This window comes from Vigna umbellata, chromosome 8 (assembly GCF_029865625.1).
Source record: "Vigna umbellata cultivar VRB3 chromosome 8, Vumbellata_1.0, whole genome shotgun sequence".
Classification (NCBI taxonomy): domain Eukaryota; kingdom Viridiplantae; phylum Streptophyta; class Magnoliopsida; order Fabales; family Fabaceae; genus Vigna; species Vigna umbellata.
The window spans coordinates 33,308,738-33,446,475 of NC_142172.1; the positions used below are offsets into that span (position 1 = coordinate 33,308,738).

Sequence of the window (137,738 nt, forward strand, 5' to 3'; positions counted from 1 at the left end):
AATAATAGAATTTCTAACTTAAAACAGTGTGTATTTTTTACATGAATGCTTTTACATTAGAGAGGGTAATCAACATCTAGTAGAAAACAAGATTATACTTTGGAAGATGATAAATTCTAACTTATAAAGAGTTAAATGTCTTTTTTTATCTTTAAATTATTTCTAATTATTTTTTAAAAATTAAATTATACATTTTTTTTATTTTTACATTTTGTAAAAGTTATATAAAATATTTTTTCAATGAAAAAATATATAAAAATTATATTATAATCCATGCTTATCTACATATTATTTATTAAAATAATATTTTATACAATTTTTATAAAATAAAATAAATATAGATAATATTTTATAATTTTAAGAATAAAATTTTATAATATTTTAATAAATAATATGTAAATAAACATAAATTATAATATAATTTTTATATGTTATTTTACATAATTTTTATAAAACAAAAAAATAAAATAATATATAGTTTAATTTTAAAATAAAATATAGTTTTTAAAAATAATTTAATGACAAAAATATATTGATCCCTTTTTAAAACTTTGTCTTCTTTTTTTCATCTTCTGCTCATGTAAAAAAGGACAACAAAGTCACTTTTCCATTCTCCATTTCTCCCTTCAAACCACATCAAATACATTAATTCAAATACTCTAGAATCACACAACTTGACTTTAGAAGAAATAGTTGAATTTTATATATACTATATGTACTAATCATCCTAATCACTCAAAACATAATAATTACATCATCATATTTAATGGCTGAATCACCTGCATCTAATAAAAGTAAAAAAAGTTTTTATTTATATATCTATCCTAATAATTATAATACCTGTGTGACCAAATCAAATACTCCCCCTCATAAAGAAATGAAGACTTACAAAAATAATAATAATAATAATAATAATAAATAATTTTTATCTAAATCTTCATCATGTAATATCATTCATAATTGTAAAATAAGTTTAAACAAACTTACTAGCAAAAAGAAGTCAATTTACTAATGAAGTATTAAATGTTATGTAAAAAAATTAATTATTCAATCCTATAAGAAAGTAAACTATTCAATGTTATGTAAAATTTACCATCCATGGTTATTTAAATAAGTTACTTATTTTAATTTTATAAGTATTATGAAACCATGCTGATTTAAATAATTTTATATAAAATTTATTGCAGTGTTTAGGTTGTTAAAGTAAATGTTTACATTATTTTTGCATATTGTAGGAATAATTTCACATGTTAATTTTTAAAATATTTGATGTCTTTCAATCCATTAAAAGTAACAAAATTTCTTTCACAATTACATCTTAATATTTAAAAGACTATTTTCTTATTGTTTTTGTTTAATCCCACAGTAAACATTTGATTTAAAACAAACATGTTATACATCAGTACATTAAATTTTACAGTACATAAAGTTAATGCTAAATCTATCCAACTTTTATACCAATACATACATACATATACATATATACATACATATACATATATACATACATATACATATATACATATATATATATATATATTCAGTCTCCACTTATTAGTAGTTATGACTATTCAACTATTGAATGATAACTCATTTATTATTTACTTTTTTTGAGTTAAGAGTATAGTTGGTTCTGGCATTAAATTAGACAACCTTTCATTTTGCAAAACTTTTGTGACATTTAAGTGTTTGTTATGTTTTCTTGATACAAGAAAAACCAAATCCTAAAACTAAATTTATGGTATTTGAGAGAAATAAAATAAAAGAAACTAGAATTGTGCTATTGAAGGAATCCCCAATGTGGTCACGAGAAAAGAACTGGCAGCAGAGCCTTGTGGGGAGAGACTCTGAAAGGCGCGAACACGAAGCTGTAATGGTGGTCACATTACAAATGCACTTACTCCAAAACAACAACTTTATAGTTCGAAGAAACAAAACTGCTACATTCGAATTAAAAAATAATGTGAGCAAACGAAAATGAACGCATAATTAAATTGAAATTATTAGTGTTGAACAAACACCAATGATTAGAAAGTTAGTAGCATGAGATGCTCTAGGGAGTTGAACCTTTTTTTTTTGTCTTTCTCGTATGGCAATAGCAACAGGTAGCATGACTCTAATGACGGTTAGGCCTTTTTGTTTTCATGTTTGAATTGTTGTTTTCTGGTTTTAGAACGCAATTTTACTGCAGACTGTGTTTATTTTTCTCTTTGTTTCGCTCTCTATCCCTTTATTCTCTCCCCATTTTATGGTGCTTGCCCTTGTAATTTTATTTTCTTCATCATTACTATTTTCAATTTTAATTACCCCTTCACGTTTTTCTACTCTCTTTCTTCCTCTATTTCAGTCTTTAATCAGCACACAATCCACAATGCAATACCATGGTCTCAGTTTTTCCCGTTTTCTTCAACCTTTCTTTCTATATATGTCTACTAACACCTTGTGACCTAAACTAAATTCAATCCAACTTCAACATGCTGTAGTTGATTGCTGCATTATTAGTTGAATTCCTTTCAGTTTTTTTTTTACGGGTAATCGATTTCTCCTTTGATCGTTTATTTTGTGAGAGTGAATTATATGTATCTACTTTAGTGTTTGTGTTGCTTGTATGATGGCACTGAGTTTTGTTGATTTCAGAGACTGAATTATCGATCCCTAAGCTCCGTTGACAGTTAGGAGTTTTGGAGTTTCTGAGTTTTTTTATTTTTGATTGCGGAGAAGGTAAGCTGCACTGCATGCGTGTTGAGGTCACCTCTGCTCTGCTTTGGTAGATTATTCCTATTGTTAATGTTGGTTTTGCAGGTTTTGGAGTTGGAGAGTGCTATGAATTTGGGTGTGGAAATGTTCGGGACGAGTAGAAGGCACAGGAGCGGTGGGCCTGTGGGACCCGTTTTGATTTCGAAGCGTTTTGTTTGGCCTCACGGTGGAAGAATGGTGTTTCTAACAGGTTCCTTCACGAGGTAACAACTTGAATTATTGAATTGTTTATTGCCACGGTGGTTCTGTTGTAGCCGTTTCGATCTTAGATACAGTGTGTGCGTTATTGAACATGGGGAAGTGTGACAGTGTGATGGTGTTTGTGTCACTGAATGTCACTTTGATTGCTTTTTTTTTTTTGGCTGTTTTCTAGCTTTTTGGTAGTTCGTTTTTTTTAACTGCAGAATATAATTAATTCAAATACTTCCCCTTTTTTCTACACAGATGGACAACAGTTATACCTATGTCACCCAGGGAAGGATGTCCAACTGAATTTCAAGTTATTTGCGGCTTAACGCCTGGATATCATCAGGTTGTTTGGCTTGGCCTCTATGAATTATGAAAACCTGATAATTAATAAAAAGAATTATGTCTTTTTCCCATACATGGTCAATGTTTAGGTCAGAATGCACCTCTTTCTCTTTATCAGAGTTGGGAATGAGGAGGTCACTGTCACTGACAGAAAGGATAAAGAAGGAGGTTGCTTGTGAATTAATCGCGTTAAACAACTGAGATTTTAATGTGATAGAATAGTCAAAGAAACAAGTAAATAACTTTACGATGATATTTATCTTTCTTAAGGAGTTTGTATAACTTTTAATCATATTTATGGGTTAAAAACTGACATGGCCATCATATGAGGCATAATAGTTGCCTTGTCTCCTTTTTATGCTGTACATATGTTAAAAATTAAATGTCAATAGATGAAATTTAAAATCGAGTACTTTTTGGTAATTTGCATCATTCAAGAAAGTCATATATGCAACATGGCCATCTAGATTGTTGGTTAGGTTAAAAGGTATTGTTGATGTTACCATCTAATGCTTAAAGTTGTGTCTTGTGCTTAGTCCAGATGGAAGATTAGACCACCTTCTATCTAAAACTTTAATAATATGACTCTGGAGAATGGCACATTGCTGTTCAAGCAACCCATTTACAAAGTCTTCTATCATGTCATGTTTCACATCAATTAAAAGCCTGTATTAATTTTTATTCTTACTGTATGTCATACGATAAAAGGAAGAATTAAAATAAATAATCATGCCCTCTTTGAAGATACATTGAAGCTGCAAGTAGTTGAGTGGCCTATTGGACGATTGAACCTCTTGCAGCTTCATTACACCCTCCTCCAATAGGTGGAACCAGATGATATATAGTTTCACTGAGAATTAAACCTTTTTTTTGTATTAAATTTGATTCATTTGAAGGTGCAATTTCTGATGCTATTGATTTTTTCTAAAATTTTGTATGGCTGATGCTTTGGCCTAGCTCAAATGATAAGGACAAACTGTGCTTAGGTTAGAACTTTTATTCAATCCCTTATAAAGCAAACAAAAAAGAAAAGAAAAAGGAGAGTAGGTTTAAGCTTTGAGCTTTTCTATGAATTGACACAGGTAAAATATACACTCTTGATTAGGTATACAATTTTTCTGTAATATATAGCTTTATTATGATCTTTCTATTTGTATTCATTATTTCCTTGGGAATCAGTTTCTTTATTGTTTTTGTAAACATTTTTATTGTTACACTTATGGACTGTTAGAATGTAAGAAGAATATCTAATAGTATCTTGATTGTATCTTAGCATAATTTAGAGCATCTTTGATTATCTTCAAGATTAGTTTCATATTTCCCTGTTCTATGATGATTTGTTTCCTGATATGATTAACATTATGATCTAGTATTACGGTATTAGTATAAATAAGTGTGCTTTATATTTTATATCATCCCGTAACTCATTAAAACTCACCAGATTTTTATTCAAACTTTCTGTTCTGCCAATTTTCTCTTTCAATAATTAAAAACTTAATGTGATATTAGAGTGGCAATATCGTCCTTGACTGGTCATGTCACTATTCTGCTGTGGCGTTCCCATAAAATCTGACTACTCCCTTTTACCATTGTTGTTTGCCACTGCCGGCAAGTTTTCCTGTGGCCGCAAATTTTTTATCTGAGATGTACTCTAGCCTCATTCTTAGTCCTTGTCATTGGCCATGGTCAGTTTTTGTACCAGATCTGATCTCTCACCCCAGTTTTTGTCTTGGACATAATATGGCCTTGCTAGTCTCCTTCCCTGAAGCTCTTGCTCTTCAGTCCCTAGTAATCTCACTTTGTTTCTTTCCTAAACCATCTGATGTTCGTCATGATGTTTTATGTTCACTACTGATTGTTTGGGCAATTTAGTTTTGCCAATGAGTTAGTGATAGACTGACTGATTCATACCAGCCTCTTACTGAATCATTCTGATGGTGATTTCTCCAGTCTGTCTATAAGTGATGCACCTGGTCATGCAACATTCCGGCTCTAGGACGATGGTCATTCCAGCTATGTTTGGTAGAGCCCATATTATATTGAAAGGATTTATTTGTAACAACCATAAAGCTTACAAGCTAAACTTGAGTAAGAGTGTAAGAGTATATGAAAATATCCAATAAGCTTTGGATTATTAACCTCAGTAATCTTTAACTGCAGGGTGAGTAGTAGAATATATGAAAAATACAAATAGTATCTTTATTTATCTTGGAAGAATTCAGAGTATCCTAAATCATCTCTTCGGATTAGTTTCCGCTTTCTTTATATAGCTTTAGGACTATGATTTGTTATCGGAATAAAGAAGGGTCAGCACTTTGTGCTTTGTAAAAATATTGAACACATCAAATATTTCAGAATTCGATTCTAAATGACCCTTCTCCCTCAATACCTTAAGCCCTCTATATATTCAACAAGAACATTAGTAGATTTGGTTCTTATAATTTAAACAGGATTACAAATTTAAGTCATTGCATATTTGGTATGAATACGTAAAATTTTGATGAGATGTTTGTTCTACATGATGACATAGCTTGTAGCTTTGTTTTTTCTTTTTCTTTGACGTTTTTTACATTTTGGCCTAAAATAATCACTAATTTGTTGCAATTGTTTAATATAATACAACTGTCTTGCACAGTAACTGATATTTACGGAAAAACTCTGATATGGAAAGTGTATTTCTTTCATTATTACGTTTATAACATTGTTTCCACTTTTGTGCAGTACAAATTTAATGTAGATGGTGAGTGGCGGCATGATGAGCATCAGCCATTTGTATGTGGGGACGGTGGGACAGTGAACACTTTTTATTTAGTGAGACAACCAGTTATTTTGCCTCCTATCGTAAATGCTGAAACACCTGGTCGATCCTACATGGAGGTTGACAATGATGTCGTTGGGCATGTGGTAAGTTTTTTCTCCAATACGATCTTTATCGCCTTGACTGTTGCATATATGTGTTTGGATAGTATTCTAAAGAATATAGAGTATTACGGGTGAATGAAACTTATATCTATTGTTATCCTTAAAGTATATTTTCTTCTGTTAACTTAAACTATCATGCATGCATTTTAGTCCTACTAGTACATTTTTATCATGTGTGTGTGAAACTACCTATGTAGCTGACGTTTCTGATTTTGATGAAAGACAAGAAGATGCTGATGTGATGTAACTTAAGATTTTAAATTATAAATTCATGACTATTCTCATTTTTCCCGAATCCACCCAAAAAAGTGCAAGACCCTTCTTTGCTTGCATACCTGGAAGTGGATAGGAATTTTGAGCTTACTTGTAACAACAGTGTATGTGACAGTTGTGGCGAAGTTGGAATCTTTGTACATGACGAGATCGCTGGTTCATAGGTTGTGTCTGAAGCAACAACTCTATTCGTTCAAGATGACAGATTCAAGAACCATAGAGGAGCAGCTTGCAGAATTTAGTAAGATTGTTGACGATCTGGAGAATATTGACGTGAGATTGAAAGATGAAGATAAAGCGATTATTCTTCTGAATGCGCTTCCAAGAACCTTCGAGCATTTCAGGGATGCCTTGCTCTACGCTAAAGATCAGGTGATCACGCTAGAGGAGGTTGTGACGTCAATTCGAACCAAGGAGTTTCAAAAGCTCCAAGATTCGAAGGCAACCGAGGAGGTGGCATCTGGGCTGATTTCGGTGAAAGGGAAATGGAAGAAGCAGGCTGGAAATGGGAAGAAGTCAAAGCCAGAAGGTGTGAAACAGGTGAGATGTTTCAAGTGCCAGAAGATGGGACATATCAAGAAGTATTGTCCAGAGAAGGGAAAAACTGTTCGGCCACAGGAAACTGTTGATGTGGCAGAGGCTTCTGAAGGATATGAATGTGCTGGTGTTCTGGTGGCTTCGTCTGAAGATTCTCAAAGGAGCTGGGTCATGGATTCTGGCTGCAGCTATCACATGTGCCCGGTAAAGGAGTTCTTTGAGAGTCTGGATCAGAAGGAGCATGGAAATGTGCTGCTGGGAAATAACAAGGCTTGCCGAGTGCAAGGAGTGGGGTCGGTAAGGCTGAAGATGTTTGATAACCGGGAGATGGTACTGCAGGATGTGAGGTATGTGCCTGAACTGAAGAGAAATTTAATTTCAATAAGTTCTTTTGATCTTGGAGGTTACACCACAAAAGTCGAGGATGGAGTGATAAGGGTGTGTTCTGGAGATTTTGTGGTTGTCAAAGGCAGAAGGAAGAATGACTTGTACATTCTAGAGGGATCCACAGTCATTGGTCATGTCTCTGTAGCAAGTGGGAAGACTAAGAACACCGCTCGGCTTTGGCACTTGAGGATGGGTCATATCAGTGAGAAGGGTCTTGAAGAATTGGAGAAGCAAGGCTTACTTCTGGGTGATAAACTGCTGAAGCTGGATTTCTGTTATCATTGTGTCTTGGGGAAATCACACAGGATACCGTTCGGTCAAGGGAAGCACGTAACCGAACGGCCATTTGAGTATGCCCATGCTGACTTGTGGGGGCCTGCAAGAACTCGGACTCATGGTGGAGGAGCGTATTTCCTGAGCATAATTGATGATTTTTCAAGAAGAGTGTGGATTTACGTTCTAAAGAATAAATCTGAAATGTTTCAAAGATTCAAGGAGTGACATACACAGACCGAGAACCAATTGGGGTGTAGGCTGAAATGTCTGAGAACTGATAATGGTCTGGAGTTCGTTTCAGAGGAATTTAATGAGTTCTGCAAGGATAAAGGGATCAAGAGGCACAAGACTGTAGTGAGAACTCCTCAACAGAATGGTCTGGCTGAAAGGATGAACAGAACAATTCTGGAGAGGGTTCGGTGCATGCTGCTTGGATCAGGGTTATCAAAGGCTTTCTAGGGAAAGGCTGCCAATACAGTCGTATACCTGATTAACAGGAGTCCGTCTTTGGCTCTTAATCACAAAACACCAATGGAAGTTTGGAGTGGACGACCGGCTGACTTCTCAAACTTGAGGGTGTTCGGCTCTTTGGCATTTGTTCATGTCAAAGGGGATAAGCTGGAGGCCCGAGCGATAAAGAGTGTATTCCTTGGATATGCTGAAGGAGTTAAGGGATACAGGCTATGGAGGTTAGATACTAAACCGTCCAAGCTAATCATTAGTAGGGATGTCATTTTTGACGAAACGAGAACGACAATGCATGTTGAAAATCCTGGATGCGAGAAGAAGACGCTCGTTGAGGTGGAGCATACTACTGATGGAGCCGTTCGGTCATTGACTGAGGAAGACCGAATGGGTGAAGTGCGAGACGAAACTGTTCGGTCATTAGATGAGAACCGAACGGGTGAAGGGCAAAGACAGTCTATCACAGATCTTGGTGATGATACAGATGGTATATCTGGTGATGTGAGTCACTCAAGAGGAGCTGGTGATGAATTGAGGAATTATCAACTTGTCCGTGATAGGGAAAGGAGGATCTCTACGCCAACCAAACGGTTTGGAGAGGCGGATTTAATTTGCTATGCCTTGAATGCTGCTGAAGATCTTGAAAGCTCAGGTGAACTGAGAAGTTACAAGGAGGCTCTTCACAGTAGCGATCGGCATCTTTGGCAGGGTGCTATGGAGGAAGAGCTGGAGGCGTTGAGGAAGAATAGCACCTGGAGATTGGTGGATCTGCCAAAGGGTAAGAAGGTTGTAGGTTCAAAATAAGTTATACCAAGGGGTGAGAAAGCAAGGTACAAAGCAAGGCTTGTTGCTAAAGGCTTTACTTAGATTGAGGGTGTAGATTATCATGAGATTTTTGCTCCTGTTGTGAAGCACTGTTCGGTCAGAGTTTTAATGGCGATAGTTACTCACCGCAATTTGCATCTAGAACAGTTGGATGTGAGGACTGCATTTCTGCATGGAGACTTGGAGGAAACAGTTTATATGAAGCAACCGGAGGGATTTGCTGTGGATGATAGGGTGTGCCTGTTGCAGAAGTCTCTTTATGGCTTGAAGCAAAGTCCAAGGCAGTGGTACAGGAAATTTGATGATTTTCTGATAAAGCTAAACTTCAAACGGTGCAATTATGATGACTGCGTGTATACTCTGAACCGTGACAGTGAGGTACTGTATCTTCTTCTATACGTGGATGACATTCTGATTGCCAGCAGTGACAGGAGCATGATTCATGAGATGAAAGCAAAGTTGGGCGGTGCTTTCGAGATGAAGGAGCTTGAAGAAGCAAGGCGGATCTTGGGAATTGACATAAAGAGAGATAAAATGAAGACAACCCTGTTTATGATTGATCCTGGACAAATTCACTGGAAGCATTAAAGTGGATGCTTAGATACATACGGGGTCTCTTGATACTGGATTACTCTTCCAGAATAACTTTCAAGGTGGAGGTTATATTGAAGGTTTTGTTGATTCAGATTTTGCCGGGTGCATGGACACAAGGAAATCCCGCTCGGGACATGTGTTTACACTGTTGGGTACTGCTGTAAGCTGGAGGTCTACATTGCAATCGGTTGTTGCCCTTTCAACCACTGAAGCTGAATATTGTGTGCTCGCTGAAGGGGTAAAGGAGGCACTGTGGTTAAAAGGCTTGATTCGAGAATTGGGTATTGATCAAACGACCGTCCGAGTTCATTGTGACAGTCAGAGCGCCATACATTTGGCCAACCATCAGATTTACCATTCTAGAACAAAGCATATTGACGTCAAGCTGCATTTTGTCAGGAGCATTGTGGAACTCGGTGATGTCCAAATATGCAAACTTGCATCTGAAGACAACCCTGCATATATGCTGATTAAGTCGCTCGCTAAAGAGAAGTTTCTGAAATTATTGTCCAGGATTGGTTTTTTACCGTTCGGTGTGTAATTGTATACCGTTCGGTTTTGTTCTTTCTTGTAATAGTTGAGTCTAGGTGGAGATTTGTTGGTTAGACTTTTCTATTATTCTTTGGCCGATTAGTTTCATGTTGATAACTGTTCGGCTTGTTCTGGTCCTTTGTGACCGAACGCTCTCTTGTGATCGTTCGGTCTTGTAGATTCGGTTTTGGTTCGTACATTCGTTTTTTTCAGTCTTTGTTGCACTCGGCCTTCGGTTGGTTTTTTCTTAAACGACCGTTCAGTCTTTCTGTTGTTTGTTTTCAGTCGCTTGGATTGGCTATATATTGTAGCGTGTCTTTGCGTTTTAAAAAAAATAAATTCAATCTCGAAATATTCAGATCATTTCTTCTCTCTGTGTTTTCTGTTCTTTCTTCTTTGGGTTTTTTTTTTCTGTTTCTCCGTTTCACACTCGAATCCAACATATATAAAAGCAATATTTAGCCTTCATCTTTCATAAGCTATTGGGATAATTGGTATTTGACATGGTATCAAAGCCTCTTATGAGTTATGACCAAGTGGTTGGGATTTCAATCCTTCACACCCGTCACTTTTCAAAAATAAAAGTTGAATGTCAGCAAACAGTAGAGTAGACAGATGCATGTCAGAAGCTCAAAGGGAACTTGTGTAAGGGAATTGTAGCAGTAAAAAAGCGTGAAACAAATTAAGACTAAGAATTAGTTTGGTTCCATAATCCTTTTTGTCTTGGAATTATGTTACAGAAAAAAATCTACTTTGACATTGAAAATTTTTCAGGAAGCTAAACCGAGGATGTCAGAGTCTGATCTGCAGGTCTCACGACATCGTATTTCGGTTTTCTTGTCTTCACATACGGCTTATGAGTTGCTTCCCGAGTCAGGCAAGGTATGAATACTTCTTCTCTCTTAATCTTTTAATGTATCCAACTGGCCATTCAATAATAGTTTATTTGTTCTTATGTGAAGCTCATCATCTGCTATAGATTTGATTTTATGCAATTTCAGGTTGTTGCCTTGGATATAACTTTACCAGTTAAGCAAGCATTCCATGCTCTTTATCAAGAAGTATGTTTTTTTCTTCCACTCTTTAAACTAATAATGAATAGGTGTTTATCTTATTTTTTTTAACATCAGAGAATACACCCACACTCGTTATGTATGTTTATCTGCTTTCAGGGAATATCGTCAGCTCCTGTGTGGGATTCTAGTAAGTGCCAGTTTGTTGGAATGCTTAGTGCTATGGACTTCATTTTAATACTAAAACAGGTTTGTCAGGAAGACCTATTTATTAAAATATCCTGTGTCAGGTTCTAGTATAAGTAACGAAAAATAAAAACTTGCCAAATGGTAACTAATGACAAAAAAATGAAATTTCCAAAATGTATATCTTCAACTATGCTTAGATTATTGTGAAGTTGAAAGAAATCACAAGGAACGTGGTAATACTTGATCTATTCTTTTGGTTTATTTATGGCATACGTTAATGTTGCAAAACTTAGTTGTACTTTGCCATCATTGGTAAACATGTATTTTGGTCCAATTACCAATAATTTTGGCTTTACATAAGACTAGTTAATCTCATGAAATATTTTAGTGAATTTTTTCAAGGAGAACATTGATGCTTTGTCCTTGTGAAACTTTTAATTCTTTTTCCCCTCTCCTCACTGTGTCCTTGTTGCAGCAGCAACTGTAGACCTTTCTAGCTTCTGTTCTATCCTAATTGTCACTTTTGATGGCAAACAAAACCATAAGTTCTTCCTCAATCCTTTAATTTAACACGGTACTGGAGCTGAAATTGATGCCCTCTCCGTAGTTTCTAGTGGTATTTTTCGCAGTCACATTCAAACCTTTATTCTTTTTTTCCCTCTCCTTCTTATTGTCTTTGTTCAAGCAGTAATTTTCCTATAGTTTTTTCTGGACTGCATTCTGGCTGCTGTTCTATTCTATTTTTTGTTGTTGACGATCCAGAAAACCCTAATTTCTTCAACAAAATCTTTTTCTATTGTGTCCCTGTAGAGCCTTTATTAATGGTGTTATTTTCATCTTTACAAACGGCATGCTTTGTTTAGTCACTTGATGGTTTTCCGTCAACACCGGTGTAGTGCTAGATATCTAGCATCCAAAGTTATTAGAGTGTATACCTGTCCAGAAGATTTTCCATTCTCTGATTGTTCTGATTTTCTTTCTCCTAGAAAGCCCTCATGAGTAAATCAATGGAACCTGTCATGCCTTGCCCTATTGGCATGTGAAGATCATTATTGGCCCTATACTGGTCTAATATACGCCTTGTGATTTAGTTACTGGTGGCTGTTTAGAAATGTTGAAAATCTCACATCGATTATAGATAAAATCACAGTATATAAGTGACTACAAACATCACCTTACAAACTAGTTTTGTAAAATTGAGTTAGGCTTACACTTCTTAACATGGTATCAGAGCCATGTGTTCGGCGTGCTTTGTTGATTGTGTTGAATTGACTTTGTCCAGTTTTGCTTTCGCATGAATTGTTGAATACTTGGGTTGGTAGACTGGTTTTGTCAATGTAAATTTTATTTGTTGGAAGCTGAGAGATTATTAAATTTCAGCTCTTGGGGAATTGTTAGAATATGTAGTCAACTGTGATGATATTAGCTAGTAATTAGGTTAATGATTAACTTTTTTATTCTTCAATGATTGATTGTGATCAAGCTGTAAATAAGAGATCAAGTATGCAGCCCACAAAATTTTTTTTCTCTAAAATACCATCTGATTCAACATCTTTGATTTTACAGCACTCTTATATAGAAATACACAGCTGTAGGACTCATATAGAGAAATACATAGCATGTTTCTGTAAATTCTGTGGCTCATCTAACATGCTTAATTTCAGTTGGGGATTCATGGATCAAACATGACTGAAGAACAACTGGAAACACGTACTATAGCAGCATGGAGAGAGGCAAAGGAACAAGAATGCGCAATTGATAGTAAAGGGAGAGCATACCCTCAACATTTAGTTCATGTAAGTGCTCCTGACCATTTGCAACAAATATTCCACGTATCAAATTAATTTTCCAATTTCGTATATTCGTGAAATTGTTTTACATTTTGGGTAAGTTCAAAAGGTCGTATGCTCTATGAAATAGGGAATTAATCTGGGATTCCACAACATGATTGATTAAAATTATATTTATTGATGGATAGATAGATAGATAGATCAATTAAATGTGATTTCAACATTATAACTTTGATGAGGTTGCTTCTTAATCATGTACTTCCTGCTGATTGTGATTTCACGTTATCTTTAATGATTCTGTAATATTTCATGCTATGTTTATACATATTCTGTAGGCTGGGCCCCTTGAGAGTCTAAAAGATGTTGCTTTAAAAATTTTGCAAGACAAGGTGGCAACAGTTCCTATTATTCAGTCTTCTTCAGAGGATGGTTCATTTCCTCAGCTGCTACACCTTGCTTCCCTCTCAGAAATACTAAAATGTAAGCTTCTAAATTTATTGGGGAAGCATAAATGGTTTGGAACTAAAGTGCGGACTTACTTTTCAGGTATATGCAGGCATTTTAAGCACTGTTCGGATTCCTTGCCCATTCTTCAGCTACCAATTAGTACGTTACCTATAGGTGCATGGGTGTCAAAATTGGGGGAATCCAATAAACAGCCACTTGCTATGCTATGGCCACATGCTTCTCTTGGCGAAGCTCTATCTCTGTTGATTCAAGGTGACTATTCTTCTCTTTCAAAGCAGGTCAAGTCTTTTGTTCTGGCTAGATGTTGAATGGTCATCAAGTTTGTTTCCACAAGTTACAGTTGTTTTTCCTCCTCAACAAAAGCAATTATTTCAAAGCCTTATATTTAAAAAGTGTGTATCACTAAAGGAAGGGAACACAAAATTGAAAGATAGATTTTTGGATAGATGCATCTGATGCACCATTATGCACTGAGTGTCTGAACCTATAGAAACAAGTAGTGAGTTGGTAAAAACAGCATGATGGGACTCAAATCCGAAAATATCATGTCAATTGTATGTTTTTATTAATCCAGCTTACATAGAAAATGATACCACTTCTACCTTGGTATTTTCAAATTTGGAGTTCTTCATTCTTTGGTACGGGAATAATGTTCCCCTTGCAATCGGAACTATGAACTTCATAATTCTTGATTTATTATATAGGGTTTTCATGTTAGAAGCAAAATATATTCATATTAATTATGCTATATCTTGCGGTATCTTATGTTTGCTGTCATTTGCAGCTGGAATTAGCTCAATACCAATTGTGGATATTAATTATTCATTACAAGATATGTATTCAAGAAGGTAGAAACTCTCATTTTTTCCTGTGTTCACATGAGTGATTCTTATTTTTATAGTTAAAAGGAGATGCTCCATAAAGATAAGTATATATGTGATTTGTATTGATATTTTCTTCTCAGAGATATTATTGCGTTGGCTAGAGATAAAATGTATGCAAGGATAGATCTGGATGGGTTTAGTATCCATCAGGTAATTCCTCTCTCTCTCTAAATTCGTGTGACTCTATTGGTAACTTATCCTGAAATATTGTATTTTTTTTGTATTGAAAGCTGATCAATAATGTGGTCTTCTGTTTTGATGACTGAACTGCTTACATGCAAAGGTGACTGCAGCCTTTAGTCCTCTACAACTAAAAATGAATCATTCCTAACCCCCTATCAGTGATCATATTTTAATGAAATGTATCTGTTATGTGTTTTTCTTTCCTCCTAAACACGAGTTGCACACGTGTCTTGTGGTATTTGAACCTGAACCATATAACGGAAATATGCCACTTCTACTTGAGACTGAGTCAGCATGAATGTTGTTTAGTTGAGCATTCTTGTATTGAAAATATACTTGAGGTTTAGACTCATCTTGGACAGATTGGACTCTAGCTTCGGCTTATTTGAGAGTATGCTTATTTGGTGATGAAGATGCGCAAAAGAAAAAGTTTTGCCCTTCATAAATTTTCACTCGTTTCCTTCTTCCCATCCTCTCTTCTACCAAGCACACATCCCATAGTATAAACATTGAGGTCACCCATCCAAATATTTGTACACATGAAAGCCATATATATCTTATTACTTCAATTATTCTTCCCCTCCCCCTCTTTCTGGAAGAGAGCCACATTCTGCAGTGCACGAGAGAATAGTATGCAAGTATTGCATGCTCATATATAGAGGCCTGTAATGATACCCTCACTGCAGGATGTGCTTGTCTAGTGTAGATGCAGTGTGTTTTGTTTGTTACTCATGCAGGGTTTTATTCATGTAAAACTTGATCACATCTCGTTGTCTGGGGAGCATGTTACTTTTATTTAGGTTAAATAAATTATTATTCCTCTATGGTTTCGATCGTTTTCAAACTAGTTTTTATAAATTTTTTCCTTTTAAATTCGGTCCACAACAAATGCTTACTAAATAGTGGTATCATCAACTCGTATAAATTGCACTTTATGGTTGCAGGCATTGCTTTTGGGACGAGATGCAGGTTTTCCTTGCGGGCTGCGCAATGGGCCGAGATGTCATATGTGTTTGAGATCTGACTCATTACACAAAGTGATGGAGCGCTTGACAAAACCTGGTAGTTCTTCTAAACTGACAATCCCCTCCCCTTTTCTTCATGAGGGGTGAGCCAGAAAAAGAAAAAATCACCAATTATCTTCTCTTACAGGTGTTAGAAGACTTGTGGTTGTGGAGGCGGGTACCAGACGTGTGGAAGGTATCATTTCTATTAGTGACATATTCAGATTATTGTTATGCTGCTAGTTGCATAAAGGGAATTGCAGTGCTAGCCCTGGAAAGTACTTGTTCTATGAAAACTATTTATTTAAAGAGTTATTTATGCCCCTGCCATTGTGACCCGCTTGGTTTTATATATAGGATAGAAATTGTTGAGAGAAAAGTACTGTAAATTGAGGGATTAGTTATTTATCCTTTAAACAACATCACGGTGTCATGATTTTCTCCTTCGTGCCGGCACAAATGCTTTGTTTGTGTCCTGTGCTAACATAAATCAAGGAGGAACCGAAAAAAAAAGGTATTATCATTCCAGATTTTTATTATGACTGCTGAGTTCATGGCTTCATGTTGCTATGAATTTGTCTTTTCCATACATACAACTTGCCTGATGAAATGGAGTAATGATAGATAAAGGAAATAATTTGTCAATCTATTTATGATCCATTAATACTTCTTGAAAAAATTTAATCCAATTTATCTGTTAGGAGTTTTAATGGGTGAATATATCAGTCATTCTTCTAAAATACACTTATATCTTAATTTTTATTGTTTCTCATTCATGCTTTTCTCTCTGAAGTCATTCTCTTCAAAGAAACCCTCAAACTCAGTTGTATTATTTTTTCTCTAATATTTAGCACAAATTATATGCATGTTACTTTGGTGCAATTTTTTTTAAGGTAAATGTGCAGTTGGTAATTGAAACTAGGCAATTGCTTTCTCACTTTCATGATTCCTTCTTTAACTATACTTTTTTCCAAATTCTTACATTTTTTTCTGAAAAAAATATCTGTAATATAGTAAAAAGTTTATAAATGAAACTTTTCAAAAGTATTTCAGCTTCATACTCAAAAAACTGCAGCTTTTACGGTTTTAGTTGGCTACATAAAACCTGTGGGTAAACTTCTGAATATCCTATTTTTGTTCATAAAAATACTTATTTATGAGATTATGAATGTAATTAAGGAGACACTGTATTTTCATATTAAAATAAAGAATATCACTCCGAACAAACGATAGTGTTAGTATGAATTGTGTTTTCTCAATATCCTATTTTTGTTCAAAAGCTTTAAAACTTGTCTCCTAAAAAGTTGAAATATATTGATAATCAATCCATTTTATAACAAAAATTTTCTTTACAAGTGTAAAAACTTTTGATTACAAACCTATGCTGTTAGCTAAGGCTAGTCACCTCATATGAGTGAATTTTTATTTAATTTCTTTACGTTTTTTATTTTTAATTTGTGTATAAATTAATTTTAGTTTATGGAAAAATTATTTTATTTTTTATTTATACTCTTTGTTCCTAAAATATTTTTAAAAACCGTTTGCTCAAACATACCTCAAAGTTAAGTAACATAAGTAGTTATTTTTATGATAAAATATTTAGCTTTTTTAAGAATTGAATTTTCAGATAATATTTGTGTATCTTTATCGTACTATTTTTAAGTGTATATAAACTACTATAAAAATAATTTTATGATTCTCAAATTGATAAAAAAATTATTAAAAAATGACATTAAAATTATTATGGGTATAAGTGATTCAAGTTTAATTGACCTATTAATTTTAACTCAATCTAGTTAATCTTAACAAAAGTTATCTTTTCTTTTTTCAATTTAGCATCTTAATTATCATTCAGTTAGGTTGAATTGGATTATTAGATTGAATGATTGAAAAAAATTGAAAGCTCTTAATAAAGTAATCTAAAGCAAAAATATGTGTATTGTACTTGTTAATGTATGTAGACAGCGTTTTATTTTTAATCGTAAACCAATATGAAGATGAAATTAAAAGGATTAAAAAACCATAGTGAAGTAAATACTTGGGATGAATTCATACAAATTAGATAATGAAAAAAATTACATTTATCTCACTAAAGTTATTTGAAGGTGGCTAAAAATTTAAGATGCATCAATCTAAATCATTCAAAATTCTGTTATCCAAATTTGTGGTTTTGAAGAACCGGAAAATGAATACGGTCATATCATAATAAAACAAGAAAACTTATGTTGCACGAAACAATATTACAAGTAACTTCAATTAGAATAAGATCTTTCAAAAGTGAGATTAATCAAAACGATTCCACATAGATAAACTATAAATAAACCCATATAAGAATTTTTAACATCACATTCAATGTAAAAAGTAGAAAGTAAATATCATATCTTAACCATTTTCTATTACATTTGAATATCATACAAAGTTTTGTTTGATTATATATATTTTTAATTAAATTGCAAAAATAATTGTAATAAAAAGTAATTTTGAAAATAATAATTTTTGATCATTTTATTATAGATAATTATTTAATGTGTAACATTTTTTACCAAGTAGTNTATCTGGTCCAAAATTAACACAAAAATAACTCGTAAATCAGATGTTTTTCCCAACCACTATATCTAGCAAGGAAAGCATTTCATATTAAGCAAATAAAATCCATAGTAACTTAGTGAAGTTGTAATACACATGTATTGGCGAGCATACACAATTCACTGTATTATCCAGCTTATCCTTAGGAAAATGATTATTCAGTCACAAAAATAAATAAATCACATAACACAGAAGGAAGTTAAAAGTAGGATGTCTATAAAATTACATGAGAATAAAAGATATTGAGATCGTAGGATGCATTGACACAAGCTAAGCTAATAATCAGGTAGCTGAAAAATACATATTGCAGTTCATCAACAATACTGAGCACAAGGGACAGAAAGAGAAAGAAAGGTTTTATACCTGTTGCAAAGCATCTTTACGTTCTTCTGAGACACGGCCAGTCAACCGAAACAACAGTTCAATATGCTTCTGACCAGAAAAAAGTTTGTCTCCTGTTATACATTTTCTCCCTTTTATTTTCTTGCAGTCTGACCATCTACAGTATTCATCGGACTTGTAAAACTTTCCATAGTAAAATGACAGTATTTCTCCCATCTCTTTGTTCTCTAGAAATCTTTTTATCTGAACAAAGTTTTTCCCGAAGATAAATAAACCAAGGAGAAAGCTTTTTACATCAGCATCACTCCACGAGTTATTCCAATTAGCTTCTGCTACTGGTACAGTTATATTGAATGCACCATCATTCTGTCCAAGATATCTCCACCCTTCATGTCCACTATCCTCCACTTCATTATGTGCAAGTTCTGATTCTTTTATCACGAAAGGAACTTCCACCTGATATTGATGACCAATTCGAGGACTTGACTGTGGTGCTCTATCTATGTATCTTACATCAAGAGCACTAGGAGGAATTAGCTTCCTTTTAGATGGACGCTCCATAATATTGCTGAAATCCTATCCAATTGATACAACCTGCCAAGCAGTATAGGCTGTTAAACTCATACTATAACTCTTTCAGCAATTGAAATATTATAAAGGAAATGTACATTAGATAACAAGCAGAAGAACAGGATTCACACGAGGCAAAACATGTACATTAGATAACAAGCTGAAGAACAACAGGATTTACACAAATCAAAACATGTACATTAGATACCAAGCAGAAGAACAGGATTGCACACATGCCATTTCCTATTTTCCTTGCCAGCAATTATGCAAAGCATCATACCTATTGAAGGCATTGAGATCTTATAACCATTAGCATGCATTTATTGAAGTTATTTTGCTAAAATTTTCATTTTCCTTTTTAAAATTATGCATGCATATTTTGCTATCTAACAGAATATTAGATACCAACTTGTCTTCACCTTACACTGTCACCATTATTAAATTCTCTAAAACTCAAACACTATATTAACTCTTTGTACTGAATGCTTGACTACTAAAAAATAAAACATCCTAGTTGCACACTGACAGATTTGAAAGGCGACACAAAAGACAGTGATGAATCAGTTAAAACCAATCAAGTGTAAATTTTTTTAATATAAATAGTATAACATATTAAGTGAAAGACGAGAGTGTGAATTTCAACCATAAAATTTAAAATGGGTGATTAAAATAGAACTCAATAATTTCAATCCCTCATGTATAGTTTTATTGTCAAATTTAACTCTCCTACAGAGACTTAAGTACATTATACATACACACACTTCCCCAATCTGCAGTAGGTTGATTGTCTACTATTGCTTTTGGAGATCAACTTATTGAACATGACTATAGTACAAGAAATAAGGAGCCACTATTGGGGAAGGAATTTTTCATGTATCATAATTCCAAGACTTCATTTTTTTTTTCTGAGCAAAGGTAATCAAAACCTAGCTCAATTTAAAACCATCAACTGCTAGCTACAGAAACTCGAACAATGGCTCAAAAAACACACAGAAAACCCTACCATTCTCTTTGCCCAAAGCAAATTAAATTTGCCTACCCTACTCCTTCTCGAACACAGTATTCTTCCCTGACTGACACAACTTCAGAATATGATAACATTATATGACAAACACCGTGTTTATGCGATCTTATAAGCACAGGAAAAAAAAATACCCTTTATGAAAAAATGATACCAATATAATAAAATCCATATCCTCTCACAAGTTCGTTCTGGATCAAAACTAAGAAGTTGATTACAGATTAAATAATTCAATACTCAGTCGTTATGCCTGAGAAAAAAGTATATGTAATCATGGAAAGCAGAGAATAATCAGTACGATGACACAGAGGTTGAGTACAACCCCACATGAGATCACAGCCATATATAATGGTAACAATCAATGGAAACATTATTCTTTGCCAAAACATATTTAAAAGGTTGTTTCTTGACATCTATAAATGACAACATGACATCATGATCATACACACAGCTGCACATGATGCTTGATAACAAGATGGATGAACATTTGTTGAAAACGTGAAAAGCAGACAAATATAATGCATACAAGAAGGCGAGTGACGATATTTGAAGATAAGTTGCACATACATTAAAACGTGTCAGAAAAGTTAATACACATTTCCGAAAAGAGAAGCTAAAGGTAACGACGTAAAGGAATGAGAAGGGAGAAAGAGATAACCTGATGGGTCTTGAAAGGCTAAATTCGATCACAAGCCAGCGATGAAGAGAAGAGCGAAGGGAAACAAATATAAAGCACAAGTGTGTAAACAAATGAACACTCGCTATAGTTATATAGTTATAAAACGTGACCATAGTTATATAGATGTTCTTAAAATTGACCCTGAGTTTACCTTATTAGAAAATCCTTAAAAATTTGAATTCATAGAATAAAATATAACATTTTTTAAAATAAATCTAAGAGTGATTTTAAATTAAAAAAAATCTAAATTTGTTTAATCGTTTAATTTTTTTAATTTAACCATATATATTGACATTTTTATTTAAGCAATTTCAATTTTTGCAACAAAAATAATTAATGGATTGTACTTTCAAAAGCTATTATTTGAAGTTCAGAAACTTGTTTATAATTTTCTTAATTTTTAAAACAATATTTGACGTTGTTATATATTTTAGGATTAAAATGGTGATTGATAAACTTAAATAATTTATAAGTGTTATATTTTATTGTAGATTTCGTTTATACGAGTTTTGGATTTAATCGGTATAGAATATTTCATATTATCTATAAGATCTTTTTATTACATTACTTAATTAACATTGGTGTAATATATCACTATAAAAAAGTAATTTTTCTATTAGTAATGAAAAAAAAAACCACAAATTTGCCAAAGTCATTCAGTGCAATATTATTATATCTTAGCTTCTAACAAGAACATTTAATAAATCTGATAAAAATCTTTAATAACAAAAACAACTATGATATGATTGGAACATTAGTTTAAAATAACAGAAAAAGTTATAAAATAATGACAAGTTCTGATTTTTAGTTTCTTATTTTAAAATGGTCTTACTAATAAATTGTATTTAGTTTTCTTACTGCTCATGTTTCAGTTGATATCTTATCTGTTCAAGAAAAGTTAGAATAAAATTAACTTATATACAAAATTTCAAGGATATAAACATTAATTACATACCTAGTTTACTTTAAAATTATATATTTCATTATATTAAATGAATAATATGTTTTGAATCAATTTTAAAGAGGTCTAATATATTTTTATTTATTTTTGTTAAATCTTGGCCAAAGTCCATTTCCTTTACATTTATTTTTGTGAAGTCTTCCCAAATTTTTCTTAGGGTGTTGCTTCCTCCACCATCAGACCTTTCTCCCTCCACCTCTCCTTTACTATTTTGCCCCTCAGTAAAATTTTATTTTTAGGGTTATTATTTTTTAATTTTACCCATTCACAACCTATTTCACTAATAACCTATTCTAGTCCCGTACATGAGTAAAATATTTTTCTTTCAGGACGTTGCTCCCTTCACCTCCCCGTTTTCTCCCTCCACCTCCCCTTTCCTCTTTTACCCCTCACTCTATTTTTCTATTCCTGATTTATCCTTCACTAAAAGTTTAGTTTTAGGGTTAAAATTTTATAATTTATGTCCATTCCCCACACATAACCTATTCATTATCTATTACGTTCATACTCTCGTTCTTATTCGTATTGGGAATTGTTGCAAGCGTACGTAACAAACTTGAATCTAACTAATCTGGAAAACTCTTAAATGGATGTGAGCATCCGTCAACAATGGATGTCAACATCCGTTTAGGATCGAAAGATATCAAGGCATCGTTTATGTATATAAGATTGAAAAGCAAATAAGGCCGTTGTGGTTTAATGAATTAGGAGGGAATGTGAAACAGTTATGGGGAAATAAGCACTGTTAAAAGAAAACGAATGAAGAAAAGGATGGAGGTTTACAGTTTTGTAAAAGTAGTGTTAGAAGAAGAAGATATGGTTTTGGTGTTTAAATTATAGTGGCAGCAGGACGTTGGGGTTCAAGTGATTAAGAGGAGTAATATTTTATTGTGAAAATGAGCATGGTTTTATAGTCATGCAGAGAAATTAGTAATTAAGTATAGAAGAAGAGGGTTACTGGTTAGGAGAGTTTGTAGTACAAATAAATAATTGAATAGCATGGCTAATTTAACATAAAAAGTAAGTTGAAGAAATAGTATGGTGGGAAGAAGAGAGAAGAAAGTGTGACGGAGGTGAGAAGAAGAGGTGGATGTCAAAAGAAAGCTTTGAGGGGGGGGGGGTGGGCTGTGAGCAGAGTAAAAGTGAATATGTATGGTTTGGTAAATAACATTAAAAGTGAAAAAGTAAAAAGGTTAAAAAAGTAAAACAAAAGGTTGTTTTTGTAATTGAAAAAAATTGAAGAAAGTTGGAGAGGTGGAGGGAGGAAACGGGGAGGTGGAGGGAGCAACGCCCTTTCTTTCATTTTAACATTATACTTCTTTCTCTCTTTCTTTCATCGTTGTGAGATACTACAAGTTGCAAAAGTTGGTGGTGGTGGAAAGAATTATCAAGCAGTCTAACTCTCGTGGTGTATTCGCTCTCGTGGTGCAGTGCTTGTCGTGCTTCCTCCAGGTGCGTATTCGAATAAACCTTGAAAACAAACCCTAAAATAAAAAACGTAACCTTTAAACGGAGGTGACATCCTTCAACGGATGTCACCTCCGTTTAAAGGTTACGTTTTTTATTTTAGGGTTTGTTTTATTAGTATACATTCGTTGATGTATACTTCCTCACGTTGGTCGACGCTCTGGACGCTCCTCCACACCACTGCGGCGACATTCCTTCACACTACGACGGCAATGGAAGCTTTCAAACCAAAAAAAAACTCGAAAGAAAAAGGAATGTAAGAGCGCGGGAGGTGGGGAGGTGAAACGGAAATGGGGAAAGGGGAAGAGAGTTCGGTGGGTGGGTGCTGGGAAAGTAAAATTAGGGTTTCAAATTATTTAAAATAGGGTAAAAGTAAAAATCTTTTTAACTTAAGGATATAATTGTATTTAAAATAATGTGGGGAGGTGGATGAAGTATAGGGTGGTGGTGTTGCTCCCTCCACCACCACACCTTTCTCCCTCCACCTCCCCTTTACTATTTTGCCCCTCAGTAAAATTTTATTTTTAGGGTTATTATTTTTTAATTTTATCCATTCACAACCTATTTCACTAATAACCTATTCTAGTCCCGTACATGAGTAAAATACTTTTCTTTCAGGACGTTGCTCCCTTCACCTCCCCGTTTTCTCCCTCCACCCCCCATTTCCTCTTTTACCCCTCACTATATTTTTCTATTCATGATTTATCCTTCACTAAAAGTTTATTTTTAGGGTTAAAGTTTTATAATTTCTGTCCATTCCCCACACATAACCTATTCATTATCTATTACGTTCATACTCTCGTTCTTATTCGTATTGGGAATTGTTGCAAGCGTACGTAACAAACTTGAATCTAATTAATCTGGAAAACTCTTAAACGGATGTGAGCATCCGTCAACAACTGATGTCAACATCCGTTTAGGATCGAAAGATATTAAGTTTAGAATTTTTATGCATATGGGTTTTAAGGCATCGTTTATGTATATAAGATTGAAAGGCAAATAAGGCCGTTGTGGTTTTATGAATTAGAAGGGAATGTGAAACAGTTATGGGGAAATAAGCACTGTTAAAAGAAAACAAATGAAGAAAAGGGTGGAGGTTTACAGTTTCGTAAAAGTAGTGTTAGAAGAAGAAGATATGGTTTTGGTGTTTAAATAATAGTGGTAGCAGGAAGTTGGGGTTCAAGTGATTAAGAGGAGTAATATTTTATTGTGAAAATGAGCATGGTTTAATAGTCATACAGAGAAATTAGTAATTAAGTATAGAAGAAGAGGGTTACTGGTTAGGAGAGTTTGTAGTACAAATAAATAATTGAATAGCATGGCTAATTTAACGTAAAAAGTAAGTTAAAGAAATAGTATGGTGGGAAGAAGAGAGAAGAAATTGTGACGGAGGTGAGAAGAAGAGGCGGATGTCAAAAGAAAGCTTTGGGGGTGGGCTATGAGCAGAGTAAAAGTGAATATGTAGGGTTTGGTAAATAACATTAAAAGTGAAAAAGTAAAAAGGTGAAAAAGGTAAAACAAAAGGTTGTTTCTGTAATTGAAAAAAAATTGGAGAAAGTTGGAGAGGTGGAGGGAGGAAACGGGGAGGTGGAGGGAGCAACACCCTTTCTTTCATTTTAACATTATACTTCTTTCTCTCTTTCTTTCGTCATTGTGAGATACTACAAGTTGCAAAGGTTGGTGGTGGTGGAAAGAATTATCAAGCAGTCTCCCTCTTGTGGTGCATTCGCTCTCGTGGTGCAATGCTTGTCGTGCTTCCTCTAGGTGCGTATTCGAATAAACCTTGAAAACAAATCCTAAAATAAAAAACGTAACCTTTAAACGGAGGTGACATCCTTCAACGGATGTCAACATCTGTTTAAGGTAAAACGGATGTCGTCCGTTTTACCTTAAACAGATGTTAACATCTGTTGAAGGATGTCACCTCCGTTTAAAGGTTACGTTTTTTATTTTAGGGTTTGTTTTATTAGTATACATCCGTTGATGTATACTTCCTCACGTTGGTCGACGCTCTGGACGCTCTGGACGCTCCTACACACCACGGCGACGACACTCCTTCACACTACGGCGGCAATGGAAGCTTTCAAACCAAAAAAAAAACTCGGAAAAAGGAATGTAAGCGCGGGAGGTGGGGAGTTGAAACAGAAATGTGGAAAGGGGATGAGAATTCCGTGTGGGTGGGTGCTGGGAAAGTAAAATTAGGGTTTCAAATTATTTAAAATAGAGTAAAAGTAAAAATCTTTTTAACTTAAGGATATACTTGTATTTAAAATAATGTGGGGAAGTAGAGGAAGTATAGGGTGGTGGTAGAGGGAGCAACTTCCTTTTTCTTATTGCTCTCACTTGTCCTTTCTACTCTCCTTCAATTTATCTTTTTAATTTGTTTTCATCATTTCTCGTCATTTCCAATAACAAATTTTACCTACTACAAAATAGTTCAGTACGAAACATTTTTATTTTATCAAAATTTAATGTAAAGTAGTTTTTTTTATTTACTTAAAAATACTAATATTCTTTAGTTATTTATATTATGCAAGTATGTGGTAATTTTACTAGTTTTTATGATCGAAAGGTATATTTTCTTCAACTCTTTTGATTTCACATGTTTTGGAAAACTTTGGTGTTATTCTCACTTTCTTTTTTATTTATTGGAATATAAGCAAATATTAGATAAGAGTTATAAGATTGATTTAGTGATATAATTTAGAAAGTAGAGTGGAAGATGTTATGGGTTCAACTCTCCCTGTTAATATTTGAGAATGACAAAAAAAAAAAGTGAACAAATATTTTATTTGTATAACTCAAAAGAAAGTCTCCCCTCACTTGTTATTTTTTCACTTTTCTCGAGCCAACCATCCACATTAAAATTTCATCTACTCTTGCAAGCCTCCTATGTGAATTGAAAATAAAAAGAAATTGCTAATAAGTGATAATTCAACAATAAAATAAAAAAAAGTGTTCTACAAGTACTTTACTTTCTACCAAAAAGAAAAAGTCTTATTCATTTTTATTATTTACATCGAAATAACGGTTCTTATGGTGATGTACCTGAAAAATACTAGAAGGAAAATTGAATAGTATTAATGAAAAAATTATTTTCGCAACATATAACACGTTGTATGCTTAAATGCTCGCCCTAATAAACATTTGTAATTGATTGTAGCTTTTTATGTGCTACTCAGAATATATATTGTAGAGTTTTGTAAGAACCTTCTTACTTGAAGAGTAATCGTTTAGCTTGAAAAGTTCTTGTATTTAGAAATAAAAACACAGCTGCAGGTTTTTATAAGAGATGCGTTTAGGTAAGAGAAGAGATAATTGTACAGTTATTTTTATATTGGTTCATTCCAACTGAGCTACGTCCCGTCTCCTCCACAGAGAGTTCCACTATAATTTTCACAAGATTACAACTGATTATTCGCACACTCCTAGTACTAAGCAACCTTGTCTAGATTTCCTTTGAGTATTTGCACCACTCTTAGTATTAAGCAACCTTGTTTAGATTTTCTTAACTCAATCTGAGTTCAGTTGTAAGTATTTTAATTTTCTCCAGAATTGCAATCAAAGATTGCTTACAAGTCGTTAAGACTATACCTCTTGAAGAGAGGATCTTTCTTTTATCTCTTTCTTACTATCAGTAAGCAGTATGATAATGAAGCTCGAGAGTATTTCTTTTCTTCTCTTTTCTCTTCTCTTATTCTCTTTTTCTGTTTAGATATATTCTTTTTCTTGAGCTCTTTCTCTTCTTCTCTTTTGAATGGATGAATATTTCATTGTATGCTTTCTTCTTGCTATTCTCTTGATTTTTCTTTTGAAGGTTCTTCTATTTAACGGCTTCTTGAATAAATGCCTGTTAGACTAAGCTTTTGCCTTGATTCTTGAGCAGGTCTTTTATTTGCTACAAGTAGTCTGGGTGCAATTGCGTCTGGCATAACGAGCACTTTTCTTAGACGGTTGTTTCCATGTTCGTTCTCTTGCAACAAGGTTAGAGCCATGTTGCGATAGAATTTTATAGAGAGACCACCTTTCACATCCAATGGATGAACCATTTTATAGAGAGACCACCTTTCACATCCAATGGATGAACCGCAGTGAACTGAGATAGATGAGTTCTACATGGTTCAACTATGCATATGCGAGGTGGAGTGATGCCCTCGTTACACTATTCGGGTGTAGTGACATCTGGAATGCATAATGACTGAGAGGGTTCCTGTTTTTCTGATCCTATGCTTCTTGTGGAATTCAAAAATTGTGGTTTGTCTCATCAGCCGGCGGAGAAAGATTTAGTAGTTTGATAGGAGGACCTGCAAGATCTGAAAGACCTGATCTTGGTCTTCGTCTGAATTTATGCCGCATGCTTCTCTTTAGTTGATTTCCACTAGCCACACAGATCATCTGATTTTCACAGTTTTCTGCGATATTTTTCCTTTATAGAAATCAGCATTATTATTATTCTCCATAGCAGCTTCGGTCTCTCTCGGACAAATGTTGTCAACCTTACCTTTACTGTGGTTTGCACAGTTAGTAGAAACTTGGTGCTTGAGGTAACAATGGTGATGGTTGTCAGGTTGACCATCCTCGTTAGATCCCTTTTCTGCTTTTTTTCTCATTGCAGCCACCAACTTTTGTTTTTAGAACTTCAACTTTAAGAAGATTTGGTTCAGCTATCACTTTGCTCAAGACATCTCTGACAGAATCAAAGTAATGATCACCTTTTACAAGTTTTCTCTTGGAAAACTTTTTAACACCAGGTAGAAGAAAGACCACAACATTTTTGGAGCTAAAATGGCCTTGTTTCTTTAGTTTCTCCGAGTGCCAACCTCTTGCCAGTAAGCGGGGCCAAACAGCTTCCCAGAATATATCATTACTTTTGGCTTTCCTGGATTGATAGTCTCCAGTCAAATGCTTGATTATATCACAGGGTTCAAGAGAAGACCAAGTTTTGCTAGCTTGTATAGAACAAGCCTGGGTTTTCTTCCCCCATTCCATGGCTGGGCTGGTAAGGTCTTCCTTCCCCTTACCAATCCCTACAGCTTCCACAAGAACACCAAGTCCAACAGTTGACTTCAAAGAAGAGACGTATTCCTCTAGAGAAGTTCTCCCCTCAGAATAGGACATCGAAACCTGGTTATAGACATAAGAAAAGTGAGGACAGAAAGGAATACGAGTCCATTGACAATAAATGTCTAAATAATATCACTGGTCCAAAATTAACACAAAAATAACCCGTAAATCAGATGTTTTTCCCAACCACTGTATATCTAGCATGCAAAACATTTAATATTAATCAAATAAAATCCATAATAACTTAGTGAAGTTGTAATACACATGTATTGGCTAGCACACACAATGCACTGTATAAGCCAGATTATCCTTAGGAAAATGATTATTCAGTCACAAAAATAAATAAATCACATAACACAGAAGGAAGTTAAAAGTAGGATGTCTATAAAATTACATGAGAATAAAAGATATTGAGATCATAGAATGCATTGACACGAGCTAAGCTAATAATCAGGTAGCTGAAAAATACATATTGCAGTCCATCAACAATACTGAGCACAAGGGACAGAAAGAGAAAGCAAGGCTAAATACCTGTTGCAAAGCATCTTTATATTCTTCTGAGACACGGACAGTCAATCGAAACAACAGTTCAATATGTTTCTGACCAGAAAAAAGTTTGTCTCCTGTTATACATTTTCTTCCTTTTATTTTCTTGCAGTCTGACCATCTACAGTATTCATCGGACTTGTAAAACTTTCCATAGTAAAATGACAATATTTCTCCCATCACTTTGTTATCTAGAAATCTTTTTATCTGAACAAAGCTTTTTCCGAAGATAAATAAACCAAGGAGAAAGCTTTTTACATCAGCATCACTCCACGAGCTATTCCAATTAGCTTCTGCTACTGATCCAGTTATATTGACTGCACCATCATTGTGTCCAAGATATCTCCACCCTTTATGTCCACTATCCTCCACTTCATTATGTGCAAGTTCTGATTCTTTTATCATGGAAGGAACTTCTACCTGGTATTGATGACCAATTCGAGGACTTGACTTTGGGGCTGTATCTATGTAGCTTATATCAAGAGCACTTGGAGGAATTAGCTTCCTTTTAGATGGACGCTGCATAATATTGCTACAATCCTATCCAAATGATACCACCTGCCAAGCATTATAGACTATTAAACTCATACTATAACTCTATCAGCAATTGAAATATTATAAAGGAAATGTATATTAGATAACAAGCAGAAGAACAGCATTCACACGAGTCAAAACATGCATTAGATAACAAGCTGAAGAACAGGATTCACTCGAATCAAAACATGTACTGGGAGTCAAACATGTACATTAGATAACAAGCTGAAGAACAGGATTCACACACCTGCCATTTCAGCAATTATGCAAAGCATCATACCTATTGAAGGCATTGAGATCTTATAACCCTTAGCATGCATTTATTGAAGCTATTTTTCTAACATTTTCATTTGCCATTTTAAAAATTATCCATGCATATTTAGCTTTCTAACAGAATATTAGATACCAACTTGTCTTCACCTTACACTGTCACCATTATTAAATTCTCTAAAACTCAAACACTATATTAACTCTTTGCACTGAATGGTTGACTACTAAGAAATAAAACATTGTAGTTGCACACTGGCAGATTTGAAAGGCGACACAAAAGACAGGGCTTTAGCACAGTGATGGATCAGTTAAAACTAGTCAAGAGTAAATTTTTTTAATATAAATAGTATAACATATCAAGTGAGAGACAAGAGTGTGAATTTCAACCATAAAATTTAAAATGGGTGATTAAAATTAGAACTCAGAATAATCTCAATCATCATGTATAGTTTTATAGTCAAAATTAACTCTCCTACAGAGACTTAAGGACATTATACATACACTTCCCCAATCTGCAGTAGGTTGATTGTCTACTATTGCTTTTGGAGGTCAACCTATTGAACATGATTATAGTACAAGTAATAAGGAACTACTATTGGGGAAGGAATTTTTCTTGTATCATAATTCCAAAACTTGATTTTTTATTTCTGAGCCAAGGTAATCAAAACCTAGCTCGATTTAAAACATCAACTGCTAGTTACCGAAACTCAACCAATGGCTCAAAATACACACAGAAAACTCTACCATTCTCTTTGCTCAAAGCAAATTCAATTTGCCTACCCTACTCCTTCTCGAATACAACATTCTTCTCAGACTGACAACTTCAGAATATGATAACATTATATGACAACCACCGTGTTTATGCGATCTTACAAGCAAAGGGAAAAAAAATGCCCTTTATGAACATCATACCAATATAACAAAATCCATATCCTCTCACAGGTAAGTTCTTGATCAAAGCTAACAAATATAACCCTTTATGCCTGAGAAAAAAGTATATGTAATAATGGAAACCAGAGAATAATCAGTGCGATGACACAGAGGTTGAGTACAACCCCACATGAGATCACAGCCATATAATGGTAACAATCAATGGAAACATTATTCTTTGCCAAAAATATTTAAAAGGTTGTTTCTTGGCATCCTATAAATGACAACATGACATCATGATCATACATACACACAGCTGCACATGATGCTTGATAATAAGATGGATGAACATTTGTTGGAAACGTGAAAAGCAGACAAATATAATGCATTCGAGAAGGTGAGTGACGATATTTGGAGATAAGTTGCACATACATTCAAACGAGTAAGAAAAGTTAATACACATTTGCGAAAATAGAAGTTAAAGGTAACGACTTAAAGGAATTGAGAACAGAGAAAGAGAGAACCTTAATGGTCGAATTCGTTCACAATCCAACAATGAAGAGAAGAGCGAAGGGAAACAAATATAAAGCACAAGTGTGTAAACAAATCAACACTGGCTCTAGTTATAAAAAGTGACCTTAGTTATATACATGTTCTTGAAATTGATCCTGATTTTACCTTATTAGAAAATCCTTAAAATTTGAGTTGATAGAATAAAAGATAACATTTTTTAAATAATTTTAAGAGTGATTTTAAATTTAAAAAAATCTAAATTTGTTTAATAGTTTGAGTTTTTTAATTTAACCATATATATTGACATTTTAAGTAATTTCAATTTTTGCAACAAAAATAATTAATGATATTTATTTTTGCAACAAAAATCTCCAATGTTTTCTTCTTTCTTCGCTCTTTGGTTCTATTTTTTTGTCTTCAATTGATTTTTTAATACGAGTATCTAATTTTATGTAATATTACAGTAGATTATTCAATTTTTTATGTTTGATATGAGATTAATCGTATGTTAAAGTATATTATTGTATTGAATTAGTCTTACTTTTCCATTGTTTTCATGTTTGTTGAACAAATGTATGTTTTAAAAATGAATATAAGAGGAGACAATAATTATAACTTATAGTATTGAATCTTTAATTGTCCGGAGTTTAACCACTTTTTATAGTTTATTAATGTGTATAAATGTTAATACACATGTGTTAAAATTCATTAATATTTTGCAACTATGTTATGTATTGATCTTTGGATGCATATTTGATAGTGGTTTTTAATCACTTTTTGTTTCATGTAACCTGAAAACCCATGCAAAATGTTAGTAAAATTTTGAAATTTTAGATATGTTGTTTTAAATTTATATGTTCAATAAACTAAAAAAAGGAATCTTTTTGAATTAGATAGGGTCAAACCTTGAATACAAAAGTACTCAAAGTGATCACTGCTGAAATTGTGTAAATAAGTTTTTGTGTGTGTGTGTGTATGTGTGTGTGTATGTTCAATAAACTAAAAAAAGGAATCTTTTTGAATTAGATAGGGTCAAACCTTGAATACAAAAGTACTCAAAGTGTGTGTGTAAGTGTGTGTGTGTGTAAAATTATGTGGAATGTACAAATCATTTTATTTTTTATTTTAAAAGTAACTCAAATTATATATGTTAATTCTTGATTTTATTTTAGGTGTTGAAGAACCATATTTTTGCTTGAGTTAGATTGCCGAACAATTTTTGATGTTCGAAATTAGATAAGAAGATAGATTAGAGTTAATAATAGAATTATGTTTAAGCTACTTTGTTATTGTATTGATCCTAAATTAGACTTTAATTTGAATGAGTTTTTTAGTAACTAAAATCATGGTAACTAATATTAGAAATCAATTATACTCTAATTCATAAACTAATTTAGACTATAGTTTTTAAATTAATTTTGACTTTAGCTCATAAATTAATTAAAACTTTTTTATTTATCCAGAAACTATTTTATATATTAATAATTTTTAGTTTATAAAATAATATATAAATGAGTTAATAAGATGTATTTTTTTTAAATTAATCATTATTTAATGAATTTATTTTAGTGATTTTTTTTATATTTATCATTATTCTTCTATGACATGGGGCCCACACCATAACCATAAAATAAATTAGTAAAAGGATATTAATGACCCTGAATTCAAAGATAAAAAGGCATGATAATAAAGGCTGCTATACTTCACTAGCTTAGTCAAACCAGATGAAATAAGCATATAATTTTTCACATGTGTTGCTTTCATGTTTTCAATCTCTCACTTCCTTCCATGTACTCTCAAAAGTGTTATAGAGATTATTTTTTTTCCCACTTTTTAAATTAAAAAAAATGATGGTATGGAGAGAATTAAAGGTAATTTTTTTTTCTGTGGGAATAATGTTATAGTTGAATTTATTAGAAGGTGTGATACAAAAGGTGGCTGGTGTGACATTTATATTTTAATTTAAAGCAGGAAATTGGTAATGGAAAAGGAGGAAGAAGAGAGTGTTTTGAAAATGGGAGTCAAATGAACTCATCATTTAACAAAAGTATCATAACAACTAAATATATATGTAACAACAAATGAATTACTTTTACTATCTTATTATCATTAGGCCTAATGAATACGAGTGAATTCTCGTTTTTTATGTGTTCCATTGTTTTACAAATTCATGTCTCTAAAAAAAATATATATATATATATATATATATATATATATATATAATATTATAATATATATATATATATAATGGGAGAAATAAGAAGTACTTGTAAGTAAAGATTGAAACTAAGAAATAAAATGAAACCAATTCAATGAATGAATAAATAAGAGACTAAAATTGAAATTGAGGATAATTTTAAAAATAAATATCGACCTTAACAAATCAGTTCAAAAATGTATATACTAAATAAATGTATTCTCTTTATATATAGGTGTTTATATATAGGTGTAGTATTGTTCTTAATAAATAAATTAATAATTATATTATTAAGGGTAAAATAGAAAAATTAAATATGTAGATAAGAAGCCATTATAAAAAAAAAATTACTTAGCGCATTTTAGATACCTATATATTTAAATGAAATGTTTATATTTTACTTGATCTAGTATTGATGTTACAATTTATATTATCATTTATCCTTAATTAAATGTCATCATTGTCAAAAAAATAAATTTTATAAGCATTTTTTTCTCTTTATTGATATACAAACATGTACTGTATATGTTTTGTACATAATTATAGTTATGATTAATAGTTAATAAGCATTTTAACAATTTAAATTATAATATTATTACATTTTATGATACATAAATATCTTTAAATATATATAAATTATATTTGAAATTTTGTAATATATTTTAAAATTATATTGTAGAAGTAAATTTATTTATTATTAAAATAAAATGTAATTAGATATCATAGATATTATATATAATAAGTTAGTGTAATGATTAGATAAGCATAGCTGAAAAATATGCATAGCTATATAATTCTTATAGGCAACCGAAAAACTGGTTACTATATTTTTTAATTTTAGTGACTATAATTATCAATACATCCTTAAATTGGTCCCCCTTGGAGGTAACCAATTTTTTAGTAAACTAATATTATTGATCAAAGTTTTGGTGACTATTTAGTGACTAAATTAAAACTGCTTTGAATTAGAATTTTTGCTACCATATATTTTTTTGTCGCAATTTCGGTTATTAAAGATTTTTGTGATTAATTTAACTATTTTAGTGATTGAAAAAGGTAGTTGCTAAAATCAATTATTTTTATAGTGAAGGTTCTAAATATCACAATGTAATATATTAAATGATGATTGAGGCATTTTATCGAATGAAGTGAAGGATAATCTTCTAAAGTTAGCAAAAAGGACAAATTTAACAATTGAAATAGAAAAAAATAATATGAAATATAAAAGTGGACAAAGTGGACAAAGAGGACGAGTGGACGAAGTGGACAAAGAGGACGAGTGGACAAAGAGGATGAGTGGACGAAGTGGACGAATTGGACGAAGTGGACGAAGAGGACGAGTGAACGAAGTGGACGAAGGTTAAGAAGTGAACAAAGTGGACGAAGTGAACCCCTCAATTACTCTCTCCCAAATTCATTCAAGTGAACAAGGCCTAAAAGAAACGTTCTTATGAAAATAAAAAAGTGTTTCGTAAGCCCTCCACATGAATCTATCGAGCAAATTCATATTATCTTGCATATATATATATATATATATATATATATATATATATATATATATATTCAATCATAAATTCATAAGTATTGTGCTTCCTTAAAATTAGTCATAAGTAAATTTTAAATTAATCTAATTATTCAGAAAATGAAGCATACACACGTGAGAGATCATGATTCAACTCCTTTCACTAACACAGGTGTGATAGGTTTGAAATAAAAAGTGAGAGAAATTGTGAATTCTAACTTTTCCACTAATAAAATACTAATAATTAACAGATTAAAAAAAACTTTACACTCTCATTAATTAAATTAGTATTGTTTCTAATCGCAATGAAATTCCAACATATCATAAGACTTATACACAAGATATTTGAAAAGCAGTAATTAGTAACACTGAAACCAAACGAAGGAGAGGACGTTTGCAGGAATACAGAATACAATGAAGGGGCTTGTATTGTAGAGCGAGCAGTTGATAGAGGAACGAATATGAATATCATGCTAAAATCCAAATCAAAGTTTCTTCTGCACAAAATGGCAATTAAGTTTTAACTTTTGTATTTAGTACCTTGGAACGTGGAACATTGAATTTTGAGTATTGTGCATCACTGAATCATTGTCAAAGAAAAACAACTACAGGATAAAACAAACACAGTAATTTTTGTTTAGGGAATTTCCCCTGTACTTCTTCTTTTTATTATAATATTTTTAATTATGTAATTAACTCTAGCAATATAATCTGAACATATTTAAAGTCTAAATATTTATGTTCCTATTTAAACCAAACTTTGTATAAGATGTACCAACCTTTGGAAAGCATGAGACAAAGCTATACAAGATTCGCTCATGAAGTACAATCCAAAATGGAGATCAAACAATCAAACAAACCCCACTACAAAACTCAACCAGCCCAATGAAGGAAAATGTCCTCTTAATATTTATTCTGCTTTTAATAAAAACTTTCATATTGTATCCACGTTAATACTAATTTTTATTTTAATATATCTAATACTCTTAAGAGTTTGAAATAAAAGAAACTTACCTATATTTTTTACATTAAATTATTTGAGACGTATTTAAAAAAAACACACGAATATTTGAGTTCTAAATCAAAATAACACTGCAAATACAGCGATGAAGTGTATATATATATATATATATATAATATATATATATATATATATATATATATATATATAACCATATTTATTTTTCGTGTTAAGCGAATATTAATTTCGCATATTTTAATTCCAGCATTGATTTGAGAATAAATTAAAAACTTATTAAAGGAAATGAAGCTTATTATTTTGGATGTATAGTATCAAATGTTTCTCCAAGTAATTTTTTTTTCTTCAGTTTCCTGCTGCTACTCGTATATTCCAACTGATAAGTATACGTTAAATATATTTGGGTGTTGCTCCCTCCACCCCCACACATCTCTTCCTCCACCTCCCCTTTACTATTTTGCCTCTTCCTCCACCTTTCCTTTACTATTTTGCCCCTCAGTAAAATTTTATTTTTAAAATTGTTGTTTTTTAATTTTATTCATTTATAACATATTTCACTGATAACCTACGTAGTTTCTTGTATGAGTAAAATATTTTTCTACAAAGCTTGGTGATCGTGAAAAGAATTATCAAACAATCTTCTTCTTGTTCTCGGTGCAGTACGTGGTGCAGTGCGTTTATGGTGTAGTGTCCTTGTCGTGGTTCCTCTCCAGGTACGTAGTCATAATCCTTCCAATAATCCTAAACCCTAAATCCTTCCCATACTTCCAATAGTCCTTTTAATATCCAAGCCTATAATCCTTGCATGAGCCGCAAAACGTAGTAAAATAAAAACGAAACGTAAAAGGAACACTGCCTATGGACGGATGACATCCTTCAACGGATGTCAACATCCGTTTAAGGCAAAACGGATGTCGACATCCGTTTTACATTTATAATACACTTTTATGCATTATTTGCTTCTAATGATTAACTGTATACGTGGATGGGAGAGATAATGTGAAAATCCCATTTGTATCTTGCTGTCTAACACAACCAAATTTAAATGAAATACTATCCCTGACAATAAATATATATCTCATTCTTCCTAATCAAAAAATGTTAATAGGGTATATGATAAAAAAAAGAAATGAACAACAACGAGATATGTAGAGGCAATACCTCTACAATTCTTCCTTTAGGAAGACCACCACCTAAAGCACAGTCCAAGGTCAAACAACCACTGGGAAAAGTTTCACTGCAAACATTCAAGATGAAATACAAAATCTGTCATGCCGTTTGATTCACAGAAAATAATGACAGGGTATATAAACTGATGTTTCTCAACAATTTAGGTGAGGTAGAAAACATATATGTGGAGAAAATGCATACACCAAAGCTCCACCAGCACTGCCCAGTCTTGTAACACTTCCCTTAAACGGATGTCGACATCCGTTTTGCCTTAAACGGATGTTGACATCCGTTGAAGGATGTCATCCGTCCATAGGCAGTGTTCCTTTTACGTTTCGTTTTTATTTTATTTGTTTATTTTATTTACAGTAATTTATATTTAAATTTATAATTTTAAATGTTATATATGGTTAGTTTTTAAACGTAATAATTTTGTTAAAATATGAATTTGTTAAAATATGAATTTGTTATAGGTGGAGAAGAAGCTTAACGGAAGAGAGAAAGGTAAACGAAAATGGAAGAGAGGAAGAGGTGCAGAGGGAAGTAAATCAGAAGTTTTAAATAAATTAAAATATTAAAATAATAAAAATAAAAAATTTTAACTTTTGAGGATATAATTGTCATTTTAGAAGGATATAATTGGCATTTTAGAAAATTGGGGAGGTGGAGGAAGAGACGTGTGGGGGTGGAGGGAGTAACACCCAATATATTTCTATACTTTAAGTTAATTCGATATTGGATCAGTTTAATTAATGTTCTCATAAATACATAATAAAAATTTCAACAATCATAAATTTTATTTATATTAATAGGTTTAGGCTTTTGGTTATATTGATGACAATTTGATCCGCGGGCACGGTTATCTGTGGATAAAATCTGTGGCGGACAGTTACGATAACGGATAACGGATATTTTAATACCTGTTTTTAAACGGATTGGATACGAGTAGTATACTAACCGTCTCGCGGGTACCCGCTACCTGCAAAAAATTAAAAAATTTAATAATTTATATATCTTTTAATTAAATTTAATTAAAAATAAAATAAAATTATATTTTATTAGGTTAAATTTAATTAAAATTAAAATTTAATTTATATTATATTATATATTTTTTTTGTAATTTTATTTTAAAAATGTATTAAATATTTTTTTTACGGGTATCCGCGGATTTTAAAATACCCGCAGGTATTTTTTAAACAGATATTCGCGCGGGTAACGAGTCAGATTGTGGGTAGACACTACCCTTACCCGACCCGCCCGTTGCCATCCCTAGTTATGATTGACTCAATCACAACCTATTTATATTAAATCTGATTAATAGGATAACTGAACTTGATCGACACATATTGGTTTTATCTCAACTTGGATAATCAGTTTCGTACAATTCGGTCGATATACAATTTTCTTTCATTTTAGATCATAGATATTTATTACTTTATATTTTTAATAAATAACAATTCTCTTATTTTTTTAATAGAAGACACTTATATTATTTTAAATTATCATAGTTACTAAAATTTAAATTTAAAATATGAAAATAAAAATTTAAGCTTTAAAAATAAAAGTTCAAAAAATTGTAAACAATAATTTAAAATTTGTTTATTTTTATAAATTAAATAAGAGATGTTAGTGACGCAATAGAAACATAAAAAATATTACTGTTTTATTAAAAGCACAAAAAAGTATTTTATATTTACTTAAAAATTTAAGACACTAATTAAAATTAGACACGACTCACACACTAATTAAATTTATTATACTTCTCATGACTTTGCTTAGTTATATTCAACCTTTCTTTTACTACAATGTGACGACATTAGATTCAAAATCAGTTTTAAATTGATTTAAATAAAAATCAGAGTTTATAAATATCTTACTTTCCAGCACTTCTAAATAGTTCCTTTTGAAGTTATTGTAATTTACTTCTTGTTCTGTTCTTGGGCATCTCGATCATAGAAAGCTTCACATCACCAAATTCTTAGATAATTAAAGTTTGGTTTGTTTTAAACCACAACATTTACTTTAATTAGAAAATAAAATATCTAGACACACCAACATTTAACTTCCTAAAATTTACTCTTTTTACAAATAAATACTTTAAATTGTAATTCATTCTCAAACTTTATCCTATTTGTAAAATACATTTTGAATTTTAATCTTGTTCTAATTAAGATATTTTTTTCTAGCAACTTTTGAGTTAAATAGTAATAACAATAATACAAATAATTTAATAAAAAATTTAACTAAAAAATATTATGCTTTATTCTTTTATTAAGTCATTAATTTGTTATAATTTGATGGAATATTGCTTGAACCAAAAAAATCCTAGACTATAAATACGTCCAATGTACCACATACAATAATAAGATACGGAAAATAAAATAACAAGATTAGATAGAACGAGCATATAGAATAGGATTCTTTATTTTCTTTTTCTTTTTTTTAATATCATTATCAACAATGAATCTAATAAAAACTAGTTAGAAGAAAGAATAAAATAGAGTTCATCATTTAAAATTAATGAAACCATATTTATTTTTGCCACATTTATTTTTGTGTTAATATACATCATATGAGTGATGTAAATTCATGTTTTCCCATTACATAATTGTTTGGACTATGGGATTAAAGTTTCCCACAATTAAGAACAGCCGGTAAATTAATAAGTTTTGGTTAAAATGAATGAAAGATTTTCTGGTCATTTTAACTTGAATGTGAATTACTTTATCATGTATAATTCGATATTATTATTCAACAAAGCAAGCAATACTTTCCTACAAAGTTACAATAGTCAATCAATAAATCATGCCATTAAAGTTGAAAAAGTCCAACCTTATACACATGTGTAGAAACATACTTGTAATAAACAAATTAAAACTTTTAGAAGAGTTCACTTTCATTAATTAATATAATAACAAAAAAATTAAGATTGATCACATATTATAAATTATAATAACATAATTAAACCTGACAACTTTTAAAATAGCGTATTTTACTATCTTAAAAGTCTTACCTACACTGATTATAATTAAATTCTATGCAATGTGTGTCTTTTTATGTAAAAAAATAATATATTTTATATCCGATCATAATTGATCTTGAAAGACCTTATATATCAAACTATGCTCTTTCTGCATGGATGAAACCTTGAAGAAAATTTATGTAAAACAGTGTTACTGTAGGTACACATTAATTCAAAAGCAAAAGTTATTAAAATGGTGAGAGATGTATTGAAACCGAACCTTTTCATATGTTAAGAATCTAAGCATCAATTGGATTAGTTAATATTCAACACGAGGAATCTGATAAAGAATTAAAAACCTAAGGAATTCGAATTTATAAAAGATGAAATGCCATTGCCACAAAAGATTGTGAAAAACATAATTTAAGCTAAAGCAAGAGGTATTATAAAAGAATTATGGTATGTAAAGACTTCTTTTTAGGTATGTTTAGGTCGGATCTGTCCCAGAACATGAAAATGCACAAATGTGCTCCACTTATGTGAGCAGTAGGAACACTCAGATTATATTATTCTCCAATAACTAAACAAATTATAGATTAAAAATTACTGTGTGGGGACAAACATTGTACCTTAACTCATAAACTTCTATTCTAAAACACAAAAAAATTCATAGTAGCAGTGGTCTCAGATGTAGAATATGTGATTTGTAGTGTGCCACTCAGCTTTATGCCCACCCAAAATAGAAAGTAAACAGACTTCCATATTTTTAAGCAGATTTCCCCAGGAAAAACTGCAATCACATACATATATATGCCATTTAATTCATGAATTATCATTAAAAATTATCATGGATTTTGTCATCTTTTTCTCGTATCTTCTGCCATCTTAAGCCAAATTGTTCTTTAATTATTTGAGCTCATTTTTTCATCTGTTTCAACTTTAACACAAGTATTAGTTACAGTGGTTTTATGAGTATTGTTGTAAATTATGATGTCTCCATTTAATTATTTGGAGGATATATATGTTGTGTGTTTGGATATATGCAAGAGAATTTATAGTTTTTTTTTCCTCTTTAAACTGATGTAATATTATAATTCAACCATAAATATATTAGTAATTTATATCTTACTTAGACAATCTATATTTTCAACAAAATAAAAGCTATATAATACTAATAATAATGTATGTTTGAAAAATATTTCAACTACCTTTTAAATTTCTTTATTATTAGCTAAAATGTTCTTTGACTATATTAGTAGTATATATTTAGTAAAAAAAATATTTTAATATTTTATTATCTTTTTATCCTTAAAATATTAATTAAACTTATTCTATTTTTTTTCAAAAATTAGGATTCTATTATTTCTTTTTACACTTTTTTTATCTTAAGAATATATAATTAATGAACAAAATTAAAACTTAAAAAGAAAATTAAAATAATTCATCTTTAAAAAATACAAAGAAAAAATTTTAAATTATCAAAAATATTTTTTCCATAAAGGTTAGTCAAACTTATATAAAAATTTCATATAAACATATTTATTTGTGTAATTTTATATTTATTAATTAACCGTATAAATTTCCATTAGCTTACTTTTTAATTTTTCATGTAATCCTTACCCTGTCAATTTTTCTATTGTTAAACATAAACCAAGAACGAATTTCATTCTGAAATCGAAAAACTCATCATTACCTGTGTAAAATTTATTCATCTTTTTCATTTATTAAGATTTTTTTTCCTCTCTAACAAGATATATATTGCAATGTTTTTATGAAAGGACCTAATTATAATTCCTTTAATATATGTTGCGGTACAAAAAACATACCAGCATTTTCACATGTGACATTTGTATCGTGTTTCACAAATTGGCTTGAGTCACACAAACATGTATAAACAGATAATCTATTTAAAAGAATCAAAGTTTTTGTTCATACATAGATCAAAATCTAAAGTGTGCACTGTATCTATCTATCTAGCTATCTATCTGATTTTATAGGAAATGGATCAGGAGGAACAAGATAAAGCTTTGCCCATTGCAAATGTGGGTAGAATCATGAAGCAAAATCTTCCTCCAAGTGCAAAGATCTCCAAGGAAGGAAAACAACTAATGCAAGAGTGTGTTACAGAGTTCATAAGTTTTGTGACTGGTGAGGCATCTGACAAGTGTCACAAGGAGAATCGCAAGACCGTTAATGGGGATGACATCTGTTGGGCTCTAAGTTCCTTAGGGTTTGACAACTATGCTGAGGCCATAGCAAGGTACTTGCATAAATACAGGCAAGCAGAAAGGGAGAAAATCCAAAAAACAACAAAAAATATGAAGGATCAGCAACAAAATCTCTCAACCAAACTCAACTCATCCTTGCTCCACCACCACCACCATCACTCTCTAGGGTTACTCATGACAAGCTTCAAAACCCTCCCACCACAGATCAATCGTAGTTTCTGTGTTTTTCTCAAGATCGACCAAGGATCACGACAACAACCCTTCTAATTTTGTTCAATATTGTGAGGTAATTTTGCAACTGCACATCTGCTCAAATAAGAGGACTTCCCTTTCTACCTTCTTTAAACACTCTATCACTACTGTATTCAGCTTCTGTAATGTTGTATATTAATTATATGGGTATTGGTTAAGTTAAGAATAGTAGCTCTAAATTTTCTACGATAATCATTAATAAAAGTGATCTGATTTAGCATGTGTTGGGCAAGGCCCGTTTGCAGAAGTTTTTTACTTCCAAATGAAATCTTGGGCTGATTATTATTATTTGCCATGAGGTTATTATGAACAGTAGATTTCTTACATTCAATAACTATGGATTCAAGCTCAAGGGGAATTTTTTGTCAAATATATAGGGTTGATGAATTTAGGTTCTATAGTTAGATCCAGCTTTATGTACGTTCCTGGTTATTTGTTAATTATACCAGTTAACATTTTCATCATTTGAAAATCTATGTTTTACCAGTGATCTTATATGAACACAAAGGATTAATTAATAATGAGTTTTGGACCAACCAATAATAGAATCTGGTAATGGTAATGGTAACTAGCATCTAACATATTCTCCAAACTTTGCTAGGTTTTGAAATGGATTCAAAGGACAAGTACGTATACTCAATTCATAAATGAAATTCTTCTTATCATTTTTTTAGCATTTTGCACTTCAAAACTTCACTTTCTAGTTAATGAATTAATCGACTTCAGTCCATATCATCTGCTGCAGAATTAATTACAACCTTCCCGGCCGGTGATTGATGTTAATTTATTTAGAACATTGTTTACACAGAACATATTTAGTAGTTCAGTTTGGAGGCTTTGAGCAGTTATTTAACCATAGCAAAATCCAACATTTCCTTTCTACGTCTGCAATATGAAGTGAATGAACGAAGTTTATCAGTTCAACTAGATATGCTTGTGATTGATCCCCAACTTCTCCTTAACTGATATTACACATCATGAATTGTTAAATAGACTATATAGTATTGCCACTACAAGAATTTAACCGCAGGAGAACCACAAGTTTGTAACCCAAATAATGCAAGAAAAACTTAGGCAGTAACAGTAAAAAGGCTATGTATAAAATAATCCAAGACATACATGTACTAGGTTTTGATTTTCTAACCCTAGAACCGGGACCACTATCTCGTTGCTTTACATGTGCATAATTAACCGTGAAAATCGAATCATATCTCAGGCATGCCTGCATTCTTCTATATTTCAAATGAACAGTTAGGACATTCTCCCATTAAAGTTGACAGCAAATTCCTTCTCATTTTAACTTCTGTCAGAATTAGGGTTTCAGCAATGGCCTGAGATTTTCACCCAAGCGTTTGGGACCACTTCTCAACTACTTTACCTTATTGGATGAAACTCCCTCTCTCTCTCTCTCTCTCTCTCTCTCTCTCTCTCTCTCTCTATATAATATATATATATATATATATATATATATATATATATATTTCCTCTCTGTGCACACACACAACACACACACAAAATAAACTTCACCACTGAGAGAAACATGTTTCCCGTCTGAGAAAGGCAAAACTAACAGTAGAGGGAGATCGTGGTTTTAACTTTTTACAATGGGCATTTTATATTAATGGCTAAAAACCGCAAAACCAAAGAGATTACAGAGCAGTTTAGAATTAATATTGTGAAGGTTCAGAAACCGCAAAACTTTTTGGACTATCCATACGAATGCAATGATGTAGTTGACCATATTACTTTGAAAAGAGCAAATAATCTCTAAGACTACGTATACATACCACCGGGTGCTGGAGCAGTAAGATATGGGTTGATTTCTTGATAGAATAACTGCATACATTAAAATTTGTAACCGGTTATGAATGAGGGAATGATTTGCACAATTGAACACTTTGAAATGAACAGTGTTCCCATGGGCTCCGACCACGAAATTGCGGCATCGAGATCCATAACCTTGCTGCATAGCATTCCTTTTGAGGGAGTGGGGACTGACACTTATCAACCATTATGGCAAACACCGTCAGATGTGCCTTTTTTTCAGGATCATGGGGGTTGTGTAGTCCATATAAGTTGCAGAGCCTCAACAACACAAAACCTTAACCAATAATATTTATATATATAACAAATTTAATTGCCGCGAAGCTCATTTTCAAAATGTTAATATTCCACGGATTTTAATGAATGCCTTTGGCAGTGCTACCACCACTGATCCATGCAGGAACTCTGAAAGTCATATTGTTAAAAAGCTTTAACATCGTTGGAAATATATATGAATCTGAAGTTATGAATTCTTATGGTTACTTCACCAGAACTTGTTAATTAGTTCTTCACCAAAATTTCAAGCTGAAAGCTTCTGTAATGTTCGAATTATATGCTTTAAGAAGAGATCAATGAGCTATCAGTATATTCATCACTGATATGGTATTTCAAGCATGGAAATGTCCTTCTCTTCCTATTATCTATCGTATATGAGAAAAACGAATTGTTGACGAGTCTATTTTCACGCTATGATAATTGTTCATGTGCTGTTAATTGGATTTTTATCATGAACAGTCAGTTCTCTGTTTACTTCGTGGAACAACCGGCTAGAATCCATGCGAAACTGAAATTCATCAACCATTTTTCAACCCTTCTCTTTGAAAATCTAAGAGTTCTGACATCAGAGCTACCAGTGTGATCATTGTCTAAAAGTTCAGTACTATTTGCACAACGATATGAATTCATTTACATAGCAAGTTTTAATTAGGCACGCTGGTGAGATCTGAAAAAAATAGGTTTAATTATATCTTAAGCTTTGATGTAAAGACGTTGTTCTTTGTTTTTATTTTGAATCATATGAGAAAAGCAGCATCTTTCAGTTGCTATCTTGACATTAACTTGTATCTGTCAGTGTTGGAGGCTTAACATCTAACCTTTTCGCAAACAGCAAATTAACTCTTGCAACAATCAAAGTTATGCTACTCACAAAACCTTAAGGTTCAGTCTGATTAAAAAAAAAGAAAGAAAATCATTTCCAAAAGAAGTTAACTCTAAAACAACTAACTATACTGCAGAAAGATAGATGAAAATCTTATCATGAGAAAGAAACTATATTTTGTATTAACTCAAACAATATACTAACTAAAAATCAAATCAAATCAAATGCCTCCTTCCATCAAGATATAGAACTCGAATTGTATATAACCAAATGTTACATCAAATATAATTTCATCATTTAATATATCCTCAAAATAGGAAGTTGAATTGCATTAATCCAAGACAAACAACTCAGGCCGAGACCACCGTATTTAGAAAAACATGAATATCAGGGTTTAATAATCGAAAAAGGGGACTAGCAGAAAATCAATGATATGAACACAGAAAATAACAAAGATTCAGAACTGCTGATCTCTTCAGCAACTACTGATACCATTTACTCTTTAAGCCAACTGTGAAGATAAATCTCCATACAGGGAGGACAATCTCCAAGTGTGAAGAAGAACTGTGCACATTTGTCAATAAAAAACCTAATTTTAGTAATCTTGATTTCTGGTTTTCTTCAGCAAATCTTCATGCGCCCGGTTTTCATCAAATTTTATGTGCTGAGAATCATCGGATTCTAATTAGATTTGGGTTTCGCAAAGACATTTGAGCACTGAAACTGTGCAATGATCGAAGAAGATTAAATAAGATGAAAAATGAGATCTAGTTAAGCCTCTTCCGAAGGTAACTATCCAGTTAAAGTTAAACGAAGAGATTCCTGACAGTAAGATAAGATTAAATGTAATAAAAGGAAAATACATAATTATATAAGTTCAAAATAATGAATAAGAAATTTCAATATATATATATATATATATATATATAATATATATATATATATATATATATATATATATATTATATATAATAAATAAAAGTAGGGATAAAGAAAGATTGGACACACTGGTGCAAAAATAATACTTTTTATGTAAGGTGATTTGGGTCAAATTATGCTGCTTTTGAAAACCACGTGGTTAGTAACAATGTACAAATGAAATATTTCACCTAGGTTATCATTTAATATAAAAAATATATATATATTTTATGTATGTTTAGATCATTAACAAACTTAGAAAGATATTTTTTTTCAATGTCTGATTGAAGTATCAATCAATTTATAAAAACCTTTTTTTTTTATGTTAGACCAAGTTTTACCCTATGTATAAAGAAAATACAAGATATTTTTTAGTCTTTTAATCCAAGAACCGAGTAAAAGTTACATTTTATAGAAGTTCTTGAAATAACCAAGAAAAAGGTTTTTTTTTTAAAATAATTTATTTGTCATGTTTTTAATCTTATGGATATATTATTGATAAAACTTTTATGTTACTAAATAAATTTGTTATTTCGATGTAAGAAATAGCATGTGTGACATTTGATAAGGAAATTTAGGATATTTGAGTACGGATAGAAGATAATACAACATTGTACACGGTAAAATTTATATATATATATATATATATAATATATATATATATATATATATATATATGTGTGTGTGTGTGTGTGTGTGTTTAAAACCTTTTTGAAAAATAAAGACTTTACTAATTGCATAATATTTATTGTAAAAGGTATTGTTAAGGTATCAATAAGGACAAAAGTAGCTAGTAAGGGTAGTATCAATTAACTACATGTTTATTTTGTCATGAGAAAGAAGAAAAATGTAGCCATCTATTATCTCATAGCTCACATCACTACCTAAAGAAATTGAATGAAAAAGGAAATATGGTTTGGAGGGTATTATGGATATCAATCATCTCAAGTATATGGAAGCAAAGAAACCAGATGATCTTTAAGCAAAGAGAGATAGATGTCAAGGAAGTATTTTGTATGGCCAAATTAAAAGTTAGGAATTGGTTAAGATACAATTAAAAGTTAGGGATTGATTAAGACACAAATTTTATTGCATGACATTATCCTACTTAGACTAGTACCAATGTTGGAGTGTATAAAAACACAGAAATAGTCATGAATATGGTACATAATCAAATTAGGAAATAACTATGCACAATGTAGAAGAACCATGATTAAGGTTGATGGGAAATTGTATTTGATGATTGTATAAAGATAGTGAGAGTAACACTGGCAATAATATGCACCACTATAACTATCATGAAATGAAATATGAAGTTGCATAGCAATACTAGTATAGGGGCAATATACAAGTGGGTGAATGCATGTATAGTATTTTCTTTTTTTATTTGGCAATAGCAAGACATGAAGACATGAGTAGGACAAAACTGAAGCAAGCTTATGATGCTATAGGTGTTCTTTTAAGAAAACTTACTTGTAATGTTTTGGGTAACATATATTGGGTTGGGACCTAATATAAATATAAATGGTTGATTTAGCTAATATATATATATATAGGAAGGATTTTCTTCATTTGTACAAGTGATTACGAAGTGTTTGTTTCTGTCATCATGTGTGCATGTCACATAACAAAACCAGTGTTATTGTAATTTGAAATATAAAAATTTCTATAATGATTCTTAAGTTTCACTATGTAAAGTCTAAAAAGTCTAGAAAGCTTTTAGTAATGAAAGATGTAGAAAATTATATGATGGAACTATAATTAAATAAACTCTTAGAAGAAAATCTAGATATTTCCATTAGAATTTTTAAATAATACTTTTTGTATTTGATATTTTCAAGTAAGGTAATTTGAGTTATCTTTCTTACTTCTTTTCATTATAGAATTTTTGTCAGATCATACTACTTTCACACCCAGTAATTTTTTACACCCAACTTACGATCATTATTTTATCTTATTTTTTATTTTTATTTTTATAAATAGAAGCTCTGGAGATCCCCTTCAATCGTTATAGGTTGAACTTATAGTTGTGCGTTTAACTAATGGCTTTTATCTTTAATATTGCCTTACTCGTATTATAAAGAGAATGTATATGTAATTTCAAAATATTTGTTAGTAAACTCATATAGTGTAGAGAAATAATCAAATAATACTATAAAAAAATGTAACATTTTGCAAAATTGTGTAAGATTAAGTTAGATTTATTAAGATACCAAATACATTAAGAATGTATTCTAATTAAATCTATTTTGACAATCAACATGAAAAGCTGATTGTGGGAATTCAGTTAAACATTCTTATTTAGAGATAGGATAGAGATTAATTAAAATAGCATTATTTATGTGAAATTATAATAGGTAATACCCATTAGATGTAAGATTTTTTCTTCCTTCACCCTCAGATTTCTTCATGCATCTTAATGGGTGTTAGAAAAATCTAAATTAGTATTTACTTGTGAGGATAAACTTTTGAGAGAGAGTGCATGGATGATTTTGAAAAGATTTAAGAGTAAAGTGTATTGTTTTTTTGAAAAGATTTAAAAGTGATTAAAAGTGAATTTAAAATTAAAATTACTGAAAGTTTATAAAAGATTCGACTAATGTGATAGGTTAAAAAAAATTAAGAGATAGAAAATAGAAATTATCAAATTGTTCTAATAATATAAACTGATATTTACGAGTAATATAAAAAAATTCACTTGTAACAAAGCATGTTGGGAGAAAATGGTAAAAGTGCATAAAATAACCACAAATCCTCTCTAATAAATAAGATGGAATTTGGTGAATCTTACAAATTTATCGTTGACCTCTCACGCAAATCACTACCTATGAACACGAGAATCATTTTATTTTTGTCTTCGCTAGTATGCAACTACAATAAAATCTTCTCAAACAAACAAATTACAATGTAAAATATATTTCTGAATTTAAAAATATATTTTTAATTATATTGTCTGAAATACATTTATGAATTTATCAATCCAAATTATATTTTAAATTATGTAATAAACAACGTTCCTATGAATCATTTAAAATTTGTCAGTTGAAAGAAAATAAGAGTGATGAAAAAAAGAGGTAAAAAGTAAAGGTGTAAATTCATTTTCTGAGAATTTAAAGTGTTAAAAAATTCCAACCAAGTTAGATTGTATGTATTTTGGATGGACAACCCAAATAAAAGTGAAATTGGACCAATTTTATCTTAATTAGCTTAATTCTAATAGCGTTAGGCTACTTATTAAAAGAATAAAAATTAACTAAAAATTATAAAATAAGGAATAAAAGTATAACATCTCAATTAAATAACATAATAGTATTAAAACAAAACATTTCATTATAATATTTAAAAAATAGATATTCCAAATAATATAAAATATTAATACAATCATCTAAAAATAAGATTATAATAATATAACATATAAACATCTTTAGCTTATTTTTCTGCTAATTGCAAAAAGAAAAAAAACAACACACCATATTACCAACAAACGGTTAACTTTTTGACAAATATTTCAAATCATTGTAAAGTAGTAAAATAGAAGTTTAAGTATATTTTTTCAAAGGATTGGTGTTTGTTTGACTAATTATGATTATTTATTAATTTTAACTGTAATTAAGATCTTTTATTTATTCAATTCAAGAGAAAAAGCATATAAAACTACTAAAATTAAAGTTAAAATGATTCGGTAAAAACTTCACTAGGGATGAATTTCATGAACTAGATTTTATGCAAATAATATATCTCTAACAAACTCAAACATTCACATACTAGTCCTAATTTCTTAGAGGCAAGTTCTAAATCTTTATGTCAAAACAATAATCCCTTAGCTATTTTAATATAAGATTTGCATTAAGATAAGATGTCTAGAATGAACAAGAGATTAAGTTTGTTCCTAGAACCAAACCTCTTAATTGTTCTATTTATTTCAAAGTTCGAACACATTTTCCAATTATTAGATACTATCAAATAACATAATATTTCATCATGCACATGAATAATAAAGATAAATATATGAATAACGTAAGAGATTATTTTACATAGGAAAAATTACAAAGAGCGTGAGTATATTACATTCAATCCCAATGAAATAGAAGTTTAGCTACTCTTATGCAGCTAGAACACAAAAGTTGGATGAAATTGATGGAATGAACACAGGAAATTGGAGTCTTTTTGCCCAAAAAGTGTCTGTTTTGTCTATAGTCTTGTTTGTGTTCCCACATTAAGAACTCCCTTTTTTCCTTTAACTCTCGACATTTTTAACCACTTCAGAAATTATCTTCTCGTTGGGTGAGTAAATACTCTCGTTGGGCAAGAGTTAACTTTTGTTTCATATCCAACTGCTCTATCTCTTTGAGCAAGACAAAATTCTCGTTAAGCATGTGTTTGGCATATTCTGTAGGCGAGATATTGAGTGGTTGAGCGAAAAGGTCCTGGCAAGAAACTTTCTAATCTTCTCCAATCTTCCATTTCCTACACAATAAAACTAAGAAAGATAATCATATCAAACTAAAAGGAAAACATAAAAATCATACACCTTTCCATAAGAATAACACAACATATGAATGAAGACAAATAATAGGTTCAAATAAGTATGAATAATAAGTATGTATCACACTTATCACAAACACATGAGAGTAAGCTAATTTCAAAAGAAACATCATATATCAATTAAACATGGTGTATCAATAAACAAAGTAATCCAACCAACTATAAACATATAGCACACAATTAAAGACACTTATAACTCAATTTATCCGAATACATACATTGATATCCAACTCTGACAAGTTATGCACTTGTAATGACCTCTACAGCTCTATAGAGCCATTATCAATGGATTTCACCCTACTACACATAAGGTTAATCTTTCTCCCGTCATAGACCCCGAGAAAGCCCTTAAAATATGACCTTCTGTAATTCTCACTGGATAACTCCTTCTACTATATATGGGTTTGAAGGGTTATTGGAGTGTAGAGTGTCAGGATAACCTCAGTACTGAATCCCTACATCAATACATACATTAAAGAAACGTATCGCAAAAGGATTTCCTCCTTTGAAACTGAAAGAGAACTATCTTTTGATTTAATACAAGAAGAACTTGAGGGTGGACCTTTGCAATTCAAAAGACTTAAAGACATGAAGATCATGGATTGAAACACAATTATAGAATAAATTTTAAGCAATTAAAACATCTATAATATCTTTTAATTTTGTAAGTTTGTTGGGCGATCTGCCTATCTCGTTGGGTGAGAATGTCAAGTAGTCGTTGGGTGAGAGAAGTGTTTCGTTGGGCAAACATTACATTTCTATTTTGAATTTTCAAGTTACTTTTGGGCTTGATGTCTTTGAAATTTCTTTTAGGGTTTTTTAGGTGGCTTAAACATTTATGCCTATATATAGGAGCACCAAATACATTGTAGACACCTTGAATGGTCATAATATGAAAATTAGCTTTTCTTTAAGAGAGAATTCTTTTGGTTCTTAGATTAGAACTCTAGTTCTTATCGAAGATTGAATTCTTTGTGATAAATCTTGCTTGACTTATCAATTTGTTAGATTGTGGTTTCTCCAACTCTGATTCTTATCAAAGATGACAATCTTTATGTCAAATCTTCATTGACTTATCAATCTATTAGATTGTGGCATCTTCAACTCTATTTTATTCCGCATTTGATTTATTTTTCTTTGTGCCTCTTGAAGATTTAAATTCAGAAGCGATAGTACTCTTTTAAAGATCTAGCGTATCATCTGGTATCTAGAGCAAGGCGTATCACCTGGTATTAAAGCAAGGTTTGTGGTTTGATTTCCTCTTTTATCTTATTTTTTTGTCATATAAAGAAAACCCAAAAAAAAATTGAATGTTTGTGTTTTATGCTTTGTTTTAAAATTTTGTTAAAAGTACTATCTTGTATTTTTTTCACTCAAAATCCCCTAACGCTTGACAAAGAACTCGAGTAACTTAAACAAAGAGTGACAAATCAATTTTAAACAATGAACCAAACAAAACTAAACCAAACAAAATTTCAAAGTTGAATGTTTGTGTTTTATGCTTTGTTTTGAAATTTTTGACAAATCAATTTTAAACAATGCTTTGTCCAGTAACCCTTGACAATGCCTTGGTGTCCATAATTGTAAAGCTGAATGGCAAACTTGCTAGTCTTAGAAGGGAACACAATTCTGTTAGAAAATCATTGTCAAGGGATAGGACAAGTACTTTAAATGGGAATAAAACTCATCAATATCCTAATTGGAACGCAAATCTCATGACTAATGAAGACCTCAAAAACTACATTCAGTACTTTAAAAGGAAGGAAGAAAGGACGTTGCAAAAACTTGGAATGTTGATAAAAGAAAATAGAGAAAAAAAAAGGAACAAGAAGAAAGAGGAAAAAGAATAGAGAGAGAAAGAAAGAAAAGAGAGTAAAGCAGGAACACGAAAAGAACGAGAGGAGAAAAAAAATAAAGAGGAACAAGAAGAGAAAGAGAGGAGTAAGAAAAGAAAGAAAAGAAAGAAAACGAGGAAGAAGGAAAAAAAGAGAGGAAAAAAGAGAAAAGAAGTAGCAAACAAATAACAACATCTTAACTTCTCATTAGAAAAACATACTAACTTATCTTTTTTTTTAATGTCTAGGAAAGACTTGGTCGTTAAGGAGAAATGACAACAACAATAGAAAAAGAAAAGGATGATATTGCCTAAAAACAACTTGTTTATCAAGGAGCCATAAGATCAACAATGGAAAAAAAAATAAAGGAGATGTCAAAAAAGGAAGACACAAACATGAAAATATATGCACTTGACTTAGCTTGTTTGTCCATCCCAAAAAAACAGGTTATACCATTATAATACTAATAAGCAAAGACTCTTATTAAATACTCTAAAGGCACATGCAAGCAGAGGAAGCTTACATGCAAGGAGAAAATATATTTTAACCTAGAAAACGAAAAGAATAAAAGGACAACTTAATCTATCAGAGATTATGACCGGCTATCCTTTATAACTCAATACTCAATCACAAAGATGGTTTCTGATTATCAAACAAATATGATAGAAAATCATAAATTTGAAAAAAAGACATAAAATTCTAGAGAAATATTTATAAAAAGATAGTGATTTTATATAAAATGAATTCCATTTATTAAAAATCTATATAACATTTTATTATTAAAATACTATATAGTGTTCTCTTTTTATAAAAACTCTTTTTAATAAATTTATATTTTTAACTTTTTTATTATTAAAAAAATTATATAAATTAAATTTCAAGTTATATTTATGAAAAAAAAATTCCTCATTATAATTTAAAATATTTTTCATTTCTTAGTAAAACAAATTAATATTTTATTAAAATAAAAAAAATGTAATTCAAACAATAATTAATAATTATAACACTAAATCAATAATCCAGAAAAGTTTAACACAAACAATAACCTAAAAATCTTAAATAAATTGTGCCGAAAATATAAGTGGACATTAGAATTAGAATTTTGTTTTAAGAGGAAATATATTGCCAAATATAAATTTCATCTTGATAAATTATTTCGAAATATTAATATAAATAGCTTAAAAGTTATTAAAAGAATTATCTTAATAAACACATGTGAAATTACTTTATCAAAATTTCATATATAATGTAGATGAAATGTTTTATAAGCCTTACTTGTAGGTTATAAAATATGTACTGGAAACCAAATCAATTTCTCTTGAATTTCTATTTTTTTCTTGAGCAATTTCAAAATATCCATGGATATGCTTCTCCTATAGCCTCAATGAAGGAGAATTGGTAGCTGGAATTCGTTTACACCTTGAGGGAAGGAAATATATGTATTTATTTTCTTCTAAAACTTGAACTGGAATGCTATCTTTGAGGCAGCAACTTCGGATAATGTAATTTTGTTTGCAGGTTTATTTAGCTTTTGACTGATTTATCTCATGTATCAAAACACAGGTATTGATTAAATTTTCATTTAAAATCTAATTAGTTTCAAAACTTTGTTTCCAAAACAAGTATTTGAAAAATAAAAAGCTAAGAGCTGGGAGAGATTTTATCACCTTCCACTGTTATATTGCTTCTATACTTCAATTGCACTCTTCTTTTTTGCATCCCGATCCACGAACTGTTTGAATAATCTTGCGCCTCCAATTCTGTTCAGTAAGCACTACTTGACATTGACCACGTTACACTAATCACTCCCATAAATGAATGCTTCATTGATACAAGAGAATTGTACGATAATTCAGATCCTGAGAGTAAAGAATAATACTAGATTTTAAGTTCAGACAAACTTCAGCAGCCTTTTAAGTTCAGTCTTAGTCAACTACAGCTTCGAAAAAGAAACGAAAAGTAATTAACTCAAACATGCACACTGAAACCTATCCATCAAGCCTTCATTGACTGCATCAATAATTAGATATTATTCCTTCAGTATTCTTTTGTACATGATACTCTTAATTTCCCAAATCATTGGTTAATTTACGGAGTCTGTACTCAGCTTACCAAGAGCAGAACAGCCACTAACATATTTGATAAAAATGAAGCAAAATCAACCCTTATCTAAAAGAAGTAAAAAAAAATGGATCAATTCATTTGATTAATTACAGCTTCCACAAATCCCCACCCATCATCAGCATCAGGTCCCACCCAATATCCAGATATAACTATTTCAGTACAATAACCTACACCCAAATTATATGAATAAGTTTCATGTAGAAATCTTGTCCATGACATCAAGCAGCGAAGACAGCTTCCTTTCAAGGATAGTGTAAGTTTATTCGAACTGCTAGATCCGACAATTTTTTGAGCTGCATAGTATACAAAGTCAGATTAAAATGAATATTTGAGAACACAAACATGATAAAAATTTTCAAAAACACTCCCAAAACAATTATCATATAACCTCCAAAAGTTGGCTATGTTTGTATTCTAAGTTGAAGTTCAAGCTATCACAGGTATGTATGATAAACACCCGTGGTTATGTGGGTGTATGTAGTGTGGCTAACATTTGCCCAACATCATAAAATTATTCAGATTCCAATTTTGCTTTCTAATTTCTCATATTCATCACAGCATCTAGCCATGGACGTTTCTGATAAACAAATAAAATCCTAGTGGATGGGGGTAGCAGAGGACAACATAGACCTAGAAGAGAAAATTAACCCCGCCAAGAATGGACCCATGATAACTATGAAATCTGAAATAAATTCATGTCCAAGGAAGCCAAGACATTATCACTTTTACTATACAATTAAAAATCCAAAAAAAAAAAAAAATAGACAAAATTATGTACCGGAATGCTGCTTAGAAAACTTCAATATTGTATGTTTCACATAATCTAAGTATATCTAAATTTCACATAATCTAAGTAAAGCTAAACCATGTATATATAATACGCCGGTTTCAAAATCTAAGATGTCTGTTTGTCCATTACTTCGCCTTTTAAGAGTGAGGAAGAATGGCAGAATGAGATAGGTCCTCTTTTAATTCACAAAATTTGGCTTTTCTATTTAACCTCTTATTTTATAAATCTTCTTCCTCACTGATGATCCACCTTCACAAAAAGTAGCAACTAAGATGCAGATTCAAAACTCTAATCCAACCCAACCATCAAATGGCTGTAATAATTCCACCACAAAAGCGAACAGTTCACTTCCAATAAGATAGATGGATTAGATTCATTTTTGTATATTTTTGTATTAGTGTCAGTATCCATACTACACAGAGCATGACTCAACAAAAAGATTGCATACTTTACAAGTTTAAAGCAGACATATTTAATAATTATCAATGAAACATTACAATTTCTATTCTGCCAAATACTGAAAGATCCTGACAGTGAGTTTTAGGTAATAAATAAATAAATAACTACTAAGCGAGCCTGAGAATACTGGAGTTACACAGCGAAGAAGGAAGACCCCATCCCCAAACTCTGGTGTGTAAAGAATTAAAATCAAACTCCCAAAGTTATCAAACATTATGAAGTAAAATATAGTAAAGAGTTCTATCGATCAAGCTATTAACGGAGAAGCACACGGTTAATAAATGAGAGGTAGAAAAGAAAAACCTGTACGAATTGTTACTTTGCTTAGAAGTCTATCCAGAGCAAAATTTAGTTGATGTTGATGCACACCCTGATAGTAAATCATCAAAAGTAACCACATTTCATTCAACGTGAATATACAAAGAGAGAAGATAATTAGAAAAAAACAGGATCACAGAAACAAAGCAAGTTGCGTAGCATAGAGTTGTCAAGCAAGTAGAATTGTCAATTTTATACACAAAAATACAGAATTACAAATTGAACTGTTCATCCATTTTGAGATTTAATTAGCATCAGTACACCAAAATGAAAAGGAAAAGAATCACGAAAAGTAAAAAAAAAAAAAATCACTAGTGGAAGAAGCGAACGACAGTGTATGCTTTGGTACATTGTGGAATGAAGTTTAACGAAATTTATGAAAGCTAGGGTCATTTTCTGTTATGTGGAAAGTAGAAAAGGTGAAGAATTGCCTCATTGAGGGGTGAAGCGCACAAAGGAAGGGTGAAGGTGGAGGAGGCTAAGCACGCCATTTTTATTTTCAAGGCTTCCACTTCGGACCTGCGGGAACCTTCGACCATCTAACATTTGCTCAAGAGAGAAGCATCCATTCTGATTAGGCCCATGGACATGTAGGCTTGGCATGCTAGATACCGCTACTAGTTTTTTCTTCCTGCACCTCCCTTTTTTCTCTTCCTTTTCCAATAAAACAATTCATCTCCAAAATACCTTTCATTAAAATCTATAAACTCACACTGAGTTTTAATGAAGAGTAATTTGCTTTCTTCGTGAGTCTCCTTGAGGTGTTAAAAGATGTAAATTGTTTTTGAAAATATAATTTTAGTCCTAAAATCTAAAATATATTTATAAATTAAAAAATATATCTCAGATTATATAATCTTGTAAATATCTAAATCTGAAAATGTATTTCAGATATTTAAATTACACAATTCAAAATGTATTTTTAAATTTGAAAATTATTATAGAATTTTGAATTTTAAAATTTAAAATACATTCCTACATTGTAGACGGAATATTCTGAAATGTATTCCAAATCGAAAATGCATTTTTCTATTTTAAACTGTATAATTTAAAAATATTTTAAATTGTATATTATTTAAAAATATTTGTAAATTGTATATTATTTAAAAATATTTGTAAATTGTATTATTTAAAAATATTTTTAAATTGTATAATTTAAAATACGTTTTTGAATTTTTAATTATACAAATTTGAAATACAGTTTTCAATTCTCGATTATAAAATTTAAATACATATTTGAATTTTTAAATTGTACAGTTAAAAATATATTTTCAAATTACTCAATTCAAAATAATTACAACCGATAGATAGATAATTTAGATTTCCTCAACACCTGTGAAAATGCCGAAGAAAGTACTGGTGCTGAAATATATTACACTCATATAATTAATTAAGAGAAAAATGATAATTTTATATATAAATTTTTTACATTTGACACTATTCTATTTTACTTTTTACTCTTTTTTTAAAAAAAAAAAAAAAATTTTATGAATATTTTACTCCTATTTTTATTACTATTCTATTTTACTTTTTTACTCATAATTGGAACAGGCTATTTTATTTTATTTTTCATGTTTTTCCTTTTATTGTCAAAAATATTCCTTTTTTGAAATTAATTTCAAAACATTATTTCGAAAATAAATAAATGTGCCAGATATAGAAATGTATAGAATAATTCCAGAAACTAATTTTGAAACTGTAAAAAATTTCGGAATGGGAGTCATATGCTGGTAAATTGGAAAACTCTCTTCAATTTGAAGGTACAGGGACAGAGTCATTCAAACTGTTGTATAGGTATTAGGTACTAAACAAAACTCATTATAAAATAAAGCATATTTAATTTGAAAATAAGAAACATTCATATAATTGTCAGATTTAATGGACAGTTTATATAACTAAAATTAAAGACAAAAGAATAGACATACAAGGGTTTTCAAAATTGTAGGAATGAGGGACTAAACCGATTAATCAATAAAAAATTTTAACTTTCGATCAAATAAAAACAATAGATATAAGTTATTCACAAACAGTACGATATCCATCTTTAAGAATAGAGGAATTGGGGGAAAGGGTCATGTAATAAAGACTACACTGTAGTTCATCAGGGAAGAAAGATACAAGACATAGGGTACCATAATTAATAGCTTTTAGCATAAATGAAAATATAGGTGAAAATATGTGTACTTCGACAGAAATATTTGTTGATCGTTTCCGAGTAAAATGTCAACGACAAGATATAAATGTCAATTGAGGGGCATTCAGTGAAGCAACAAAATTAGACTCACTGGTAAGTAAAATAGGAGATCCTTCAAGCAAAATTAGGCAGGTGTTTTCAAAAGGCTCCTTGCCCTCAGATGTTCTTGCATCTAGGATCAGAAACGACAATAGGAGATCCTTAAAACACAAAAAGAAACTTAAAAATTCCAACCCATTTGAAATTATTATAATGCTAGGCAAGAGATGCCATATTTTGTGCCTCATTTGAGCTCCTTTTGGACTTGTGCTTTGATTTCTTCTCCCGCTTCTTGCCCCTGTAAAAAAAAGCCAAAGTTATTAATTATACAGTACAACAGGTTTTTTCTTTTAGGTAGATTTTTAGGACCGGCTTGTAATTCAATATAAGGTTGAAAGAAGTACTCGTCATGAGAGCTATGACCCCAACAAGACTTCAGTTTTCGGTTGATATGCTTCAATTCCTTCTCAGAAGGAATTTTGTACTTTTTAACCTGCATACCACAATGGTCCACACGTAAAACAGAAGAAAACCACGATTCCTGCCCAATACAAAATATTGATTCGGGAATTTGACATCAGTTGTTGAGTTTAATGACAAATATCAGAATGAGAAACAATTACACAGGAATCAATTGCATGCAGTGATTCAGCAAGCTCGGCCATTGTGTGCATGGAATTCTGACCTTGAAAAATGCTCTCAAGATAACTGCAATTAAGTGCCGGGATAGAGTGAATATATACTACAATAACACATCTCAGGCAGGCCATTTTGTTACATGATTTTGTAACAGATAACAAAAGGGAAAAGAACAGGGGGAAGGTTCAGAATAGATTATCGGAAATAAACATGTGAAGCAATTATAAGTACCTATCAAAGTCAATGACATTGTGCAGTGCATTTGAGTTACCCAGAGCAGCCAAGGCCAACTTCATAAGACAAACAGGAAGGTTAGATTTTGATGTAAAATTGTTTAAAACAGAGCTAAAGTAGAATATTGAGTCTAGATTGACTAGAAAATGTTTAGCTGGAAATCAGTAATTGAGAGGTATTACTTAGGTTACTGTTTTTCTGATGATATGGAAAACCTGGCAAGCATATTTCAAATTTTGAAACAATCAACTGAAATTAAAAAATAATGACAATGGTTAATCGATTTACATTAAGTGATTAATGGTTGACTACTCTTTCTTAAATTTAGTTCATAAGACTGGGTTGTGATTTGTGACATGATTACTTGATTTTGGGGTATAAACTGACTTTAATTACAAAACATGTAATCCTTTATTTTAAATAGTTGATAAAGGCAAGAAAGAGCAAGGAAAATTTGTGTCGTGGCTGCTGTTAAACAAAAACATAGCTCTATTTATCTATCAACTATCTAATAGATAGCTAAATAGATAGATTTTTTCTAGAATACCTGCCCAGGAGGAAATAAAAGTGTTGCATCTGTAAGCATCATTTTATCAACTTCCAACCTTGCTGTATCTTGCAAAGTCTGTATAACATCAACCAAAAATTATCAAATGTCAGTGAACATGTCCAAATAAAGAGGATGCATTAAGTTTTTATACCTAGGGAAGAACAATGGTTAAACATGTACAAAACATCGCTTACAAAACATTGCTCCATAAGAGAAAGGAATAAAGGAACCCATCACTACACATGTTAGAAGTTCATCACGAAAAAATCAGATGTGAGAATGGCTCATGTGGACCTCTTCACACCTTTCATTTGATATGGCCGAGTGTATAGAAAGAAATTGCCTCAATACCTTTTATTTTTATAGTTCTTTACACTGCTCAATATTTTGAAAAATGCCAATTAAAAAATAGAGCAACATATGTATATTTCAAGAGCGGAATAAATGGATAGAGACCATTTTCAACGGCAAGATGTACAGTTCCCAACATAAATTATTTAAATTTATTATGTTTTAGAATAAACTTTAGTTACAGAAACGAAATGACTGAGCAGGTCTGTTACAGATAAAAAAATGATTCTGGTACAAAATAATCTAGTGATCAAATTTTAGAAAAACAAGTAAAATTATGTTTGTTTACAATCATAAAATACACTTCTAAAAATAAACTGTTATTACTAAGAAGCTATTCAAAATACCTACTAATTTCTATCAAATTATAGATTTTTTTTTCATCTTCTAATTATATTGAAAGGTTTAAACAAATGCGTGTAAAACTTTTAGCAGTGACTAAGTTAAAAAAGTTATTTTTATGAAAAGGATAGTAACATACAGCCCAATAACCACCAATTGTCACATAAATTTAGGGTGGGAGGGAGGAAATGTTACAAAACACAGCCTACAAATAAAAAGAAAAAAGAGTTCCATTTGCTCACAGTCACAACAACTATGGGCTCGGGAAGATATCAACCAATTTCTTTGGGCAATAGGAATATAAGTACCTTAAGCATTTGAAGCTGATCATCACCACCATTGCAAAATCCCTGCCTATGCCAATAGATAAAACTTAGCATAAAAAAATCACTAAAGAACACAGTTTATATCAGCCAAGTCAAGAAATTACTAAGCCAGAAAAAGAGAGAAAGTGTCATATTTCTTGACTTTGTGAGATGCAGAAATAATTTAATAAAATTAACATTTTAAAAAAATCCACTCGTGCCAACCAGACCAACCTCCATATCAATTATAAAACCTTCAACCGAGCGATATGGCGCATACACAATTAGATCAAATTCCAAACTCTGCAAGACAAAGGTTTCATGTCATAGATGAACAAAAACAAAAAATAAAAAATAGATCATTTTCTTATTTGGGGCCGTCCATGCCTGATAAACTATCATCTCATTAATGAGAATCATTTGATGATCCTGTGAGATCCCCTTACCAAGCTCCTCAGCCGACACATGATTTTCTTCTATCTTACAAGCAGCATATATGCAGGTCAACCTGAGAAAAATTCAATCTGATATAGTGAGAAGCTAACAAGTAAAAAAGAAAGATTGAAAAAATATATATAAATAATCATACCAATCCAACAAACTTATGACAACTAAACAGGTAACCACTCAAACCAAACCATAAAAAAATAAGGAATAAGATCAAAAGGATAATAATATTAATCAAAAGAAAAAACTAATGACTAATCCACAGAAAGTAAGCATCGCACCAGGTGCAATCACCCTACCAATACCAACAAATAAATAAAGTAACGAATTCCCTATAATTATCAATTTAAACTCCAATTTAATATGTTCAAAAATACAAGTGTGATGCATCCATCATCCTTAGATTAGAGATCCTCATAAGTCTGAAAGCAAATCTTACATAATATGTTTTGGTTGATGTTCCATCACCGACCATTGTAGATAGAATCTTTTAAAATAGATAAGGGCTGTTGCCTGTATATTACAAACTAATCAAAAATAATTATAATAGAAAACATTGTTTCCCTAATCAACTCGTTCCACAGGCTTGCATACCTGGATCTTATGAGGGAAGCGGAAGTTGTTACATACTTCTTGTAGCTTGTTTTCATAAAATACCCGTATGCATTGTTCTTCTTCAATACTAAGAGGTTTTGTCCGAGAATGCTTCTCACCTAACATAAAATACAACCCTCGTGAACCGTAGAAAATAGAAATTCACAGACAATTAGGTGGAACAAAATCGTAATGAAATACTTTGAAAACGATTAGAAAATTAAAAGACGAATTACTGTCTACATATTGAGAGAAAAATGAATCAAATTTGTAGAAAAAACATTACCACCGTCTTTTGCAGTCATCTGGGGTTCAGGATATGACAATGATCCATCAACATCTACTTCCATTAGAGTTGCACCATACTTGTTTAAAAATTAATAGTCATCATCAGCCAAATACCAAACTTTCAAAAGATACCATGAAATATCAAACAGTTACTTTTGTGGAGCTCATTTAAATTTATGACTCCCAAAGGCTCTTTTAAGGTTATTTCAATAAATTTCTCAGGGTACCATATCCAAATAAGCTCTTCAACTAACTTATTCAAGCAAGTTTTATCACCAAATTTATGACATATGCTCCCATGTGACAAGAGATTCTTGAATAAATGTCAGGTGGTGTATCCAAACTCACCAGCCCAACCTCTGTCTACAAGGTCTAAGGGAAAAGCAGCGCCCAAACAGCCACATTGTTCACAAAAATATGCAACAACAAATACTATAAGGTTGTACGGTCCAAAATCTTGCTGGCTAAAAACTTGCATTAATTTATGAAGATACTTATAAGGCAGGGGAAAAGTCTGTATACCTTCTCTAGAATGTGTTTGGCTCTCTGATTAGCTGCTTTATATTTCTCAACCTAAAACCAAAATAGATTTAAGAAAAAATGAAAACAGTAAACTGTACAAATAATATCACAGAAAATAGATTTTCCTATTTTCCCTAAACCTCCCTCCTCCACAAAAAAAATTATATCAGCCTCTGTTGAGGTAACAAATGTGACTATGAATCTTGTTTTTAGATGAATAGCAAAGGCAGAAGCCAAAAATTACCAGCTGTTGAGGGGTAAAAATCCACTTCACTCGATGAGTAGAGGTCATAAAATCAGCCATGAAGAATCAGAAGTCCTAACTGAGGTGCTTTTGTTGTTTGATTCACAAATAAAAAAGGGCAGGCAATGAACGTTCTCCAAGCTGAGATAAAGTCAGATAAGTATTGTTGAATACCAAAATCCAAAAGTAAAACTAATAAAAGAAACAACCATATATGTCTCTCTTTTAGAATGACATATTGCAACAACAATGAAGGACTCTGCGGCCATCAAAGTATAAGAAAAAAGCTTTTCAACTGATTCTGGGATTTTTAATTGTATTTGGAGAAAGTTAAGACAAAGGTATTAGGACTAAGTTAAAACAAAAAGTATAGGGGTTAAGCAAGAAGATGAGGAGATTGAGTCATTATTGCAGGATTTTGTATTAAAATGCATTACAAAATACAGTTGTTCCGGCCTCCCACATAGTATCAGGAGTGTAGGAAAATACACAATAATCAGAAGTAAACATGATTTCCGGTTAAATAATCTTCCAGTGTCTGAAAAATAATATATGATACCACACTACTATAGGGATACAACAATTTTTTTGAATTTAAGGATAAGATATGTTGGATGGATACTTATAAAAATATATAGAAAAATCTATATAGATGCAGGTAAAGAAAGAAAATAAATAATCTGTTACGATCATCCATGAATATGTAATAGAAATGGGCCAGATTTTAAAGAAAATAATGAATTTTTATGATAAACCCTACTGTTGAAGCAATGCGGTGGCAGACTTGGGTAGGATGGAAAATACAAAATGAATGAATGGTTTAAACAGGGATTCAGTACTTTAATTTACAAGGGAGCTCTGAGAATTGACATATGGGTTCCAGCCCTAGCATTGAAAAGAGAAAACGAAAAGGGACAAGTGCGACAATAGTGCCAAAGTGGTAAAAAAAAAGACAGTCGAAATTGGAGAATAACAGCCAATAGAACCAAAATCAACACAAGAGGAGCAGAAAAATTCAAAATATAAAGATTAAAAAAATTAAATAACATAACTGAAGAAAGTAGGAAAGTGATTTTACATGACAGAAGAACAGCGAAGAAGAAAGGGTTTTGAGGAGATTGTCCAAAACCAGTAATGTTGGCAGAGAGTGAGAGAAGAAGGAAACACTATTTCTCTGAAAAATTATATTTTTTAAATTGGTGGGTCACTTAAATACTTCACAACCTCTGTTTTGTTTTGGATTATTAACATTTTCAAATATATTATTAACTTTTTTTAAAAAATAATTTTAATTAATAAGAACAAAAATAAGATAAATCTCTTCATTATCATATATATATATGTGTGTGTGTGTGTGATTTTTTATTTTATAACATAGGAAATTATATGTTCTCTTTATAGAATAATTACTCTTATAGACATAAATATATCAATTATTAAAACCAAAATTATCAATAATAGAATTTCTAACTTAAAACAGTGTGTATTTTTTACATGAATGCTTTTACATTAGAGAGGGTAATCAACATCTAGTAGAAAACAAGATTATACTTTGGAAGATGATAAATTCTAACTTATAAAGAGTTAAATGTCTTTTTTTATCTTTAAATTATTTCTAATTATTTTTTAAAAATTAAATTATACATTTTTTTTATTTTTACATTTTGTAAAAGTTATATAAAATATTTTTTCAATGAAAAAATATATAAAAATTATATTATAATCCATGCTTATCTACATATTATTTATTAAAATAATATTTTATACAATTTTTATAAAATAAAATAAATATAGATAATATTTTATAATTTTAAGAATAAAATTTTATAATATTTTAATAAATAATATGTAAATAAACATAAATTATAATATAATTTTTATATGTTATTTTACATAATTTTTATAAAACAAAAAAATAAAATAATATATAGTTTAATTTTAAAATAAAATATAGTTTTTAAAAATAATTTAATGACAAAAATATATTGATCCCTTTTTAAAACTTTGTCTTCTTTTTTTCATCTTCTGCTCATGTAAAAAAGGACAACAAAGTCACTTTTCCATTCTCCATTTCTCCCTTCAAACCACATCAAATACATTAATTCAAATACTCTAGAATCACACAACTTGACTTTAGAAGAAATAGTTGAATTTTATATATACTATATGTACTAATCATCCTAATCACTCAAAACATAATAATTACATCATCATATTTAATGGCTGAATCACCTGCATCTAATAAAAGTAAAAAAAGTTTTTATTTATATATCTATCCTAATAATTATAATACCTGTGTGACCAAATCAAATACTCCCCCTCATAAAGAAATGAAGACTTACAAAAATAATAATAATAATAATAATAATAAATAATTTTTATCTAAATCTTCATCATGTAATATCATTCATAATTGTAAAATAAGTTTAAACAAACTTACTAGCAAAAAGAAGTCAATTTACTAATGAAGTATTAAATGTTATGTAAAAAAATTAATTATTCAATCCTATAAGAAAGTAAACTATTCAATGTTATGTAAAATTTACCATCCATGGTTATTTAAATAAGTTACTTATTTTAATTTTATAAGTATTATGAAACCATGCTGATTTAAATAATTTTATATAAAATTTATTGCAGTGTTTAGGTTGTTAAAGTAAATGTTTACATTATTTTTGCATATTGTAGGAATAATTTCACATGTTAATTTTTAAAATATTTGATGTCTTTCAATCCATTAAAAGTAACAAAATTTCTTTCACAATTACATCTTAATATTTAAAAGACTATTTTCTTATTGTTTTTGTTTAATCCCACAGTAAACATTTGATTTAAAACAAACATGTTATACATCAGTACATTAAATTTTACAGTACATAAAGTTAATGCTAAATCTATCCAACTTTTATACCAATACATACATACATATACATATATACATACATATACATATATACATACATATACATATATACATATATATATATATATATTCAGTCTCCACTTATTAGTAGTTATGACTATTCAACTATTGAATGATAACTCATTTATTATTTACTTTTTTTGAGTTAAGAGTATAGTTGGTTCTGGCATTAAATTAGACAACCTTTCATTTTGCAAAACTTTTGTGACATTTAAGTGTTTGTTATGTTTTCTTGATACAAGAAAAACCAAATCCTAAAACTAAATTTATGGTATTTGAGAGAAATAAAATAAAAGAAACTAGAATTGTGCTATTGAAGGAATCCCCAATGTGGTCACGAGAAAAGAACTGGCAGCAGAGCCTTGTGGGGAGAGACTCTGAAAGGCGCGAACACGAAGCTGTAATGGTGGTCACATTACAAATGCACTTACTCCAAAACAACAACTTTATAGTTCGAAGAAACAAAACTGCTACATTCGAATTAAAAAATAATGTGAGCAAACGAAAATGAACGCATAATTAAATTGAAATTATTAGTGTTGAACAAACACCAATGATTAGAAAGTTAGTAGCATGAGATGCTCTAGGGAGTTGAACCTTTTTTTTTTGTCTTTCTCGTATGGCAATAGCAACAGGTAGCATGACTCTAATGACGGTTAGGCCTTTTTGTTTTCATGTTTGAATTGTTGTTTTCTGGTTTTAGAACGCAATTTTACTGCAGACTGTGTTTATTTTTCTCTTTGTTTCGCTCTCTATCCCTTTATTCTCTCCCCATTTTATGGTGCTTGCCCTTGTAATTTTATTTTCTTCATCATTACTATTTTCAATTTTAATTACCCCTTCACGTTTTTCTACTCTCTTTCTTCCTCTATTTCAGTCTTTAATCAGCACACAATCCACAATGCAATACCATGGTCTCAGTTTTTCCCGTTTTCTTCAACCTTTCTTTCTATATATGTCTACTAACACCTTGTGACCTAAACTAAATTCAATCCAACTTCAACATGCTGTAGTTGATTGCTGCATTATTAGTTGAATTCCTTTCAGTTTTTTTTTTACGGGTAATCGATTTCTCCTTTGATCGTTTATTTTGTGAGAGTGAATTATATGTATCTACTTTAGTGTTTGTGTTGCTTGTATGATGGCACTGAGTTTTGTTGATTTCAGAGACTGAATTATCGATCCCTAAGCTCCGTTGACAGTTAGGAGTTTTGGAGTTTCTGAGTTTTTTTATTTTTGATTGCGGAGAAGGTAAGCTGCACTGCATGCGTGTTGAGGTCACCTCTGCTCTGCTTTGGTAGATTATTCCTATTGTTAATGTTGGTTTTGCAGGTTTTGGAGTTGGAGAGTGCTATGAATTTGGGTGTGGAAATGTTCGGGACGAGTAGAAGGCACAGGAGCGGTGGGCCTGTGGGACCCGTTTTGATTTCGAAGCGTTTTGTTTGGCCTCACGGTGGAAGAATGGTGTTTCTAACAGGTTCCTTCACGAGGTAACAACTTGAATTATTGAATTGTTTATTGCCACGGTGGTTCTGTTGTAGCCGTTTCGATCTTAGATACAGTGTGTGCGTTATTGAACATGGGGAAGTGTGACAGTGTGATGGTGTTTGTGTCACTGAATGTCACTTTGATTGCTTTTTTTTTTTTGGCTGTTTTCTAGCTTTTTGGTAGTTCGTTTTTTTTAACTGCAGAATATAATTAATTCAAATACTTCCCCTTTTTTCTACACAGATGGACAACAGTTATACCTATGTCACCCAGGGAAGGATGTCCAACTGAATTTCAAGTTATTTGCGGCTTAACGCCTGGATATCATCAGGTTGTTTGGCTTGGCCTCTATGAATTATGAAAACCTGATAATTAATAAAAAGAATTATGTCTTTTTCCCATACATGGTCAATGTTTAGGTCAGAATGCACCTCTTTCTCTTTATCAGAGTTGGGAATGAGGAGGTCACTGTCACTGACAGAAAGGATAAAGAAGGAGGTTGCTTGTGAATTAATCGCGTTAAACAACTGAGATTTTAATGTGATAGAATAGTCAAAGAAACAAGTAAATAACTTTACGATGATATTTATCTTTCTTAAGGAGTTTGTATAACTTTTAATCATATTTATGGGTTAAAAACTGACATGGCCATCATATGAGGCATAATAGTTGCCTTGTCTCCTTTTTATGCTGTACATATGTTAAAAATTAAATGTCAATAGATGAAATTTAAAATCGAGTACTTTTTGGTAATTTGCATCATTCAAGAAAGTCATATATGCAACATGGCCATCTAGATTGTTGGTTAGGTTAAAAGGTATTGTTGATGTTACCATCTAATGCTTAAAGTTGTGTCTTGTGCTTAGTCCAGATGGAAGATTAGACCACCTTCTATCTAAAACTTTAATAATATGACTCTGGAGAATGGCACATTGCTGTTCAAGCAACCCATTTACAAAGTCTTCTATCATGTCATGTTTCACATCAATTAAAAGCCTGTATTAATTTTTATTCTTACTGTATGTCATACGATAAAAGGAAGAATTAAAATAAATAATCATGCCCTCTTTGAAGATACATTGAAGCTGCAAGTAGTTGAGTGGCCTATTGGACGATTGAACCTCTTGCAGCTTCATTACACCCTCCTCCAATAGGTGGAACCAGATGATATATAGTTTCACTGAGAATTAAACCTTTTTTTTGTATTAAATTTGATTCATTTGAAGGTGCAATTTCTGATGCTATTGATTTTTTCTAAAATTTTGTATGGCTGATGCTTTGGCCTAGCTCAAATGATAAGGACAAACTGTGCTTAGGTTAGAACTTTTATTCAATCCCTTATAAAGCAAACAAAAAAGAAAAGAAAAAGGAGAGTAGGTTTAAGCTTTGAGCTTTTCTATGAATTGACACAGGTAAAATATACACTCTTGATTAGGTATACAATTTTTCTGTAATATATAGCTTTATTATGATCTTTCTATTTGTATTCATTATTTCCTTGGGAATCAGTTTCTTTATTGTTTTTGTAAACATTTTTATTGTTACACTTATGGACTGTTAGAATGTAAGAAGAATATCTAATAGTATCTTGATTGTATCTTAGCATAATTTAGAGCATCTTTGATTATCTTCAAGATTAGTTTCATATTTCCCTGTTCTATGATGATTTGTTTCCTGATATGATTAACATTATGATCTAGTATTACGGTATTAGTATAAATAAGTGTGCTTTATATTTTATATCATCCCGTAACTCATTAAAACTCACCAGATTTTTATTCAAACTTTCTGTTCTGCCAATTTTCTCTTTCAATAATTAAAAACTTAATGTGATATTAGAGTGGCAATATCGTCCTTGACTGGTCATGTCACTATTCTGCTGTGGCGTTCCCATAAAATCTGACTACTCCCTTTTACCATTGTTGTTTGCCACTGCCGGCAAGTTTTCCTGTGGCCGCAAATTTTTTATCTGAGATGTACTCTAGCCTCATTCTTAGTCCTTGTCATTGGCCATGGTCAGTTTTTGTACCAGATCTGATCTCTCACCCCAGTTTTTGTCTTGGACATAATATGGCCTTGCTAGTCTCCTTCCCTGAAGCTCTTGCTCTTCAGTCCCTAGTAATCTCACTTTGTTTCTTTCCTAAACCATCTGATGTTCGTCATGATGTTTTATGTTCACTACTGATTGTTTGGGCAATTTAGTTTTGCCAATGAGTTAGTGATAGACTGACTGATTCATACCAGCCTCTTACTGAATCATTCTGATGGTGATTTCTCCAGTCTGTCTATAAGTGATGCACCTGGTCATGCAACATTCCGGCTCTAGGACGATGGTCATTCCAGCTATGTTTGGTAGAGCCCATATTATATTGAAAGGATTTATTTGTAACAACCATAAAGCTTACAAGCTAAACTTGAGTAAGAGTGTAAGAGTATATGAAAATATCCAATAAGCTTTGGATTATTAACCTCAGTAATCTTTAACTGCAGGGTGAGTAGTAGAATATATGAAAAATACAAATAGTATCTTTATTTATCTTGGAAGAATTCAGAGTATCCTAAATCATCTCTTCGGATTAGTTTCCGCTTTCTTTATATAGCTTTAGGACTATGATTTGTTATCGGAATAAAGAAGGGTCAGCACTTTGTGCTTTGTAAAAATATTGAACACATCAAATATTTCAGAATTCGATTCTAAATGACCCTTCTCCCTCAATACCTTAAGCCCTCTATATATTCAACAAGAACATTAGTAGATTTGGTTCTTATAATTTAAACAGGATTACAAATTTAAGTCATTGCATATTTGGTATGAATACGTAAAATTTTGATGAGATGTTTGTTCTACATGATGACATAGCTTGTAGCTTTGTTTTTTCTTTTTCTTTGACGTTTTTTACATTTTGGCCTAAAATAATCACTAATTTGTTGCAATTGTTTAATATAATACAACTGTCTTGCACAGTAACTGATATTTACGGAAAAACTCTGATATGGAAAGTGTATTTCTTTCATTATTACGTTTATAACATTGTTTCCACTTTTGTGCAGTACAAATTTAATGTAGATGGTGAGTGGCGGCATGATGAGCATCAGCCATTTGTATGTGGGGACGGTGGGACAGTGAACACTTTTTATTTAGTGAGACAACCAGTTATTTTGCCTCCTATCGTAAATGCTGAAACACCTGGTCGATCCTACATGGAGGTTGACAATGATGTCGTTGGGCATGTGGTAAGTTTTTTCTCCAATACGATCTTTATCGCCTTGACTGTTGCATATATGTGTTTGGATAGTATTCTAAAGAATATAGAGTATTACGGGTGAATGAAACTTATATCTATTGTTATCCTTAAAGTATATTTTCTTCTGTTAACTTAAACTATCATGCATGCATTTTAGTCCTACTAGTACATTTTTATCATGTGTGTGTGAAACTACCTATGTAGCTGACGTTTCTGATTTTGATGAAAGACAAGAAGATGCTGATGTGATGTAACTTAAGATTTTAAATTATAAATTCATGACTATTCTCATTTTTCCCGAATCCACCCAAAAAAGTGCAAGACCCTTCTTTGCTTGCATACCTGGAAGTGGATAGGAATTTTGAGCTTACTTGTAACAACAGTGTATGTGACAGTTGTGGCGAAGTTGGAATCTTTGTACATGACGAGATCGCTGGTTCATAGGTTGTGTCTGAAGCAACAACTCTATTCGTTCAAGATGACAGATTCAAGAACCATAGAGGAGCAGCTTGCAGAATTTAGTAAGATTGTTGACGATCTGGAGAATATTGACGTGAGATTGAAAGATGAAGATAAAGCGATTATTCTTCTGAATGCGCTTCCAAGAACCTTCGAGCATTTCAGGGATGCCTTGCTCTACGCTAAAGATCAGGTGATCACGCTAGAGGAGGTTGTGACGTCAATTCGAACCAAGGAGTTTCAAAAGCTCCAAGATTCGAAGGCAACCGAGGAGGTGGCATCTGGGCTGATTTCGGTGAAAGGGAAATGGAAGAAGCAGGCTGGAAATGGGAAGAAGTCAAAGCCAGAAGGTGTGAAACAGGTGAGATGTTTCAAGTGCCAGAAGATGGGACATATCAAGAAGTATTGTCCAGAGAAGGGAAAAACTGTTCGGCCACAGGAAACTGTTGATGTGGCAGAGGCTTCTGAAGGATATGAATGTGCTGGTGTTCTGGTGGCTTCGTCTGAAGATTCTCAAAGGAGCTGGGTCATGGATTCTGGCTGCAGCTATCACATGTGCCCGGTAAAGGAGTTCTTTGAGAGTCTGGATCAGAAGGAGCATGGAAATGTGCTGCTGGGAAATAACAAGGCTTGCCGAGTGCAAGGAGTGGGGTCGGTAAGGCTGAAGATGTTTGATAACCGGGAGATGGTACTGCAGGATGTGAGGTATGTGCCTGAACTGAAGAGAAATTTAATTTCAATAAGTTCTTTTGATCTTGGAGGTTACACCACAAAAGTCGAGGATGGAGTGATAAGGGTGTGTTCTGGAGATTTTGTGGTTGTCAAAGGCAGAAGGAAGAATGACTTGTACATTCTAGAGGGATCCACAGTCATTGGTCATGTCTCTGTAGCAAGTGGGAAGACTAAGAACACCGCTCGGCTTTGGCACTTGAGGATGGGTCATATCAGTGAGAAGGGTCTTGAAGAATTGGAGAAGCAAGGCTTACTTCTGGGTGATAAACTGCTGAAGCTGGATTTCTGTTATCATTGTGTCTTGGGGAAATCACACAGGATACCGTTCGGTCAAGGGAAGCACGTAACCGAACGGCCATTTGAGTATGCCCATGCTGACTTGTGGGGGCCTGCAAGAACTCGGACTCATGGTGGAGGAGCGTATTTCCTGAGCATAATTGATGATTTTTCAAGAAGAGTGTGGATTTACGTTCTAAAGAATAAATCTGAAATGTTTCAAAGATTCAAGGAGTGACATACACAGACCGAGAACCAATTGGGGTGTAGGCTGAAATGTCTGAGAACTGATAATGGTCTGGAGTTCGTTTCAGAGGAATTTAATGAGTTCTGCAAGGATAAAGGGATCAAGAGGCACAAGACTGTAGTGAGAACTCCTCAACAGAATGGTCTGGCTGAAAGGATGAACAGAACAATTCTGGAGAGGGTTCGGTGCATGCTGCTTGGATCAGGGTTATCAAAGGCTTTCTAGGGAAAGGCTGCCAATACAGTCGTATACCTGATTAACAGGAGTCCGTCTTTGGCTCTTAATCACAAAACACCAATGGAAGTTTGGAGTGGACGACCGGCTGACTTCTCAAACTTGAGGGTGTTCGGCTCTTTGGCATTTGTTCATGTCAAAGGGGATAAGCTGGAGGCCCGAGCGATAAAGAGTGTATTCCTTGGATATGCTGAAGGAGTTAAGGGATACAGGCTATGGAGGTTAGATACTAAACCGTCCAAGCTAATCATTAGTAGGGATGTCATTTTTGACGAAACGAGAACGACAATGCATGTTGAAAATCCTGGATGCGAGAAGAAGACGCTCGTTGAGGTGGAGCATACTACTGATGGAGCCGTTCGGTCATTGACTGAGGAAGACCGAATGGGTGAAGTGCGAGACGAAACTGTTCGGTCATTAGATGAGAACCGAACGGGTGAAGGGCAAAGACAGTCTATCACAGATCTTGGTGATGATACAGATGGTATATCTGGTGATGTGAGTCACTCAAGAGGAGCTGGTGATGAATTGAGGAATTATCAACTTGTCCGTGATAGGGAAAGGAGGATCTCTACGCCAACCAAACGGTTTGGAGAGGCGGATTTAATTTGCTATGCCTTGAATGCTGCTGAAGATCTTGAAAGCTCAGGTGAACTGAGAAGTTACAAGGAGGCTCTTCACAGTAGCGATCGGCATCTTTGGCAGGGTGCTATGGAGGAAGAGCTGGAGGCGTTGAGGAAGAATAGCACCTGGAGATTGGTGGATCTGCCAAAGGGTAAGAAGGTTGTAGGTTCAAAATAAGTTATACCAAGGGGTGAGAAAGCAAGGTACAAAGCAAGGCTTGTTGCTAAAGGCTTTACTTAGATTGAGGGTGTAGATTATCATGAGATTTTTGCTCCTGTTGTGAAGCACTGTTCGGTCAGAGTTTTAATGGCGATAGTTACTCACCGCAATTTGCATCTAGAACAGTTGGATGTGAGGACTGCATTTCTGCATGGAGACTTGGAGGAAACAGTTTATATGAAGCAACCGGAGGGATTTGCTGTGGATGATAGGGTGTGCCTGTTGCAGAAGTCTCTTTATGGCTTGAAGCAAAGTCCAAGGCAGTGGTACAGGAAATTTGATGATTTTCTGATAAAGCTAAACTTCAAACGGTGCAATTATGATGACTGCGTGTATACTCTGAACCGTGACAGTGAGGTACTGTATCTTCTTCTATACGTGGATGACATTCTGATTGCCAGCAGTGACAGGAGCATGATTCATGAGATGAAAGCAAAGTTGGGCGGTGCTTTCGAGATGAAGGAGCTTGAAGAAGCAAGGCGGATCTTGGGAATTGACATAAAGAGAGATAAAATGAAGACAACCCTGTTTATGATTGATCCTGGACAAATTCACTGGAAGCATTAAAGTGGATGCTTAGATACATACGGGGTCTCTTGATACTGGATTACTCTTCCAGAATAACTTTCAAGGTGGAGGTTATATTGAAGGTTTTGTTGATTCAGATTTTGCCGGGTGCATGGACACAAGGAAATCCCGCTCGGGACATGTGTTTACACTGTTGGGTACTGCTGTAAGCTGGAGGTCTACATTGCAATCGGTTGTTGCCCTTTCAACCACTGAAGCTGAATATTGTGTGCTCGCTGAAGGGGTAAAGGAGGCACTGTGGTTAAAAGGCTTGATTCGAGAATTGGGTATTGATCAAACGACCGTCCGAGTTCATTGTGACAGTCAGAGCGCCATACATTTGGCCAACCATCAGATTTACCATTCTAGAACAAAGCATATTGACGTCAAGCTGCATTTTGTCAGGAGCATTGTGGAACTCGGTGATGTCCAAATATGCAAACTTGCATCTGAAGACAACCCTGCATATATGCTGATTAAGTCGCTCGCTAAAGAGAAGTTTCTGAAATTATTGTCCAGGATTGGTTTTTTACCGTTCGGTGTGTAATTGTATACCGTTCGGTTTTGTTCTTTCTTGTAATAGTTGAGTCTAGGTGGAGATTTGTTGGTTAGACTTTTCTATTATTCTTTGGCCGATTAGTTTCATGTTGATAACTGTTCGGCTTGTTCTGGTCCTTTGTGACCGAACGCTCTCTTGTGATCGTTCGGTCTTGTAGATTCGGTTTTGGTTCGTACATTCGTTTTTTTCAGTCTTTGTTGCACTCGGCCTTCGGTTGGTTTTTTCTTAAACGACCGTTCAGTCTTTCTGTTGTTTGTTTTCAGTCGCTTGGATTGGCTATATATTGTAGCGTGTCTTTGCGTTTTAAAAAAAATAAATTCAATCTCGAAATATTCAGATCATTTCTTCTCTCTGTGTTTTCTGTTCTTTCTTCTTTGGGTTTTTTTTTTCTGTTTCTCCGTTTCACACTCGAATCCAACATATATAAAAGCAATATTTAGCCTTCATCTTTCATAAGCTATTGGGATAATTGGTATTTGACATGGTATCAAAGCCTCTTATGAGTTATGACCAAGTGGTTGGGATTTCAATCCTTCACACCCGTCACTTTTCAAAAATAAAAGTTGAATGTCAGCAAACAGTAGAGTAGACAGATGCATGTCAGAAGCTCAAAGGGAACTTGTGTAAGGGAATTGTAGCAGTAAAAAAGCGTGAAACAAATTAAGACTAAGAATTAGTTTGGTTCCATAATCCTTTTTGTCTTGGAATTATGTTACAGAAAAAAATCTACTTTGACATTGAAAATTTTTCAGGAAGCTAAACCGAGGATGTCAGAGTCTGATCTGCAGGTCTCACGACATCGTATTTCGGTTTTCTTGTCTTCACATACGGCTTATGAGTTGCTTCCCGAGTCAGGCAAGGTATGAATACTTCTTCTCTCTTAATCTTTTAATGTATCCAACTGGCCATTCAATAATAGTTTATTTGTTCTTATGTGAAGCTCATCATCTGCTATAGATTTGATTTTATGCAATTTCAGGTTGTTGCCTTGGATATAACTTTACCAGTTAAGCAAGCATTCCATGCTCTTTATCAAGAAGTATGTTTTTTTCTTCCACTCTTTAAACTAATAATGAATAGGTGTTTATCTTATTTTTTTTAACATCAGAGAATACACCCACACTCGTTATGTATGTTTATCTGCTTTCAGGGAATATCGTCAGCTCCTGTGTGGGATTCTAGTAAGTGCCAGTTTGTTGGAATGCTTAGTGCTATGGACTTCATTTTAATACTAAAACAGGTTTGTCAGGAAGACCTATTTATTAAAATATCCTGTGTCAGGTTCTAGTATAAGTAACGAAAAATAAAAACTTGCCAAATGGTAACTAATGACAAAAAAATGAAATTTCCAAAATGTATATCTTCAACTATGCTTAGATTATTGTGAAGTTGAAAGAAATCACAAGGAACGTGGTAATACTTGATCTATTCTTTTGGTTTATTTATGGCATACGTTAATGTTGCAAAACTTAGTTGTACTTTGCCATCATTGGTAAACATGTATTTTGGTCCAATTACCAATAATTTTGGCTTTACATAAGACTAGTTAATCTCATGAAATATTTTAGTGAATTTTTTCAAGGAGAACATTGATGCTTTGTCCTTGTGAAACTTTTAATTCTTTTTCCCCTCTCCTCACTGTGTCCTTGTTGCAGCAGCAACTGTAGACCTTTCTAGCTTCTGTTCTATCCTAATTGTCACTTTTGATGGCAAACAAAACCATAAGTTCTTCCTCAATCCTTTAATTTAACACGGTACTGGAGCTGAAATTGATGCCCTCTCCGTAGTTTCTAGTGGTATTTTTCGCAGTCACATTCAAACCTTTATTCTTTTTTTCCCTCTCCTTCTTATTGTCTTTGTTCAAGCAGTAATTTTCCTATAGTTTTTTCTGGACTGCATTCTGGCTGCTGTTCTATTCTATTTTTTGTTGTTGACGATCCAGAAAACCCTAATTTCTTCAACAAAATCTTTTTCTATTGTGTCCCTGTAGAGCCTTTATTAATGGTGTTATTTTCATCTTTACAAACGGCATGCTTTGTTTAGTCACTTGATGGTTTTCCGTCAACACCGGTGTAGTGCTAGATATCTAGCATCCAAAGTTATTAGAGTGTATACCTGTCCAGAAGATTTTCCATTCTCTGATTGTTCTGATTTTCTTTCTCCTAGAAAGCCCTCATGAGTAAATCAATGGAACCTGTCATGCCTTGCCCTATTGGCATGTGAAGATCATTATTGGCCCTATACTGGTCTAATATACGCCTTGTGATTTAGTTACTGGTGGCTGTTTAGAAATGTTGAAAATCTCACATCGATTATAGATAAAATCACAGTATATAAGTGACTACAAACATCACCTTACAAACTAGTTTTGTAAAATTGAGTTAGGCTTACACTTCTTAACATGGTATCAGAGCCATGTGTTCGGCGTGCTTTGTTGATTGTGTTGAATTGACTTTGTCCAGTTTTGCTTTCGCATGAATTGTTGAATACTTGGGTTGGTAGACTGGTTTTGTCAATGTAAATTTTATTTGTTGGAAGCTGAGAGATTATTAAATTTCAGCTCTTGGGGAATTGTTAGAATATGTAGTCAACTGTGATGATATTAGCTAGTAATTAGGTTAATGATTAACTTTTTTATTCTTCAATGATTGATTGTGATCAAGCTGTAAATAAGAGATCAAGTATGCAGCCCACAAAATTTTTTTTCTCTAAAATACCATCTGATTCAACATCTTTGATTTTACAGCACTCTTATATAGAAATACACAGCTGTAGGACTCATATAGAGAAATACATAGCATGTTTCTGTAAATTCTGTGGCTCATCTAACATGCTTAATTTCAGTTGGGGATTCATGGATCAAACATGACTGAAGAACAACTGGAAACACGTACTATAGCAGCATGGAGAGAGGCAAAGGAACAAGAATGCGCAATTGATAGTAAAGGGAGAGCATACCCTCAACATTTAGTTCATGTAAGTGCTCCTGACCATTTGCAACAAATATTCCACGTATCAAATTAATTTTCCAATTTCGTATATTCGTGAAATTGTTTTACATTTTGGGTAAGTTCAAAAGGTCGTATGCTCTATGAAATAGGGAATTAATCTGGGATTCCACAACATGATTGATTAAAATTATATTTATTGATGGATAGATAGATAGATAGATCAATTAAATGTGATTTCAACATTATAACTTTGATGAGGTTGCTTCTTAATCATGTACTTCCTGCTGATTGTGATTTCACGTTATCTTTAATGATTCTGTAATATTTCATGCTATGTTTATACATATTCTGTAGGCTGGGCCCCTTGAGAGTCTAAAAGATGTTGCTTTAAAAATTTTGCAAGACAAGGTGGCAACAGTTCCTATTATTCAGTCTTCTTCAGAGGATGGTTCATTTCCTCAGCTGCTACACCTTGCTTCCCTCTCAGAAATACTAAAATGTAAGCTTCTAAATTTATTGGGGAAGCATAAATGGTTTGGAACTAAAGTGCGGACTTACTTTTCAGGTATATGCAGGCATTTTAAGCACTGTTCGGATTCCTTGCCCATTCTTCAGCTACCAATTAGTACGTTACCTATAGGTGCATGGGTGTCAAAATTGGGGGAATCCAATAAACAGCCACTTGCTATGCTATGGCCACATGCTTCTCTTGGCGAAGCTCTATCTCTGTTGATTCAAGGTGACTATTCTTCTCTTTCAAAGCAGGTCAAGTCTTTTGTTCTGGCTAGATGTTGAATGGTCATCAAGTTTGTTTCCACAAGTTACAGTTGTTTTTCCTCCTCAACAAAAGCAATTATTTCAAAGCCTTATATTTAAAAAGTGTGTATCACTAAAGGAAGGGAACACAAAATTGAAAGATAGATTTTTGGATAGATGCATCTGATGCACCATTATGCACTGAGTGTCTGAACCTATAGAAACAAGTAGTGAGTTGGTAAAAACAGCATGATGGGACTCAAATCCGAAAATATCATGTCAATTGTATGTTTTTATTAATCCAGCTTACATAGAAAATGATACCACTTCTACCTTGGTATTTTCAAATTTGGAGTTCTTCATTCTTTGGTACGGGAATAATGTTCCCCTTGCAATCGGAACTATGAACTTCATAATTCTTGATTTATTATATAGGGTTTTCATGTTAGAAGCAAAATATATTCATATTAATTATGCTATATCTTGCGGTATCTTATGTTTGCTGTCATTTGCAGCTGGAATTAGCTCAATACCAATTGTGGATATTAATTATTCATTACAAGATATGTATTCAAGAAGGTAGAAACTCTCATTTTTTCCTGTGTTCACATGAGTGATTCTTATTTTTATAGTTAAAAGGAGATGCTCCATAAAGATAAGTATATATGTGATTTGTATTGATATTTTCTTCTCAGAGATATTATTGCGTTGGCTAGAGATAAAATGTATGCAAGGATAGATCTGGATGGGTTTAGTATCCATCAGGTAATTCCTCTCTCTCTCTAAATTCGTGTGACTCTATTGGTAACTTATCCTGAAATATTGTATTTTTTTTGTATTGAAAGCTGATCAATAATGTGGTCTTCTGTTTTGATGACTGAACTGCTTACATGCAAAGGTGACTGCAGCCTTTAGTCCTCTACAACTAAAAATGAATCATTCCTAACCCCCTATCAGTGATCATATTTTAATGAAATGTATCTGTTATGTGTTTTTCTTTCCTCCTAAACACGAGTTGCACACGTGTCTTGTGGTATTTGAACCTGAACCATATAACGGAAATATGCCACTTCTACTTGAGACTGAGTCAGCATGAATGTTGTTTAGTTGAGCATTCTTGTATTGAAAATATACTTGAGGTTTAGACTCATCTTGGACAGATTGGACTCTAGCTTCGGCTTATTTGAGAGTATGCTTATTTGGTGATGAAGATGCGCAAAAGAAAAAGTTTTGCCCTTCATAAATTTTCACTCGTTTCCTTCTTCCCATCCTCTCTTCTACCAAGCACACATCCCATAGTATAAACATTGAGGTCACCCATCCAAATATTTGTACACATGAAAGCCATATATATCTTATTACTTCAATTATTCTTCCCCTCCCCCTCTTTCTGGAAGAGAGCCACATTCTGCAGTGCACGAGAGAATAGTATGCAAGTATTGCATGCTCATATATAGAGGCCTGTAATGATACCCTCACTGCAGGATGTGCTTGTCTAGTGTAGATGCAGTGTGTTTTGTTTGTTACTCATGCAGGGTTTTATTCATGTAAAACTTGATCACATCTCGTTGTCTGGGGAGCATGTTACTTTTATTTAGGTTAAATAAATTATTATTCCTCTATGGTTTCGATCGTTTTCAAACTAGTTTTTATAAATTTTTTCCTTTTAAATTCGGTCCACAACAAATGCTTACTAAATAGTGGTATCATCAACTCGTATAAATTGCACTTTATGGTTGCAGGCATTGCTTTTGGGACGAGATGCAGGTTTTCCTTGCGGGCTGCGCAATGGGCCGAGATGTCATATGTGTTTGAGATCTGACTCATTACACAAAGTGATGGAGCGCTTGACAAAACCTGGTAGTTCTTCTAAACTGACAATCCCCTCCCCTTTTCTTCATGAGGGGTGAGCCAGAAAAAGAAAAAATCACCAATTATCTTCTCTTACAGGTGTTAGAAGACTTGTGGTTGTGGAGGCGGGTACCAGACGTGTGGAAGGTATCATTTCTATTAGTGACATATTCAGATTATTGTTATGCTGCTAGTTGCATAAAGGGAATTGCAGTGCTAGCCCTGGAAAGTACTTGTTCTATGAAAACTATTTATTTAAAGAGTTATTTATGCCCCTGCCATTGTGACCCGCTTGGTTTTATATATAGGATAGAAATTGTTGAGAGAAAAGTACTGTAAATTGAGGGATTAGTTATTTATCCTTTAAACAACATCACGGTGTCATGATTTTCTCCTTCGTGCCGGCACAAATGCTTTGTTTGTGTCCTGTGCTAACATAAATCAAGGAGGAACCGAAAAAAAAAGGTATTATCATTCCAGATTTTTATTATGACTGCTGAGTTCATGGCTTCATGTTGCTATGAATTTGTCTTTTCCATACATACAACTTGCCTGATGAAATGGAGTAATGATAGATAAAGGAAATAATTTGTCAATCTATTTATGATCCATTAATACTTCTTGAAAAAATTTAATCCAATTTATCTGTTAGGAGTTTTAATGGGTGAATATATCAGTCATTCTTCTAAAATACACTTATATCTTAATTTTTATTGTTTCTCATTCATGCTTTTCTCTCTGAAGTCATTCTCTTCAAAGAAACCCTCAAACTCAGTTGTATTATTTTTTCTCTAATATTTAGCACAAATTATATGCATGTTACTTTGGTGCAATTTTTTTTAAGGTAAATGTGCAGTTGGTAATTGAAACTAGGCAATTGCTTTCTCACTTTCATGATTCCTTCTTTAACTATACTTTTTTCCAAATTCTTACATTTTTTTCTGAAAAAAATATCTGTAATATAGTAAAAAGTTTATAAATGAAACTTTTCAAAAGTATTTCAGCTTCATACTCAAAAAACTGCAGCTTTTACGGTTTTAGTTGGCTACATAAAACCTGTGGGTAAACTTCTGAATATCCTATTTTTGTTCATAAAAATACTTATTTATGAGATTATGAATGTAATTAAGGAGACACTGTATTTTCATATTAAAATAAAGAATATCACTCCGAACAAACGATAGTGTTAGTATGAATTGTGTTTTCTCAATATCCTATTTTTGTTCAAAAGCTTTAAAACTTGTCTCCTAAAAAGTTGAAATATATTGATAATCAATCCATTTTATAACAAAAATTTTCTTTACAAGTGTAAAAACTTTTGATTACAAACCTATGCTGTTAGCTAAGGCTAGTCACCTCATATGAGTGAATTTTTATTTAATTTCTTTACGTTTTTTATTTTTAATTTGTGTATAAATTAATTTTAGTTTATGGAAAAATTATTTTATTTTTTATTTATACTCTTTGTTCCTAAAATATTTTTAAAAACCGTTTGCTCAAACATACCTCAAAGTTAAGTAACATAAGTAGTTATTTTTATGATAAAATATTTAGCTTTTTTAAGAATTGAATTTTCAGATAATATTTGTGTATCTTTATCGTACTATTTTTAAGTGTATATAAACTACTATAAAAATAATTTTATGATTCTCAAATTGATAAAAAAATTATTAAAAAATGACATTAAAATTATTATGGGTATAAGTGATTCAAGTTTAATTGACCTATTAATTTTAACTCAATCTAGTTAATCTTAACAAAAGTTATCTTTTCTTTTTTCAATTTAGCATCTTAATTATCATTCAGTTAGGTTGAATTGGATTATTAGATTGAATGATTGAAAAAAATTGAAAGCTCTTAATAAAGTAATCTAAAGCAAAAATATGTGTATTGTACTTGTTAATGTATGTAGACAGCGTTTTATTTTTAATCGTAAACCAATATGAAGATGAAATTAAAAGGATTAAAAAACCATAGTGAAGTAAATACTTGGGATGAATTCATACAAATTAGATAATGAAAAAAATTACATTTATCTCACTAAAGTTATTTGAAGGTGGCTAAAAATTTAAGATGCATCAATCTAAATCATTCAAAATTCTGTTATCCAAATTTGTGGTTTTGAAGAACCGGAAAATGAATACGGTCATATCATAATAAAACAAGAAAACTTATGTTGCACGAAACAATATTACAAGTAACTTCAATTAGAATAAGATCTTTCAAAAGTGAGATTAATCAAAACGATTCCACATAGATAAACTATAAATAAACCCATATAAGAATTTTTAACATCACATTCAATGTAAAAAGTAGAAAGTAAATATCATATCTTAACCATTTTCTATTACATTTGAATATCATACAAAGTTTTGTTTGATTATATATATTTTTAATTAAATTGCAAAAATAATTGTAATAAAAAGTAATTTTGAAAATAATAATTTTTGATCATTTTATTATAGATAATTATTTAATGTGTAACATTTTTTACCAAGTAGTTATTCAAGTTTGAAATAAATAATCACTTAAAGATAAATGGAAAAAAAAAATGTACACAAAAGTAGTTAAAAAAAATCCTTTATCAATAGTATAAATATAGATTATAGATAAAATTTTCTTTTTCCTTTTCTTTTCTTTTTGTGAAAATTAACAAAGTAATATGATTTCTAAATACCCACCCACCGTTAAACTCCAAGAATGGTCTATTTGACAATTGAAGTTTTATTTTTCCTCCACGGCCCACAGTTACAAAATAAACCATATCAAAATGTTTAAAAGACCCAATTATCATCAAACCGAAGCTTTATTAGCTTTTCTATCTGTGGATTAAGATGTTCCCCTAAAACATATAGCAAAAAAAGAATAAAAAAAGTGTTTTTTATTAATTACTTAAAGAAAGGTAGATTTTCAAAATAATGAATAATTTTTATTGAATATTTTGTATTAAGAACCAGCATTTGACAAAGATTAAAAAGACAGGGCAGTGAATTGCATGATTTCTACTACCACCATTTGACCTATTGGTGTGGAGTAAAAGAAATTATTGTACCTTAATAAAAAGACATGAGAAAGTGGGCAAGGAGCCCGTATGTGATCTGAACTATATTTCAGATCATATGTACAGCAGCTACATTCGATACAAATCAAGTAGGGATCAAAGCTAAAATCTGTGTTTTGATTCTTCCCATGCACATTTGAATTTCTCTATAAATAGGAAGGTTTTGAGGACAGCATGGATGCAGGCTGCTAACTGCAGAATCTAATATCTGAGCCACATCAGCTGGAGGGTATTGCCGTTCAGTACAAGTCTGCAAGTCAAAAGAACATTCCTGTTTAGTTAGCAAGATTTCTTCAATAAATTTGAAATCATTAGAAAAAAAGAAAAATAGAAAACAAGCTTGGCCAAATCAATAATTATATACAAAATAATCAGAGAAAAGAATACAAAACAGTTTATAAGGAGGAAAATACTAAAACGTGGTATTCTAGTAGTGTTGTAGTAGTTTTTTTATCAAGTAATTCCCAACTATAGATAACCAATGTAGGTTTCTCAATGTAGTGAAAGGGAACAAAAACGAGACTATAAACATTTATTAGTTAGTTGAAAGGCAAGGTGCGGACACAAATGCTAGATGCACAATTCTGAATTTGCCGCCAGTACTTAGTATAAAAAGGAACTCATTGAGTTCAGAATATAACCCAGGGGAAATTACCTGAATCATGATTAATGTAGCAACACATGAAGTGATAAGATCTGACGGAAGTTCAGTATCAAATTTCTCAGAATAATTATGTAGTTTTGCACCAGATGGATCGTTAATTATAGACTCTGATACACTGCAAGTTGAATTATTAACATGATAAAAACTGCCATTTGCGTTCACTTGCTCTTGAGACCTGATCACAGGTAACCTAGACTTGGAGGCCAACTGCTGATGATTAATAGAATCCAAAGCTTGCCCAATCTTCACGAAACCATCTTCACCTTCCTTTGTCAAAGTCAATGCCTGAATTATAGCATCGAAAAGGGTCAAAAATTCTCACAAAAATTAGAGCTCGAGAAAATACTTGAACTATGCTACCATTACATCTGACTATTATATAACATGTTTCACTACAGTCTAGAGCTACCATTACATCTGACTTTCGTCAAATATGGCTTTTATAGATCTGTGGCTAAGCCAAACAAGAAATCATTGTTTTTAAATTTGTAACTAGTGATGCAATGCTGGATGAAGAATAGTGGGGAGAAAACTTATACAAAAACCATTGAATGTAAAGTTCATAACAATAAATACAAAAATATGGATGGGAAGTGGCAGATGTTCCATAGAAAGGACATACCTTAAATGCAGCATCTACCATTGCATGTGCCCTTGACCTGGATCCTTTAATAATTTGAACAACAGTTGACCCAAACTCTTGTGTAAGAGAACCATCCAACATACTGGGAAGATCGTCATGAACACTAAAACCTGTTTGTGGCTTCATCCATGGTGGCAGAGAGTTTCCTCTGTAGGTATTGCGCTGCCTCAGTTGTAACATTGCATCAGAAACCTGTAAGTTACAACCAATCAAAATTTGGTTCTAGATTAATGCAGAACGTTGTAATGAAAGAAATAATCCATTGGAAGCCACATGCCTGCCCACTGGCTTCCTTTAGCTCTACCAGTACCGTGGCATAATGCTTCTTGAAAACCTCAGAATCGTTCAAGCATTCTATGCCATTTTGGTTTTCCAATATATCGCTATTTGAACTTCGAAGCTCCATCAACAATGTCTCCTGTAAGAGCAGCCAGCCGAAAAGTAGGTGCAAGTTCACCCATAGCAAGGTAAATTTACGTATTGGATAGACTAGCACAATTAATATTAAGAAAATAACAAATTGATAATAATTGTCTACATCAAAAACTATAAACCTTTTTATCTAGAGCACGCTTTAGTTCAGAAAGTGCATGTATGTCAGCTTCCCTAGCTTGATGGTGTGTTACTTTACATGGTTGAACACAACCTGCTTGTGCACACAAGTTATCCATGGTAGCAACCGTAGCCTGGGCAAAATCATTATTAGCAACAAATTTAAAAATAAAATCTTTTGCTTATTGTTCAAATGTTTCAAGCATCAATGTTTCACCCATTGGTGGTGAAATCTGGAGTCCCAATTCAAGCAAAACAGATGAAAAATTCAACAACCACTACAACCCCTTTATTGTGAATTCCTTCAGCCAATTTTATTTTAACTAGGGAAAAGTATTGGACAGGTAAATTCGTCCAGTTAACAACAGAACAGAACAACAGGAATATAAGTGAATGTTTGTCCACTACTCAAAAGGCATAGTAAAATAATTGGCACCAATCATCAAAAGTAAAAACTATGAAGCTCTACCATCAACTGCTCAAGCTTATTTTATTTCAGGATAAAAGGGCATAAATATATTTATATTTCAATGAAAGAAATTAAGCGCTTAATTTTGATGTACTGCTAACTTAAATATTTTTAACACTGTTATAAAGTTATCTGTTAACAGATGATTAAATGTTGAACTTTTCAAGTAGCAATTATTACAGTTAAACTCCTTGAATGAGTGAAATTACATGAAGATAGTTGAATCAAATTGAACCTAAATTATAATATCAGTATTTGAATGTATAAAATAAAAGGGTAAGCACCAAATTGAGGCTTAATATCAATACATTGATACGTGTTAGCAATCTAACCTTTCCATGCATTACTAAAGCACTTGATGAAGTATGTACCTTCAAAGGTGAGGAATGATTTTCGCACCCCCCAAAATGTGAATTTCCATTAATATGTGGCTCTATAGGCATAAAAGATCCTTTTCTGTCATCAATATGCCTCCTCAGAGCTTCTGGCATATTATCTAATGGATTGAAAGGCATACAATCAATGTCCTGAACCAAAAATCCACTCATCAAAAACAAGAAAACGAGAACCAAGTTCATGCTTCAAAATATCAACCTAATTTATTCAACTGGAAGAAAAATCTTTAATTAAAGCCTTTCCTTATTTATTTACAGCATGTGACACGAAAACCATTTATATATTTTATAAATACCAAACCAATTTCCTTCATTTGGAGTTGCCAAAATGTGACCTGTAGAACACAGACTGTCTTGAAATCGACCTATTGAAAAATGCAAGGCTGCCTTTAATACACACACACATTGGGACCTTTCTCCAGACACTCTGCATTGCAGGAGCCTTACAGCACAAGGTAGTTTTTTTGTATTGTTTATTACGATAGCACGCATGTATGGTTCAACTTATTTTAAGGAAACAATGACTTTTTCCCCCACAATTAAACTCAAAACAAATATGCCACATACTGATTGAAATGTCCTATAGAACGGCCATAACATTCAAAAAGCAGCATGATAATAAGAAATCACATTACCATGACAAACTCAACACCTAATTCAGGACGGTCAAACTGAATCCTGCACTTATCATAATCAACGGTAAGCACGCTACCATCATGAATCTCTCTTGTTTTCGGATGAATAGCAATTACTCTCTGCCCAACACATAATGGTCTAGCTAAATCAGTTGGAAGTCCATCCCTAATGCCAGTTCGCAGTTCAGCATAATGCTTTCTCACTGATTCCCGATACTCTGCAAGTTTTTGCCTTTCATCACGAAGAAAATGTTCAGAAAGCCGCCGAGGTTTGCCAAGGGAGCTGCCAAAAGCAAGTACAGTACGGAAATTTAAAATAAATCCTAAATTGATCACAAGGTTTAGCAGAAGATCATAATAACCTTAACTGAATTTCATACCCTCTTACAACACTCCACTCAACACGAGTTAACCTTGGGATATTCCCTAGTCCAACATGATTTAAGTATTCCATCAATTCCCTTTTGGCAAACCATGGATAATCAATTGCACTATAAAACCATTCAAAAATAAACCATCTGCGAACCATATTAGATGACAAGCAACTGGAAAGCTTTTCCTGCAAGTTATAAAAAAGATATTATTTAGACAAAATATTGAAGTCCCTCAAAGAATCAAAGCACACAATCAATTTAAATTAAAAAAAATGTTGTACCTTTAAATCAGAGTGCTTGTTAGCTTGACTTTTCAATATGGATTCAGAAGACTTTTCCTTAGCAGAGAAAGTTCTCTGTAAATTCATCTTCCGTCTACTTCGTTTAGTTGGTAAACTAACTTCGTTCAAAAGTGGAATTTCCGCCATTGGTCCTGTCTCTTTCTGATCAATACACAAGGAACTCTCTGATGATTTAACGGTCTTCAATTGCTTTGGTAGGGTAAAAACCTGATCACCATGTTTTCCTTTAACTACTGGTTTTTTCTCATCATCTAAAGCCTACAGGCACACATAACTTTGATGAGTAGAATATTTCCCAGCATTTTCCAAGATCAGGAAATAAAATAACTTCCCTAATTGGACACATTATTATATATTAAAAAAGAAAATATAAAAATTGGATTTTCTAGCTTCACATGAATGTGATTTAATGTTTTCTTCTGATGCCTTTTTGTATCTATATCAATATAAACAAGGTGAGCATATCTAACGATAGCAAACGTAACGTGGCTATCCACCAATGAATTTCTTTAAATAACTAATTGTGTTTATACATCAATTAATTACAGGGCACAAGAAATGAACATCACACTTAATGTGGCTTAACATACAGCAAACTATGGACCTATATTAGTGGGCAAAACAGAGAAAATTCCTGCTGAAGCTAGCCAACAATTAAAATTGCACCCAAACACTCCATGTGACTGACTGGCTACTGATTTTATAACATATATATGTGGTGAATGTGGTCCTGGAAATATTGGTATTTTCCCTCTGCTTCGAATGCATAAACTCCTTAATATTCCTAGCCAGGCCACACCTCAAGCATGCCCGGTTGGATCACACTTCCAGCCACACCCAAATTAAATACAATGCCGCTTTGCAGAATAAGAAAAAAGTTGAGTTGAATGTTTTATCAAGTGAAAACTTGAATGGCCTTTTAATCAAGAATTCCAGATCACCTGTCACAGACCCAGTAACTAAAGTGATATCCCATTCACATATGAAACTTTCCTATCATGCTTTGGAGGGTGGGGGATGAGGGATTTACTCCATTAAAACGTAGGCTGGAAATACAAATTGAAACCCATAAAAAGAATGAACATGTTAGGAAACAACCCATTGATAAGGTATATATTAAAAAATGGCACAGGCATTTAATAACTAATGTAAGAGACTGACCTGCATAGCTAAAAGTGATTTACAAAAGGAAAATTGAGTGATTTATCCAAACCAATAAAAGGAAATCATGTATGAAAGTTGATCTATATAGCTACAACAAAGGAGTTAGGAAGAAGAAAAAAATGTACGAAAAGTTGAGAAGCCAGCAAGGTTCTCCCAAACACCCTGTACTACCTTTCGTTTATGTAGTTGTGGTTCTAGTACTATCAATTGGTACCAGAATTAAAAGAATAAGAAAAATTACCCCAGTTCAGAGTGTTTTGATCCAGTCTCTAACAAAACATACTTTGATGTGAAGTTAAATCTGACCAGAACTAAATCAAACTATAGTTTTAAACATTTGTAAACCTTAAACACATACAATGCACAATTCCTGAAACTATTTTTTAAAACTGACTAGGTTATCCATACTATATTAATAGTCAAGCAACATTTCTATCACTTGAAAGGGAAAACATCAAATTTTAATAACATCAAACTTGCTTCGAAACTGCAGAGGTTTACATATATAGTCCTGAAAAAAAATTACTTGCATACCTCATCTTTCAAGGGACCACTTGGACAAGAATCAAGCTTTGCATTTGCAACCTACAGTCAAACAAAACCTTCCCTCACTAATTGAGTTGTTACAAAATGTTAATGAATTGACAATTTGAAGACTCAACAACAGAGACAAACAGACCAGAATTAATTGGATCAGAAAAAAAATTGAGAATGCAAAGAAAAACTATCATGATGGTCAGAAAACATTAGTCCCCATGGCAATAACAATATGAAAAGTGTCGTGGCAAAACTATAACTTGTGTACTACTACTCACATGATTGGCCTTGTAAGAGACATGGCCTAATCAGCAAAAAAAAGAAATCATCACAGCTAGATTATCAGACACCCTACACATGTTTATAGCAATCTTCAACCTTAGTTAGCTTTAGCTTAAGGGGAAGAGTGAAATATCTCTAATGTCAATATTATATTAAAGTCATCATAGGATTATTTCTTAAGATATTGTCTTAGTTTCCACATATTTTAGAAAGTACAGCATGATTCTGCACATGATATAGTGTTGATTGGGAAATCAAGAGAAAAGATTAACTCTAAAATTGAGCTTTGGAGAAAGACTCTGGAATTAAAGGGTTTTTCTTTTGTAAGAGTAACAGTATATGTATTGCAATTTCAATAAGAAACAAGAAAAGAATGAGTCGAATGTAAAAATGGGAGAAAATGTCTGTTAGTAACAGATCTCAAATTAGGAGTTTATGTAAGAAGAGTTAGGAAGGGATTGGGCCCAAAAAGCTCAAAGTTCAGTAATTAGTAAAGTCAGTAGTATACAGTAAGAAGTTGGAGAAGATATGATGATATGAGGGTTTGAGACAGGTATTATTTGGTTGTAAGAGAGAGATCAGGCTCCTGAATTCCAGTAAAACATTCTTCAATCATTTTACTGCAGTAGGGATATTTTGTTCCCAACTAAGTGAATAAAATAAATATCTGTTACTGCTTCTATACTTTCTATTATATTCAATTATTTCCATACCACAAGTTTTTAAAAGTTTAATATCTAAAGAGCAAAGTTCAAAACTTAAAGGAAAATTATCTAGTTGTCATATAAGCATCAAACTAGAAGGTTAAAATCGAGAGTAAAGGAAACAAGGGTTATTTGTGATTGCAAAGTACCTACCAAGCTCAAAGGAATGTTTATTATAGTGATATGCATCCAGTTATACTTTATGATAATGAATGTTGAACTTTAAAGAAACAAGATAAAAAGGAAGGAGTAGCACAAATGAGACTGTTAAGGTGGGTGCATGTCATTCATGAAAGAACAACATACAAAAAGATGTATATAATGATATACTGGTCTAACACCAAGTGAGGTAAAGAATAATACAAAAAAAAAAAACTAAAAAAAAAAATAAAAACTAAGGTGGTCTGCAAATGTAATGTAATCTTCGATCAGAATCAGTGAGGAGAGTAGAAATAATGCGCTACTTCTAGTTTTATGAAAAGGAAAAGGGAAAGATCAAGTAGGCCATTGGAGGAAGCTGATAAGAGGAATTTTGTATTGAGTAATATCTCAGAATTTGATATTTAATAAAGTCCTACGGTATTATGCAATTCTTGTAATCAACCTCCCTTAGTATAACTTATAAGGGTTTTGTTTTTGTTGTTCTTCATGTCTTCTAATATTTTGTGATTCACTTTTAATTTTATTGGCATAATTAGTATCAACAAGGATGAGTATTTAGAATTTATTAACACATTATGTTTTATTGGGGATACAGTGGCATTTATTTTCAAAACTTCTAAAATAATTTTAAACAATCACTTTCATGAATATTTTTTGTCAAAAAGCCAGAGCACCATAATTTTTTTCTAGAATGTTTGGCATGCTTGGCGACCTGGCAAGGTGATTGATCCCTGGCTCTATCCCAATATCCATAGCAGGGTGATATAACAATACTATTTGATTTAAGGCTAGAAGTTGATATTATTCAAAAAGCTGTTAGTTTCTACAACAACATTTCTTTTATTAATCCATATTGTTACAAGAGAAAATATTTTCTTGACTAGAAATCAGTTTTGAAAAGAAAAGAAAAAAATAAAACCAAAAACAGACTCTATATAAAACATGTTCAATAATGCATACGGAAAATGTATTTACCTTGGAAACCACAGACTTCCGCTTTCTTTTCCATGTTGCATCAGCAATAGGAAGTTGTTCTTTTGATTCAGAAAGCACGTTCGTATCCTTTGTCGATTCCTTTCCAAGCTTGGACTTTTTGGAGGTTGAAACCTCAATTTCAGGCACTACGCTGTGTTTAAGTTTATGTCTCTTATGGCTTGTTAGTGTTGCTTCAGGTAGCGCAGACTTACCATCTTTATCAGCAGAAATCCTGTCTCCCTTCAATTGGATAGATGATTCTAGATGGACAAGAGAGAAACAATAAAAAGAAAAGAAAAAGACCCTTAGATTTGTCTGATAAAGAAACTATTGTTTTTTTTAAATCTCACTAATGACTACAACAACAAACATGATCGAGGGCAGAAACAAAATGTAGATTCCAGGCTGACCGTTTGAGTTGAATAAGTGAAAAAGGCAGTTCAAAAAACACATTTTACATTTCTTTTTGAAGTGTCATTTAAGGTTCTGTTGGAAAAAGCAATAAACTTTCTTGATCTTAGTACAATATTTGAAAGTTTTTTGTTTTTTAATTTACCACTTTCATTTCTACATCACAATAAATGCATATATAAAATATAATAAGAGAGTAGGTGAAAAGTAAAGGTATAAATGAAAAGAGTTATTAAGGTTATCTTGAACTTCGAAAAATAACAGTAAAACAAACAAAAATCTTTCGAAAATTTAACAGTCAAAGAGAAACAGGAAATATGAAATGAGGAGCTAAACTTAAAAGTGCAGCTAATAACATTCAAGGAAGATGGACCAAAATAGGGTAAATCAATCTCAACTGGTACTGAATACAGAGAGAAAGAAAAACTGTATGATTGAATTTCTGAATATTGAAATGTGAATACTTATAGATGCCTTTTGTACAACTGTAGCTTTACCTGTAAACTACTTAACTAATTTGTACAGCTGTCAGTTCCTATACAGCTACTGGTAAATCACATATACAAATACATCTACTCATCTCTTTAAAAGTGCGATACAGAATAAAAATATTCAGTTCATGTTTAATTTTCTCTCTCTCTCACACACTATTTTCTGATCAGTTTCTCTAAGAGAATGATTACAAAAAAGGGCACTAATCAGTGCACCAGAAGTATATTTGAAGTGTCTAGCAGAAAACTATATCTACACGAGGTGACAACTGTGACAGTTATTAATGTCATGATGCCAGTTATAATTGTCCGACAGAACTAAACAAAAAAGAATAACATATCCTACAACTGTGCAATAGTGTTGAATGTGAAAACACTAAAGTTTGGATTCTTTTTTGTATGGTTTAGATATTTCTCTGTGGCACATGCATGCATAAGCCTCTTACAATTACCTTTTATCGAGGGTAAATATATCACTTTATACTTACCAGAATCTACTGTAGATATTGGCATCATTAGAGACAGGTCTGCCAAAGTTTGCAACGCATTCAAGGCAGGGGTTTCATCTGTCAAATGAAGTAATTAAATATTGCAAGTTCATAGATGAAAAGGAAAAGTCCATTTCACAGAAGTCCAACCTCACCTTGACCCAAGGCCAAGAGGGGCAAGGAACTAAAAGTCGCACAAAAAAATTTGCATACATGTCTAGTGACAGAATTACCTCCAAAGAAGAGTTTCTTGTTTCGTTTCCTCCCACCTTTTGGAGAGAATTTTTCAAGCTTTTCATTAGTAACCTCAATATCAACCATTTCCTTCAGTGAGCAACTAAGCCCTTCTTCAGTGCCACTACATGCTTCCCCTCCATCATCAAGCTGATGGTTTCCAACGTTTTTCACTCTCTCTTTCTTTCTGTAAAATTTCCCCCCCTTTTGAAGAACCTCAACTGTTCCTGTGCCTTCCATATCAATCAATGAACTATTATCTCTTGCATATTCTCCATTGTCAGCTCCCCTGCTTTCTATACTACCGTCTAGTAACTCTTCATCCACTGAAAGATTGTGTAACTTGGCACGAGCTGTCTCTGACAGTTGCTGCTAGTTGACAAATTGTAAAATAATAACATTTTCAGAATAGAATGTATCGAACACAAGCATATCATTCACAAAGATTACCATTCCATTCTATTGCAACATGCAAAGTTTGAAGTAATAATAATACAGCCAACAAATACAAGATAATGGAAGAAAAGGGCATTGAACAGTTAATACCTTTCTTTCCCAACGCAGGACAGGTGAGGGTTTTTTATCTGCTCTTCTACATGGTGATTGAGAAACTTGGGGAGACCCTCCTCTTTGTGCAGCCTCAGTTAAGGCCAAAGCTACAACATGTGCAACTTCATCATCATTAGCATCAGTAGTTGACTTTAGGCTTCTTCTATAAGGTGAAACATAATTTTCTGTATACTCTTTCTTATAAGAATAAGAAACTGGAACACGAGGAGTCCGTTTACCAACAGCATGAGGCACCATACCTGATTAATTGAATAATTGTCAATACTGCAATCCAGTGCAGAATATTTGCATAACATGATTACAAGGAATGTGGGCAAGATTAAGAATTTAGAATAGTCAATAATGTTACTATATAAATATGATAATATTCTACCTGCTCATTTTGTACCATTAGAAATGAACTGGAAAAGGAGGGGCAGTTCAAGAAATGCTTAAAGCATTATCTAAAGTTCAATTTAGATGAATGACAGTGGCAAGGATTGAACACTTGGCCACTTGGTTGTAAAAGGCTTTGATAACACGTCATAGATCAAGTCTCCTCCTAAAACCTTAAGCTATTACGTAAAGAAACTATTTGATGAATTTAATATCTAGCAAGTGACCTCCTACTAGCATAAAAATAAAGTCCATAAACCTATATTAAATCTGTCATAAGAATCCTTATTGGAGTTTTTGTATAATATGGAAGAACTTTACTGGAATCCATTTGTTACATAACCACTAGTCTACTACTTTCCGGTTGCAAAAATTAAAACCACAGTAACGTCTGTCACCTGGGTGGAACAAAAGCAATTTGTAGAAAGGCAAACCAAAAATGGTTCTCTGGATGAGGAAAGAACAGAGGAAGTGGTACCACAATGGCTATTTTACCATCTAAGCGTCTCTTCTTCAGTAAAGAGAGGCAACCATCACTGGCAGCAATTGAATGAGACTGATCTTTAGAGACACTAAGCTGAACTTTTTCCCGCTTTCGTTTTACAAATTTCCGAGATCCTAGTGCATCATTGCTCTCCATTTCACTGTCACTCTCTTCCTGTCAAATTTGAGTCCAGAAAATGACAACTCACAAATGCATAGTCAAAGCCAATATAACATACCATGAGGAAGGGAGCAAGAAAAAAGGTGTAACTAGACAAAGAAGAACACAGCTTACACAAATATTAATATGTTCCAATAAATATAAAGACAAATGCAAATCCAAAAGTGCGCATGAAAAAATACATGAATTGTAACATCGCTATGGAAAAAGAAATTGAAAGATTATAATATAACAAGGGATGCCATGGCAAATAATGAGAACAGGATTTTGATTAAGTTTTCAATATGATAGTTTCCACCTTCTTTCTAGCAAAACATATCTACCAGAAAAAACAACTTTGAACTTACCAACACATTGTAGTGATCAGTCATCATTGCTATGAGGCCAACAACAGAAGCCGTGCCCTCTGGCAGAGAGAGGTATGCCTGTAGATTACAACTTGTAGTTTCAATTACACTTACAAAAAGATCTACAAAACATTAATAAATCAATTTGTGATAGCTAGAAGCAAGAACTTGTACATAAGCAAGGACCTAAGGATGTCAACTAGCCTTATGGGGGCATAACTATTGCAATTTCGTGGACTGACAGCCATAGCTTGATATCACATAACGTCCCAGTTAAAAATGGTGATGAAAATAAGGGTAGAGTAAGATGGAGCAAAAGAAGAGGAAGAACAAAAGTCTTAAGTTCCATTGGTAGATTCAACATATATTGTTATCTAAGCTTTTAGTCAACTCAGTTACACTAAAAAAGCATGCACATACATAAAGAAAAAATCTTAAACAAAAGGTAGAATGTTCATAAGAAAAATGAATCATGACTATAGATTAGAGCTCAATAATATTGATTTACCCGATTCATATTGTAAAGAGCTTCTACCATTTCAGTGGTTCTATTTCGTACAACACCAGCCACCTGGAAATCGAAATAAAGAACAGAGAACTGTAACAAAAATTCTACTTGTAATTGACATGATAATGATAGGGAAAAGGAAAGAACAAGCCCAATTGTCCTTGAATATCCTAATAAACAAGTAGGGTGGAGAGAAAAAAAGACCACAACAAAAGCACACCTTCTTCCAGTCTTTCCCATACATTCTATATGCTTCATAAAATCGCTCTAGTTCCTCCTTGCTCCACTGAGATCCCAGTTTATCAGTCAACTTTTTCTTCTGTGCAAAATGGCACACATTAACAAGGATTCAAAATTTCAAGGCTAAAACAATATTTGAAATCTTGTTTTATGTTCACATACTTTGGAAGACAAGAACCACTATGTATGATAGATGAATACTCAAAATTTGGTTAAATATCAATATCCGATTTCAAATACTTATATGATATGTTTTGCATATGTATTTTTGGCATAGCCCTATTTTCTCTGAGTGTGTGTATATTTTGTGAATACCCACACCATCCTTAAAACCTGTGATTCAAAAAGTAAAGTTACACATTCAAGTCATATTCTCTCTGATTCCCTCCTTCAAAGCATAATCTGAATCTTGTAGTATTTTTTCTTAAAAATCATCACACAAAACAGCAAACAATCAAAAATAAATTTGTATTTCATATAATATATACAGCCATCTCATGTCACAATTTAAAAAATAAATTATATCTGTGTATCAAGTCTTACCAAATACTTGTATTGGTACCTGTGCAACATAGTTTACAACTTTTCAAGTGAAATGAAAAAAACTAACACCAATATTCTGAAACCCAAGAACTGCCACTTTAGGCTGTTTGTAAAACTATTCTGAAAAATAATACCAAGCAGGATGAAGTATTGTATTTTTGTATTTTAATTCACGTGTGTCCTACTACATCTAGTTTCAGAATGAAAAAAGTCATCTGATTATGACGTACCCGTTGCTTGTTTTTATTTGGATTAACTCCATCTTTCTCAGGAGAATCATTTGTACTTGAAATCCGCTTATTAACACTTCTAGATTTCCTTGTTGGTGCCATTGAGCCCTTATGTCGTTGAACCGAAAACCAAAGCCACAATCAACAATGTTAGTCTAGTTCAAACTCCACTAACGAACTAATCAATAATGCAATAGAAACAACAATAATTCAAGTCAAGATAGAAGCTTAGATCAGTGCAAGTTCTTTTTGTGGAATAATGAACATCAACTTCCCAACCAAATACAATTTGAACCCAAAAGTTCAATTGTTTCACACCAGACATTCAAACTTTTCAGAAGAAAAAAAGTCAAAAAAAAAAAAACACAGACACTGTTGCTACTCTTTTTAATTAAGAAAACGAAGAACAAACCAGATAAGGAAATTACAGTTATTTACCCCACCCACCACCCTAGGAGAACCTTGCATCAGTTAAGTCTTAACTGACAGCAAACTAACACATAAGCGCAAATCTATAATGCACCTGAAACATTCTCAAACTAGTAGGACAGACAGCAAATTGAAATCGTTATAAGCTAAGCACAACTATTTAGAAACAAAGATCTGCGTCTTCCAAGCTGAACTGACAATCACATTGAATTTTACAATTAACAACATGCTTCAACACATTCAAATCGTCCCCTATAAAACCTTCACCATAGACCACATCAAATATTTTCTAAATAAAAGAAATAGAACTGCAGATTCAAATTTTCAAAAGAAACAAATTCAACAACGGCTTCAACCAGCTTGTTTCTTCAGAAAAAGAGAAAAAAAAGAAAAAGCAAAGAGGAACGTGAAAGCAAGAATGAGGAATGGCGAATGTATTGAGACAAATTACTTCTAATTAACAAAAACAATTATTTTCCTTTCCGAATTCAAACCCTAGATTACAGATCGGAAAAAAAAAATAGAAAAAATTGGCTCCATGACACTCACCCCTCTCATAGGGTTCCGATTCCGCTGAAGCACGATGGAAGAAGAGGAAAACGAGAGTAGCAGGGTTTACACGGAAAGAGATAAAGAGTTACGCATTGCCGCGAAACTTGAATAAAACGAGGACATTAACCAATGGGATTTTTGGCTCTCCGCATCACCACCAGCACGGTCGAGGAGGGAGAATACGGAATTGTGTCATCATATCATCCACCCTACACGTCAGTAGTTACCCTCCCATCAATGATCCACATTATGCGTCTCATTGGGGATGCATAGTTTTAGTTCGTACCCGATTATATTTGAAATTTTAGAAGAGAATCTTTCACATGTTTCCCGTCATTTTCCATAAATTTGAATTGAGTTTTAATTTATGGTTGGTGTAAAAACAGTAAAAAGATGTATTTCATCCTATTTTTGTATATATATATATTTTAATTTTATTTTTTAAGTAATATTTTTAAATTAAAAAAATTTGTTTATATAATTTTATTTGTAATTAATATTTGAGATATTTAATTATTTTTATTTGACTTTTTTTTAAATTAAAATAATTATATAATACAAAAAATATTTATAAATTATTTATAATAAAATAATGAAAATAATTTATTTTATTTTTATAATTAAAATAATAACTTCGTATTTTTTATTTATTATAAAAAAACTATCACATGTGCATGTACGCTAATCTATAATAACAATAATTTATTCTATTTTATCTTATTATTCAGTATCAATATTCATTAAACAACATAATATTGATTAAGGATGAGTAAATTATACTGTCCCACACAGATTGTGTTTGCCTTTTTAATGTTAATAAATAATAGCAACTTCTTTGCAAATATAATATTTTATAAAAAGTAAAAATATTAAAATAGTATAAGAACGTGATATATTTTTTAAATAGCTAAAAGATTGTTGTGTGAATAAAAAAATAAAGATAAATTTGAAAATTTTGATGAGTATAAATATAATAATTTATAATTGAGAAATTAATTGTAAAGTTTTGCATGGTTATTTTCAGTTTGTAAAAGAAATTTATATTTTATTTTGGGTTGATAATTTTTCAAATTAATAGTTTTTATTCCAATATTTTCTAAAACACAAAAAATTATAAAAAGTAGTATTTTCACTGTGTGATAAAATTTAGGTACTTCAAAAATATAAAAAATAAAATAAATGTTTTAAAATCCATAATAGATCATAATTTGAAAAAAAAATATTGAAAAAATAAACACTATTGGTAAAAAAAATTGTTAATGCCTTAATCAAGAACACTAGTTAAAAAGCTCTCATATTTAAAAATAATTTTAGTTAATATTAAATGATTATATTAATCCTATTTAAAGTGACTATAATTAAAAATATCTACAACAAAATATTTATCCTCCCTCCCTGTTTTACAATAATACTAATGTTTGAATATTCAGTTTTTATCTCATTTTGAGAAATTATTTTATTTAACAAATATTTTATTCTAATGTAAATAAAACTCAAAATGACAATTTATGAACACAGACATGTTTACTGCTGCAGAAGACAGATTTGGGACACAGGTGGTATTCTAATTAAATTTGGGACAAAATCCTCTTTATGAATGAGATCTGGGTTAGTTTAGGATGAAACTTATCATTAACATATTATTTTTTTCTCTCACTAATAAAAAAAACATATTATTTTACTTATATGAGTATCCTCCACAAAATTATTTTTATGTTTTAGGAGAAATTATGGCGATTATCTAAATTCATTCTTATTTTAACTTTAAAATTCTCACATTAACTATGTGTATCTTTTGTGAATTACTAAAAACTGTTAATTTATTTGTAGTTTGTCATTTGAAAAATTGGTTTTGTAACAATTTTTCATTTTTTTATTCTCTTTCAATGTACTTAATATTCATTAAATTAATTTTGAAAGAAATTTCAAATAATACAATACATTTAAGGAAACACAGTAATCAGTTATATGAAATTAAATATTTTATAAGGTAATATTTTTCTTTTATTTTCTTAATGTAGTTTGCCTAAGTTCAAAATAACTGAAAAGTTTAAGGAAGCAAAGAAAAAGGGAAAACAGTATAGATTATAAATCATGATTCAAATTAGGCAGCCTTAAAGGTCATTATTATTTATGAAAACTAAAGACAAAAAACCCTTCAAATTGAGATACTATTAGGAACTCCCATGCCAGTTAGTCCACCTTTACTTGTTGGATAAAGCAAAGTGTATGGCATCTTAACTGGACCGAACCTGTTTTTGAATTTCTCATCACTGTTCATTCTCAAGATCCTTTCCTCTATACTAGCAAGTTTTTTTCCAAACTTCTCAAAAGCTTGCAATGGCTCTGCATCAGATGTCCAGTCTGGAGTCTCTCTCTGCCCAAGGTAAACCTCATCACTAGAATGTTTGGACAAGATTTCTACAAGTGAAATGCCAAGAACAGCCTGAAACTGTGAACTGATTGTTTTCAGATACCCCTTCACAGGATCGGTCACCAGTTCATCGTATTCTGCAGTTCCTTTTTCTGGCATGAATCGCCGGCTTATAGCTGGGCGACTTGGTGGAAAACCCCCAAATGGATATTGTCCAAAGTTGATTGCAGCATGGAGAGCCGAGGCAATCCATATAAGAATAGTGCAGGTCAGAATTAGATCTTCACATGTCTGCATCTTTGGCCACCAAGGTTCATTTTTCTTGTCTCCATGACCCACCTCCCTTATTTCCTTCCACCAAGATTGAAGTTCATTGTCTTTCTTCACTGTGTCATTCTCCTTGTAGTAAAAGGAGCAGTAGTCCTGAACCCATGTCCTGATAGCAAACCAAATCTCTAACCCATCACTCGCAAAAGGGTAATCCTCAATCAGTAATCGAAGACCATATGGGGAAGTTGGGTCCTCGACAGCCACTCCTCTGAAAGAAGCAAATATTCATCAACTGATAAACAACATTTTTTTTCAAATGTATTAATTTGATACCACCCAAGTTATTATAGTTGTACTGAATTAAACTGGACAAAATTAAAATGTTACCTGATCTATTGAACTCGACCATATTCAGAAAATGAAAAACAATTGATGATTCTCAAGGGTTGTTTGCTCGAATGGTTTACTTACCTCTTTATAAGATCTTCAGGCAGTGCCTGCTCAGGGAAAACCCAGTCCTTGTAAAGCACAGATGAAAACTCCATAGAATATCTAGAGGGGCAAACTGTTGACTCTAAAGCACCACCTGCATTAATGAGAATCTGTCTTCCTAGTGCATTTATATTCATGGTGTCACGGAAGTGAGGCTGCAGCAGTTTATGAATAGGGTGAAGCACACTGAGTTGCCTATTTGTAGCTAGAATGAATGGCTCAATGACTGCATGAGTATGCAACCTGTGACACAGGTGTGACATCTAGAGTTAATTTCAATAGTAGACAAACTAAGATTGTATTTAGTTTTTTTCTGATAGAGTTATACCAGTGGCTGATAAGTTGATGATAGCCTGAGTCCACTACCACTACATAAGCTTTGGCCAGTTGCCAGAACGAATTTTCCACGCCTTGTTCCACTGGAGTATAAACTTTACTGATTGCACCATATTGATCTCCTTCGGTATGAGGCAAACTCAACTCAATGGCTAAGGGCTTTAAAGTCCCATTCTTTTGCAAGAACAGAATTGTCCTGCTGGCATATGTCTTTGTAGAAGTAGAGTTGATCCTTCTAATGTATGGTATCACTGCGTCATGGAGATCTAGAATGAACAATCTCCTTTCTTTAATTGCCTATTCAGCCAAATGCAAATAATTAGTATGCATCTCAACATTGGCCAAGAGTAAAAACTTGACAGTGACAACTATGGTTTAACAACATTTTAATGTGAAGACTGAAAAACACAACATCCTATCAATCTTGAAAATTACCTCCTCTACAGTGAGCCCTTCCAGGTTACTTCCGATGTGTTCTTTGGTTATTGTACTAGTTTGATTACCATAGAGTTTAGGATCTAACTTGCTTGCAGGTGGGAACTCCTGCAGTTATTTAGGATGACAGTGAGGAGAAAGAAATCATGGACAATTCTTCATGGGATATTGATTCTGAAATACTTTAGGAATGGTAGATTTGACAATCATGACAGAGATCCTATTCTTTAATCCAATCATTACCAATTAATTAAAAACACTTGGGCTTACTTGGAGACCACGAATTATGACAGGATTTATACCGGCCAGCATTTCCCTGGCAAATTCTTCATCTGTTTGCCATGCAGATTTATCCACTGTTCCAAAAATCCACATCATAAGAACATCACTTTTAAATAACATTGTTTTACAGAATGCATGATTTGGTTTTTTTTGCTTGCAAAGAACATACTATATTACACATTTTTTTGTACTACACCTGCAATCACTTGTGGCACGGGAAATTTGAGGAACCTTTGCCCATCAGATCGGAAAATTTCCTTAAGCATCTCTGCCGGAATGTGATCCCTAACTTCAGTAAGTATACCCTCGGGCACCTCAATCCCTCCTTCATAGAGTTTGAATACGTCTTCAAAACTGTCAAACTCGTTAGGGGTGCTGTCAAATAGAGATTCCAACTCCGGTTTGAGAACTTGAACAATGGATCTCAGTGCATAGGCAAGAAAATCTGCCATTTTCAAGTGACCAAATCTTTCATCCCTAGGAACATAGACGTCTAAGCTCGAGACAATATTCAGCCTACTCTCACATTTAGGATCTGCCAAGAAAACAACAAAAGAAATTAACATCTCTATATACAATATTTGAAAGTTACAACAAATGAGTCCCGTAAGATATGACAATGGTCAATAAATATTCAATAACAGACTTCAATGAACAAGAAAACAACAAAAGTAAAAGCCTTACCTGATTTTGTTGGTGGTCTACCAGTTCTTCCCCTACGAGGGTAGGGGTATTCCTTAGACCCTCCTAGAGTAGGACGAGCATGTTGTGGACCCTTATCTGGATTTCCCAAATCATTGTAAACATCATAATCATAGACCCTGTCCCATTCTTGGAGCTGTCCCTTCCCATTACCTCTTAAATTCTCGAGCTCTTCCTCTCTGTACTTAAGTAGTGGCACTGGTGTTTCACTCGGAAGATATGTCTGCAATTGGTACAAAATATGTAACTTGCAACAACAAGTCCCAGAATGAACTACAATGATTACCCAGAAAAATGTGACATGCTATTTAGCGAGTACATGCAGGATACTGTGTATGTAGGTGTACCTTGTTGGAGAAGAAAATGCGATCCTTTTCATATTTATCAGCAGGGTATACCCAAGAGTTGCAGATAAAGCGAATGACACCTTGGCCAGGAACATCTTCAAGTGTGAGGCTTTTGAGGTAGAATTCACTGTGATGATTGTTCCTTATAATAAAGGCTCCTGGTGTTCCTATCTCCTCGTCCCACTCAAATGTAACCTTGAATGCTGTTTCTCCCACGGTCAAAGGTCCTATGGTTGTAATCCAGTCTTCTAGAAAAGCAGGCTTCCCAAGTTTCCCCTTCAAGCCATTGCTATTCCCTATAAATATTCACAAATAAAATTTCAACTTTGGAATAAATTTGTAATAAACTATAGGAGTTAAATATGATTTTAGACTACGGACAGTTAATCCTTAAAAAATATTATCTTAGCAACGATGGAAAAGTTTTACTTTTTATGGTGAAGAAAATGTAAACTGACTAAACAATATAAGATAATATCCTAGGTTGTTTGATCTAAAAAGACAAACAATGGTTTTAGTCGGTGGGAACTAAGAAGTCATTTCCCATGGCCCAGTCTTGACAAATGACCCTTGAGATTTCATCCCACGGAACTTAATGAATGAAAACAAAAGTTAACCAACAAATTAAATTATACGTGACAAAAGAATAGTTAATATATTTTTAATCTTAAATTTCAATTATGTTAGTTCTTTATATTTAAAAAATGTCTAAATATACTCTTTTTATTTAATAATATTAACTATTTTTAACGTAATAAACGATAAATTATTTTAGATATAATTCATAAATTTCTTTCTTGTAAATATTTTAAAAGGTAAGTGTGATTAGAATAATTACATCTATACTTTTTTAAATATAACAACATAAAAGTTTGAAATAGGAATTAAAAGTCAAAATCCCCTGTTAACGCCACTAAAAAAAACTACATTCATTCTTTAAATATAACAAAACATGAAAATTTGATAAAGTAACAAAATGTTGCTTAGAATGAATAACAGTTTTTTTTTTGTCAACTCGGTGGAACTATTCTGAAAGTAATTTCCCTTCTATCTACGTCACTGATCACAAGTACACCGTTTTGTATTTTTCTTATTTGACGTTCTTTTGCTTGCGGATAAAAAAAAAGGAGTAACTTTGAAAAACCCAATGAAATCATAGATGCAATATAATATTTTCCTCCGTACGCCGACAAATAAATAAATAAATTTAGGAGCATTTGTTTCCAACTTGTCATTGCAGCTAGGCTAGGTATATACAAAGTTTCTAAACAAGTATTTCAGAAAATAATTTTATTCAAACTTAAAAAATTTTCTATGTTTTTTTATTTTCTTTTTTTTCACCCCTAACACAAACAATTATAAGCAAGCAATTATTTATTGGCTAAATTTATATCTTTATAATGACATTGTTAAGCACAAGATAACTTGTTATATGTAGCCATTGGCCGAAGACTATGGAAGTTGACCAGAACTATGAATCTAGAGTCCTGCAAAATACCAAATCCCATGCATGCCAAACAGTTTGTATTAAGGAATCATATTATAATATTTTCAGGAACTATATTATAAAAATAGCGTATTTTAAAATATTATTTTCGTATAAACATGCTCGTTTGGTATTTAATATAATTTCAGATAAAATGAAAATGAAAGAAAACGTATAAAAAATAAGTAGTAATATATAATTACATTATTGAAACCGTGTGCTTATCCGATGTGGATCCGATCTAATGCGACTTTTTTTTTCCTTTCGATGAATAATATTTTAGTACATTTAAAAAATTAATGTAAAAAACAAAAGTGACTGTTTCTTTTGAATTAAGTAAACACACCTAATATTTTTTACGCAGATATTTGATACACTGAAATCGAAAAAGAAAAGTGAAAATATCCATCTTTTTAATTTTTAAAATAAAAATCCAGAATATTTCAAGTTTCTCTTCCTTCCTCTGAATTTCTTTCACTCGGTGTTCATGCATGTACCAAACCCCCACACCAAGTCATCTTCCAAATCTAGAATATATTTTATCATCTAATTTGTTTCATGAAATATTTGTAAAACATAAAGACACAAATCAAACCTAAGTTTCAGTCACAATTTCATAGTTCTAAACGAAAACTCTGTTAAAAAACAGTACTATGTTAGAAACTCTGTCATCAGTTGAAAGTAGGGCTGGTTTGAGATGTGTGCGGTGGTTCGTTGAAGCATGTGATTAAATGACTTTGGACAAAAAGAAAAGCTACAGAAGATGTTTTGAAGATCAAAAGAGTAAAATTAGATGTTAGAGATGAGGGAAACGAAGAGATCCATGTTAAGCAGAGAGGAAGTGAACTGACCAGGGTCAACGTTGACGGCACTTACGAGCTGAAGAGAAACCCTTTTCCCCACAAACTCGTGAAGACTGTCGAGGAAGGAAGCACTGAAATCGTTGAAGTCCAGCACATTCTTCTTCATCAGCACCACCGTTCCTTTCACCCGGTGCCGGAGCTTATCATCGCCGGCGAAGACCTTCACGATGTTCTGAAACATTATGCGGAATCGAACTGCAAAACTAACACAGAGAAACAGGGTAGATGTTTTGTGAATGAGCAATATATGATGTTTGCCTTTTATAGACAGAGTGAGAACAAAATTAACCCACAGTGTCTGTAGTCCGAGAACATGTTCTGTTGCACAAGTTAACTTTTTGACCCGCTAATTCACTGCTTTGTGAATCAGTGGTTTCGTACAGTTTTACCTGTAATGTTTCTACTTTTGTGAATCAATTAAAAGTCCGTGCTGTATATTTTTTAAATAATTATAAAAATAAATTTAGTATGCATAATAATTTATTGCATGAACTTTATATACGGTTAGCATGCATGCATAGAGTCACAGATAAAATTAAGCATTCTATATTCTTTAAAATATCAGTACAAATATTAATTTAATCACTTACTTACCTCAACATTAATGTTCCGGTATTTGCCAGAAAGTTAATGAATACGGAGTAAATAAATTATAAATTTAAGAAATATATTGTTTAGCTTTTTCGGTTTTTCGTGTTTTTTCCTAGAACCATACAAGTTTTAACTTTATCAACAAAAGTATTTATTGGTAATAAAGCTGGTGGTAAATTATGTAGGTCACTTATAGTTCTATTACTAACAGTTTTTTTTTGGGATAAATCTATTAATAAAATAAATAAAAATTTCTATCAAATTTGATGAATTATTTAATATATTAAGGAAAAATGAATGAAAATAAGAAGAGAATGAAGAACAAATGTCGAAGCTTATTATAATAGTGTGGAGGTAACAATGTGATGATAGTAGAGTTAGAAAAAGAAAAAAAAATCTAAAAAAACAAACATGACGAAGTAAGGAGAGGAGGAGAAAAAAAAAAGAAAAGGAACAGAAAATACTAAATTGAGACATTTATTAAAGAATTTTAATAATGGATTCTTATGTTAGTAATTACTCACAAATTATTCATCAATAAAATTTATTATTTCATTGTCAAATTTTTTTTTTATTAATATAATCAGTTAATAAACTCAAATAAATTACTGAATAAGTTTTATTATTACCGAATAAGTTTTATTATTACTGATAGATTATATTTATTGATAATTAGCATTTTTTGCCATGTATATCTATATAAAAAATTTTATATTTGTATTTTTTTTCTCAAACTTTTTTTGTATTTTTTACATTAATTGTAAAATTATAATGCTTCAAGATTTAAGTGTGATGGTTCAGTTGTTACAAAGAAAAATATCACAATTTATTTGATTTAATATAGTTTTAAAGCATAACATTAAAGTTTACTAGTTTATGACAATGTTGATGCTATGTTTTATTATATATCTATGAATAATTTTAGTAACATGTTAAATTAACAATTGATTAACATATTTTTTTTACTTGGATGTTATATATATATATATATATATATATATATAATTTAAATTATGTTTATATTTATTACAAGAGTTAGGTTTTTGAATTTTGTGATTCTCCATTAATGATGTTTTTTTATAAAAACCTTAATTTTAAAATTATAGAATTTAAGAATTTTAAGATTTTTAATGCTTACCGTAAACTTTAATGGTTGATTTATATTTCGTTGTAGTATGCTATTAATTGCATTTAATTGGCATTGAATGAAAATTAATTCTCTGTTATGTAAATTTGAAAGAGAAAATTTATTGCCCAATTAATGAAACTATATGCTAATGCTGAATGAGGTTTGCACTGTGCAGTTCACATGGTATTTTTTTTTTCATGCAGGCAATTAATGATTTTGTTTGTTATTGTTATTAAATCAATAATTATTGTTATTAAATCAATAATTAATGAGTATGATATCATCAATGTTTGTCGTTCCATGTATTTTTGAACTTGCAAATGGTTAAAATTGCAAATCAATGTTTTGGATCGAAAAGTTTTTCCATGTTACGTGAAATGCAAATAAAGGACTTGGATTGAAATTAAATCCTATCACGTAAATTGAAATAAAGGATTTCAAATTTATTTATGGTTAGGTATAGTTTATAGCAATTAAATGTATTATTTGAAATCAAGTATGATCAATTATGTTACTCACCAAAGTGACCATTTTAAAGTTATTTGATTTCAAATAAGTAATGTTTTTTATTTCAATTACCCATAATATAGATGCTAAATTATGAATAATTAATTCATGGGTTAATTAAAGTTTATTGTTATAAGGCTTTTATTGATTACCTAAACATTGTTTATAATTAATGACATTAAAGTGAAACATTTCACGTAAATATGTTTATATATCAAAAAATAGTATACATGTAGACTTAAGTACGATTGATTATTATTAAAGTATATTTATTTTAGTATCTTAATTGTATGAAATTTGTCGGTTTAAGCATTACTTAAAGGTGAACTTAAATGAATGATTTATATGATTTTATATCGATTTAAGTGTCATCCAAAAGTGAACTTAAATGCATGACTAGTATAATTATTTTGTTTGAATCCATTAATTTTATCAAAGTATTAATGTATGAGGTTGTATATTGTTTCAAGCTTCCATGAATTTTTTAGGTTTGATCAACAATGTGGTCAAGTTTAATGGGCTAAATTATGCTGATTAGTCAGAACAAATTCAGTTCCAACTGGGTGTGTTAGACTTGGATATGATTATTATTATGGAAGAAATGTCTGCAGCCATTACGGAGACCAGTTCAAGTGATGAGAAGTCTCTTTATGAGGCTTGACATAAGGCTAATAGGTTGTCCCTAAACTTGATGTGCATGTCCATGGAAAAGAATGTAAAGCCTTATATGCCTAAAACGAAAAACGCAAAGGAATTCATGAAAATGATCAAGTAGTACTCACAATCAGGCATAATTGACAAGTCTATTGTAGAAACTCTTATGAGTGAGCTGACTACCAAAAAGTTTGATCGGTCACAACCCATTCATGACCATGTAACTCGAATGGCTAATATAGCAGCAAGGTTGAAGTCAATGGGAATGAAGGTGAATGAGTTTTTTCTAGTACAGTTTATCATGAACTATCTGCCTCCTGAATTTGGCCAGTTTTAGGTGAATTATAACACTCTTAAGGATAAATGGAACTTTCAAAAAATCAAGGTCATGTTAGTACAAAATGAGGTTGAAGAAAATGAAAGATCATTTTATCCATCTCACAACTCATGAAGGTGCTAACTTCAGCAAACCCAAATTAGGAAAGAAGCACAAGAAGGACAAAGCCCCAATGAAAGTGAATAAGGAAAATATCCAGAAGGACTATAAATGTTTCTTTTGCAAGAAAGTGAGTCACTTCAAGAAAGATTGTACAAAAAGAAAATCTTGGTTCGAAAAGAAAGGTACTTTTTATGTTTCTGTAAGTTTTGAATCAAATCTTATTAAAGCACCTAATAATACATGGTGGTTGGATTTTGGAGAAATCACTCATGTTTCTATTATTATGTAGGGATTCCTTTCAATCCAGCCTATAAAAGGAATTGAAAAGTAGTTATATACGAGGAACAAAATGATGGCACAAGTAGCATGAATTAGGACTTATAGATTGATTATAGACACTAGTTATTATTTAGATCTTGAAAAGTATCTTTAGGTTCCTGGTTGTGCTAGGAATTGAATTTTGTTGCAAATTTGGATTGTTTAGGTTTTAATTTTAGGATTGAAAATGGTATTTTTCATTTGAATAAATTTTCATACTATTATGGTTATGGTACATTATTGGATGACTTATATCGTTTAAATTTTGATGTTAATTTTTCTGAATCCTTGTTTAATGTTGAACATGTTATTAGTAGTAAATGTAGTGCGGGAAATGAATGTTCTACTTTCTTATGGCACAAAAGATTGGGTCACATGTCTAAAGAAAGGATGTTGAGGTTAGTGAAATATGAAATTTTACCTCAAATCGATTTTGATGACTAGGATTTATGTATTGATTGTATTAAGGATAAACAAACAAAACACATATCAAAGAATCCCACTACAAGAAGCAGTCAACTTCTTAAGTTAATACACACCAATATTTGTGGTCCTTTTGACATTCAATCTTGGGATGGTGAAAAATATCATATCTCCTTTATTGATGATTTCTCGTGTTATTGTTATCTATATTTATTGCATGAAAAATCCCAATTAGTGGACGTCCTTGAGATGTTCATAAAATGAGGTGGAAAGGTAGTTAGATAGAAAAGTAAAAGTGGTGAGGTCTGATATGAGTGGTGAATATTATGGTAAAATTGATGAGAGTGGACAATGTCCAAGTCCATTTCCAAAGTATCTTGAAAGTCAGGGTATATGTGTACTAGGGATGGCAAAAAAAACTGTTGCTACAGGTAATTGCGAATAAAATCTGCGACAGGTAATTACTATCTGCGGATATTTATTACCCGCGGGTAACGGGTAGCAGGTATTTTAATACCCGCTTCTAAACGGGTCGGGTGTGGGTATTAAACTATCCACCCGTGGGTACCCGCTACTCGCAAAAAATAATAAAAAATATTATATATATTTTTTAAAATTAAATTTAATTAAAAATTAAATTTATTTATATTTTATTAGGTTAAATTTAATTAAAATTAAATTTTAATTAAAATTAAATTTTAATTAAAATTAAATTTTAATTTATTTTTAATTTACTTTATATTATATTATATATATTATTTATAATTTTATTTAAATTTATTTAAAAAATGTATAAAATATTATTTTTTAATTTTTTGCGGGTATCCGCGGGTTTTAAAATATCCGCGGATATTTTCTAAGCAGGTACCTGTGCGGGTAGCGGGTCGAATTTTTTTTTTGCGAGTCGGGTTGCGGGTAAGCACTATCCGTGCTAAAAAAGATGACATCGACTACAAAGAAACCTTCTCTCCTATTTCTAAGAAGGACTCTTTGATAATTGTTTTGGCTTTGGTGACTCATTCTGATTTAGAGCTTCACCAAATGCATGTAAATACCGCTTTCTAAATTGTGACTTAGAAGAAGTATATATGTACCAACCAGGAGGTTTCCCAATAATAGAAAAAAAAATTTGGTGTGTAAATTGAATAAATCAATATATGGATTGAAACAAATTTCTCGATAATGGTATCTAAAATTTAATGATACCATAACTTCATATGGTTTTATAGAGAACATCGTTGACCGATGTATATACGTAAAGATCAATGGGAGTAAGTTTGTTATTTTGGTTCTATATGTTAGCAATATTCTTCTTGTTGCTAATAATATTGGTATGTTACATGATGTAAAGAAGTTTCTCTCTAACAACTTTGAAATGAAATATATGAATGAGACATCTTATGTGATAGAAATAGAAATATTTCATGATAGATCACAAGGATTGTTAATTTTGTCTCAAAAAGGCTATATTAACAAAGTGTTAGAGATTCAAAATGGAAAAATGCTCTCCTGGAAGTTCCAATTTAGAAAGGGGATAAGTTTAGTCAAATGCAAATGTCCCAAGAATGATTTAGAACGAAAGGTCATGGAGTCCATTCCTTATGTGTTAGTGGTTGAGAGTTTGATGTATGCTCAAACTTTTACTCAATCAGATATCATTTTTGTTGTTGGAATGTTAGATCGATATCAAAGTAATCTCATAACAGATCACTAGAAAGTTGCAAAGAAAGTTCTTAGGTACTTACAAGGTACCAAAGACTACATGCTCACACTATAAAAGGTCAAATCATCTTGAAGTGCTTGGCCACTCGGATTCAAACTATGCTGGATGTGTGGATTCAAGAAAATCCACATTTGGGTATGTCAACTAGCTTGAGGAGCAATTTCTTGAAAAAGCGCAAAACAATCAGTCACTGCTACTTCCACCATGGAGGTTGAATTCGTGGCAGAGGCCATTATTCATGCATTGTGGTTATGAAACTTTGTATGAGGCTTGACATTATTAACATTATTGCTAGAGACCTGGAAGTTATAAGATTGATTAAAGTTATATTGAGTTTGTTTGTTTATGTGATACATGGAAGGAATCCTGTCATTCATGACTTTTGCTCGTCATGATCCGATCATTTCAATTCATGCAAGGAGATGACTTGATAATTCTAATGAATGGTGTGCACTTAAAGTTTAGTATTAGATCTTCGAGTCATCATATGAATAAAGTGGAAGAATGTTAAATTATATTAATTTAATATTTGGTTCATGTAATTTAAAATATAACTTTGATGTAAAATTTTTAATGTAATTATTATTAAAATATAAATGTATTAAAAGTTATAGGAAATATTTGAGAGTTATTAAAATTAATTTCTTTCTTCTCACTTCAAAAAGAGTATTTTGGTATTTTACTAAAATTTGTAAAATATCATAAAATAAAGATAGTTTTTACTTAAAAGCCTTGCATTCGTTAGAGAGAAACCCGACTTTCACAAAAGGAGACTTTCTATCTTGGTAATTTATATATTATCATGAAGCCATTTAAGGAAAAACATTGATTATTAGAACTTTGCACATTTATTATTAAAACTTTGCTGTGTGCATCCAAGTAAGTTCTTTTATTTCATAATTAATATATCAAAATTGTAAGAACCATGAAATTTAAAATCTTTTATCTTTTAATTGAAATTATAAAAATTTGCTTACAATATATATTTTTTAAACATATTTAATTGATATTTAAAATAATATAAAAATATAAACATATATATATATATATATATATATATATATATATATATCGTCATAAAATATTAAAGAAAAAATTTACATAAATTTTAAATTAAAGTATTAAATAAAAATTACATAAATATTAAATAATTATATGAAAAATATTTAATTACATATAATTAAAGTTTTATAATAACTATAACACAGAGAATTTAAGTAAATTTTGTAGATATTGAACGAATTAAATCATTGAAAGAGAAAATGAAAAATATGTAACAAAAGAATAATCTTTAAGTGAAACGAACTAATAACAAAAAAGAAAATAAAATAAAAGTTTTCATAAATTACTTAATAAACTAAGTATTATGTAATATATTACTGAAAATTGAATAATAAACAGACGTAAACAATAAATAAAAATATTAAAACAAGTATAAATTATTAAATACAAGTACTATAAATAATTCAGTATAATAAAATTTAGATTTATGTTTTCTGTAAATATAATATATCATTTGAAAGAATTGCATGAAACATATAATTGAGATTGTGACGAGAAAGAAAGTAATTTGAAAACTTTAGTAAATTTGATGAATATGATAAATATCAAATACGTAGAAAAATCTAAATAGATAATAAAAAATGTGTTGAAATAAAGGTTATTTAAATGTATAATAATAAATTACCAAATAAAGCAGAGTAAAAATAAAATACTACTTATATTGATTTATAAAGAATGTAAAAATATTCTCTCTGAAAAAGTAGGTATGAGTTGTAACATTAGCGAAAGTGGAAATTGAGTTGTTTTTCTTATATATGATATTTAAATAGGAAAATGTGAGAAGAAAGGCACTTAGTATGGTAACTTGTGCAGTAAGTTTTGTAGAATTAAAATTTGATTTTGGTTCTTTCTATATCTTTCTAAGCTTTGATTTTCACACTTCACGACATCCCAGCCTTCGTTCTCCTTTACAATATTCTCAAGTGCCACTTTCTGTGCAACTCTTTAATCTTTTGTTTTTACTCTTTAATCGTTCATCGTTGCTGCCTCTATTGCATGTTTTGACGTTCATGTTTTGCTGCCTCTTTACAATATTCTCATCTCATTCTTTTTATTTTCTGTACTACTCGTCTTCTCACTTTATAATGTTCCACAACCTTCTTTTCATAATGGAATTCATTCTGGAATTAAATTCTCACTCTTTCTAAAGCTTAAGATTTGTAATTTTTTTATATATCAGTAACTTTTCCTATCACACTCAATAATTTTATATTGTTTAAGAATTTAGTCTTAAAATAATTTAAATATTATTACTTTTTTTATCATCTTTTAAAACAAAATCGTGATCGACAAAATTCTAATAAAAAGTTTAAAGGATTGAATATTTGGATTTCAAGTCCAAGGAATGATATCGGTTAATTACTATACATTTAAAATACTTCTTTTTTTTTTCTGCTCCACCACAAATGAACGAGCATAATTTCGAAGGAAATTTCAATCAATGGATTCTTTTTGCCTTTTCAGTTAAGTTTAATTTAATAGGTCTATTAGCATTGATTACGAAAGTACATAAAATAATAAATTCTTACGAGTCAGTCAACTCAACTTTCATTCCTAAGGCTTTCGTTTGTAGTTATCAACCTAAACAATACTTCTTCATGTTCACCTATTCATGCAGCAAACATAAAGAAAAAAATATATTGTTGGGTAGGATCAACAATTGACTCTCGATTGTCTGAATTTAACGTCTTTCATTAAAAATTTAAGTGTGATTATAAGTTTGACATTAAGTAAATATAAAATAAAAAGTTAAAAGATAATCTTTCATCCTTCTTACTTTCTCAATGCACGATTGAATAGATAAAAATAATTTGAAATAAATGAAGAAAGGTCCATTTATTAACCTTTAATAGTTTACAGTAATTCTTGATTGATTTTTTTTTTAAATCTTGATTTACTTCTTTTTTGTTTTCTTTTATATTTTATTTTTAGTCCTGATCTTGATCATAAAAGAAATGACATAACAAATATTGAAAACAAAAATTGATGTTTCGTAGATAAAAGAAACTAAACTTCATTAGAATTAAGACAATAATACAGGATTACAGAAAAGAAAAAATAAAGTATATATAGAAACAAAATCAGGGAAAAAGACTATCAAGACAAAGCGAAAAATTTGTTTTTATGTACCATACGGACCGGGCGGTCCGAGAGCAACGCATACGGACCGGACGTTTCTTCAATCTTTTTTACTCCTCTTATAGCATTGTCGGACGACTGTCATAAACACTCATTACACGCTGTGCGATCCGACCATTCATCCTTCCACTCGGATGAGTAATGACGGTATACCATACGGCTGGCCGCGCAAGGTCGGCTGATCGGTAAACTGGGTCGTTAAGACTAGGATTACGGTAAATAGTGATTAGAGTCATTGGGCTGGAATTGGGTCGTGATTGACTTTTCACTAATCCCAAGCCCATGGCGAAAACTATAAATACAGGTCAGAGGTAATGGTAGATAGGTTGCATTTATTGCACATTCATTGCTATTTCATTGAATCGCCAAACGGTTCCTGTACTGACTTTGGCATCGGAGAATCTTTGACAGGTTCTCTCTCGGACGGAAGAGTGAACAACGGAATTTGGAGCGAGACCGGACGACTAGAAGACAAATTGTGGAGGACTTTGATGACTCAGCCCCTGTAACCAAAACATTTTATATAACCTAAAATTGTGTTGAAGATATAAGTTCACTTACTACTTTAGACATTGACAATTGGTCCTACTTTTCTACTTTGAGTTGATTAATACTAAAAGAATACATGTAGTGCTTTGCTGAATTTATAAGGCTATGGTAGTTGTTAGACGAAGGTATAAATGAGTTAGTTGAGTATAAAATATATAAAATTTATTCCTTGCTGTCACACATAAGTGTGAATGGAAATTGATTATTAAGTAGATGAGTAAGTATAGAATAAACTGAAAGAATATGAAAAAGTTTATGAGAATAACATATTGGAGATTAACAACCATAAGGAAATGAAAGAATGTGAAATGGCATGGACAATCCCCAACAACATGAAAAGATTATTTTATCAATCAGAGTATGATATGAGGTGGGAACCTAGAAAGATCAACTCGAGGTTATTATAAAAAAGGGTCATTAATGTTTTTTCTCTCCACATTCATATATCAAATAAATTATTAGATTGTAGATCAAATATTCCGTCCTGCTTTGCATAATTTAAACTATCCATAATTTAATCTTATATAGATTTCACATCAAGCCAAAATCTATCGAGAAGGAGGTTTAGAAGGGAAACACAATACCAATGATATTTGAGTTCAATTATATAAAAATTGACATTACTCTCTATCCAAAATCTTAAGATAATAGGTTAATGGATCTTTCACTTTTATTTAATGTTCTATTTCATTTCTATCTAATGTGAGACTTGGACCCACACTTAGATCTCAACAAAAACAACAAAAACATGATTAGATTATATGTCAACGTAAAATTCACCAATTGTTTTATTGAAAACTCACTTTACTGATAGTCATTTGACAAAAATTCAAATGTACTGGGACTCCACAAAGTATGAGAAAGAACTATAATATTTTGAACTAGAGCTCAAATTCCAACACTTATTGAAGTGGGAGCTAAAGAAATATGCAAAGAAGAGTTGAGAAATATTGGTTTTAGAAAGCCCTTCAAATGTTTTTAACTTTCAAGAAATAAAACTAAGATGTACACTGCATGATCTAAATCATTCAAAGATTAATGTACCATTAAAGAAAAACTGTCAAACTGTTTCTTCAAGTTACACCATTTCCCTTGCCGCTTGCTGACATATCTCTCAATCCCATTAAAATTCAAAAATTAATAGCATGAATACTTTCAGAAGTTCCAACAGTTTCACAGTCGATCAATCAAGAAAGATGGAAGCTTTCTAATCACATCGAGTCAAGTTGCCTGAGGCAATGTTCATCTCATGGACATTCCGTGGTTCCAGCCGTACTAGGTGGCTGACTTGAAATCAATCAAATCATCATTTTGCTATTGGAGGGTACAAGTTAACAGTACCACCGATTCAACATTCTCCATTCAAAGGTTCTAGCAACTGACAGCACAAGGCTTAGAAAAGGCAGTAATTCATAAAGACATTAACTGTTACAAAAAGACAGGATGAGAATAGAATATCAAACATTCGTTTCACAAATAGATTCTGATTCCTCACACACCCTTATCTATTAAGTTATTGGATAGTATTAATTTAGCTTCTGAAATGCTCAAAATTTGCTCAATCTCTCCCTGCAAAACTATAATATTTCACAACAAAATACTGGAAGGAAAAGGGAAAACGGGCCATCCTCGTATCCACTTTTTGTTCGAACAGCGTATTCTTGGCATAAATTCTGATCTGGAGTGGTAAATATGAATTCTTACAAATGTGAATAAAATCAAACCTTTCCGCGCCAAGCATATAATGACCAGACTAAAATAATGCATCAATTTCTTTTTTAAAAGAGTAATAATAAAATTTACACATATTCTGAACACACTTCACCACATGAGTGGCTGAAATCTTTTACACACAGCAACAGTATATGACTGTAGTTTCATAAGCAAATATGACAATCTGTTTAGAACTCAAGCAGTATTCAATCAGAGGAGAATGAACAATTTTTTTAAGAGGCAACCTACTGGAGCATATACTTGCCTGCAACACAGTCTCTTAATTATTTATCTATTTGCTTGCCAAGCAGCCTCTTAAATAATTTGTTTTCAACTTGCCACCAACCTCTTAAATAACAAGGTAACCTTAAGAAAGACTATGAATGCCCTGCTTGCCTATCCCAGTTAAGGTCTGCAGAAAACTCGGCAAATGCCGCTCGTGGATCACCATTTGAAACAGACCAGTAATATTGAGCTGTTTCATTATCAACATGCATGCTTCTCTTCAAGAAATCAACCACCTTTTTGTTGCTTTCTTCTGAGGAAATTCTGTTTGACACGTAGGCAGTCCTCGTGTCTGGCACATCATTAGGATACAGCACTGCTACTTCTCGTTTTGCATAGACATCCAGCTCAATAAAGCACGTTCTGTTAATCAGAATATCAGGATTACTAATAGGGATTAATAACCTTTCCCTTGAGTATATGCCATGGTCGCTTATCATGTTGTTCAGGCGCTTTATGTCCATTACCTATCAAAACATAAAAATATCATCCAATGTCAATGTAAATAAAGGCTAAGTTTCACAGAGGATTCTTTTCTTTTTATTAATGGCATGTACAATCCTGCTGTGTTTGAAGGAATCGTCCTAGTTCTAGAATGGGGGTTTTCTGGATCTGGTGTGGTGTGGTGTGGTGGGTTGTGTTAGATACTCGTGTTGTCATGTGCCTGGATGATATTTCTTTCAGGATTCATGATTGATGGTTTCTTGTATTTTTCTTTGACTCTGGCTAGTTTGCTTAAGTGGGGTGGCTGTTGTTTTGCTTGGAGCTGTTAGCAGCTTACAGTTATATCACTTTTAAGATAACTAACGTGAAACTCAATAAGGTAATTTACATCTGATTCGATGATGTTATATAATTTTTACATAGAAGGCAAAAATGGTCTTTAAGAAAACTTCGAAAATAAGATTTGTCTTTTACCCGTATAATTATTGTAAAGTTAAAAGAAAGATAAAGTATATATGTCAAATTGCGATTAGATGATAATGTAAAAACCTTTTACCCTACTACTACTAGATAGACTGATACTTTTCTATTTCACAGAAAACATGGTCTCTAAGAAAACTATAAAAATAGGATTTGGCTTTTAACATGCTTTTATAAACGTTGATTAAAAAATCAAGGGAATCATGGTTTAAATTAAGTAAATTGCATTCCAAAAAGGCTCCAAGAAGAAACTGTGAAAAAATAACAGCCTCAAAAGTCACAAACAGTAACTGTGATTCCCTTAATTCAGTTAATAACTGAAAACCTAGCAACCTAGGATAACAGCATGGAATGGGTGCATTTAGTGGTGTGGAAACTACTAAAAAGTTTGACCCAATATTGTTTAACTTAATCAGGAAAAGTGATAAACCCTTCTTTACAGGTGACACGGACCTGAACAGCGTACTTGACGGCGAGGCTAGCGACGGTGTCGCCGTGGGAAATGCGATGGGAGATGGCGAATTTGGCGAGGGAATTGTCTCTCCAGAAGCTTCCAGAGAGCGGGTCGCCGATAACGCAGTTCAATTTCCAAGGGGCAACGAAGGCTCTTGTGAGCATCTCCCTCTGGGAGGCGACGGAGTTCCAGAGACGGCAGACGCAGCTGGCACGGGCGAGATCGGGGATCGGAAGGTTCTGGAAGATGAGGAGGAGGATGTCGGTGGAGGAGAGTGCCGAGAAATGGGAATTCATGGGGGAGATCACTGTGGTGGCAGTGGTGGTAGCGGTGGAGGAGGATGAGGAAGAGAAATTGGAATTGATGAGTTGCCGGAAAATGTCACCGTCGTCTTCGTCGCAACAACAACCCATTGGAGTGAAATTGAAATACAAAGGATGGCGTATGTGTGTAGAGGGGATAAAAGGACACGTCTTATCTCACTGCCACAATCATTTGTCCACAAAGAATGACCCAAGATTTTTTTTTATGCATAATCATTATTATTTGAAAACTATATTAATTCTATTTTATTGAAATTCACAAACTATTTTTTCAGAAAAATATCTTTATCATTTTTAAAGGACCCCCTCTCTAATTAAATCTTCATCCTTAATTAATTATAAAGGTTGAAGATTTTTTTTTTCTTTCTCTTATTAGAACTGCAAAATATCTAGTCGCAAATTGGATAATCATTATCATCGCTACAAATATTAATTAATTACGCGATTTAACTATGATTAATTTATGGGTATTAAGAGTTTCTGTAAATTCTGAAAAAAAAAGACATAAAAAATATTTTATAAGAATAATATATATATGAATTGATAATGATTTTATACAGAGGGATGGAGTAACAAACAGTAAAAAGACACCGAATAGCTGGCATTGGACTGTGATTTTCCTTGAAATGAGTAGGAAAAAATGGTATGAACATTAAAGAAAAATCCTTGAATCTTCTCTGAAAGCCAAAGAGGAAAAAACCATAAGAGCACAATTATGGACATAAAGAATTGACAGGGTGATAAAAAGTACAAGAAAGTAGCCAGAAAATGGCGAGTTCTTAGATTCCTCTGACAGGGAATTGCATAGACGATGTTGGGCGCTGTTTGAGTCCACTTACAATCCCATCGTTTTTCTTCTGTACAGTTTTCCTGCTCCTTAACGGTGAAAGTGAAACCAATCTGGATGCAATTCTTGAAGGAGAGAAAGATCGACGGAATTTAGATGCAGTGGATGATGATGATGATCTCTTGGGAGGACTCAATCTGCTCAATCTTACAGGTCTTGTGGGTGAAATAGACACAGTTGGTGGGAATTTGGAAGCCGACGGTGGAGACTTGATCAAAAACTTGTGAGGTGTCCCACCCCTGTTTCTTGATATGCCAGGGGACTTGGTCTTGCAAGACTGTTGCTGCCGTGGTGGTGAAGGTGGAGACTTTATAACAAATTTGTGTGATGTTGTACCTCTATTTCTTGAAATGATGGGTGACCTTGTCTTGCAAAACTGTTGTTGTTGTGGCTGTGAAGAAGAGTGGGTGGAAAGGAACAAAGGGTTGGGGAAAAGTACTGTTTTTCTAGCCCACGGCCTATTCCTGGGAGATACCCTATTTGCCATATACCTGTTGCTTTCTTTATCAAATTCTATGACCTTTGGAGGAGAAACCTTAAAGTTGATTCTGGAGCGAGCCCTTTGAAGTTGTGGGGTACCATCATTCTGAACTCTGGTTTGCTTCTCTTTCTTCCTTCTCACCCTCAGCTGTGTGTTTTCAAGTTCTACTTTCTTGTTGCTCCGTTGAGACATTGGAGTTTTTGGGTCATCTGGGACAGTTTTCTTACCAACTGCTGAGACTATTTCCCTGGCAAACTGACTTGCCTGCAAAATTTCTCCAACAGTTTCGCCTACAAGCATCGCTGGCAGCGACATTCTCTTCCATTCACCTGCATAAGGGTTCACTCCAATTATCACAATAATTAAAGGAAAGCCAATTATATATCCATGTTCCCTTGATCATGTTCAAGACCAAGTAAAGATTTCTCTTTGCAACTGAACAGAGAGAACAAACAAAACCTGTGTTTGCTGGAAACTTTCCCACTGGAGATCTCCTTGATGCACCATTCTTGATCCTTCATGACGGCAAGAATACATAAAATTACAATTTGCAGCAACAAATGGCAAAATGTTTAAGAATATTAATACATGTCATTCAACCACAAAAGTATCACATATGTGTAGTCTGTTCACACACCAAAGGTGACTTCTGATTGATTCGTAAATAGAAATGAAAATCAAAGTTTAAAGCTGCAATGTGGTGATCATGAGTGAGTCTTGCTATGAAATGAAATTGAAATAGAATCGAAAGCTTACCTTAGTGACTCTTGCTTGCACCTGAGACTTGTTCTGAGATAACCTCTTGTGCTGCGAGGGCTGAGAGTCACCCCCGACACCACCTTGGTTCCACCAGTCACAGTGTACTGAAGTTCCTGCAGCCGAGCGACGCATTGATCCACCTTCAAACACCCACAACAATTTACTCACAAAGATTCAAAATTTATCTGGTTTCATCAGGGAAGATCACTGGCATTATCATGCAGTACCTTGTTTAAGGTTTCTTTAATCAGAACAGGATTGAGAGCCGCCAAAAGCCTCTTCTGCTTTGGTGGGGTTCTTGCAACCATCTTCGGAATATCCGAGGAATGAAATCAAACACACACAAGGTGGGTCTCAAGAATTTTCCTCAGACAAACAATCTCTCCAACTTGTACCTAGTGCCCACCCAACCAAAGATTGGATCTGAATCTCTCTCTCTCACACTCTCTCTCTCTAATAGGAAGACACGGTCCCAAACCCTTTTGCTTTTGGTTGCAGAGTTGGCTACTAAGTGTTGTTGACGTTGAACAAACACGAACTCTCTCTGTAACGTTTGTTTTCCAACGGTCGACTAAATCTATGTATCTCTATTACTCTATCCTAAGGAAGCTAATTCAACGCCAACGGCTATATGCAACTATTTTTGTCCCTATTTTGGTTGGGCCCACTGGTTCTTATACGTGGGCCTGCTTCCATTAGTCAATAGCATAGCTTGATAATACAACGTTATAAAGTTGACTCTAGACAAACTTTAAAAGTTAATTTACTTTCGATACAAATTAAGCAATATATATTGAAATATTAAATAACCTTTTTTAAATTTTTTTGTTCCGGAGTTGAATCAGCTTTTCATTCACATAAAAAGTGAGTTTTAAATTTCATATGTCGTGGGTAGAAAATTATTTATATTGTTACAAATTATTTTTAAATTATTATTATTATACAACAATAATATTTAATTATGTCATAATTTATTGTTATTAATAATATTTTTTTTAAATCTAAATATGAAATGAAGTGTATTTCAATTAAATTCGAAGTTGGAACTTTGCTTGATGGATCCGCATTTAAATGTGATAAAGTTTAACATATAATTAACAATTCTTCTTCCAATACCCACCTGACACATGTGAATAACTAAATATGATTACTTTTATAGCAATTTTTTAAAAGTAAATGAATCTGATTGGATAAATAAAACGATATTTGGTAGAAGAATTCTCTTAGTTTATGGAGAATTCGAAATTGAAAAAACTTTGTTTCGTGTTTGGTTTATCTTTTAAAAAGAACATTTATATGAGAACAATTTTAAAAATGATTTTTAGTTATGTTTTTTGCAAATATAGTTTTCTACGAAGATGTGGGAATTTAACTTCCTAAGTTAAAAAGTTTTTTTATTAGAACAAATATCATATGACTCTTGTCAAATTATCTAAGGTGATAACAAATTAAAGATTTTAGTAAAAATAGCCCAACTTTCTTATCTCTAACAACTTATATGAATATTATCCAAACAAAAATTGTTCAATAATTATCAGAAATAATGATTTATGGGCATTAAACATTTTCTTCCACTTATGACATCAGGACAATTAAATGTTTCACAGATAATTAGTAGCATTATAAGATTATTGACATTTGACAAGGATCAATTTTGTTTCATAATGAAAGTATATGAATGTGTTTTACACTTTTAATAACTAAATAAATCTCTGATGTGAAACAATTCCTCCCATAAAGATCAATTCTAGTTTACTCATTAGGGCAAGTTAATTAAATACCTTCAGATATTGGTAGTTAGTTAATTTAAGGTTTAATAGTTATTTTTTGTTCCAAATATTTTTTTAATTATTCAATACGATCATTTTCTTTTCATCTTAATGTAATTTTTATTCTTTTTACTAAGATAGTGTTTGCACTAAGTGAATTATTGTAACGTGAATGACTAAGCACTATAAATGACAAAATCTTACCCTCTAAGTATCAATTTAACTTAACTATAACAGAATAACTTCATTAACAAAAAAAAAAGGTTAAGACAATGCACTAAATAATTTTAATAAAAATTAGGATAAAAAGACTATTAAACCTTAATTAAAAAGCAAACGAGAAAAGAAAAAAATTTGACACTTAGACGTGAGATCAGTCAGAAATTTGATCGCACAACAAACACCACGAGCAAGAATTTGAAACTTAAATCTGAGATCAGAAATTTGATCGAACAACATACGCAAGAGTATTTGCATGACATGTTTTGAGAAAAATTTAATTGAATCTTGGTTGATTCATAAACCAAAAGCAGCATACTAATTTATACACGTTGGCATTAGTTAAAATACTCCATTTTTTTGTCACGTTGTTTGAGAAAACAATGTTTACTGCATTTGGGTTGAGCGATACGGCAGGAGTGATGACTTTCTGTTCATGGTTCTTAGCTTAAGAGGACTCCAGACCACAGGTTTACGTTGTAGAGCAAGAACAGGCTGATTCCTAGTGGGCCCCATCATCCTGGAATCTGCCTGTGTTGGACTGTTCATCATAAACTTGCTGCTGCTCCTTACTGACATTGGTGTTGTCAAGACTGATTCTCTCAACTCTGGCATTGGGGCAAACAAACTTGAATACCTATCTTTCCTTTGGCTTCTTATCCGTGATTGCTGATTGCTTCCACCGGTAACTCGGAATGCTGAGGTACGAAGTGGAGTTGACATGCCAGAAGTTGTGTGAGGAGGTAGTGTGGCAATGGAGACCCTCCTCCTTGGCTGAATAACCTGCGTTGTTGATGTTGAAGGTGGTGGTCTCACGGCAATGGATACCCTCCTCCTTGCCTGAAAGAACTGCCCTGTTGTCGATGGCGCAGCTTGCCTCACGGAATTGGTCGCCATTGAAGCCCTTCTCACAGAGTTTTCCTTTCCATTCATGAATGTGGTGTAATTCTTTGATCTCCGAGGAGACTGTGGAGGCATGGAATTGGTTATTTTTCTCAGTGGTTGTCTGAGTTTGGAAGGATTCAGTGGTGGCTTCCTGTTCTGAGCTGTTGTCTGTTGTGACGATAATGAAGGTTGAGCCGAAACAGCAGCAAGTGCTCTACTTTCTTGCTTTAGTCTGTGCTTTCTTTCTTCGTTGATCTGGTTCTCCAGGTCCCGAACCTGTCACGAAATACATCAAATTATGAATCACTTTGAATAGAAAAAAGGGCACCCATCATCTTGTCTGAGTAACTTGCTTCTGAAGAATATACCTTTTCTTGAAGGGTTCTACAATGCTGTTCTCTTGTAGCAAGCCTGAGTTGAGCAATTTGCAAGCTATCCTGTAGTTTATTTGTTTCCTTCTCGTCTTGTTTGAGCTTTTCTACCTTTAATTATACAAAATTTTTGAGTTTCAGGAATTGAAAAGTCATGGTTATGTTTATTAGAACAATTTCATGCTAACTTACCATTTGCTTGTACTTAAACAGCTCAGTGTGGTCTACTTGCTTGCGAGCTGGGCCACCCTCGATTCCACGGACGCGGGTTGCGAAATTCAGTGAGCAAAGTGTCTCTCCCAAGTCTGCTGCGCTTGGACTTACCTGCACAAACATTAACGTTTTGCAGTCTCCACCTGCATTTCAGCCACATATCAAACATTAACAGTCAAAAAATGCAGGCATGAAATCAATTCACAGTAATTTCCAAAGGATCGTATAAATTCTTAATGTTGAAGTGGAATCTTACCTAACGAGCTTTGCAGCATATGAGTGAGTTTTGAGTTCCTGTCAAAACCAGAGGATACAGATAATAATTAGAAAAAAGATCTTTCGGTTAGAGTTTATTTAAGAGAGGAAAAGAAACTTGCCTGTATGGAATGTGGGCTGATTTAGAAGCAAGGGCAGAAATAACATCACCAAGCGCTGAAAGAGACTTATTTATGAATTGAGATTCCTTCAGTCTTTCTCCCTCAGCTTCAGTTTTTCCCACTCGCTCACTGCCAGCTAAGTCTACTAGCCAAAGGTGACTCTTTGTTCTCTGGCCATTAATTAAATTTTCCCCCATTACAGTTACTCGCAACAAGCTGCATGTAAAAGCACCTCTTGATCATTTGTCTATAATTATTAATAAATTCTGCCAAAAATCGTGTCGTTGAGAAAATTATATTACATCTACTGCAAAAAGAAAGTAACTGCCAGCTTAAAACATGATCTATTCAAGGAAAACAAATATTTAGTTTAATATGATTATAATATTTAAAGAATTAAGGTCTTCAAAGGTATAAAATACAAATAAGTTTAGAAGTAAATATGAAGTACGCGCAACAATTAGTCAATGTCTAAGAATGTAGCTATACCAGTGCGAACGGCTACTAAGCTCATTAGCGCAGGTGGATCCAACTGATCTGACTCGATTTCCAGTCTTAAGCATTTCCCACACGTCTTCTGTTCCATAAACACGAGCTTCAATAAGTCCAGGGACATCTTGGGTTCCTTCGGCAGCTTGCTTTATCTCCAATCTAAAGTATAGAAATTTGTTTTCTTCATCAGTTAACAAACATTTTATACAACAAAATTCTATGCATCTAGTTGGGTAGAGAATGCAGGAAAGCTGGAAATTACTCGGGGGATCTAAGCACTCACTTCTTTGTAGGTTGAGTTGAATTTTCCACCAACAGATCTCTTATCTTCTCATTGTAAACCTCCAGCATGCTGACAGATAATTCATACTTCATTGTGCCATTTCTCTCATCAGTTATCCGAAATAACTCTTCCAGGGTTCGGTAGTTAACTCCCCTGTGTTCTGGTGTTCCTTCCATAGTGAATGTTTTCCCAGTTCCAGTTTGCCCATAGGCAAAAATGCAGACATTGTACCCATCCAATACTGATGTAACAATGGGTTTGGTCTGTTGAAAAACAGCCTCTGCATACCAAAAAATGCTTTCAGTTTCAATGATTTTTCACAAAAACAACTTTCTTCATTGCAAAACCAACAAAAGACGCAACTTCTCGTTACCTTGGTTATCTTCTGGCCCAAATACATGGTCGAATTTAAATTGCTTTTTAGAAGATTCTGCACAAATGACTTGAAGCTCATTATCTGAAGACGACTCAAAATTGACAACAGAAGCAGACCCATTAGCAATTTCACTCGCATTTAATGGTCTGCATCTGCAGAAAACTCTGATATTCCCCTTGAGTTCAATTACTTCATTGTAAAGCCGTCTTCGCTCAGAGGACTCCTCCAGGTACTTTCTTTTCAAGAGTTCATATTCAGCACCTATACCATAAGAACATTCCAAAACCTATAAAAATTATAATTAAATTAACTAGACAGAAAGAGAGAGAAAAAGAGAGAGAGAGGAGGGTATTCAAAATTTCATGTATATATTGTAGTTTTCTACTAGAAGCATACCGAGAAGCTGCACGGACTTCAAAACATCAGTGCCCGGAAAAGATTCAATCGTGAGCTTCACTTCATCAGACAATGATATATGATGCTTCTTCAAATCCTAATGCATGAACCATAAAACCCCGGTAAAATAAGGTTTACGAATAATAAACAGAATGCGAGAGGACAGAGAGTCCAGAAATTTAAGGAAAAGAAAGAGACAGAATTCAATGTGGTTTCTAAAGATTTACCTGAATTTTAGTATCGAGATCAAGTATTTTCTTCAATATGGGAAGTGTATGACCTTTATCCGGAGAAACTTCGTGGATTCCCTGTGACATACTGTTTTCATCCACGGAGTCTGAGTTCTCGTTCACTTGCTTCGATACATCATCTGATGAAATTCCACAAATCGACAAACCATCTAACGTCAGAATTAACAAGGTAATTTTGGCTGAGATTAAGATCATTTTCTTTTTTTCATTCCAAATGGAAAAGGGAAATTGAATAGAGAATAGAGAGCGAACCTGGCTCAGAAGTTATCGACGGTTGCTTGAGTTCGTAGTCAAGAACGAAACGGTGGAATTTTTCAGCGAGCATTTGGATTTGAATGGATTGATCTGCAAGAATGGATGATTTGTGTCAAAGAATAAGTGGTTAATTCAATTGATTGGTGAATAGAGAGAAAGTGAGAGTACCGCTCATGGTTCTCTGAGATAAGAGTGGCACACGATTCCAAGATCCAACTTCCTCAGCAATAGAGCGCAAGAGAGCAATAGAGCATAAGAAAGCAATAGAGCGCAAGAGAGGAATAGAGTACCGTTCTTTTCTTGCTGAGATTTCAAAGTTTGAAATCACAACGGCTATATGCCAATATCAAATTCTCAAGAGCGTCCACCACACCGTCTTCTATTTTGGGCCTCGGGATGGGCAACCCAAATTCGAAAGCCCAACGTCGGAATGGGCTAGGCTGTTTTTATTAAACACCTGTTAAAATATAAGTTTTAAAAATTCTTTATATATAAAATTTTTGAACTGAAAATAGTATATATTAAATTTCGAAAACAGTTAAAATATTAAAATATTCAAGTCATAAATAAATACAATAATTCCGAAATATTTTCTTTCATTTTAAATTTAGGGTTATAGAATCTTCTTTGAGCAAGTCAATTTATCTAAAACTTTTTGTCCATAAAAACTCCACATTTACATGTCAAACTTCAAATTCAAACAGGTGAAAGATTTGAAGATTTGACGTTATATAAACTTGATTAAACTCGTAATTTGAAAATTGATAAAGTCTATGATATGTTCATAAGAAATCTCAGGTATAAATATATTTTATATTAAATATCTTTTATATTAAAACCTTGATTACTCTTTTTGAAAAATTAAAGATTTTAATATAGGAAAATATTTTTTGGACACTCGTACCACAATCCATTTTTAGAAGTATTTTAGTCATTACAAAAATTAAATTTTATATTTGTAAAAAAAAAAGGTAAAATAATAAATATAAAGTGTCTGTAAAATTTTGTTAAGTGTAAAAATAATACTACCTTTTAAAATAAGATATCACAATAGACAATTAAAAGCAATAAATTTATATTTTTACATATTACTATGAAAGACATGTAATGTCCAAATTTTTATTTTGAATAATTTTTTATTATTAGTTATTATTATTATAATTCAAATTATAACATATAAAATTAATAAATTCTATAAGAAAAAGATTATTAATATTTAATATAGTTAAAAAAAATACCCGTTGAATTGCAGGGGTACATACTACTTTCTACAAATGAAAAATGAGATTTGAAAAGTAAAATGATTAGCCAAATAAATATCTGTTGAATTAGAAGGCATGGAGCAAAGCTGTAACTGTGGTTGATAATATCAAGTTGGAAGCAATTTGCAATATCGATGAATGAGCCATGGCCTTTGGGCAATGAACAAATTAACACTTAACAGACATCACATAAATGGCTTCTTCAACCATAGCCTGCAACTTCAGCTGTAACTACCATCCTTCAATACCCCTTCAAACCTCAGCCACTCCTTTTTCCTTATCTTTTTCACACCCTCTACTTTGCTCTTACAATGGCCTTTCCCTTCACTCTTCAACCTCCACCTTCAAAGTTTTTGCCAAGTTTGAGAAGTTCCAAACCGAATCCCCTGAGCCTGACCCACCATCCCCATTGGAAGAGAATACTGTAACTTCTGTTAAGGATGATGAGGAAGATGACAGGTATTACTACTTTACAATTTGGACTGTGTAGATTATTATTTTTGTCGCAATTTATGTTCTTTGTAAATCTCGGGCAAAAGTGGATGGATACATAGGACTCTTGTCTTTGTGAAGGATGTTTTGTTTAGGTCTGGATTGTGTTCTAGAAACTCAGTCAGCATGTCTCCCATGCTTAGGCCATTTAACTGTGTCCATCAATTTTAAGTCACACCATAATTTGAAGTCATGTGGGGATGGGAAAATGGTACATTGACGAAGTTAGATGTAAATTCCAATGGGTAAAAAAAAAAATTTCACTTTTTTGCTTTCTGTTTCAGTTGCTTGCCTTCAGACTTGGAGGGTGCAGTGAGGCAATCTGGCGAGGCCGCAGGCTTATTTGTATCTACAGGAGGGATGAGAGCCACAGTATGTACCAGAATTTTGTTTTTCTTCCTTTCTTTATTTCACACAAAATTGTCATTTGTTCCAAGTTTTGCACTGCTGGTTTAGGTCACGCAGCGCCAAATTAAAAATATATTTCTTTCGTATATTTTTTGCGGACGAGGATTTTTGACTAAAATCTGTTGTGCTGAGCATCTTCTTTGGCATTGCAATCCTTCTAACAAGCTCAGTCAACTTAACCTGGTTAAGATCAATAACTTATAAATTTAGCATGTTAAAGGTGAGCATGAGTAAGAGCAAAATTCTTTTTTTCATTATTTTACATCTGATGTAACTAAATGTTTAAGCCGAGGCAGCTTGAAAATGCTGCTATGGAGAATGCTGTTTACCAAGCCGTTGCTTTATCAATCAAAGTTAATAATTGTTTTCTTTCAGTTTCTTAGCGCCAAATGCATCTTGCTCTAAAAGTATTTTTAACTGTCTTACAGGTTGAACTTTTAATCCCGCAACTGCAATTTTTAGATGACGAAGGTGCGCAGGTTGAACTCTGGGACTTGTCAAGGATTTTTTTGGATACACTCATTGAGAAAACAAAATTCCAGGTTGGTGGGATGTATTCCGGTAGTTGTAAACTTATAACACATGAAATTATGAAGGAATATTTAATTTGAAATGTTTTTCTATTCTCTATTGTTGATTGCAGTATGACATATGGCTAAAATAGAGCATTTAAGTGGTTATGAATTCAATAAGGTTTTATGGTATGTGTAGTATTTATTTTGGAAGTTGTAAACTAGGTTGATAAGCTTCATGAATTTGATTGTTAGAGGGTTAAAGCCATATTTCCAGATGCTGGTGCAGCAGCCCTTCTGAAGTTTCGGTGGAAAGATGCTATATTTAGATTTGCAAGGTAAGTTCCAGAGCTTAGATTAACGCTTTGAGTTTTATTCTGCTGGAAAAGTAGTTGTGGGGTGTATCATCATGTATAAGATTCTGACTTTTGCATTGGACTTGGCTGCTAAAGTACTTGTTGGCTATGCTGTTGTAGTTCCGTCCATAACATTTCAGTTCTTTTGCTATTTATCCAGCTTGAGTGACCGGAAGCCTGTGGAAGGTGATGATGAGATTGTGGTTATGATTGTTCCAGATTATCAGATGTTAGAATATGTGGAGAGAATTGCATCCAATCTCTCAAATGATCCAGTAAATCCCTTGACATTCATGATCTCTTGAAATTTAAACATCCATCTGCTGAAAAATGTGATAAACTTTCCTCAACATGAGGTAAAGCAATATGTGAAAGCTGCTTTTATGACAAGGGGTTGGTACTTCTCATATTTGTCTTTCTAGAGAGCTGTCATAGACTGGGAGATAGATAGCCACCTCAATTCAGACTTGCATTTAGATTAGAAATTGTGATTTGTGTTTGTATTATTTACAATTTTCTTTCAAACTATACATACAATGGCAGCCTAGACCCCTCATCATGTGGAATCCACGCCTGATTAGTGAGGATGTTGGAGTTGGCTTTAATGTCCGGAAATTAAGGCGCTTCTTTCTAAGGTACGATTTCTGAGCCATCACATGGTTTACTACTTAGGCTTCAAACTACTGTAAATGGTATTTTCATCAACTGGGTTTTTTCTTCGTATGTATTAGGTTCCTTGAGTGCTTTTCATTTTTGTGTTCTTTCCATTCTTAATGCAATTTATTTTGTAAAATTGGTTTATTCTGATCACACTAGCTACTAAATTCTGATCTTTTTGTTGTACAGCACTTTTACAACTGTCTATTTCATGAGACCAATGCCATTTGGAGCAATCTTCAGGTGTTATCCAGGGTAAGGTCTTTCATTCTATCTTGATTTATAAGAAAAACAACTTTTGAATTTAGAAGTGGATTATCTGGTTCACTTGATTTTTAAACATACAATCTGAACATGATTCACTATTTTTATATCCTGTTTCCATGGGATAAAATTGATGAAATCATACACTGTTAATTGGTTCCTTGACATATTAGTTGCAAAGCTGAAATTATTTATGATTTTTTGTTTGCTTCCTGTTCTGTTGATGTACTCAGACAGTGGAAAGTGTTCAGTGATGACAAGGATAGGCCAAATAGATATTTGCTTGCCAAGGAATTCGAGAGCCGTCCTGATGCTGAAGACATTGAGGTTTATAGCTTCAATTCTAAATTACCTTGCCTGATCCAACCATTTTCTTAGAAAAAAAGAAATTGAATTGAATGAAAATATCATTGGAGAAAGGAAAGAGAGCATATTTGTTTGGTGACTAGCTCCTAGTGATAATCAATATAACAATATATTGATCTCTCGGGTAACTTTTTCTTCACGTTGCAGATTCTATTTAGCGAAGAAGAACAGAAGTCAGAGCAAGGGCAAGGTTTGCTAGACAAAGCTGCGGGCATATTCTCTTCAATTAGCCGGATGATGAAGTCTATATGATAATTGATGATCTTGCATACTAGTTCTCTTCATAGCGCATATCACGCCCATTCATTGCAATTACATGTTTGATTCTTCAAAGTTAATTTTAGAAACCTTGCAACTTTCATTACCATATACTATGATGCAAGTTTACATGTTGTGATGTATTCTAATTTGTGCCAGACCACACCACTTTTGTAGGGCAAGTGTTCATCCCTACTCTGTATAGAAGAAATGAATTTGTTTTTCTTGGTTCTCTAACACGATTGGCTAGAAGCATAAGACAACTGCAAATTTTGAATCGATACCAAATTACAAGCCATAAAATGATCGAGGCATAACCTTCACTCCATTCTGAGGAGCCTGAGCTTTCAAAAGATTATTCTCATTGAGACAATTTCCACTTTGCTTTTTATTGCACAATTTAACAAGCAAAGTACTAGAAATATTGGTCTTAGCAACATAAGGTGGGAAATATGAAATTCCCGAATGTTGTATTAGAATGCTAACTTTCGCAGGTTGAAGGAAGAAAAGTGATAAACTCATTAAGTTCTCTCATGCATTTGAAGTACTCAGAATTGATCAATTCACAAGGTTGCCTGTGACATCACTGAAGACCTTTAAGGATGGTTTGTCGTCAAAATTCCAGCCATGCAGAGAAACTCGAGGAGTGACACCTGGAGGGACTTCAAAAGAAATTTTAACAGTCATGGTCTCTCCTGGCACAAGTGAAAAATAGTTATCTGAGTAATGAACAGGGAGAATTCGTGTGTCTTCCCCCTCCTTGTGGTCCTTATTCGAAGCATGGACAGAAAAGTGTAGAAAGAATGCAACACCTATATCTTGCCCATGAATTTCAGAAACCTTCAAACCATCACTTTTCCCCGCAAAGCATTTATGTATCCTTGTAAACCAACCAGCTTCTTGCTCTTTTCCCTTGACACTGTCTACGGTTTCCAGTTTTTGTCTAGCCTCTGAACCGTGCTCCAATGTCAAACTGTTAGAATCTGGTTTCTTAGATGTGTTTTGCACATGCATTCGAAGTTTGTAGGTAGATCCTTGAATGAAAACCTCGGATGTTATCTTGAGGGGAATTTTCTTCTCCCGATACGGCTCTAGTAGTTTATAATCTCCACCAGGAAGATGCAACCAATAAAAGTTTCTAGATAAAATTTTATTATCTGACATGTTATAGAGTTTGAGAAGAAGAAAGTAGACTGGCTTAGGATGTTTTGACTTAGGATACTTCATCTCAACAATAGGTGTTACATTTTTTGGCAGTGCAGTGAGATTTTCATGAACTTTGTAGTGTGGACATGTGCCTTCGAGGTCCCACACTGAAACTTCCATAGCTACATTAGACAATTCTTCTGATGTAGTATTCACCACCTGTTTAAAGAAAAAAAGTAAAATGATGTAAAACCTTTAAGAAACAATTCACCATTGGATCATCAAATAATTTGCAGAGGAAATTGTGATTATTCCAAGTTTTTCCGGTTCAGTACTCCGGTAATTCCTTTAACTCGCTAATTTTGGCCGCCAATCTCAATTTTCAATTTATAATACCAGAAAAGAGTTTTGCACTGTGAAATGATATTTCTATTTTTATTCCTAGTTCATAAAAATAGAAGTTCAATGTCGATACTTGCCTCTATAAAATATGTAGCCAGATTAAGCTGTACATGAATTGGCTCTGCAGCGCATCGACAACCAAAGAATCCTGCCGTTTGGTCAAGAAGATGATCATAAAATTGGCCTCTAAGACCAGTCCAAGGATTTTGTGTCTTCCAAATTAAGACTCCTGTATATTTTTTCCACATGTGAGAAGTCCATCCTTCCAGAAGAGCTCTATATTGTATGTAGTTAACTAGTTGAGCCTGGGAAGATTATAATATAAAAAATAGAGTTAACAACAGAACAACAAAGATAAGAGGATTGAAAGTGTATCATGTATGATCCACCTAGATAAAGTTTTCACACCTTCAAACAAAAATCATCAAGATCTTTCACATCACCATAAAGCTGAATTTGATCATGAACCTTCTTGGTTGGATTTGAATATGGAATGTATTTATGGTATTTCCACAATGGATTAGGAACTTCTTCTACATAACCGCTGGAAAGTTTCCTAAACAGTGGTATTTGCCATCCTTCTGAAGGCATTGTTGCTCTTATGGTAGCAGCAACTGGCATTCCTACAGAACCAACCTCAGGGTTGAATCCATAGTTGTAAAAATCATCCTTGAAAAAATCTTCAGGATTTTGAATTTCATAAGGTCCATCAGTGAAGTCCCCTTTCCCATCTGCAAACCCATCCCATAACGATCCTTGTATGTAAATCCGTGTGCCATCTAGATATTGGCTAGGATCCCCCAACCTTTCGGATAAGTCACCTACAGGTTTTTCCTTTTCTTCTGCATGTCTGAAATAAGGATGAAGTTTCAGATCATTTTTCAGCGCCATATTTATATCATCTGGTGGAGTTTGTTCATTTCCACCCACCCAGAGAGCAAGACTGGGATGATTTCTCAGAAGCTTGACCGTGTCCCTTGCACAAAACAAGAAAAGGTCATGATCCAGGGGACCATTTGGATTTGATACTGGGATACCACGTCCATCCACATCCCCAGTAATCCAGAATTCCTGCCATACCTACACGATTTAGCAGCAATATGATTAAACTTATAAAAAAATCAAACTTATAATATTATTAAATGATAAAGCTATACAATGTTTAAGGATCTTATCACAGAATATGTTTTTAAATAGGTAATTTGTTGTGTTATATTACATATATAGAATTATATATATATATATATACCCACGCACAATACATATATTAATATTAGATGATCATATAAGAAAATTGTAACTATTAATGGACTTATTTAGGACAATGTATATTAGTACTTCAAAAGTTTTATAATAGAACACTTTTAAATAGGTTTGTAGGCTAGGATAGGTCTTCGTGGTAGTCAGGTCAGACCATTAAAAAATATCCATGACAAGTAAATGTGTCAAACTCAACCTATCTGGTGAAGGTGTTTTAAACCAGTGAATTTTAGAGTGATCATTTGGTCTACTTGCAACAGCATTAACAATATTTTTTATTTGAAAATAAAAAAGGTCATGATAAGATTTGAACAAAGCCTCTGGATATCCCAATATAGTGTAATACTCTGATCTCAAATCCAACCTGCTTATATTATAATGACGTAGTCATTCAATCTAATGCAAACTGCTATATACACAAGTATTTAAAAGGAAAGAAACACAAATAAGCTACATAGTCACACAGCAAAGCAGCAGCAAAGTAAGCGCATAAGCACATATAAACAACAATGAGTGTCTAGTATATCTTACCAGAAGACCATAATAATCACAGTAATGATAAAACTCTGGCCTTTCAGTGAGGCCACCACCCCAGCAACGAATCATGTTAAAATTCATATCTGCATGAAACTTGATATCTGTTTGGTATCGCTTTTTCGAAAGTCGCAGTAGCCCATCAGACAATATCCAGTTTCCCCCACGTATAAAAATTGGTTCTCCATTAACTTTGAACAATCTATGAAACCATTCAGTAATAAATATACAAAAGAAGTTTAAAATGTGAATAATCCCACTGAGGAAAAAGTAAAATATTATATTGAAGTAACAGCATAATACCTTCCACCAGTAGCACCATCAATATTGCTTTCAATTTTGCGGAATCCAAAGTGATGGCTCCATGAATCAGATTCTCCATATCCTTTTACATCAATGTTAATAATAACGTTGTACAAAGATTGCTTCCCCATTCCATTTGGCCACCATAAATTGGGCTTGTAGAAGAAGAGCTGCAAATGCAAATCATTAGCCCTTTAAAAGAAGAGATAAAGCTTAAACCCCAAATTATGCGAGTTAACAGCGTCAATAGAAAATGACCCTACAAAATATTACCAATCCAGGACTGCAAATTTCCTCAACTTCGAAAGAAAAGAGAAATTTCTCTTTTTTTTTCTCCGAAAAATGTTCATAGAGAAATTTATTTAAATAGACCTCATACAAACAAGTTTGCACAAAAGCGGCCCAAGTTGCACCAATACCAACGAATGATACACATAACAAGACAATATATACATTTTCTTTTCTCTAAGTGTATCAGTAAGGAATGATTGAGTTTTAAGGACAGTGGACTAAGACTGACCTCAGGAAATGTATATTTCACCCTTGATGTTGAAGGAATTGAAAGATTTTGAGTTTGAAGCTGCTCTACTGAGTGCATGCCCCCTTCGAGTTCTGTTGTCACATGGATACTCAAAGAACACTCTGCAGTCGAAGAGCTCTTGTTTTCCAACTCAGTTGTGGCATGTAGATATACTCTCTTATAGTTGTCAAAGAGCGATGACACCAGGTGGGGATCAATTATTTTTACTGGCTGCAGCAAACACAGTCAACTATAAATCGACTCTAAATCATGCTTGCTCTGATTGAAAAAATGTTTAGAATGCATAAAATGCAAAACTAATTAAGCAATTCTTATTATGTGTTTAGCTCATGTCTAATGTATTTTTGTTCTAGTTTTGTTTCCTAGACATCTCTGTGACTCCCCAAAAATGTATCTAATCATTACCATGTTCGGTTGGATCTAGAGGAGTTCAGATGTATTTAATCATGAATTGAAGAGTATATGAAAGACAACACTCTTTTTCTTTTCGGGTTAAGAGCAAAGCACAAAGACAGTAAATTGAAAAAATCGAAAAAGACGAAGATAAAAGAAAGGCTTTGATAATTGGTAAACTTTAAATGCATGGGAAAAAAATACGACATACGACATACTTTTAAAAGGATCCAAAGCAATTAATACAACTCACCCCAGTAATAGAAATGGAAACCTCATCCCATATTCCGGTATTCCTATCTCTGCAATCATATTTAACACTTGCATTAGCTATTGATATACAGTTTGCTTACAAGTAATGCCAAACTGCTCCATGTCTTGTTTCACTTTCTTTTCTTTTTCAGTGCATAGGAGAACATCATAAAGTCATCAAAGGAAAATATAAACAACATATCCAAAGGAAATTCCAGTGTCATATTAGATAAACATGCTTCTACTTTGATGCCTTATTTTTCCTTTTCAGTCTAAATGCTCTTTTACATTAACTTTAATTGTGAATACAACTTAGTGACAAAGTAAAAGTGCCTCCATTTGTCAAAAATATAAAAATGAATATCCTGATAATTCTGCTAGTTTGTTACTATAACCCTGCTAACCAAAAGGAACTCTGGTAGTTTCCTATTCAAGGAAAAGAGTAAACGAATTATCACAAGAGTAGTAACAATTTCACCTTATGGGAGCCATCCAATCCCAACCTTGAACATATTGTGTGGCCACATCCTTTCCTATCTACACAAAAAGAACAAAATAAAAGATGAACTGTATATTCCGCATGCATCATTCACTCTTCTTTCCTAATCTTAGACTCTTAAAATTCAATTAACTTTAGAAGTTATCGACCACTAGAATTTAGAATTTACACTATTATATAAACAGGAAGTTAAATAATCGAAAAGGACAAAATTATCTAACATGATTTATAAATTTAGTTTCTGACCTCGTGATCACCACCTTGTCCTCCCTGTGGAGGAATGCTCCCAGGATGATCCGGAGGGTGAACAAGAACCGCAAGCAGGTTACTACCATCAGAATGAACAACATCAGTGACATCAAGAGAATGTCTCCGGAACATTCCATTAGGAAGTACCATCTTGTGCCCATTTAAATAAACATCAGCAGAGTAATTCACTCCTCGGAAGTTCAGATCACAGTGCTGATTCCCTGACTGTAAAGACAATGTCCATCAAACTCCAAAAAAAGAAAAGAATAATCAAACCAGAAATCATCATATTTGAATTAAGCTCAATCGAGTTAACAACAGCCCACTTCCTGAAATTTGAAATATAAAATTGCGTTATATGAGAGAAAAGAATAATTCTCACCAGCTTACACTGGAAGGTTGTAAAGAACCAGAAGGTGTAATACTCTCTTCCAGAGTCAGCAATATCGAAGATTGCCTCATTTCCTAGTCCATAAAAAGGATCAGGCACCACTTTGTTTTTCACCAAGGTTGCCAGAACACTGTGAATGATTAAACATGATTTGAAGTTAAGAATGAGTTGAAGGAAGAAAGCAGAATGTGCATGCATTGCATCGACAGTAAAAGAGAGAGAGAGATTACGTTCCAGGGACAATGGCTTCCATCCAGGGTTGGTTGGAAGGAGAGGGAGGGTTCGTGGTGGTGAGTTGAGTGCCTGTGAAATGAACCTGGGTGGAGCTAGCTGCAAGCCATCCCGAATGAAGGGTGATCTTCGCCATTGTTAACAGCAAAGCTTGGAATGGAAAAACAGACAAATATCAACACAGCTTGACTTGACTCTTATCTTCTCATCTCTCACTTTCTTTGCCATTAATGACCCATCACTTTTAACGAATCTTTATTAACAAAAGGTGATGTATTCGGTAAAGATAGTTTCACACTCAAAACAGTTATATAATTAACAAAATCATTAATATAAAACAAACAAAAAATTAATTAATATATGTAGATTCTTGATATAATTTTATGAAATATTGTGTATTTAAAACTTAATTTAGTTTTAATATTTTTTAGAGTAAAATATTATCATAATAGAATATTTATATGTAGAAAATAAAAATTATAAAATATTTTTTTAATTAGTAATGATGAAATGATTATAAAATATTTTCCAATATTATTTGCTAGATTCTTAAACTTCACATTCTCAAAAATATGGTCGATCATCTGAAATATTATTTATTTTTTCACTTCTGATTATATAATGAGTAACATTATAGACTGGGCTGGATTTAACAGTCTCACAATGTTACACTGATATTATCGCATACTTCTAAAGAAAATGTACACGTGTTACTTACTCTGCTCTTCATCTACACTAATTTATTTCCCTCTTTTCACGTTTCATGTCTTCTCTTTTGCTCTCTGAACTTTTCTAGATGGGTTTAAACCTTTAGTTGTTTCTACTTATTTAAATCAATTGAGTCCCTGTGTTAAAAATGGTTAAGTTTTTGTATAAGTGAAAAATTGATGTGTCAAATTTTTAAGACGTGGCATGGTGAGAGTTGAAACGTGGCATGATTTAGGTCTGCGTGGAATTTTGATAGAATGTAATAATATAATATTATGATTTCTAAAATGGAATTTAAGATTCAA

The 137,738-nt window shown here is 32.5% G+C and overlaps 11 protein-coding genes and 2 pseudogenes across 16 annotated transcripts; 4 read left to right on the forward strand and 9 right to left on the reverse strand.

The window, feature by feature from the left end:
• The first annotated feature begins 1,966 nt into the window (after positions 1–1,966).
• On the forward strand, positions 1,967–16,278 carry LOC124821153 (sucrose nonfermenting 4-like protein). Of its 2 annotated transcripts, none has more exons than XM_088097660.1 (15): positions 1,967–2,105; positions 2,638–2,721; positions 2,803–2,960; positions 3,202–3,289; positions 6,010–6,192; positions 10,873–10,980; positions 11,100–11,159; positions 11,271–11,360; positions 12,965–13,096; positions 13,426–13,570; positions 13,637–13,810; positions 14,343–14,406; positions 14,523–14,592; positions 15,570–15,687; positions 15,778–16,278. In XM_088097660.1, the coding sequence occupies exons 3-15, from the start codon at positions 2,824–2,826 to the stop codon at positions 15,870–15,872; spliced, it is 1,464 nt and encodes a 487-aa protein (XP_087953786.1). In that variant the 5' UTR covers positions 1,967–2,105; positions 2,638–2,721; positions 2,803–2,823; the 3' UTR covers positions 15,873–16,278. The 2 variants fall into 2 exon arrangements, with proteins under 2 accessions (XP_087953786.1, XP_047148962.1); XM_047293006.2 differs by lacking the exon at positions 1,967–2,105 and adding an exon at positions 2,181–2,531.
• Positions 16,279–27,417: 11,139 nt separating this feature from the next.
• LOC148194516 (uncharacterized) lies at positions 27,418–29,417 on the reverse strand (annotated as a pseudogene).
• A 12,465-nt stretch (positions 29,418–41,882) lies between these two features.
• LOC148194517 (nuclear transcription factor Y subunit B-4 pseudogene) lies at positions 41,883–42,520 on the forward strand (annotated as a pseudogene).
• Positions 42,521–54,572: 12,052 nt separating this feature from the next.
• On the reverse strand, positions 54,573–56,838 carry LOC148194518 (uncharacterized). Its single transcript, XM_088097825.1, has 3 exons — positions 56,706–56,838; positions 56,260–56,326; positions 54,573–55,000 (listed from the first exon to the last, which is right to left on the reverse strand). The coding sequence occupies exons 1-3, from the start codon at positions 56,811–56,813 to the stop codon at positions 54,777–54,779; spliced, it is 399 nt and encodes a 132-aa protein (XP_087953951.1). The 5' UTR covers positions 56,814–56,838; the 3' UTR covers positions 54,573–54,776.
• Positions 56,839–58,536: 1,698 nt separating this feature from the next.
• LOC148194519 (cyclin-H1-1-like) lies at positions 58,537–64,207 on the reverse strand. Its single transcript, XM_088097824.1, has 14 exons — positions 64,102–64,207; positions 63,024–63,164; positions 62,780–62,830; positions 62,256–62,334; positions 61,970–62,088; positions 61,815–61,888; positions 61,316–61,436; positions 61,163–61,231; positions 60,932–60,973; positions 59,928–60,005; positions 59,378–59,436; positions 59,131–59,215; positions 58,912–59,000; positions 58,537–58,805 (listed from the first exon to the last, which is right to left on the reverse strand). Exons 2-14 carry the CDS (start codon positions 63,081–63,083, stop codon positions 58,724–58,726), a joined length of 1,008 nt encoding a protein of 335 aa, XP_087953950.1. The 5' UTR covers positions 63,084–63,164; positions 64,102–64,207; the 3' UTR covers positions 58,537–58,723.
• Positions 64,208–66,442: 2,235 nt separating this feature from the next.
• LOC148194520 (sucrose nonfermenting 4-like protein) lies at positions 66,443–80,754 on the forward strand. 2 transcript variants are annotated; one of them, XM_088097823.1, is made up of 15 exons: positions 66,443–66,581; positions 67,114–67,197; positions 67,279–67,436; positions 67,678–67,765; positions 70,486–70,668; positions 75,349–75,456; positions 75,576–75,635; positions 75,747–75,836; positions 77,441–77,572; positions 77,902–78,046; positions 78,113–78,286; positions 78,819–78,882; positions 78,999–79,068; positions 80,046–80,163; positions 80,254–80,754. In XM_088097823.1, the coding sequence occupies exons 3-15, from the start codon at positions 67,300–67,302 to the stop codon at positions 80,346–80,348; spliced, it is 1,464 nt and encodes a 487-aa protein (XP_087953949.1). In that variant the 5' UTR covers positions 66,443–66,581; positions 67,114–67,197; positions 67,279–67,299; the 3' UTR covers positions 80,349–80,754. The 2 variants fall into 2 exon arrangements, with proteins under 2 accessions (XP_087953949.1, XP_087953948.1); XM_088097822.1 differs by lacking the exon at positions 66,443–66,581 and adding an exon at positions 66,657–67,007.
• A 2,359-nt stretch (positions 80,755–83,113) lies between these two features.
• ALY1 (protein ALWAYS EARLY 1) lies at positions 83,114–97,402 on the reverse strand. 4 transcript variants are annotated; one of them, XM_088096404.1, is made up of 20 exons: positions 97,153–97,402; positions 96,175–96,282; positions 95,382–95,480; positions 95,162–95,224; positions 94,654–94,731; positions 94,138–94,300; positions 93,244–93,506; positions 92,697–93,069; positions 92,464–92,541; positions 91,074–91,333; positions 88,948–88,998; positions 87,229–87,507; positions 86,954–87,132; positions 86,574–86,856; positions 85,915–86,070; positions 85,077–85,208; positions 84,833–84,940; positions 84,502–84,714; positions 83,871–84,164; positions 83,114–83,465 (listed from the first exon to the last, which is right to left on the reverse strand). In XM_088096404.1, the coding sequence occupies exons 1-20, from the start codon at positions 97,159–97,161 to the stop codon at positions 83,301–83,303; spliced, it is 3,354 nt and encodes a 1,117-aa protein (XP_087952530.1). In that variant the 5' UTR covers positions 97,162–97,402; the 3' UTR covers positions 83,114–83,300. The 4 variants fall into 4 exon arrangements, with proteins under 4 accessions (XP_087952530.1, XP_087952529.1, XP_047148956.2 ...); XM_088096403.1 differs by having other exon boundaries at positions 84,800–84,940; positions 95,382–95,477; positions 97,153–97,401; XM_047293000.2 differs by having other exon boundaries at positions 84,800–84,940; positions 97,153–97,401.
• Positions 97,403–99,236: 1,834 nt separating this feature from the next.
• LOC124821152 (putative linoleate 9S-lipoxygenase 5) lies at positions 99,237–104,984 on the reverse strand. Its single transcript, XM_047293002.2, has 9 exons — positions 104,731–104,984; positions 102,394–102,689; positions 102,029–102,269; positions 101,541–101,879; positions 101,333–101,418; positions 101,063–101,170; positions 100,620–100,924; positions 100,271–100,534; positions 99,237–100,067 (listed from the first exon to the last, which is right to left on the reverse strand). The coding sequence occupies exons 1-9, from the start codon at positions 104,921–104,923 to the stop codon at positions 99,314–99,316; spliced, it is 2,586 nt and encodes an 861-aa protein (XP_047148958.2). The 5' UTR covers positions 104,924–104,984; the 3' UTR covers positions 99,237–99,313.
• Positions 104,985–116,021: 11,037 nt separating this feature from the next.
• Positions 116,022–118,153, reverse strand: LOC124837537 (peptidoglycan-binding LysM domain-containing protein). Its single transcript, XM_047312944.2, has 2 exons — positions 117,652–118,153; positions 116,022–116,741 (listed from the first exon to the last, which is right to left on the reverse strand). Exons 1-2 carry the CDS (start codon positions 118,063–118,065, stop codon positions 116,367–116,369), a joined length of 789 nt encoding a protein of 262 aa, XP_047168900.1. The 5' UTR covers positions 118,066–118,153; the 3' UTR covers positions 116,022–116,366.
• A 327-nt stretch (positions 118,154–118,480) lies between these two features.
• Positions 118,481–120,666, reverse strand: LOC124837531 (microtubule-binding protein TANGLED-like). The gene is made up of 4 exons (XM_047312921.2): positions 120,290–120,666; positions 120,060–120,202; positions 119,763–119,818; positions 118,481–119,632 (listed from the first exon to the last, which is right to left on the reverse strand). Exons 1-4 carry the CDS (start codon positions 120,368–120,370, stop codon positions 118,755–118,757), a joined length of 1,158 nt encoding a protein of 385 aa, XP_047168877.2. The 5' UTR covers positions 120,371–120,666; the 3' UTR covers positions 118,481–118,754.
• A 1,468-nt stretch (positions 120,667–122,134) lies between these two features.
• On the reverse strand, positions 122,135–126,251 carry LOC124837521 (P-loop containing nucleoside triphosphate hydrolases superfamily protein). Its single transcript, XM_047312909.2, has 12 exons — positions 126,118–126,251; positions 125,947–126,039; positions 125,671–125,813; positions 125,444–125,540; positions 125,045–125,308; positions 124,672–124,951; positions 124,386–124,547; positions 123,897–124,112; positions 123,776–123,813; positions 123,499–123,662; positions 123,304–123,417; positions 122,135–123,211 (listed from the first exon to the last, which is right to left on the reverse strand). The coding sequence occupies exons 1-12, from the start codon at positions 126,122–126,124 to the stop codon at positions 122,438–122,440; spliced, it is 2,352 nt and encodes a 783-aa protein (XP_047168865.2). The 5' UTR covers positions 126,125–126,251; the 3' UTR covers positions 122,135–122,437.
• Positions 126,252–127,280: 1,029 nt separating this feature from the next.
• Positions 127,281–130,761, forward strand: LOC124837506 (DUF1995 domain protein, putative (DUF1995)). Its single transcript, XM_047312885.2, has 9 exons — positions 127,281–127,670; positions 127,988–128,075; positions 128,540–128,653; positions 128,879–128,961; positions 129,140–129,254; positions 129,523–129,614; positions 129,826–129,891; positions 130,134–130,227; positions 130,414–130,761. The coding sequence occupies exons 1-9, from the start codon at positions 127,405–127,407 to the stop codon at positions 130,516–130,518; spliced, it is 1,023 nt and encodes a 340-aa protein (XP_047168841.1). The 5' UTR covers positions 127,281–127,404; the 3' UTR covers positions 130,519–130,761.
• Positions 130,762–130,869: 108 nt separating this feature from the next.
• On the reverse strand, positions 130,870–136,924 carry LOC124837497 (mannosylglycoprotein endo-beta-mannosidase-like). The gene is made up of 11 exons (XM_047312874.2): positions 136,725–136,924; positions 136,486–136,624; positions 136,101–136,328; positions 135,834–135,892; positions 135,357–135,405; positions 134,690–134,920; positions 134,170–134,339; positions 133,864–134,068; positions 132,481–133,152; positions 132,150–132,377; positions 130,870–131,889 (listed from the first exon to the last, which is right to left on the reverse strand). Exons 1-11 carry the CDS (start codon positions 136,859–136,861, stop codon positions 131,083–131,085), a joined length of 2,925 nt encoding a protein of 974 aa, XP_047168830.2. The 5' UTR covers positions 136,862–136,924; the 3' UTR covers positions 130,870–131,082.
• Between the last annotated feature and the right edge of the window lie 814 nt (positions 136,925–137,738).

Excerpts from the sequence above, each read along its gene's own strand:
- LOC124837537 (XM_047312944.2), bottom strand. The coding sequence starts at position 118,065 with ATGGGTTGTTGTTGCGACGAAGACGACGGTGACATTTTCCGGCAACTC. Across the intron at positions 116,742-117,651 it reads CCGTCAAGTACGCTGTTCAG|GTAATGGACATAAAGCGCCT; the intron begins GTCCGTGTCACC and ends ATGTTTTGATAG.
- LOC124837521 (XM_047312909.2), bottom strand. Across the intron at positions 123,814-123,896 it reads TCAGCCCACATTCCATACAG|GAACTCAAAACTCACTCATA; the intron begins GCAAGTTTCTTT and ends TGGTTTTGACAG. Across the intron at positions 123,418-123,498 it reads TGTTTAAGTACAAGCAAATG|GTAGAAAAGCTCAAACAAGA; the intron begins GTAAGTTAGCAT and ends GTATAATTAAAG.
- LOC148194518 (XM_088097825.1), bottom strand. The coding sequence starts at position 56,813 with ATGGTCGAAGGTTCCCGCAGGTCCGAAGTGGAAGCCTTGAAAATAAAA. Across the intron at positions 56,327-56,705 it reads GCGCTTCACCCCTCAATGAG|GGTGTGCATCAACATCAACT; the intron begins GCAATTCTTCAC and ends ATTTACTATCAG. Across the intron at positions 55,001-56,259 it reads CAAAGTAACAATTCGTACAG|CTCAAAAAATTGTCGGATCT; the intron begins GTTTTTCTTTTC and ends TATACTATGCAG.
- LOC124821153 (XM_088097660.1), top strand. The coding sequence starts at position 2,824 with ATGAATTTGGGTGTGGAAATGTTCGGGACGAGTAGAAGGCACAGGAGC. Across the intron at positions 3,290-6,009 it reads TAACGCCTGGATATCATCAG|TACAAATTTAATGTAGATGG; the intron begins GTTGTTTGGCTT and ends ACTTTTGTGCAG. Across the intron at positions 14,593-15,569 it reads ATGGGTTTAGTATCCATCAG|GCATTGCTTTTGGGACGAGA; the intron begins GTAATTCCTCTC and ends TTATGGTTGCAG.
- LOC148194520 (XM_088097823.1), top strand. The coding sequence starts at position 67,300 with ATGAATTTGGGTGTGGAAATGTTCGGGACGAGTAGAAGGCACAGGAGC. Across the intron at positions 70,669-75,348 it reads ATGATGTCGTTGGGCATGTG|GAAGCTAAACCGAGGATGTC; the intron begins GTAAGTTTTTTC and ends AAAATTTTTCAG. Across the intron at positions 75,636-75,746 it reads TCCATGCTCTTTATCAAGAA|GGAATATCGTCAGCTCCTGT; the intron begins GTATGTTTTTTT and ends ATCTGCTTTCAG.
- LOC124837497 (XM_047312874.2), bottom strand. The coding sequence starts at position 136,861 with ATGGCGAAGATCACCCTTCATTCGGGATGGCTTGCAGCTAGCTCCACC. Across the intron at positions 136,625-136,724 it reads GAAGCCATTGTCCCTGGAAC|TGTTCTGGCAACCTTGGTGA; the intron begins GTAATCTCTCTC and ends AATCATTCACAG. Across the intron at positions 136,329-136,485 it reads CAACCTTCCAGTGTAAGCTG|TCAGGGAATCAGCACTGTGA; the intron begins GTGAGAATTATT and ends TTGTCTTTACAG.
- LOC124837506 (XM_047312885.2), top strand. The coding sequence starts at position 127,405 with ATGGCTTCTTCAACCATAGCCTGCAACTTCAGCTGTAACTACCATCCT. Across the intron at positions 128,076-128,539 it reads CAGGAGGGATGAGAGCCACA|GTTGAACTTTTAATCCCGCA; the intron begins GTATGTACCAGA and ends ACTGTCTTACAG. Across the intron at positions 129,255-129,522 it reads CCAATCTCTCAAATGATCCA|CCTAGACCCCTCATCATGTG; the intron begins GTAAATCCCTTG and ends ATACAATGGCAG.
- LOC148194519 (XM_088097824.1), bottom strand. The coding sequence starts at position 63,083 with ATGGCTGATTTTATGACCTCTACTCATCGAGTGAAGTGGATTTTTACC. Across the intron at positions 62,831-63,023 it reads TTTTTACCCCTCAACAGCTG|GTTGAGAAATATAAAGCAGC; the intron begins GTAATTTTTGGC and ends TTTTGGTTTTAG. Across the intron at positions 61,889-61,969 it reads GCTTCCCTCATAAGATCCAG|GCAACAGCCCTTATCTATTT; the intron begins GTATGCAAGCCT and ends TGTAATATACAG.
- ALY1 (XM_047293000.2), bottom strand. Across the intron at positions 87,133-87,228 it reads ACAAGCACTCTGATTTAAAG|GAAAAGCTTTCCAGTTGCTT; the intron begins GTACAACATTTT and ends TATAACTTGCAG. Across the intron at positions 84,941-85,076 it reads AGCGTGCTCTAGATAAAAAG|GAGACATTGTTGATGGAGCT; the intron begins GTTTATAGTTTT and ends CTGCTCTTACAG.
- LOC124837531 (XM_047312921.2), bottom strand. The coding sequence starts at position 120,370 with ATGGTTGCAAGAACCCCACCAAAGCAGAAGAGGCTTTTGGCGGCTCTC. Across the intron at positions 120,203-120,289 it reads TTAAAGAAACCTTAAACAAG|GTGGATCAATGCGTCGCTCG; the intron begins GTACTGCATGAT and ends GGGTGTTTGAAG. Across the intron at positions 119,633-119,762 it reads AAAGTTTCCAGCAAACACAG|GTGAATGGAAGAGAATGTCG; the intron begins GTTTTGTTTGTT and ends ACCCTTATGCAG.
- LOC124821152 (XM_047293002.2), bottom strand. The coding sequence starts at position 104,923 with ATGTTTCAGAACATCGTGAAGGTCTTCGCCGGCGATGATAAGCTCCGG. Across the intron at positions 101,171-101,332 it reads TCATAATTCGTGGTCTCCAA|GAGTTCCCACCTGCAAGCAA; the intron begins GTAAGCCCAAGT and ends AAATAACTGCAG. Across the intron at positions 100,535-100,619 it reads CATCAACTTATCAGCCACTG|GTTGCATACTCATGCAGTCA; the intron begins GTATAACTCTAT and ends CCTGTGTCACAG.